Source organism: Sphaerodactylus townsendi, linkage group LG03 (genome assembly GCF_021028975.2).
Source record: "Sphaerodactylus townsendi isolate TG3544 linkage group LG03, MPM_Stown_v2.3, whole genome shotgun sequence".
NCBI classification, from domain to species: domain Eukaryota; kingdom Metazoa; phylum Chordata; class Lepidosauria; order Squamata; family Sphaerodactylidae; genus Sphaerodactylus; species Sphaerodactylus townsendi.
In genome coordinates this window covers 10104266-10248444 of record NC_059427.1, presented here as the reverse complement: position 1 = coordinate 10248444, position 144179 = coordinate 10104266, and the positions used below count along the sequence as shown (strand labels likewise).

The 144179-nt window shown below is 46.5% G+C and overlaps 2 protein-coding genes across 2 annotated transcripts in view; both read left to right on the top strand.

The window, feature by feature from the left end:
• The window catches only part of LOC125429977 (E3 ubiquitin-protein ligase TRIM39-like), a 6881-nt gene extending 266 nt beyond the window's left edge, over positions 1-6615 (top strand). The window contains exons 2-6 of the mRNA XM_048491614.1: positions 631-726; positions 2785-2861; positions 5092-5187; positions 5606-5796; positions 6101-6615. Coding sequence (XP_048347571.1) covers positions 631-726; positions 2785-2861; positions 5092-5187; positions 5606-5796; positions 6101-6615 — 975 coding nt within the window. The remainder of the gene's footprint in view (positions 1-630; positions 727-2784; positions 2862-5091; positions 5188-5605; positions 5797-6100) is intronic.
• Positions 6616-25183: 18568 nt separating this feature from the next.
• Positions 25184-121471, top strand: LOC125429973. Its single transcript, XM_048491610.1, has 33 exons — positions 25184-25483; positions 31294-31458; positions 32038-32133; positions 33294-33524; positions 38833-38855; positions 40544-40662; positions 42950-42982; positions 44166-44168; positions 45563-46080; positions 54419-54682; positions 57197-57285; positions 58449-58717; positions 61092-61294; positions 64173-64277; positions 65343-65477; positions 65589-65792; positions 70851-70942; positions 71668-71814; positions 72154-72235; positions 72374-72438; positions 72904-73042; positions 74873-75250; positions 77339-77393; positions 77470-77594; positions 78918-79021; positions 79893-80043; positions 80599-80763; positions 82643-82738; positions 98012-98242; positions 107555-107577; positions 109336-109454; positions 111302-111334; positions 120687-121471. Exons 1-33 carry the CDS (start codon positions 25184-25186, stop codon positions 121196-121198), a joined length of 5274 nt encoding a protein of 1757 aa, XP_048347567.1. The 3' UTR covers positions 121199-121471.
• Positions 121472-144179: the final 22708 nt, after the last annotated feature.

Genomic DNA, 144179 nt, shown 5'->3' with positions numbered 1-144179 from the left:
AGAAAGTGTTAAATGTAAGGCTCCTTCCGCACATGCAGAATAATGCACTTTCAAACTGCTTTCAGTGCTCTTTAAAGCTGTGCGGAATAGCAAGATCCACTTGCAAACAGTTGTGAAAGTGGTTTGAAAACGCATTATTTTGCGTGTGCGGAAGGGGCCCAAGATTGCATTTCGTCCATCGTGCATAATCCCATACTTCCTGCCTTGCATTCAGCCCCAGCACCCAATAGTCTTTCCCTGTTTTTTTTAAATTGTCACTACTGGGTTTATTGCTAGATAATATAGTGATATACTGAGTAAGAATAATGTTTTTAATTGAAAAAACCCTCCTGTGGTGGGCACGTGGTGTCATGGTGGACAGGAGGGTGAAACCAAAGTCTATCTCCATGCCATAGCAGCACTGGCACTGTGGACATCTCTGCATTCTTGGTTGGCATCAGGGGAAAATTGGCACCATCCCCATGGGAGCTTACGTGTGCTCAGCATTGATGGAATGTTGTTGAAGATTCCATTACAGATATAGGGCAGTTACATCGAGTTTGACCATTAATGACAGTTTTGCTTTTTACAAGTTTTATAATAACTTTTCAAAAAGGAACCAGTCTCAGTTTGGGGTCTCTTCTCTCCCAGGATCAGTTCTGCAACCATCTAAAGATTCTGAAGGAGGAAAGAGAAAGAATTGTGGGGTGTAAAGCAGACCTAATGGAGGAAAGCCAAGATCTGCTCGTAAGTACCACTATGGCTGGGAATTCAGCAGATTCTAGAACCAAACTGATTTTTTTCTGAAATGTTCTTGTATGCTCCAGTAACCAACGTACATCTGTAAAGATCTTTCGTGCCTCTTCCTTTTCTGAATCCATACTGAACATCAGGAATTTCTTATTCCAGATTTTGTAACAACCTTTGTTGTAAGATTTTTTAGCACCATTTTACTCGTGAGAAATGAATGCGGTGGTCAGATAGTTTCTGCAATTTTTGACATCTCCTTTTTGGGAATCGGAATGTAAATTGACTGTTTCCATTCTGTTGTCCATTGTTTTGTCTTCCATAATTATTGGCATATTTTATGCCATTCCTCCCTTTCTGGGCTTGGGGCAGCTTCCAACAATAATAATCATACAATAAAATCTAATCAAATATCAAAAATATAATATATATAAAACAATCTACAAATAGCCCCAGATGGAGACAAATAAATCCTAGGAGATAACAACAGTATAAACCATAAATAACATAAAACCAAGATGGAAAGGGATGGAAATGGGGTGGATAAGTGGGGAAGGTGAGACGGAACAACCGTAGCTGCCAAACATGCCTGCTGAAACATCTCTACCTTGAAGGCCCTACAAAACAATAGCAGATGCCACAGGGCCTCGGTCCCACTGAACAGAGCATTCTACCAGACTGGGGGCAGGTCAGAAAAAGACCTTGCCCTGGTCAAGGTCAGCCAGATCTCTCTAAGGCAGGGGCGTAACGAGGCAGCCCTGGGCAAACTGTAGCCCTGGGCAAAACCCGAGTTGGATGCCCCCCCCCCCCCCCATGGGCGGCCACTCCACCACGACCAAAAATTTTTTTTTGCACCAGGACATTGGTGCCTGCAGGGGGTGCATTTTTAGATATATCAGCACCAAAACTTCAGCATATCATCAGGAGACAGTCCTTATGCTGCTCCCCAAGTTTGGTGAGGTTTGTGCCTACCCTTTATGGTTTGGTTCAGGGGGTCCAAAGTTATGGACTCCCAAAGGGGGTGCCCCATCCTCCATTGTTTCCAATGGGAGCTAATAGGAGATGGGGGCTACAGTTTTGAGGGTCCATAACTTTGGCCCCCCTCAAACTTGGGGGGGGGGGTGCCATCATCTCCAGATGATACCCTGAAATTTTGGTGCCGATACATCCAAAAATGCACCCCCTGCAGGAACATCCTAGAAATTTGCCCAAGAATCTTTGTTCTTCATTGAGTTTTCTGCATTGCTGTCAATGGGGGTTGCAGGCTGTGGGGGGCACATTTCTGAAGGCACAGTCTCAAAACTTTCAGGGTCTCATCAGGAGACTGCCCTAATGATACCCCCCAAGTTTGGTGCAGTTTGGTTGAGGGGGCCCCAAAGCTGTCCTCTCCACAAGGGCTCAGAGTGGCTTACAACAATAGGTAATATATAAAATTAAATTAAATAAACAATTAAAATGATTGTAATAATTAAAATCCAGCTCGTGTATCTAATCTGGAGGAACCGGGTTTGATTCCCAGCTCTGCCGCCTGAGCTGTGGAGGCTTATCTGGGGAATTCAGATTAGCCTGTACACTCCCACACATGCCAGCTGGGTGACCTTGGGCTAGTCACAGCTTCTCGGAGCTCTCTCAGCCCCACCTACCTCACAGGGTGTTTGTTGTGAGGGGGGAAGGGCAAGGAGATTGTCAGCCCCTTTGAGTCTCCTGCAGGAGAGAAAGGGGAAGATATAAATCCAAACTCCTCCTCCTCCTCCTCCTCCTCCTCCTCCTCCTCCTCCTCCTTCTTCTAAAAATCTAGGTAAAATACATTTAAAATTTTTTAAATCAACTAAAAAATGTAAAAACTTCAAATCGGAGTTAAAATAGACCAGCAACAGATGCCATATAGAGCAACGAGGGGATTACGGATTTAGGGCCGGCAACAATGCAATTAAGAATAAAGATTTTGGTATCGGGCCTTATCCAAAAGCCTGGTGGAACAACTCTGCCTTACAGGCCCTGAGGAATTGCGCCAAATCCCTCAGGGCCCTGATGTTAGGTGGCAGAGTGTTCCACCAGGTAGGCGCCAGGGCTGAAGAAGCCCTGGCCCTGGTTGAGACCAATCTGACACTAGCAGGACTGGGGACCACCAGAAGGTCAGCAGTTGCTGACCCTAGGTTCGCTTGCAGGACGTCTGGGGTAATGCGGTTTCGGAGGCATGCAGGTCCCAGGGTGCTCATGGTCTTAAAGGTCAAAACCAATACCTTAAACCTGATCTGGAACTCTACTGGTAGCCAATGCATTTCATGGAGAATGGGGGTGATGTGCTCCCTCATCGATGCCCCATTAAGTAGCCTCGTGGCCACATTTTGCACCAACTTCAGCTTCCGAATCAGAGTTTAGGGCAGGCCAGCATAGAGCGAATTACAATAATCTAGCTTGGAGGTGACCACTACATGGATCACAGTGGCTAGATTGGATGGAGGGAGATATGGAGCTAGCCACCGAGTTTGGCAAAGATGGAAAAACGTCGTGCGTGCAGTATGGGTTATGCGTGAAAATCCTGCGGTCTAATCATGACCCAGCCAGAAGATATCAATCTTAGTTGGCTTTAACTTCAATCCGTTCTGTTTCAACCAACCAGCAATGGCCTCCAAACAACGCTGGAGAGCTTCAGGGGCGGTCACTGGACAGCCCTCCATCAACAGAAGGAGCTGGGTGTCATCAGCATATTGAGGACAACCCAGCCCAAAGCTCTGCACCAACTAGGGGAGGGGACGTAAGCAGTGGTGGGATTCAGCCTATTCGCACCTATTCGGTAGAACCGGTAGCTAATTTTTTTGTCTAGTTCAGAGAACTGGCTGTAATCCCACCAGTGAGTCCTTTCGGAACCGGTTGTTAAATTATTTGAATCCTACCACTGGACGTATGTAGATATTAGACAGCAATGGTGACAAAAGCGCTCCTGGCGGCACTCCACAACTAATTGGGTGATGCTGGGAGAACCCGTCGCCATGTGCAACACGCTTGCCCTGACCCTGGAGAAAAGGACAGACCCAACTCAAGGCTGAGCCTTGAACTCCAGAGGCCATGAGACGACGGATCAAAAGATTGAAATCGACCACTTCAAATGCTGCGGTAAGAAGAAGAAGAAGAGTTTGGATTTATATCCCCCCTTTCTCTCCTGTAGGAGACTCAAAGGGGCTTACAATCTCCTTGCCCTTCCCCCCTCACAACAAACACCCTGTGAGGTAGGTGGGGCTGAGAGAGCTCCAAAGAACTGTGACTAGCCCAAAGTCACCCAGCTGGCATGTGTGGGAGTGCACAGGCTAATCTGAATTCCCCAGATAAGCCTCCACAGCTCAGGTGGCAGAGCGGGGAATCAAACCTGGTTCCTCCAGATTAGAATACACCTGCTCTTAACCACTACGCCACTGCTGCTCGGTAAGATCTAATAATACCAGCAGTGCTGTTCCTCCTCGGTCCAGTTGTAAGCAGAGTTCATCTGTGATGGCGACTAGTACGGTCTCCATCCCATGACCAGCGCGGAAGCCAGACTGGAAGGGATCCCACACTGTTGCTTCATCCAGGAAGATCTGCAGCTGCTTCACCACCACTCTCTCAATTACCTTACCCAGAAACGGGATGTTTGAAACTGAGCGGTAACTGGTCAGATCACCAGGATCTAAAGATGGTCTTTTTAAGAGTGGGCGGACCACCGCCTCCTTCAGCTGACCCAGGAACACTCCTTGCTCAAGGGAGTGGCTGACAATATCCAACAGGTTGCTACTCAATTTATCCTTGCTGGCCTTTATCAGCCAGGACGGACAAAGATCAAGGAGGCAGGTAGTAGGTCTAACAGCAGCCAAGACCCTGTTGATATTGTCTGGGGAGAGCCAGAGATGGTCTAAAAATGGACTGGAAGTCAGCAAAGGAGCCTCCTGTTCGGCTACTGTATCAAAAGTGGCAGGAAGATCATGGTGAAGTGAAAAGACTTTATCCACAGAAAAGCTTGCAGATACCTCACAGCTAATGGCCAATTTCTCACGTTTTGAACTCGATGGTAATGTCGAAAGTTGCCCAATTACCCTAAACCAGCGTTTCCCAAACTTCCCCGTGGCCCAGTTATTTTAATACCTCTCCTCTGTGACCCACTAAAAAATTTATGGCCTATGTATTAGTAAAATAAAACAAATTTGAATGTCCCTGTGCCCCAGTTGCTCCTCCCCTCCGGCTCCTTCACTCTGCTCTCTGCTGTGTGGCTCGTCACTCACTCTAACCCCCTCCTCACCTCCTTCTTCACCCACCCCGTGCTTTCCCTAGTTTGCCCTTTTATCCCTTTCCCCCATGTTCGTACTCCTATCCCGGTCCATCCCCAATCACCAGCTCCACCCCTGACCCTGGGGCAGGCATGGCTGGTTTTAACAAGGCCACGCCCTATCACGTGGCTGCCCGTGCCTCATCTGCATGCGTCATCGTCAGGTAGGCTCCCCATTTCCGCCCCCACCTCCTTCATGGCACCAGCATCTGCCCAAGCTGTGGCTCCATCCCCGAGTCCTTTCTGGGTGGTCGGCTAGCCAGGAAGGAGCCCCAAAGCTGCTGTATCACCCCGGCTGGTCTGGCTCCAGGTGCGTGGTGCCTTCCGAGCAAGGGCAGGGATGGGGCGATCATCCCCAGCCCTGGACAGTAGGTGACCCAGCATTTTGACCCCTCCCCAAATTTGGGAAACCCTGCCCTAAATAATTGAGCTGAGCGAGATGTGAAAAAGTCCCTCTTTGCATGTTTTTGTTGCCGTCTCATAAGTTTTCATAAAGATTCTGTAAGATGTTCTTGCCATGAGATTTCTGCCACATTTGGTCAAGTTGTCTCAATTCCTGCTTCATACCCCGCAAGTTCTTAGTATACCAAGGAACTGGGCGAAGGCAGGGACGGAGAGGACGCTGGGAAGCAATCCTGTCAATGGCCTTGGAAAATCTAATATTCCAGTCATTGACCATGTCATCCAGGGAGCTTATAGCCTTTGGATCCCACAGAGCATTCTGGAAACCCACTGGATCCATGAGACTCCGCAGGCGAGCAAAAATGTGAATGGTATTCAGGTGTGATTTCTTTCCAAAAAATATCCATGGTTCTCTTCTCTCTTAAGGTTGACTGCTTGGAATAGGTTTTGATAGGGAATGGGGCATGTTCCTGTGGGTTTTTACTGTTCCTTTTCTGTATCTTTGCTTGAAACACACCAGAAAGTTCTTCAGCATTTTACAAGGAGAAGGCAGGAAAGGGTTAAAGGGGTGGGAGGAGGTCATGATGGGCAGGAGAAGGAAGCAGAAGAGGCCAGAGGGAGAAATCTCCCAGCTGAAAATCTTTCTCTTCTTGTCTCCTCTTTTCCTCCCAACAGCTGATGTGACTCTGGATCCAGACACGGCCCATCCCCGACTCATCCTGTCTGCGGATGGGAAAAGTGTGAGACAAGGAGAAGAAGCTCAAGCTGTGCCCAACAATCCTGAGAGATTCAACAGTTATTATGCCGTGTTGGGTCGTGAGGGGTTCACAGGAGGCCGCCATTTCTGGGAAGTCCTTGTGGGAAGTGAGGGAGGATGGTGGGTGGGGGTGGCCAGGAAGTCTGTGAAGAGGAAGGGTTGGTTAAACTTTAGTCCTGAGGAAGGGATCTGGGCTTTGGAGAAGTATGAGGGAAATTACCTTGCTGCCAAAGAAGGCTTTAACCTTCCACTGACCCTAAGCGGGGAGCCCAAGAGGATCCGAGTCTGTCTGAACTACGATGGGGGACAAGTGGCCTTTTTTGACGCTGACCGAGCAGCCCTCATGTACAAGTACTCTGGAGCCTCCTTCTCTGGAGAGACCCTCCTGCCCTACTTTTATGTGTATAAAAAAGGCCACCTCAGACTCTGTTAAGACCTTCCCTTCACACCAGGAGCCTCGAGAAGAAAAGATTGTTTCTCAGTAGCTCCCTCCTTTAGTCCTGTAAAGGCCTCTCCAGACACCAGAACTGACTAGTAAACTTTGGAGACTTTCCCCCTCCACTCCCCAACACCCCCCTTTTTGAAGAAGAAGAAGAGGAAGAATTTGGGTTTATATCCCCCCTTTCTCTCCTGTAGGAGACTCAAAGGGACTTACAATCTCCTTGCCCTTCCCCCCTCACAACAAACACCCTGTGAGGTAGGTGGGGCTGAGAGAGCTCCGAGAAGCTGTGACTAGCCCAAGGTCACCCAGCTGGCGTGTGTGGGAGTGCACAGGCTAATCTGAATTCCCCAGATAAGCCTCCACAGCTCAGGTGGCAGAGCTGGGAATCAAACCCGGATCTAATCCTCCAGATTAGATACACAAGCTCTTAACCTCCTATGCCACTGCTGCTCCTTTTGCTTTGTATCTTATTTCTGAAAGTAAGGCCCTTTCCACACAGCAAATGCATAGCAGGTTGCAGTCGGGATAAAGTAAGCGGCTTTCCTGTTTTCGTGTTCACATGCATCCATGCAGGCAGCGATTGGAGCCCACAGAAACAATTCAGGTTGCTATTGTGCCTTTGCACGGAGGCCCATCTATTTTTAAAAATTTACCTCCCACTGTTGCGTGGCTACGCTGGCATGCACAAATGAACCCCCCACAGTCATGCTGACATCTCACGATACCACGATACAACCCTTTGCGCCTGCGTAGCTATGCAGATGTCAGCTGGGAAATTTTAAAAAAAGGAAAGTGCAGCTGTTGGGGGGCACAGCAATTTAGGTTGACATTCTGCACTTTCTGTTTTCTTTGCTTTGTGGGGCACCCCCTGTTAGGATTTGCCTGTGTTCATCACCACCTTTCTGAAAGGCTCTGAAGATCCTTTCCCTGTCAAGGTTGCTACATTCAACACAGTTGTGTTTCACATAACCAGTAGTTGAAAAGATGTGCATAAAATCAAGTTGTTATTTTGAAAACTGACTTTCTTGAAGTTTTTTTGTGAGGGTTCTTATATTGTAACTTGCGGACAGTCAGAAGTGTGCTGATATTTATTGTCTTAAACTGTCTCCAATTCTCTAGTTGGACAGAAAAGTCAGAAGGTGGATTTATTGTTGAAGGCTTTCACGGCTGGAATCACTGGGGTGTTGTGTGGTTTCTGGGCTGTATGGCCATGCTATAGTAGCATTTTTTCCTGATGTTTCACCTGCATCAGTGGCATAGCGCCAATGGGGACATCTGGGGCAGCTTGCCCTGGGGACGACCCTGCCAGGTCACGTGGGGCGCGCGCGCAAAAACGCCCCCACACCTGCTGCAGGGTAGGTGTGCAGCCGCCCGGCCTCTTCCTCTGGCTCCCCTCGGCTGACCCCTGCCTGAGAGGCAGGGCCCGTCTCTGCCTGCTCTGTGGGGCAGAGGTGGCATGGTGGTGGCAGCCTGCTCCCTGCCGCAGGCTCTTGCACTGCGCGAGCAGGCAGGAAGGAGCAGGAAAACCCCTCTGCCCCACTCTGTGGATCAGAGGGGGGATGGAGGGCTCTGCATTTTCTGTCCCCCATAGGTCCCTACGCCACGGCCACCCCCACACATCATCAGGATAAGGTAAGTGGGGTGCAGGGGAGGGCGCGTGTGGCGGCCCTTGTGTGGGGGTGCAGAAAATGCAGAGGCCGCCCCAGGCTCAGCTTTGCCCAGCTACGCCTCTGGCCTGCATCTGTGGCTGGCAACTTCAGAGGATCTGATGGAAGTGAAGCGAGTGGAGTATATATATCTGTGAAATATCCAGGGTGGGAGAAAGAACCATTTGCCTGTTTACAAGTGTAAAGCGTGCAGTTAGCAAGCTTGATTTGCATTTAGTGTGTGAGTAACCATGAAGATAGCCTTATCAATTAGGGAGGGCATCTGCATTGTAGTAGCCTGGCCTTTTAATCTCTTTGATTGCTTACTGCCTGGAGACATCCTTTGTCTGGGTAGTGTTCATTATTCACTGTCTTGATTCTAGGGTTTTTCAGTACTGGAAGCCAAATTTGGTAGATCGTGCAAAAAGAACCTGTGAACCTCACCTCCTTCAAGATGAACGAAATCACCTAAATTGGGCTCTACAAGCTAATGGTTACTCTACTATAGACATCAGAAGAGCTGCAAGACCAAGAACAAGCCATAGGAATAAAGATAATCAGCCACCTAGAGGGAAAGTGTTCTTACCATACATCAAGGGAATCACTGACCATATAGGGAAACTGATGAAGAAACATAACCTCCAAACAATCTACAGACCCACGAAGAAAATTCAAATGCAACGTTCGCTCAAGGATAAGAGGGATCCTCTAACTTCTGCAGGAATCTACCACATACCATGTAGCTGTGGACAAGTCTACATAGGGACCACCAATGCAGCGCCCAGACACGAATCAAAGAACATGAAAAGCACTGCAGACTAATTCAGCCAGAAAAATCAGCAATAGCAGAACATGTGATAAACCAAGCTGGGCACATAATACCCTGTTTCCCCGAATATAAGACATCCCCGATAAATAAGACGTAGTAGAAGTTTTGCTGAAGTGCGAAATATAAGGCATCCCCCGAAAGTAAGACATAGCAAAGTTTTTGTTTGGAAGCATGCCTGACGAACAGAACACAGAAAAATAAGACATCCCCTGAAAATAAGACATAGCACATCTTTGGGAACAAAAATTAATATAAGACACTGTCTTATATTCGGGGAAACACGGTATTATTTGAAAACACAGAAATTCTGGACCATTCTGACAACCACTATGTCAGATTACACACAGAAGCATATGGACAATTTCAACAGAAAGGAAGAAACCATGAAAATGAACAAAATTTGGCTACCAGTACTGAAAAACGCTAGAATCAAGTCAGGGACTAATGAACACCACTCAGACAAAGGATGTCTCCAGGCAGTAAGCAATCAAAGGGACCAAAAGGCCAAGCTACTACCCTGAACATCCCACAGGTATATATACTCCACTTGCTTTACTATCATCAGATCCTCTGAAGATTCCAGCCACAGATGCAGGCGAAACGTCAGGAGAAAATGCTACTAGAACACGGCCATACAGCCAGAAAACCACACAACACCCCAAGCACTAAACACTGCATGTACAGAAAAATGAAAGCTGAGGGACCATCATGTTGTTACGATGTTTCTATAGTGTATTTATTATTTTTTTAAGCCAGGGAAATGTCCTCCAGTGGCAAGAAGGAAAACAAGGTGACTCAGGACTGATGCAAGGATTATTGCTAGGAATGCCTCTGCATTCACAGGTGGCCATAAGAGCTAAGCACTCTCATCCTACGGATTCCTGCCGTAGGATTAGACATATCTAAGTTAATTAGCACCTGGGGCAAGCAGTGAAAGTGAGTCCCTCCCATCCATCTGTGGAGGACAATTGGGCTGGCGAGTGGCATGTAGCGCTGGCAAAGGCGAGTGTCCTGAGCGGCAGCCAGTAGTGGAGTGTCAGGCTGGTGGGTGGGGCCCCGGCACAGAAGGAGGAGGCCACCTCCCTTGGCATACCCTTTGGCATAAGGACCAGGAGGAAGGAAGCTGCAGGGGTAAACTGAAAGAATATATATTCCTTCTAGTTTGTGTAAGGTATTGAGGCTTCATGGTTGGGCCAAAGAGTTTGGGGAAAAGGAGGATTTTCAGGGAAGGAAGTGGTAGAGGCGGAGTCATGCCAGAGTTCTTGGGAGGCAGTTCCAGGCAGGAAGAGAGGAGCTGTTGAAGGCTGCAGGAGATCTTGGAACAGCGGAGGGCAGGGTGGCGCATGCAAAACACCCAAATGAGAACAAAGTCCATATAGTACCTTTTATCATTTTAGCTGTGTAAGCTTTTGAGCACACCAGAGGTTTTCAACAGGGAGGATGTTACAACCTGTAACAGTGGAACAGTTAGAACAGTGGAAGGGAGATTCTTCAGGCTCTGGTGTGAAGGTCTGATCTCGCATGTGTCTTCTGAGGGCAGGCCATTAGCTTCACTGGTGTAAGGTTACCGTACATTCCCTGAGAAGCTGCGTTCAGCCCAGTCTTTGTTCTGTCATTGACATATAGCATTGGTGGCGAACCTATGGCACGGGTGCCAGAGGTGGCACTCAGAGCCCTCTCTGTGAGCATGTGCAAACAGAGTCCCCCCACCCCATATCTAGGCTGGCCTGGGCTGCTGGGCTCGATTATTAGCTTTAAACCTAAGACCTCGTTTTGGGGAAGCAGTGTAGGTAACCCTGTTCAGCGCTGTTAAACCCCACTGATTTTCATGCAAAGAACTAAAGCGCGATCCTTTACCTGGGAGTAAGCTCGGTTGGCAATGGGGCTTGCTTCTGAGTAAACCCTCCAAGGGTCGTGATTCACCCGTTGGAAGAGTTGCACAGTTGCTTCAAAGCAGAGCCACCGACTACCACAAAGCTTACTCCTGAGTAACGCACGCCTTGGAGTCAACCGTTTTTTTCTGAACTAAAACCTTGGTATTCAGGTTAAATTACCATGTTGGCACTTTGGGATAAATAAGTGGGTTTTGGGTTGCAGTTTGGGCACTCGGTCTCGAAAAGGTTCACCATCACTGACATAGAAACCACCTCAAATTCTCTCAAGAAACTGGGCCTTAACGTTTTAGCCTTTTTTGTTCCTTTTTATGTTTAAACAAAAAGTTTGAAATAAAATTTTCATACAACTGCTTTGAAAACAGTAATAGCCTGGAATGCAAATGCTTTTGTGGGGTTACAAGTAGATCTGTTTGGGTTGCTCTCTCAGGTATTTAATACTTTTAAATTCCAGAAGTATGCAAAATGATGCATTTTTGGTTATTAACACAGCAAAACAAGTTTAATTGTTCATGGGAAAATAGTATCCTTCCCCCTAAGAAATAAACAAGAAAAAGTGTCTCCCTCCTCATGGCTCCTCAGGATTTCCTCTCAAAAACATCTTTTTAGGACATGGAGGGTGGGGCTCAGAGGCACCTCCTTCCTCATTGACTCCTTCCACTTTCAGCAGATTTCCAGCGAGGTCACTTTGTGCTTGTCTGATGGCTGTGAATTGCCGACTTTCTCTCAGGATTCCTCTCTAAAACTTTCTGAGATCGTGGAACTTTGGACTTGGAGGTGCCTGCTTTCACTTCAATTAAGCTACTGGTTCTTCCTGATAGTATTTTATGGTGTCCAGAGTCCATTTTTTTTGCTCTGGAGAGTGCCAAAGTCTTTCCACACAGTCCTCTTGGAATAAGGATTCTCAGCATCAGAGAAACTAGCCCGAAGCTTCAAAAATACATTCCTACAACCGCAACATGACTCCAATAACAATATAGTCTTATTATCCCCCCTCCCGCTTTCTCAATAAATTCACCACATCACAAAAGTCAATTCACACAGCAAATTTATAACAGGCTGTAGTTGTGATAAAGGAACCCGTTTTCCTGTTTTCTTGTTCACAGGTATTCTTTTCAGGCTGTGGAAACAATCTGTGTTGCTTTCATGCCTTAGCGTGGAGATGCTTCTCTCTCTTTTTAAATTACCTGCAACACATGAGTAGGCAAGCAGAGATGAATCCCCCATAGGGAAGGCATACAGAGAAGAACCCCCCCATAGCCATGCCTGTCATTCCACAATACAATCGGCTGCACCATATTGTGAAATATATTTTTTTAAAGGAAAAGGGGCCCTCCCTGCAACAGGTGGGTGATGGTGGGCAACTTTTCCCTGACCGTGGAGGACAGGATGGAGGGGAGGGAATTAAAGCGCCTCCTGCCTGGCCGTTTGCTTGGGAGCAATTCCAACTTGGGATTTTTCGAAAGGATTGCTTGTTTAGCAATTTTCAAAAAACCCAGGTTGGTGAAAATAAAGCGGGGCAGACTCGTTTTGGGGGCAGGACCTGTGTGAAGTCAACCCCCACAAATGGGTTATATAGTGACCTACACCCTTTATGTTTGCTTTGGGCGGAATCAGCATAATGGGCTCAGAAAACCTTTTTCCTCCTCATAGCAAACAAATTCCCTCTCCACCCTTATTGGCAAAACCAGCTGGTTCCAGGTATCCTTATAGTAGTTCTCACTTGATTTACAACAGCTCCTTACTGAAATTCTCACATGATTTTTTAAAAAGAAAAATAATTTAAAAAGTGTGGTCAGTTTGCTCCAGAGATGGAGAAGACGTGGACAAGACTTGTACCTCTGTGCTTTTTCCAACAGTGACTCAATCAGTGAGCAAGGACTGCTGTCTGCTGGGCAGATGGTCTCAAGTGACTCTCAGGTGACTAGCTTTGTTCCAGTCATTGGCTCCTGTCTGTACTGGGCCACCAAGTTAGGCTAATAGCCCTGTTGGCCATGGGCAACTTTGAGCGGTTCCTGTCAGCTCCAAACAGCCTCAGATGGCGCGCATTGGGTTCTGGTGTTCCACTCTGCTCGCTGTGCAATGGGAAAACACACTATGAGATGTTGTTTCTCCCAACATTTGTTAGTGGTCCTCAGATACCATCGGACATTTTCATTTAATAAGAAGACCATTACCCTGCAAAATAATTTTGTAAAACATAAAGTGGACCTGGCACACATGACTGAGATCTGGGCAAGGAAGGATGTTGCCTTGAAAAAACTACCCCCCCCCCCCCACCTGAGTTCCTCAGTCCTTCATCAGTCTTGGACAAAGGGTTGGGAGGGAAGCAATGCCCATTCGGAAGACTTTCTCCTCCAGGGAACTCCCGTCCCAAACTTCCCAGATGTTGATTGTTTTGCTCTCTTGCGGGAGTTTGGTCATCTGGCTGGATGTACTGACTGCCTATCGTACCAGCAGATATCCTGCTGAGTCTTTTGGGGGTGGTTTCAGGCTGGGCCTTGAGTTTCTCCTGTCTGATAGTTTGAGGGGATTTCAACATCCACGCTGATGTGGCCACCTCTGTAAAGGCTACGGAGTTGGTGTCTTCCAGGGCAGCACTTGGGCTCTCAATGTGTACCAGACTCCACATATCAAACATGCCATACGCTAGAGCTGATCTTTGCCATGGAAGTGGATCTCTACTGATAGAGATCTCTACTGCCAGAGTGCCACCGTCAGACCATGTTGCCTTTGCTGTGCAGAATAGATCTTGCCACTGTGATGCATGCCCAGGAAATGATTAGAATAGACAACTGCCATATGCTCTATGTGGGGCTACTCTTGAAGACTGTGTGGAAACCACAATTGGTACAGAATGCTGAAATGAGAATGCTTCCTGGAGTGGGGTGAAGGGATTTTAGAACTCCAGTCTTGTTCCACAATTGCTGGCTTCCAATTTGCATGTGGGCACCTTTCAGTGTGTTAGTATTGACGTTTAAAGCCCTCTATGGCTAAAGCTGAAATACCTGCACAGTAGTGTAGCGGTTAAGAGCAGTGTACTCTAATCTGGAGGAACCAGGTTTGATTCCCTGCTCTGCTGCTTGAGCTGTGGAGGCTTATCTGGGGAATTCAGACTAACCTGTACACTCCCACACACGCCAGCTGGGTGACCTTGGGCTAGTCACAGTTCTTCTGAGCTCTCTCAGCCCCACCCACCTCATAGGGTGTTTGTTGTGATGGAGGGGGGGAAGGGAAAGGAGTTTGTAAGCCCCTTTGAGTCTCCTTACAGGAGAGAAAGGGGGGATATAAATCCAACTCTTCTTCTTCTCTTCTTCTTAAGGACCTCCTATTGCCATAAGCACTTCCCTGCTGTAGTCATCTTTGGGGGCCTATATTCATGTGCCCCATCACCTGAGGGAAAACAGGTGGAAACCCAAGAAAGAGCTTCTTGATTGTGCCCCCAAATTGCTGAGTTGTCTGTCCCTCTCTACGGTTGTATTCTATCAGTAGATGAAGATCTGTTTGATTCATTTGGCTATCCCTTCTTGATTCTCCTTTCTGTTTATGTTTTCAATTTTCAGTACCTATATGTGCACTGTTTTCAGATTTTTTTTTAAAAAAGATTGCTGCCTTAGGAGCCCAAATTTGTAGGAAAGGAGGCATAAGGTTATTGCTGTTGTTACAACATTTGTGTTATAGATGTTTCCCCTTGATTCTATTTTGTTTATTGCTCATCCTCTCCCTAGGGAAAAGAAGCAAGCAAATAAACAAAAAAATTTTTCCCAGTGACCTGGGAACCCTACAGTTAAATGGAAGCATCTCATTGGAGGGGTCACCATGTACACATAGTAAAGGTCAAGCTTTCTTAGTGTGCTGCAGCAAAACCAACAAGGAGTCTTGGAACACATCCAAGATAACACCTTGAATCTGTCCCAAGCTGCCGACAGTCGTCTTCATAAAATGTTTGAAATGTGTTATTTCAAAAAGGATGTCGAGATAGAAAAAGTGCAGAGAAGGGCAATGAGGATGATTGAGGGACTGGAGCACCTTCCGTATGAGGAGAGGCTGCAGCATTTTGGACTCTTTAGTTTGGAGAGGAGACGTCTGAGGGGGGATATGGTTGAAGTCTATAAAATTATGCATGGGGTAGAAAATGTTGACAGAGAGAAATTTTTCTCTCTTTCTCACAATACTAGAACCAGGGGGCATACATTGAAAATGCTGGAGGGAAGAATTAGGACTAATAAAAGGAAACATTTTTTCACGCAACGTGTGATTGGTGTTTGGAATGTGCTGCCACAGGAGGTGGTGATGGCCACTAACCTGGATAGCTTTAAAAAGGGCTTGGACAGATTTATGGAGGAGAAGTCGATCTATGGCTACCAATCTTGATCCTCCTTGATCTGAGATTGCGAATGCCTTAGCAGACCAGGTACTTGGGAGCAGCAGCAGCAGAAGGCTCTTGCTTTCACATCTTGCATGTGAGCTCCCAAAGGCACCTGGTGGGCCACTGTGAGTAGCAGAGTGCTGGACTAGATGGACTGTGGTCTGATCCAGCAGGCTTGTTGTTGTTGTTGTTGTTGTTGTTGTTGTTGTTGTTGTTATTATTATTATTATTATTATTATTATTATTATTATTATTGATACAAAACAGTTATACACAGCAAACAAGATCAATATGCTGGATTTTTTGCATATTACATCACCGCGATGGGACATTTCCCAAAGCATCTAGGACTGTGTGATGTCAAGTCGACGAATAATGCGTGCAGGAAGAGCTGAGTAAGGGTGGCCTTTTGCAGCTGACATATGAGTGATTTTGTCGAAGATTGCCAATTGTTTTGTTGCACCAAAGATGCCGTTCAAAGATCTTTAGGCACTGCACCCGAATGTGCCCGATCACCACTGGGACCACCTTTTACTGGTTTTGTGCCAAGAGTCTTTGTAGATTCAATCCTTAAAATCCTGCGTATGGAGTGTAAAGTTTTTTCCAGTTGCTTCTCATCAATCCTTCTGTCACCAGGAATTGCAACATCAACTATCCACACTTTCTTTTCCCCCACATCATCATCATCATCATCATCATCATCATCATCATCATCATCATCATCATCATCATCATCATCATCATCATCATCATCATCATCATCATCATCATCATCATCATCATCATCATCATCATCATCATCATCATCATCATCATTATTATTATTATTATTATTATTATTATTATTATTATTATTATTATTATTTATTGGGTTTATAAACCGCCCTCCCGAAGAATCAGAGGCGGTATACATTATGTAAAGAGCACAATCAAATTAATACAATAAATATAGATAAGTTAAGATGGCTCTAATAAAAATAAACCCTACCCCATTAAAATGCAGCTTATAAAATTAATATTAATGTTAATTGAAGATGGTGCCTATTATCAGTTCCCTCTAAAAACACACATCAAAGGGGAGGGTGGTAGGGCCACATGATGTTATACATCAAAAAAAGGAGGGAGGGAGGGAGGGGCCCCTATCAACGGCTAGTCTCCCCAAAGGCCCGGTGGAACAGTTCCCCAGGTCTTACGGGACCCTGCAAAGGAATTCAACCAAGGTCCTGCAGGGCCGGACCCAGTTGGTGGAATTGGGCGTTCCCACCAGGCAGGGAGCCAGAGAGCTGTAAGCAAGGCTCTGTAGCCCGGGTGGAGGGTAGCCGTATCATGGAGGGGCCAGGGATCACCAGTAAATTGGCCTCTGCCGAACACAGAGACCGATTTGGGACATATGGGGTAAGACGGTCCCGCAGGTACGGAGGTCCCAGGCCGCGCAAGGCCTTAAAGGTTAGCACCAACACCTTGAAAATGATTCAGTATTCAATGGGTAACCAGTGCAAGCGGCGAAGCACAGGTGTAATATGTTCTCTTATGGCACCCCCTGTAAGCATACGAGCCGCCGCATTCTGGACCATTTTCAATCTCCAAATCGTCAGGCGCGAAGGCCAGCGTGAAGCCGGGAGGTTGCAATAGTCCAACCTGGAGGTGACCGTTGCATGGACCACTGTGTAGCCAAGATCGGTTTGGGGAGAGAAGAAGGGGCCAGCCGCCGGGCCTGGCGAAGATGGTAAAACGCGACCTGGGTAATATGGGCCACCTGGGTCTCCATTGAAAGAGACGAATCCAGGTGAACCCCCAGGTCGCGGACAGAGGGGGTTGGTGCCAATATAGCCCCCTCCCACTCCGGCGGCTGAAAATCCCCCACCTCCCCCTCATGTCTCAGCCAGAGGATCTCCGTCTTCGATGGGTTCAGCTTCAACCTGCTCTGTTTCAACCACCCAGCCACGGCCTCCAAACAATGCTGGAGAGCCGCAGGGGCGGAGGTCGCTCCCCCCTCCATCAACAGAATGAGCTGGGTGTCATCAGCATATTGGTGACACATCAGCCCAAAGCTCCGCACCAACCGAGCAAGGGGTCGCATGTAGATGTTAAATAATAGCGGGGACAGCAGCGCACCCTGAGGCACACTACAATGAAGTGAGTACCTCTGGGATGCTTGGTCCCCACACCACACTTGCTGCGTCCGGTCCCGGAGAAACGAGACAATCCATTCAAGGACAGTCCCCGCACCCCGGAAGCGGCCAGGCGGTGGGTCAAAAGGTCGTGATCGACCACATCAAACGCCGCGGTTAGGTCTAATAAAACCAGCAGCGCCGATCCGCCTCAGTCTAGTTGTAAGCAGAGCAGATCTGTGACGGCGACGAGAACAGTCTCCGTCCCATGCCCAGCACGGAACCCGGACTGGAAGGGATCAAAAGCCGATGTGTCCTCCAGGAAACCCCGAAGCTGCTCCAACACCACTCTCTCAATTACCTTCCCCAGGAACGAAAGATTCGAAATGGGGCGGTAATTGGCCAGATCACCAGGATCTAAGGATGGTCTTTTCAAGAGTGGGCGGACCACTGCCTCTTTCAACCCACCAGGAAAAACTCCTTGCTCAAGGGAGCTATTGATGATACTCAACAGGTGGGGTCCATAAGCTCCGCCCTGGCAGCTTCCCAATAAACCAGGAGGGGCACGGATCCAGAGGACAGGTAGGTAGGTCTAACAGCAGCCAGGGCCCACAATGTCGTGGCAGGCAGGCTTCGAGAGTAGGAGAACTGGGCCACACAAGGGGCCAGAAGATGGCAAGGGAGCCTCCTAAAGCTCACTTATTGACTCTAAGGTGGCGGGAAAGGTCTTGGCCGGGCGACATGATTTTATCTGCAAAAAAGCTCGCATAGAGCAGCCTCACAGCTGACAGCCAATTGAGAATTTGTAGACCCCTCAGACAATGAGGTCAAAGGAGCCGAATAATGATGAGAATAATTATTGCGCGGCAGCAGGAGCCTTAGCCTTGAGCCAGCGAGGGAGGAGGAGAAGAAAACCCTCTTAAGCCTCCTTGGCAGCCACCCGTGTCATCAAACCTTCATAAGCGTCCTATAAGATGTTCGGTAGTAGCCTCGTCCGCGAGCTTTCCTCCACACTACGGCTCCTAGTCGTCTAAGTTCCAGCTTCATGCAGTAGCTCCTCAGGTATACCAAAGGGGGCCAGCGGCGGCGTGAGAGGATGCCGAGGGGGCAACCACCTCAATGGCATGTCGGAAGATGGGAGTTCCAGTCTTCCACTAGCTCATCGAGGGTGCCGGTGGGTTCAAGAAGAGTCCCGCGGGGAACATTCCAGGAATCCAATAGGATCCATAGAGTCTCGCGCCAGGCCCGGACAATAGCAAAAAAATTAGATCCGTGCAGCCTAGACTGGGGAGGTGTTGTGGCATGTCCGCCGAACCTTCAGGGCATAATGGTCAGACCATGGCACTCTATCAATAGAGGACATGACCATATTAACCCCCAACCCGAAGACCAAGTCCAATGTGTGCCCAGCTACTCGCCATGAGTGGGGCCAGAATTTACCAAAGGAGAGGCCCAGTGCAGCCATGGATGACACTGGAGTCCGCAGCCACTGCATGCGTGAGGCGGTAATCGAGCATGGACATTGAAGTCCCCCAATACAATAAGCCTGGGAACCGCAACGCCCAGTCTGCTACCACCTCTAGCAGCCGCGGCAGGCTATCTCCCGGTGCGCTAGGCGACCGGTACAACCTCTCCTGGGCCCTCCACTCTAGGCCGACACACTCTAGACCATCGATCTCCGGGACAGGGGCTGCCCTAAAAGGGATGGTATTATGAATGAACATTGCCATGCCTCCCCCCCGGCCCCGTGTTCGTGACCGGTGCAGACACGCGAAACCCGGGGGAGAGACCTCGCCTAAGGCGACGGTCTCCCCTTCGCGCACCCAGGTTTCGGTGATACAAGCCAGGTCCATCTGAAGGTCCCCGAGAAAATCTCGGAGAACTGTGGTCTTATTATTTATGGACCTGGCATTGATCAGCACCAGTGACGAAGCGGAGTCTCTCTGAACCCTACCACCTACGTTCCTCGGGATAGGTCGGAGGTCAGAAGGTGGGCGAGCACATCTATTTCTCTCCCACCTTCTCTCATATGACCGCCGCCTACCATCATATCTACCCTGTCCCATTAACACTGGGATTCCTGAGCCCCGAAGTGGGGGCCCCATTGCCTACCAATTCATTCCCACTTATTCCCTATTCCCCGGCGAAAACTCTCCACTACTGTGGACTCGAATTCGCCACTGGTTCTAATATTATCTACACTAACTAGATTACAAATTTTAGCTAGCGACTGACCAATCCTTCCAGTGCCAGCGGCGATATAATTTAACACTCTACCCACAATAGTCAATTATCCATTAACTAGCTTCTGACTATGACACTCTACAGTGTTATAATCAGCTACAGGCATATACCAATTAACTTGTATATAGCTTCTAAGATGCCGTAATCAGTGCCAGAGCTGAAGTCCAAGATTTCAACCAAAGCGTGATGTTGTCCCCAATGACCATGGCAACAATGTAGGCCTCTTCGGAAGGGGGTCCCCGCCCAGGGCTCACACCACCTAGGCAGGTTCCCTCTGATGTTAAAGGTCTGAGGGCGAGGTGCAGCCAATGGAGTCCAGGGGGCAGTAACGAAGGCCGATACACAGCGCAGCGGCAGGAGAGTCACTAGAAACTCCACAAGGAGTTGGCTGTATGTTAAAAGATCCGCTCCAGATGGATCACGACCTGTCGAGCTACTTCCCGGTTGCGATCCAGCCTCCACCAGCTGCATCGATGTTAATCCAATCAGCTGCATCAATGTTAATCCAATCAGGGCCACTGTCAGGACCGCCTCCTTCAACACCCCTAAGGCGTACTGCGAGGCCCCGCCTCCACAATCAGGCCTCGTCAAGACTCTCGTTGTCTCCGGAGCCTCGGACTCGAATTTTATCATGCCCGGTGTGATCTTAACAGCCTGCTCCGGTGCGGTCGTCGTTGCCGGCTCCGCCCACCTCTTTCTCCCTGGCTGCTCTGGGCTTATTCGACAGGCGGAACGGCGGTCGAGAGGTTTCTGCCACCAACGCTCTCTATGACGCCGCAGTCTCTACCTAACGCCGCAAATAACAGCCCAGAGAGTACCGAAGGTATCGGTCGTCATCTTCACCACCGCAGCTGCGGGCTTGAGTGTTACAATGCCCGGCGCGCCAGGCATTGTTCTTATGTTCTTATGATGCATGTTTTATGTTCTTTATGATTTTATGTTCTTATGATTCATGCATCATGATCTGTACATGGGCACACAGAGATATGGAGGAAACAAGCCAACAACAGTGGTGAATAGGTCATCAAATGCAGGTATCCCAGATGTGATAATTGTGTAGAAAGACTATTGTGAAATAGGTGGGACTTTAGAATCCACAAATTAACAGATTAGTTAATGTATGATCTATTTTAGCAGATATGGGGCTTATGTTCAAAGGTTCATGCTGATCCGCCTTTTTAATGATATGTCTAGCAGCAGTGAAGAGAACTGAAATACATTTCTTGGTTTTGTTTTCTGAAAAAGCCAAGAGGAATTGCAGCAAGGAGAGGGAGGTTCCAGCTTTCAAGGGGCTTCACATTTGCCCTTTCTGTACTTGTGACCCTCCTGAGATGAATGAAGTGTGGGAAATTACAAGGAAGAAGATGGCTGTATTGTGTGTCCAACAAAACCAGTCCTTGATGTCAGCTGAAGACAACTGACAGGTAAGGCTGCATAATGGCCAGGTAGTCTAGTAGATGGAGGACAGGAGGATTGAGACTGAGGCCTCAGTGGCTGTGTTTGAGACCGGCACTTCTTGGCCCTGCTCTCTTTACACTACCCCTCTATTTTATAATTAGTGAACAGCAGATTTTATTTGTGTGGATGGTGTTTTCCATCCTGTCGTGGATGGCCCAGACTAGCCCAATCTTGTTATATCTCAGAAGCAAGGTCAGCCAATGGTTAGTACTTGGATGAGAGGCCACCAAGGAATCCACAATTGTTAGAAAGAGGAAGGCCACGGCAAAAGATCTTTGAGCATGGCCTTCCTTGCAAACCTTATGGGGTCACCTAAGTCAGCTGCTCCTTGAAAGCCACAACAAGAAGAACAATAACAACAAAAGTGTTTTCCTGCACAAGGACAGTCTTGAGTATGTTTCCTGTTATGCTGCAGCTGCAGTGGCGTATTTGCCTAGGGGCGGGGTACCCTTTGTCCCTGGGCAGCACTGATCTGGTCACGTGGGGGCGCAACCCCCCATGTGACCAGGAAGACGGCAAGGCAGCAGAAAGTCCTGCTGCCTTGTTGTCTTCTGGTGCCCTCGGCCCTGCCCATGTCATCAGCGACACGGGCGGGACAAAGGAAGCCAGAGGACCCCCAAGCCTTGCCCCCCTCCCAGCTGCCAGCTCCCCCAAGCCCCACCCCCTCCCTGCTGCCATCTTTGAGCCAGCAGCCCCTTCTGCCCTGCCCTCCCCTCTGGGGAGGACAGAAGCAAGTGGAAGGCTCGAACCGGGGCATTTGCTTTTATAAGCTTGGGTGGCATGACCCCGCCCCTCGGGGGCATGGCCCCACTCTCCAAGCTTATAAAAGCAAAGGCCCCAGCATGGAGCCTTCCAATTGCTTCTGTCTTCCCCAGAGGGGAGGGCAGAAGGGGCTGCCGGCTCGAAGTCAGCAGTTTGGAGGGGGCGGGGCTTGGGGGTGGGCCCTCACCCTAGGCATAGTGGTGGTGGGGGCGCCCAGAGAATGGATGTCTCCGAGTGCCATTTTCCCCGGGTACACCTCTGTGCAGCTGCCAATACAGCACAATGCCAATGGGTTTTTCATATGGCATGTTTCCTATCATTTTCTTGCCCCAGTCCCCTGGCAGCACTCACAATCACCCTCCGCTGTACCATCAGGGCTTTTTCATTTTTTTAAATCCACAATTAAATACTATTCCCACTTCTTCCTTTTTTACAGAAACCCCCAGCTTTTGTGTCGCAGAGCCATTCCGTTCCCTTTATATCTTTCCAACAAAAAGGGCTTGAGAGTTAAAAAAAAATAAAAGAAAGCTTAAAATTCTGAGAACTCAATGCACAGATAGTGAGATTGTTAAAATGATATTTCAATTGCATTTTTTTTCTCAAAAAGATCCTCCCGGTGGTGGTGGATGGAAACAGCAGTCTGAAAGATAGTTGAAATGGCTGCTCTGTGGGCAGGACTTTCCCACCCGCTCCACAGCAATCTGGGTTTTGCTGCCATCCTTTCCAAAGCTTTGCAGCAAACAGGTTTGGAAAAGACTGGAGAAAAGCTTTGGAAAATCCAGGAGGTGCACCTCAATACTGTGTGGAAGCAAGGAAAGCCCCACATCCCAAGGGTACTGGAAACCAGGGAAAATAACCCATGTGGAAACAGCGTATGAGAGAAGTCACAATTTGGGAGTTGTTAATAAATGGTGTCTTGAAGGATGAAGGAAGCAGAGAAGATTAGCTGCAGAGGTAGTTGGCAACTGCAGCACAACACAGTAGAGGAATCAGCTTGAATCTAAGTGTGTGTGTGGGCAGTGGACATCCCATCGAGATGTTTATGAAGAGGAGACTTCTAAGATGGTCTTATTTAATGCTGACATTTTGTCTGAAGTTCATGTCCCCTCCATCTGGCAGAGCATTTGCCACTAAACTTTTTCATTCATTTTCTGAGAGATCTTGTAAATCCATTTTCCTTTTTTGTTCTTTAGTTGAATTCTTCCCAATTCTTTGCTTAGTAAATGTGCCCAACATGTCCCTGGTTTATTGGCATGTTCAAAGATGGACTTTCTAGCATGCAATAGGGATTTGGTTGTCTGGTGAGCACTGGGTAACTTACATTTTTCTCTTGTCATTTTGAAAACTCGCATTGTTTCTTGTAAACAGTATTTGGGGGGTGCAATTTCTCCTTTTCTGCTTATGAGTCCTCGTGGATGAATTAAGGAATTTATTATGTTGAAGATATGTTATGTTAATAATATAATAAATAATCTATGTTAATCTATGTTAATTATATTAATAATATACTTATGTTAATATAATTATGTTAACAATTATGTTAATAATATAATATAATAAAGATTTATTTATTTATTTATTTATTTATTTATTTATTTATTTATTTATTTATTTATTTATTTTTAAAATTTGATATACCGCCCAATCCCCGAAGGGCTCAGGGCGGTGAACAACATAAAATCATATATAAAACATACTATAAAATAATTAAATTCTAAAACCGTAGCCCCACGAAATCCATATACAACCCTCCCCAGAAAAGGAATGGGTCCCAATGATGTTAGGGCTCTGTAAACAGAGAGGGCCCTGTAAGCAGAGGGGGGTGGGGGTGGAGGCACTATCAGCGGCTGGTCTCTCCAAAGGCCCGGTGGAACAATTCGGTCTTACAGGCCCTGTGGAATTCTCCAAGGTCCCGCAGGGCCCGGACAGTTGGTGGTAGAGTGCTCCACCAGGCTGGTGCCAGAGCCGTAAAGGCCCTGGCCCGTGTGGAGGCCAGCCGCGTCATTGAGGGGCCAGGGATCTCCAGTAAATTTGCCTCTGCAGAACGTAGAGGTCAAACCGGGACATAAGGGGTAATCACGGTCGAAGGTACGAGGGTCCCAGGCATTAAGGCCTTAAAGGTCCAGCACCACACACCTTGAACCACGATCCGGAATTCAGCCAGTAACCAGTGCAGAGTGCTTAGCGAGTACGCAACACAGAGGCGAATATGTTCTCTAAAAGTAGCCCCTGTGAGCAACCGGGCCGCCGCTATGTTGGACCAGTTTCAGTTTCAGATCAGGTATAAAGGCCAGCATTAAGCGAGGATTATAATAGATCTAGCCTGGAAGGTGACCGTTGCATGGATCACAGTGGCTGAATCAGTGGTGTGATTGAGAGAAAGGGGGCCAACCGGCCAGACCTGTCAAAGGGAAATGGAAAAAAGCGCAACTTGGCAAGGTTATATGGGCCACCTGGGTCTCCATTGAAAGAGACGAATCCAGGCGGACCCCCAGGCTGCGGATGGAGGAGGTCGGCGCCAATGTGACCCCCTCCCACACTGGCGGTTGGAAATCCCCAATCCCTCCTCCCCGACCAAGCCAAAGAACCTCCATCTTCGATGGATTGAGTTTTAACCTGCTCTGTTGTAACCAACCAGCGACCGCCTTCAAACAGTGCTGTTATGTTGAGAGCCAGTATGGTGTAGTGATTAAGAGCAGGTGCACTTTAATCTGGGGAACCTGGTTTGATTCCCCACTCTGCCATCTGAGCTATGGAGGGTTATCTGGTGAACCAGATTAGTTTGTGCACTCCAGCGCATGCTAAGCTGGGTGACCTTGGGCTAGACACAGTTTTTTGGCGCTCTCTCAGCCCCAACTACTTCACAGGGTGTTTGTTGTGGGGAGGGGGGAGGAAGGGAAAGGAGATTGTAAGCCCCTTTGAGTCTCCTTACAGGAGAGAAAGGGGGGATATAAATCCAAACTCTTCTTCTCTTCTTCATAAGCTGTAACATTACACTTGTGTACATACAGCTAACTCCTAATTACAGTGTTGAATTATCCACAGCTGTGCTCGATCATTTAAGAGAATGTTTTCCACTTGTTATCAGATGTATTTTTAAATCTCAGTGTAAAATTTGTCCATTGAAAAATCTGCATCTCCCACATAAAATCCAGCCCTTCTCCAGCTCATTGTCCTTCTGCTGTCCTCTTTGCAGGCCTCATAAAGCTACCTTTTCTGTCTGCCAAGCCACATAAACTGGGTCTGACATGGCCTCAGGGTCATCACACACAGATATGGAAGAAGAAGCAAACTGTCCCATTTGCTTGGAGTTCCTAACAGACCCAGTAACCCTGCTATGTGGACATAATTTCTGTCGGAACTGCATCACTGGCTACTGTGACATATGGGAAGTACTGGGGGACTTGGAGTGTCCTGTCTGCAAAACTGAGATTCAGAAAGGGAATTTCCACACAAACTGGCAGCTGGGAAACTTAGTAAAAAAAATGAAAGGAAAGAGAGTTCATGCAAGAAATCCAGGGACAGAAGAGGCTGATGACCCACATGAGGTATGATGTAAAGACTGAAATACATGATACATCTGACATGAAAGGGGAACATGGGTTCCTGACCGACTCACAGGGCATTTGTACATGTATTACTTACCCACGACTGCTTACTTTGCATTGCGGTTTTCCTGTGGTTTCCTCTTTGCACCAGTTACCCTTCCTAGCCCTTTTCCATCCACTATGTGCATTTTCATAGGATCCTTTTTTCCCATCTAAAGTACTCCTGCCAGTCCAACAGAGGCAAAATTTTAAATCCTGCATTCTGTCATATTTTCATGCAACCGTCATTTGGAGAGGCTGCCTTCCTGCATATGTCTGCTAGATCATGTCAATTTCAGTCAGGATTCCTCATTATACACCTTTAGCATTAAAACAAGCAAACAAAAAAGTCCTTCTGATCCTTCTGAAATGCTGCCCAGAAGAGTGGGAAGAACTACTGTAGTGTGGGTGGGGGGGGGGGGGAGACAGGGAGGAGCAGGACAACTTGAAGGGAGCTAAAGAAGTATTCTTATTTGCTTTCCCTGTGAATGGAGAGAAAAGGTCACACTTTCAGAGCTGTCAGAAACCATGGGGATTCTCTCATCTGTGGAGGGGTGAGTTCAAATGAGGGGGGAAAGCATGCATAAGCAAGAATCTACCCCAATCCAAGCTCAAGGTGAAGGAGACAACACATGTATAAATGGTCATAGTCAGATGTCTGGTCATTGTAACTTACCTGGAAAGTGAGTTGTTGTGGGGTTTCTGGGCTGTATGGCTGTGTTCCAGTAGCATTTTTCCTGATGTTTTGCCTGCATCTGTGGCTGGTATCTTCAGAGAATCTGATGGCAGTGAAACAAGTGGAGTATATATACCTGTGGGATGTCCAGGGTGGGAGAAAGAACCATTTGCATTGGTTAACAAGTGTAAAAGATGCAATTAGCAAGTGTGATTTGCATGTGTTAAGTGGAATCCACCCATTTTAGCATATGTAAGTAACAATGAAGTTGCCTAATCAGTTAGTGAGAAGAAGAAGAAGAGTTTGGATTTATATCCCCCCTTTATCTCCTATAGGAGAGACTCAAAGGAGCAGCAGTGGCATAGGAGGTTAAGAGCTCGTGTATCTAATCTGGAGGAACCGGGTTTGATTCCCAGCTCTGCCGCTTGAGCTGTGGAGGCTTATCTGGGGAATTCAGATTAGCCTGTACACTCCCACACACGCCAGCTGGGTGACCTTGGGCTAGTCACAGCTTCTCGGAGCTCTCTCAGCCCCACCTACCTCACAGGGTGTTTGTTGTGAGGGGGGAAGGGCAAGGAGATTGTAAGCCCCTTTGAGTCTCCTGCAGGAGAGAAAGGGGGGATATAAATCCAAACTCTTCTTCTTCTTCTTCTTCTTCTTCTTCCTTGCCCTTCCCCCCTCACAACAAACACCCTGTGATGGTGACTGCTCTAACAAAGAAATGGACTTAACTTTATAACCTCTGCCTACATGACCACTTGCATGTTACCAATGTCGGACTGACTGGCCAATAACTTAATTAATAGACTGGCCATAAAACTGTGACCTCAGTAACTGGTTTACATACATACAGTTAACTCTTTCATGACTAAGTTGTGGCAGACATTTGCAAATACCAGCAGGCGGCCCTCTCAGTATTGGTGCCCCAGCCTTTCACTGGAAAACCAACTTTGGCTGAGGAACATTAGTAGCACAGCCCCATTTCCTTTTTGTCAAGCAATATTTAGAATGACCCTACCTTTGGCCCTCCCATATTGGGATTGAGCTGCTTCCACGGTCTAAGAGGTTTCACTACCCAAGGGGGCCCCTGACCCCCCTCCCCCCATGCAGGCCTCTAATGAAGTTGGGATTCCTGCACTGTGCCAAGGCCATTGTGAATAAGGAAGGAGCAGCAGAAGGCAAGAAATATGCATGTCATCCGCAAAAAGTGAGCACTATGAGATTGGCAGGTCTCATTGGCTCTGGGTTCACTTTGTGCTAGATCACAGCAGGGGCCCAAAATCTGTACTCCACACCAGGCAAACTCCCTGGAGAACTCCCTGATGATCACTATGGTCAAAACTCAGTCTGATGTTGCTGTAGCTCTGTTGGTATAAAGAAGGGGTGGGAAACCTTTTTTTTTTTTTGCCAAGAACCATTTGGATATTTATAACATAACTAGCGGGCCCAGCCATGCGTTGCTGTGGCGATTGTCCTTCTCATCACAGTCCGCAACCCACACAGATGTCCATGCAGGTCCAATGATCCCCAGCATAGCCTTTTGGGGTGATCAAATGGAATCCCTCTTTCCCTTTTCAATGCACATTGTTATATGGTGCTGTCTTGTTTTTTTAGTATAAGGTAACCCTTCCCATTCCACAACGGAACTGTCCAGAGTGTGAATTCCGCTGTCCATGAGGCTGGTTGACACGCACAGTCCTGGCTTGGGTAAGGCAGAACTGGAGCAAGGAGGCTATCCCAGTCAGGCAGCAGAGGCAGGGTGGTGAGGCGCTCAGATCGAGGCCAGCTCCCTGGGTTCTTAAAGGGCCATGTGCAAAAGAAGCGGAGCACGTCAGTGTAAGGAGTTCGCCCCCACCCGCGCAGAATTTCTAAAGAAGAAAAAAGGCAAACTCGAACTCACTTTTAGTAAAAGATAGCTGTGGCAAAATATGGGTGAGGAAGTGGGTAGAAGTGGTGGCGAGTTTCGGGATGTGAGGGAGGGGCAGAGTGAGTGTGTGTGAGGATGAGCTGGATGTGTGTTGATGTGATAGCAGTGGGTGAGGGAGCACAGAGAGTAGAAAGTTACACCTGCGTGTGAGGGGGGGACCCCACCTGGCGTCTCCACATGCAACCAAAGGAGTGTGTATGTGTTTCCCACTTCTACTCAAGTATTACCTAAACAAGTATTGCCTATGTACTGTTTTCACTGCTCATCTCTGCCCATCTGAGCGAACATTCTAAGTCCTCAGGCCATAGACAGACAGGCTGCACGAACATTCTAAGGGTGACAGCTAAACAGAGGCAGCTTCATGGCCTGGTGCGCCAGGAAAAAGACGTTTTACCTGGCTCAGGGATGGACTTTCAGCGGTTTGAAGGTCCGAGTACCTGCCAGCAACAGGGAGGGACGTCCTGTGAAAATTTGGGGGCGATCCGTCCAGCAGCTTCTGAGGGACACCATCAGGGACAAACACACTGTTAGATTTTTATATATATAGATTGGCGGACCATACAAATGTATCAACTTAAAAATTAGCCTGTTATATTTGGTCAAACATTTAATTAACTGATCCCTAATGTGAGGGCTGGAACTGCTTCTCTTTATTATTATGATTTACTTAATATAAATTTATGTTGCTATGAAAAAAGTTCCTAGACTTATTGAATTTCGAATCCCGCTCCCTTTGCCCTTCCTGGCATGTTCATTTTTTCTCTCTTCCCCCCACCCCACTGGTCCCTACCCAGTTTCTGGTTCCCTTCGCTCTCTCCCTCCAGTCCTTTTGGACTTGGCCTCGCCTTGGGCCTCTCCTGATCCCTGCCTTTCCCATTGTCCCTGCCCCAAGGAAGTTTGGTAAGTAGGGCACTGGATTGTCAGGAGTGCCTAAAGGCTTTTTAGGACCCAGTGGTGTGGCGGGCAGCTACTACTATGTGTGCTGCTTCCCTCCCCCGCCTGCCTGCCTCTATTGTCTGAGCAGCCCAGTGGCGGCGGGCAGGCATGGTAGGGATGGGCGGCAGCATGACAGGGCATGGGCGGCAAAACTGATTGCCTGCCTGAGTCTCATGGCTGCAGCCAGTTCAGGCTGGTTTGGACATCAGCCCCACAGTGTAGAGAGGGGTGATCTGAATGGGAGTTGGAGCAGGGCCAGACCAAATGATTTTGTGGGCCTTATATGACCTGCGGGCCGGACATTCCCCACCCCGATATGCACTGATGGCAAATGCAGGAGTCATGGGAGAGGAGTGGGGTTTGAGATTGTGAGAGTTAAGAAAGGGGCATTAGGGGGTTTCTGGGAAAAAAGACTAGGAACCCACTGGTGCCCCAAGTACTGATGCTCATTTGGGTCCAGAATGTGAAAGAATCTCTCAGTTTATTTATTATTTAAAATACTGAAAAAATTAAGATACTCACATTCCCAAATTACACTCAAGTTAACACAATGAATATTAGCTTATTGGGTTAGTATCAAAATTCCTAGTCATTTCCAATGTTGATAGTGTCATCTGGAGAGTCACATAGGAGGAAATGTTGTTTGTGAGCAGGTGGATGGACTCGTTTGGATTCACCGTATATACTTGAGTATAAGTCGACTTTTTCAGCACTTTTAATGCTGAAAAAGCCCCCCTCGGCTTATACTCGAGTATATACGGTAATTCCAAGATGGCCACTGGAGCTGTGGCACACCAAGAAAGGAGATCACACCAGCTGTGGCAGAAGCATTTTGCCTGCATCCAACTTTGAGTATTAAATTCACCATTCCCTTTTGTGTGTTTATGTAAAGCTAGGCTTGTAAATCCTCCAGCTTTGATAAAGCCACAGTCTTTGCAATTAGAGTTGCTCCATTGGCTCTGAATGCTGTGTTAGGTATTACTCTGTGCCCTTGAAATTTGTGTTCTGACAGGCATGGCATCCTCTTGGAGAGAGATTCCATTGCACTTGTAGCTGCTGCATTTCCCACTCTAGACTTATACTCAAGTCAATAAGTTTCCCAGTTTTTTGTGGTAAAATTAGGTGCCTCGACTTATATTCGGGTCGACTTATACTCGAGTATATAGGGTACTTCTGAAAGGTGTCATAAAGGTCATTCAGAGTCTATCTGTAATCTTGCAGTTCCCCTTCACTTCCTTACATGTTTGGTCCTACTTTTTTCAAGAAAGGAATGGGATGGTGTTTGGGGGCTCAGTATATTTCCTGAAAAAATTGGCATCAATAAAAGGGGCAAAAAAAAGCAGATCCTGAAAAGTGCCAATTTGGGGGGCATTTTTTTCAAGCTGCTCAAATAAAACTCCTCTCTCCCCTCTCTTCCTTACTTGGTACCTGCAGATGAACACAGGACCCAGCTAGGCTGAGCCTCACCCCTGAACAACATGGAATTTGAGAGTGGGGCCTGACAGGTCGTGCATTCAACTTCAGGCTCCGCTCCCAAACTCCATGCCAGGTCCACCGTTCAACTGCAAGGGTTCTGAAGAGGGTTCTGAGTTTAACACTCGGCAATTGAATGCTGGGCTTGGCCTGACTGGGCCCAAAATTAGACTCTGCAGCAATGCTTCCAAACCCCACTTGGTTTGGGAAACAAAAGGTTGTGAACGTTCAGCTGTGGGCTTCCATGGAGTATAGAGGCATGCAGATTTTTCAGGTCTGGGTTTAATAAACCCCAAAACTTCCTCCAAAAGCCAGTGCAGAATTTCAGAACACAACTTAAAGTGGCAACAGAAGAGGTCTTGACTGGCCTTTGATGGTAATGGTGCTCTTGGGGCTCTGAGTGCAGCTGAAGATCTCTGGAGGTTCCTTCCCAAGTTCCCCTGTTCTCTGCACTGCGACCCAGATGGCTTCTCTCTCCCTCCTTTCCCTCAGAATTCTCTTTTTGTTCAGGACCCTCCACCTCCAAACAGCTGTCTCTCTCTCTGTAGGAAAATCCAACCCCTTCACCAAATTGCACATGAAGGCCAAATCCCATGGGGTTAAACTCTTTCACATTCAGCTTTTATACAAAAAATGTGGATTTTTTCCCTACTGATCAAGGTCTTAATTACATTCAGTCAATACAAAGGAGATAAACAGTTTTGAATGGTGGGAGGGCAGGCTTTGAAACAAATTCTTTCCCCTTGTTTTGGGCCATAGGCAGTCATGACTTCTAGAAAAAGGAGACTTTGCCAAAATCATTGTGAACACCTGAAGCTCTTCTGCATGGACGATGAAGCCCTTATCTGTCTGGAATGTGTTCAATCCAAGGAGCACAGAAATCACAAGACCCTTCCTCTTAAGGAGGCCTCTCAAGAGTACAAGGTAGGAAATCAACAAAAAAGAATCCATGGATCCTTCCGTTCTCCTTGGTTTCTTTGTGGGGAAACTGCCTCCAGTTTCTGCCCCAGCATTTTCCCAAGAGAGTTGAGGAAAGCGTGGAATGGAAGGTATCCATTTCCTCCACCATGCCCAATCCAGTACCTCCTGTCTTGCATTCTCCCCCCAACACCCAAGAGCCTTTCCCAATTTTTTTTTAAATTGTCACTACTGGGTCTATTGTTAGAGAATATAGTGATATACTTAGTGAGAATAATGTATTTTAATGCAAAAAACCCTCCTGTGGCAGACACATGGTGTCATGGTGGACAGCAGGGTGAAGCACAGAATCAATCTCCATGCCATAGCAGCACTGGCACTGTGAATATCTCTGCATTCTTGGTGGGCATCACTGGAAAATTGGGCAGTGTCCCTATGCAAGGCTACCTGTGCTCAGCGTTTGTGAAATGTTGTTGAAGATTCCACTAGAGATGTGGGCAGTTTGGCCCTTAATGACAGTTTTGCTTCTTACATGTTCTTACTGAAAAATGAACCAATCTCAGTTTTGGGTCTCTCCTCTCCCAGGATCAGTTCCACAACCATCTGGAGATTCTGAAGAAGGAAAGAGAAAGAATTGTGGGGTGTAAAAAAAACATGGTGAAGGAAAGCCAAGACCTGCTCGTAAGTGTCACTCAAGCTGAAGTCAACAGATTCTAGAACTAGTGTTTGGTTTTTTTGATGGGGTGTGGATGGCACAAAATAGTAGAAAAGTCAACCTACGAGGCATTCTCCCCTCCACCCACTAGGAATGTCTATGCTCAGACTGTTAGTATTCAAGCAGAGCTGGCTCCCAAAGGCAAACCTGACACTGCAATTCTAAGCAGAGTTACACCCAAGCACTAGGTGGGCTATGGATTCTGGGTGCCCCTGGTATCCTAGATGGTGCCCAAGTTCTGCTTAGTGGGTGGGCCTCCCCAGCATACTTTTCCATATCTAGACCCCCCCCTCCCTTTTTGTTTGTGGGTGATTTTGTTTGGGGCACAATCAGTTGACTTTCCCAGCTGCTCTCTGCTCCAGGATGAGCCCTGAGCAGGTGAACTTGTTGATTCCCCATTAATATTCTTGCTGAGACCCAGAAGAAAAGAGATGAGGGTGCCCCATCCCCAAAGGTGTGCGTGTGTGTGTGTGTGTGCATGCGTGCGTGTGAAGTGCCATGAAAACTTTTAACTCATGGTGACTATAAACCATGATTAGGGGCTAACCCAGCTCCACTTCTTGGCCCAGCAGCTGCAGAAACCAGCGCCCCGGCTGCAGGGCCGGGATGAGGAGCTGGCCTGCTCCACTTCCCAGCTAAGCAGCAGCAGAAACCCCCCCCCCCCAGCTGCTGGACTGGGAAGAGGGGCTGGCCTGGCTCCTCTTCCTGGCCCAGCAGCAGCGGAAACCCACACCCTGGCTGCTGGGCCAGGATGAGGGGCTGGCCCGGCTCCTCTTCCCAGCCCAGCAGCCATGGTGCAAGGAAGGCATCTGGTCACGTGGGGGGCTGACTTTGCACCCCCACATGACCAAATAACTTATGCCTGGCAACATGGGTTATCCCATGTCAGCTTTGCCAGTATGCCCCTGCTATTTTTTTGCAAGTAATGTGGTATTATTGGCATATCTCAGATTATTAATGTTCCTCCCCTCCAATTTAAAATCTTAGCTCAGGTGAAAGTTCTTTAGATATCCACCCTGGTTTATTTGGATCAGCTTTCTTAAAGTCTAGAATGCATGTCCACAGCAAAGCCAAATTGTTATGTTGTTTGTTATGTTGACCTGATTTCCTTCTCTTTCCGTTTCAGAGGCAAACAACAGGAGAGAAGCAAAGGACAGTATACAAGTTCAGACAACTACACTCATTTCTGGTGGAACAAGAGAAAATTCTGCTGGCTCAGATAAAACAGGCAGAGAAGGAGGTAAAAAAAACCTGGGACCAGCGTTTAACTGAACTCTCTGAGGCGCTCTCTTCGGTGGACAGCCTCATCCAGGAGATGGAGGAGAAGTGTCAGCAGCCAGCCCATGAACTTCTGCAGGTAAGAGTGTCGTGGGAGCAGGCAGGCTCCCCTTTGGGGAAAAGGCTGTCAGCAGCCTTCCACTTTCCCTCCCATTACACACCTGACGAAAATCCTCCAGCCTCAGACTTACCAGAAAAGATGACAGTCCCATGCTGCTCCCAGGCATGTTGAGAGCACCAAATGTGGCCCCAACTCCAAAACCAATGACCTGGTAAAAATCCAGGCTACAGTTGAGGAGTCAGGACCATGTTTTGACTGAAGACCAGTGAGGGCGGGAGCAAGACAGGAGGCAGGGAGCAGTCCAGGCCTCTGAAGGGTGGCCTGGAATGCCATAGCTGCAGTCACCATTGTCAACACCTGTCAGAATCCAGGTTTGCCAGGAGTGGGTGGGGATGGGTTGGAACATAGAGTCCCTCAGTGGGAAACCTTGCACAGGAGAAGGAGCCAAATCACATTAATTGGGTTGAAGAAGGGAGCGCAAGATCACTTGCAGCGGGGCAGAAAAAAATTGGCATTTGAAAGACGTTCATATTGGATAATTCCACATTTTCCAAGGGCTTGATAATTGTATATCTATAGGATGTTTATGTTGTGTATAGGATAAGAGCACTGTTTATGAGCATGTCTGTGTCTATTGCACTTGGTTTGTAATTGAATTATGCCAATATATGGTCGATTCCCCACTTAAAAAAAAAAAAGCTGAGGCAAACCGGTCTTGTTTGAATCGCTGTTTTTGAGCGCGAGGTCGTACTCCCCACCGCAGCTTCTGCCCCTCAAACGATCCTCAGGCAGCAGCCACCAGGATTCCCCACTCTGAAGCTGTGGAACGCACATTGAGCTCAGGGGCTATCCTGATTGGCTGCTGCTGCTGGGCGGGACTTTTTTTTTACTTTTTCCCTGTTGTATCCATGTCTGTTCAAGCATGCGCACAACCATACCCAGAAATGGGGAAACAGGCGATTAAGGGCAACCTGCATGCCTTCGTGTATTCATATCTATCCCACCTGAAGCATTCACATAAAACACTCTCCCATTACTAGCACTTCCTGCTGGGGTGAAAATACATAGCACTGGAACTGGTCCTTCTGTTAGACGTTCCTCTCCATGCCACGAGCTGCTTATTTCTATGAAATTTAAAAAAAATCATCCCTGGGTGGGCTCAAACCAGCAACCTCTTACATACCACCACAAACACTTAACAAACTGAGCCACAGCTCCCCTCCTGGTTGAAGGTGGGGAAAAAGGCATGTTAAGGTAGAACTAACACAGTGAAACAGGGAAATGAAGCTCCGTTTTAAAACGAAGCCCCATTTCCACGTCCTGTTGTGTTTAATGCTACCTCAATAATTCATTCACTGCTGCCTCTTCATTCACAATTCACAACCCTAACCCTAGGGCAGCAAAAAACTTGGGGCCTTGTTCTTCTGGTGGGGGGGATGGGTGCTGGACCAGGTTGCTTTGTCTGCGCCAGTCAATGAAAAAAATTATGAACACACACCAAAACAATACTCTTTACTGGGCTAGAACCACCAACCTTTCACACACTAGCACAATGCTTAACTATTTGAGCTACAGTTCTTAAAATGGTTGAAGGGGTTCTTTAAGGGTTTTAAGTAAATGCAAGGTTAAGTAAATGCAAGCAATGTAACCAGCCAGACGTTGCTTCGAATAGATGTGCATCTCAGCCCCACGTTTTTAAAAAACCAGTGAATGGAAGGTGTTTAAACTGTGCTGGGGACAGAAACTGTGGGGATTCATGGTGGTGTGTTTTGAGTAAACCCGAATTACAGTGGGACCAGTTGCTTTCACGCTGCTTTCAACCTACACAGAAGAAACTTGTCCTGTTCAAAAATCAGCCCCAATTCCTTCATTCCTTTTTTAAAAAATTACTCACGCTGCTTTCAGCCCAAACAGAGGAAACTTGTCCTGTTCAAAAATCAGCCCCAATTCCTTCATACACACTTTTAAAAAAAATTACTAGTCCCTGGCAGGATTAGAACCAGGAAGCTATTGACTACAGCATAAGGCTGCATTACTCAGGTGCACCACAGGAGCTCTAGTGGCAAAGGGGAATAAATATAGACTTTAAGTGAGTGCTCCCTTGCATTGTTATGTAGTTGACCCCATGTTGTCACAAATAGACATAGATCTCAGCTCCACGATATTAAAAAAAAACTGTGCGTGCATACGCTCAGCCCACTGCTTCCTTATTGGGCAAAAGGCTCCATGTCACTACCAGGGGTGGGAAACTCAAACCCGGAGTCCCCCCCGGGCTTCCCCACTGCCCTGCGCTCAGTGCTGGGTTTTTCAAAAAGTGCTGTTCCGTCCAGGAGCAGATATGACGCACGCTGAGGGGGTAGGAGAGCGGCAGATTCAGAGCAGCTGCGTTATCGCTGCTGCAGTAGTGGGGAGTGTGGCTGGACCCTGCGTTACTTGCTGCGAGTAGCGCGCTTCAAAAGGTGAGTGGGGAAACGGCCTATATTGCATTGCGGTAGGTGCATCACATTGTTTTCTCTTTAATATTAAAACAACAGTCAGCAGATTGCATTTAGTGGTAACATCAAATTCTGAGATAACTTCTTTGTCAAAATAAACCCACACTTTCCAGGTACAAGAAATCTGGACTGGAACTGCTTCAGTCTTTTTCAGAACTCCTCAGCAGGATTTAGCCAAGATGGTCTCCCATCTCCGGTGACTCAACTCAAGAAGAGATAGATGAATCCTCCGATTCACCTTCTCCTTGAGGAATCACCTTCCTGGAGCTCTGTGGGTAAACTTGAGTTATTTTCCTTTTTGTGGTAATGACAAGTCAGGCCTGGGGTAGCCCCCAGCCCTAAACCCCCCCTGCTGGGTTCCTCTGCTATCACAGAGGGCATGCAGCCAGTTCTAAGACCAGACTGGAAGTCTCCACAAAGCTGATACAATTGACCTGTTACATCACTAATACAATATGACAATGATAACTTTTTAAACATCCTTTTGAAAATGGAGGACAAGAGGGAGGAGAAAATGGCTGAAGTGTAGAGATACTCTTCTAAGACACAGATGACATCCTACTACTATGGGAACACTATATTTTCAGCGGTAGCATGTGGAATAAATACAGCTGAAGAGACAAGGGGAAAAACAACAGGGAGAATGGAGGTGTGAGGAATGATTGCACCAAAAATGTTGGCGAGACACAAGCCTTTGGGAAAATCTCTGATAAACTGGATGCAAAAAAATGGCTGGGGTTTTTAATGCTCATTTTAGAAAGATTGCAGGTCAAAGTGCCTTTTGTTTGCCATGTGGGTGGGGATTTTTTTGTTTTTTGCAGTCTTGCCTCCACTCACACCAAAACTCAGTCCGTGGCCATCCCCACACCTCATCCTTTAGAAGACTTTTCTCTGGCTTTTAAAAATGGGCAATCGCTAGATTGCTATAGTGTTATAGCATCATAATAAAAAGCATTATAACAATGTCACTAGTTCTTACCATTTGTATTTATAATTCTGAAATGTCAAGGAGTAGTAATAGTAACAAGCCTTTATTGGCATAAAATAAACATACAAAACAAGCATACAAAACCTGCCCACCATTGCTCACAGTCATAGACACTGGTACTGAAATATATACATGGTCCTTCTGTGACTATAGGACATTCTTTCAGCTAAGTTGACTCACTTAAACGTCATTGGATACTGACAAAAGCTAGAAAAATTACTGCTGGCTATATGTGGTCATAATACATAGGCATTGATTGGTATTCATCTAGACTTACGTCTATTATCGTTAGCAGAAATTTTGCTACATTCTCGCACACTGTGGGATCCATGTTGTTCTGAAAGCATAGGTATCTTAAGAGGCATCGGTTAGATTGTTATACAGAAATGGGATAGGAGTGCAGATTAGCGACATTCTGATTTTTGCAAACCTTACACAATGAAAGAGGGTATGATCCCGAGTGTCTCCACCTGACCCACATGTTGCATGGACATAGCCTCCTCTGTTTGTCAATTTGTTGATATCTGCCATGAGAGCAGCATAGAAGAGGCATTAAAGATTGAATCCTGTGGCCAGTGTTAAGGAGCTCTTCTTGAATTTAGGGTTGGTGATCAATGTAAAAATAATTGGCCATGTGTCCCTTGCTCAATTGGGATAAGCAGGGTCGGGGGGGAACACGTTTTCACCTATGAAGCCATTATCATATCCCGATACTCTTGTTCCTGGCAATAGCTTAGTTTTCAAGCAGCTATATGCTTCTGTTGATAGGGGAAAAGAAGGGGCCTAACGACTCTAATGCTATAGAAAAGCCAAAAGGCGTTGATTTTTCCCCTCAACTAGTTTTACCAGCCACCACCTAAATTTGCATAGTCCCGAGGAAAGCATGAGGTGTAGCAAACTGGAGTGATCCTGCAAATAGTGGATACATAGCCAGTATCTGACAGTTCTCAGCCAGGCCATTGTGGCATATGATATTTGCCCGAGTTCTAAACATAGGGCTGCATATGAAGCACAATTTGGTAAGCCCATAATTTTATGGAAGAAACGGGACTGGGCTGTGTTTATATTTTTGTTTATAGCTTCGATCCAAATTGGTGCTCCATAGAGGAGCTGAGAGCCGCATTTAGCATTGAACACCTTCAATGCGGATGGTATATACTGGTGGCCCACAGTGAAAAAGAAACGCTGTATTGCTAGGGCACTGTTGTTAGCTGCAGCGAGTGCTAATTTCCTATGTACTGCCCAATTAAGGTTGCTGGTAAGAGTTATGCCCAAATATTTGAACTGGTTAACTTGCTCTATGGGTCTGTTATTGATGGTCCATGTAAATGTCAAGGAGTAAATACTTTTTAAAAATAAAAGTTGGAAACCAATATATTGCTACAAGGCTACTGTAATCTAGTTATTATTTTTAAGCCTGGTAAATGCCCTCCAGTGGCAAGAAGGAAAATAACAGTGACACAAGGCTGAGGCAGATAATATCGCTATGAATGCCTTTGCATCCTCAGGCAACCATGGGAGCTACGCATCACAATTTGAGGACTTCCTGTCTTATCCATGAGGAAAAATTTCTTCATGAAAATAAAAGTCATTTTGGCCATCAAAGCAGATCACCCAGCTCTGTCTGAATGGCTCTAGTTTGCTCATATTATCCTCATGAAGATTTTCTCCCACTGTTTAAAAATCCACTCTAGTCTTTTAATGGAGTCTGCTAGCTGGACAGAAGAAAGGGGTCAGAGTGCAAAATCTTCCAAAGTGCAGGAAGTCTTCCTGGTGAGGCCTTTTAGCAACCATTGAGGTCTCACTTCTCCCTCTCACTTCCTCTCTCTCTCTCTGCCTTTAGGATGCCAGGAGCACCTTGCAGAGGTAAGTGGATCTTTCTCATTAACCTTCTTCACACTGGGAGGGGGCTAGGTAGCCATTGCAAATAGGAAACCAACTATTAGGAAGCCAGAAAATTTGTGCTTCTGCTTAAAGTCTCCCCAGGTAGATTTAGAGCAGGGGGCGGGAACCTTTTCCACTCAAACAGCCATTTGGCTCGCTCGCATGCCCCACCCGCTCGCTCGCCCGCCCCCCGCTCGCCCCCCTCTTACTTGTCCCTTCGCCCGCTTCCCCGCCCACCCGCCCACTCACCCGCCCGCCCGCCCGCTCTCCTCCCACTCCCCCGCCTGCCCACCCGCTCCCCCGCCCCCCTGCTCCGCCTCTGCCTCGCTCCGCTCGCTTGCCCGCTTACCTGCTCGCCTTTAATTTCTGCCCGGGCCAGCCAGGAAGGGGCAGCCATGCCGGGAGCCGCAGGAGAAGCGGCTAAGAGCCGCTTGCAGCTCAGGAGCCGTGGGTTCCCGACCCCCGATTTAGAGGAAGAGGAATTGTCACATGACATTATTGGACTAAAAAATTCCACAGTTCCCACCAGGGGAAAATGATGAAAAGGAACAGCAGTGATGTCATGTGACCTGTTTGCTTCCACTGTCCATCAGCCTCACTCCTGAGAACATAAGTAGAGCCTGCTGAATGAGACCAGTGGTCCACCGAGCCCAGCATCCTGTTTCACAGAGTGGCCAACAACTTCCCCTGGACAGTCAACAGTCAACAAACAAGGCATAGAGGCCAAGGCTGCTCCTTGATGCTGCCTTCTGGCAGGGGCGGAGTGAGGGGGAACGCTGCCCAGGAACTCTGTGCCCCTGTTGTGGCGCTGTCTGCCCCGCCACGGCCCAGAACACCCCTGGAATGCCCCAGAACGTCCCAACCATGCCCCCGCCATGCCGCGAGCCCACCCAGCCCTGTTGGCGCTACGCCACTGGAGACTGGATATCTTCGGCTATGGAGGCTCCCTTCAGCCACCAGTTCTTGTAGTCTTACAGTTTCCTCTCCTTCAGGAAACTGTCTGATCCCCTTTTAAAGCTATCAGTGCTTGTGGCCATCAGTACCTCGCCCAGCAATGAATTCAATAGAGTAATTACTTACTGAGTAGTGAGATATGCCCTTTTGTCTGTCCAAAACCCATTTCTCAGCAATTTCATAGGATGCCCTTGTATTCTGATACTATGTGAGAGGGAGAAAAAGATGTAGCTGATTCTGCTAGCCTCCATTTTATCCTTACAATAAATCTCTTCAGAGAGAAAGAGGCTGGTCTAAGGTCACCCAGTGAGCCAAATGGCTGAATGTGGAATTGAGCCAGGGCCCTTCTCTAGTCCAGAACTCCAACCACACCAGCTTTCTTGTGGAGCAGCAAAAATGGGGAAATCACCCCTATTCAGTGCATGGAATAATGGCTGGTGGGAGAAGTCAAAGCTCTTTCTCCCTCCATGGTGGCATTATGAATCCAGATTGACTAGGTTTTTGTTTTTAATACCTGTTTCCCACCACTGCTTTCTGTTTTTCAGTTCTCAGGAGCTACATGGAGGTGAATGTTCCTATCCAAAGCGCCTCCCATTTTACTCCTCTCAGCCTCAGCCTGTGTCTCTAGGATTTCTGCCAATTCCTTTTTCTTTTTCTCTCATCCACTGGGGGGAATTATTAATTGGACTGATACTTTGGCATGATTTTTCCTCAAGGTATGAAGAAAAGAAAGTGTTTGAAAATCCAGTGATGTTTCCTCTTGCACTGAAGTGGCACATCTCTGAATACTCCACTCAAAATAACTTTTTGGAGGGCCTCATGAAGCAAATCAGAGGTAATGAAGAAATGCTGCAAGCATTTCAGACTGCACATTAGGGCTAGATGTATTTTAATATACTTTAAGCTGCTTGTATCATTAGCGAACCCAGGAACATGAGAAATTTATGTAAAGGTTATGAAAGCCATTTTAGTTTACTTTGTAAAGTTTTCAGAATTATCCCACAGGTTAAGCTTTGAATTGCATACTGTATATACTCTTGTATAAGCCAACCACATATAAGTCGAGGCACCTAATGTTACAACAAAAAACTGGGAAAACTTATTGACTCGTGTATAAGTCGAGGGTGGGAAATGCAGCAGCTACTGGTAAATTTCAAAAATAAAAATAGATACCAATAAAATTACATTAATTGAGGCATCAGTAGGTTAAATGTTTTCAAATATTTATTTCAAAGAAAATCAGTCAACTAGCTCTGTAAGTGGAAAAGAGGGTCAACAAGATCAATATAGTCTCAACAATAACTTTAAAAGTACAAAAGCCTTAGCTCAATCAGCAGCCAAGCTAAAACACAAGAGTTAAAATCCTTCAAAATTGGATTCCTCCTCATCATCTGTATGTCCAAATGTAACCCAACTTAGATTTTAAGAGGGATATTATCAGAGATGGAAACTCTACTATTAGCTTCCATTGTAAACAATGGGGGATGGGGCACCCCCTTTGAGGGTCAATAACTTTGGATCCCCTGACCTAAACTTCAGCAAACCTGTCTGGTATCATAAAGAGACTCTCCTGATGATACCAGCCAGGTTTGGTGAAGTTTGGTTCATAGGGTCCAAAGTTATGGACCCTCAAAAGGGTAGCCCCATCTCCTGTTAGCTCCCATTGAAAACAATGGGGATTGGGGGCACCTCCTTTGGGGGTCCGTAACTTTGGACTCCCTGAACCAAACTTTACCAAACTTGGCTGGTATCATCAAGAGTGTCGTCTGAGGGTACCCTGAAATTAAGCCGCTAGCTTAAAAACTGTGCCCCCTGCTGGCCGGCAAAGTAAAAACACACACAAAAATTTAATGACCCAAATATAAGTCGAGGGGAGCTTTTTCAGCATTAAAAGTGTGCTGAAAAATTCGACTTATACATGAATATATTCGGTAACTCAGATTTTTCTCAAATCTATTTTACATTGTTGATATCAGCTCATTTCTATGACTGTGCACTGGAAAACTATGAGGCAGATGCTAGAATAAACATTGAAAATGAAAGGGGAGGGGAGGTAGCTGACCTTCAGGGTTCCCTCATTTAATGGAGACATCTTCCTGATCCATTTCAGGAAAAAAACCATTCTCATTTCAGAATGTCTATGGCCAAATTAGACCTATGAAAACAGAGGGGTTTTTTTTAGTCAGAGGCATAGCTAGGGAAAATGGAGCCCAGTGCAAAATCTGAGTTTTTGGACCCCACCCCCCTGGGCAGCTGCTGTGATGCTGGAATCCCCAAACAGCATCACTTTTAATGGTGTTTAAACTAGGGAGCCCAGATTCTCCTTTTAAATCCACTTTAAAGGGAAAATCTGGGGTCCCCAGTTAAAACAACATTGAAAGTGATGCTGTTTTGGAGTGGATTCTCCCTCACCCTGAAACAGCATCACTTTCAATGTTTAAACTGGGACCTCAGATTCTCCCTTTAAATCCATGCTGAAGGGGGTGGATTTAAAAGGACAATCTGGGGAAATTTTTGGGGGGGTGCTTGCTGTCAGGCATGCAATTGTTAAGCTAGAAGCACCAAACTTTCAGGGTACCTTTAGGAGACTCTCCTGATGATACCACCCAGGCTTGGTGAAGTTTGGTTCAGGGGGTCCAAAGTTATGGACCCTCAAAAGTGTAGATCCTTGGGCCTCAGTTCTTAGCAAACTTACTATGATGTGAATCTCCAATTAATAAAAATGAGTAGTGAAAATGGAAGATATAGAAATATTTCCACATTAATAAAGTTCAGAAAGAAATTTTCCCAGAAGTTGATTCTATTTAACCTTTCACCCAAAACTCAGAAGACAAATGTTTGAATGTGCCATCAAGTCACAAACAAATTAAGGGGGACCCCAGAAAAAAAAGGTTTTTAAGGAGAGGAAGAAGCAGAGATTTCTTTGCTATTGCCATAGTCTGCTGAATCTTCTTTGTCAAGCGCCAACCCTGCTCAGCTGTCATGATTTGATGAGATGGGGCTATACCATGGCACCTTCCCTCCCCAAGAAAAAAAGAGGCAATATTATTAACATGTTTTGTTAGAAATCTTGTGATAGGCACAAAGGTTTGCTGCTCACTTTGGTTCCTTTGTTTCCTCAGACAGACTGGATTTTGGACTTCACCTGCATAAAGGTATATACATTGATCAGTGGCTTCTCAAACAAAAAGTTACACCTTACAATGTGTGTTCTTCCACGGTGTTTTTTTCAGAGATACACAAAGGAACTATGTTGAGGCAACAAAACACTAACATATTAATATACTGAAAAATATTATTGCAGTTCAAGTTCGTAACTGCTAGTGAGATTTTTAAGTACGAACAGGCAGTGATTCTCAATGAAGCAGTAAAGCAACTGTCTTTAATGGACTTCATTAAAGACAGCTGCTTTACTGCTTTTTTTAGAATCACTGCCTGTTTGGTCTTATTACTTCATTTGAGAATCACTGCCTGTTTGTTGCTTTGATAACTGCAGTTGAACCTAATTAAAGCCATAACTTGTGTTTAGCAGAAGTGTATCATAATAAGTTTGTAAAGCAACCTAGGAAACAAACAGAATTTCTTTTCCATCAAGAATTTAGTTACTGTTAAATAAATTGTGTGACAGCATAATTAAATATCGTATCTTTAACAACAAAAGAATACAAATTTATTTGTTATTTTTTGCAAAACAATGTATAAATAATTTATTCACTTTTCAGGACACAGGATAGGTTGTACCACTGTCCCAATGAGTGGGATTTTAGATAGAAAATTGTTTTTCTAAATTTATTTTTATTATGATTTTCCATGTTTCAACATCAGCCATGTAACTATATAATCAACAGTAACATTCACTCAAAGTATGTATATGGGCTTAGCAGCATTACATATATAACAGCATTTCACATTTTAAATAACATTCTTAAGACTTTTTACTATTTCGTTACTATATATACCTATATTTTTATATACATATATATTTCCTTCCTTAAACAAATTTTCCTTTCCAGAACTAAATTACTTTACCACAGTACTCATTCATACACAACAATTTGTAGTCGGTACCTCAGTATTCTATAGATAAGACATGTATCTCTTTGTCTTTCTTCAAATAAGTTATCCATAAACGCCAATTCATCCCATATGTTTCAAATGGCAAGTTGCGCAATTGATGGCTTATCCTATTGACCATATGCAAATGTTGTACATTTTGCTTCCAATCCTCAATTGTGGGTATACTATCAGATTTCCAAACCTGAGCCAATACAATTTTTGCCGCCATTATCAAATGCTGAAGAATGTGCATATATGGTTTTAGCCAGTGGTGGGATTCAGCAGGTTCGCACCACTTCGGCAGAACCGGTTGTTAAAATGGTGCTTGTAAACAAACAGTTGTTAAATTGGGGTGCTGTGTGGTTTCCGGGCTGTATGGCCGTGTTCCAGCAGCATTCTCTCCTGATTTTTCGCCTTCATCTGTGGCTGGCATCCTCAGAGGATCTGATAATAGGAAAGGAAAGCAAGTGGACTATATATTGCTTTTCCACCACAAGTAAACTACTTTCAGATCAGTCTGTGTTCTTTCACTGAAATCTAGTAGCCACCCCAAGTCCAGCCAAAATTGTCCCAAGTGCCACTTGAAAATGCATCTCTCTGGCAGGCTTAAAACCATGGAAACCCCTTTGAGTGTGTTTTTTTCAGAGTCAATTAAAATCAAATTCAATTTTGAGATGTATTTTGGATCAGGATGAAGAAATACCACCCATTCTACCCATTCTGTGCCTCTGCTCATTTTCATGGGATTTGGGTGTTTTTATGTAAATGCTCTCCTATATTTGATTTCTTTTCCAAACTATATGTAACCTACTTATCCTTGGCCACATCAATCTCCATTGGAGACTTAGAAAATATTATATGACAGCACCCTGTGGCTTAACAAACCAATATGAAATTGCTTGAACAAATTAACAAACTTTTAATCTTGAACGCATGACTTTTCTAATTACTTTGGGATAAAATAATAGTGGAATATATAGTATGAGTATATTATCACTATGCAGCACAACTCAATTGTACAAAATCTTCAGTGCTGTTTTAAGAAAAAGCACTCAGAACAGTTAACACCTACTAACAGTGGTCCAGTAATGAAAGAATAAAGTGCAAAGAAAGTCAAATCTATTAATAAAGCAGGGGTTGCTTTTCTCTCATCCTACATGGCCTTCTGCCATCTGATGTAGCTGCTGCAGGTCTTCTCCAATTCTCAATTTGGGCCTGAAAAAAATATGAGTCATTCCCTCAATTTCAAGCTGCTTAGGCCTTCCCTTCTCCTGCTGCAGGCTACAGATCGATCAATTGAGGAGGGTGGGGCTCTTGCAGTTGGTAATAAGTAAGCAAGCTTACCAACTGCACATGCTCAGTGAGCTCTTATCCCCTGGGCCCTAAGATCCAACAAAACCAAAAAAAACTAAAATGGCATGGGTTACATACACATGGTTTTCTTGTCTCTCAAGGTTACCTGCTTGGGATAGGAGATGGTAGGAAAAGGGTTTGTGTTCCTGTGGGTTTTTATTGTGCCTTTTCTCTGCCTTCGCTTGTGGTGCACAAGGAGGCTGCTCTGCCTTTGAACAGGTCAGGCGAGGACAGGAAAGGGTTAAGGGGGCAAGAGGAGGCCAGGATGGGCAGGAGAAAAAAGCAGAAGCTGAAAATCTTTCACTTGTCTTATTTCCCTCCAACAGCAAATGTGACTCTGGATCCACACACGGCCCATCCCTACCTCATCCTGTCTGCGGATCGGAAAAGTGTGAGACGAGTAGAAAAAGCTCAAGATCTGCCCAGCAATCCTGAGAGATTTGACTATTATTGTGCTGTGTTGGGCCGTGAGGGGTTCACAGGAGGCCGCCATTTCTGGGATGTCCACATGGGAAGTGAGGGAGGATGGAATGTGGGGGTGGCCAGAAAGTCTGTGAGGAGGAAGAGATGGTTAAACTTCAGTCCTAAGGAAGGGATCTGGTCTGTGGGGAAATGGGGAGGGGGAGATTACTGGGCTGCCAGAAAAGGCTCTCATATTCGCCTGTGCCTGAGTGGGGAGCCCAAGAGGATCCGAGTCTGTCTGAACTATGATGGGGGTCGGGTGGCCTTTTTCGACGCTAACCGAGGAGCCCTCATCTATGAGTTCTCTGGAGCCTCCTTCTCTGGGGAGACCCTCCTGCCCTTCTTTTACGTGTATGAAAAAGGCCACCTCAAACTCTCTTCTTAAGACCTTCTCTTCACACCAGCAGCATCAAGAAGAAAATATTGTTTCTCTGAAGCTCTTTCCTTTAGTCCTGTAAAGGCCTCTCCAGGCTCCCAGCCACCAAAACTGACTGGAGTAAAACTGAGACATCCCTGCCCCCACTCCATTCCCCAACATTCCCTTTTTTCTTTGTATCTGATTTCTGAAAATAATAATAATACATTTAACTTTATAAAGAATAACAGGTTCAATGAGAGCTCTGAACAGACACCCCCTCAGCCTCCTCCAGCCGCCATTCCTCTCAGGCATGAAAGGCATGAGCCTTTGGGGAGGGTGGTATATAAATATAATAAACAAACAACAAACAAACAAACAACTAAAAAGATCCTGCAGAAGATTTTTTCCCTTTTTTGGTTTAACAACAATTAATACAATTACTGCTTTTTCTTTTCTCTTTTTTGTAGCAAGCATTTGTTTTTAATATGCTTATGTATTAAACTTCATTAAAGCTCAATAAACATATTAATTTAATAAGTCCTGCAGAAAAAAAGGAGGCCCTGCAAGTTTAAACAGATATTCTGGACTTTCTCTTTTCTTTTCTTTATGGGACACCACCTGTCAACTTTTGCCTTTGTTCAGCATCACCTTTCTGAAGGACTGAAGATTCTTTCCCTATCAAGGTTGCTACATTCAACACAGTTGTGTTTCAGATACCTGTAGCTGAAAAAAAAAGTAATGCTTAGAATTAAGTTGTGTTACCTTGAAAACTGGATTTTTTTGAATTTTTTTGGGGGGGAGGAAGGCATACATTGTAACTTCCAGACGATCAGAAGTGTGCTGATATTCATTGTCTTGAACCATCCCCAGTTCTCCAGTTGGACAGAAAAATCAAGAGGATAACCAGGGTCCTGTTGACTTACGCTTGCATTACGTTTCTCTTCATGTTTTTGAGTCTCTCTTCAGATTATTGTAAGGGTTTTTCATCCACATGACTGTCTTGCTCTCCTTCAATTCCCACAAATTGGGTGCTCATATTTAGTCCTCACCACAGCTCTGCAATGCAAGTTAGGCAAAATTACTGAGCTTCCTTCTTGGGTTGCCATTTCTGGCTTGGGAAATTCTTGGGGATTTTGGGTGCGGAGCCAGGGAGGGTGGAGTTTGAGGAGAGAAGGGACTTGAGGGGGGCCCGGTACCACATAGTCCATCCTCTGAAACAGGGGAACTGATTGGTCATCTGAAGATTAGCTGTGATTCTGGCAGATCTCCATGCCCCACGTGAGTCCTAACATACTGTGCTCTGCAATTCCTGCCTCTCGGTTTTTATAATTGTACTATTAATGTGTTATGTACACTTCAGAACAATTTGCTGATAAAGGGGACCCATGAGACTTGCAGGGGGGAATCCTATCACCTCCCCCTTGTTACCCAAAATGGTGGGATGCAATAACCCTCTTTGGTTGGGAAAATTAGCAGAGCACAAGGTTGCTTAGCATGGCTTAAGGAGTGTTGGGTAACTCGATCGATATATTGCCTGTGTATGCGGGTTTCAGCTCATCATAAGAAACCATCAGAGAAAATAAATTATTTTCAATGGTTTTATTGAGAAAATAAGAAAATGGAATAAAATGAAATCTCACTCACAATCACTCAATTACTGGGGGGGGGGGAAACACACACATACAAAGTTTCCATGGACGTAGGTAAGGGGGGGGTTCTCGGGTTTAAAAAAAAACCCATTCATGTCCGAAGCTTCGCCCACCCGTTTATGGGTTTTTAAAACATTTTAGTGCTTTTTCGGTTTCTGGCCTGCAGGGGGTGCATTGTTTGGGCTAGCTGGCAGCACCGAACTTTCAGGGATTGTTTGGGGGGCTCTCCAATGGGAGCTAATAGAAGATGGGGCTACACCTTTGAGGGTCCATAACTTTGAACCCCCTGAACCAAACTTCACCAAACCTGGGATGTATTATCAGGAGAGTCTCTTATTGATACCACCCAGGTTTTGTGAAGTTTGGTCCAGGGGGTCCAAAGCTATGGACTCCCAAAGGGAGTGCCCCATCCTCCATTGTTTTCAATGGGAGCTAATAGACGATGAAGGCTACATCTTTGAGGGTCCATAACTTTGGACATCCTGAACCAAACTTCACCAATCCTGGGATGTACTATCAGGAGAGTCTCTTATTGATACCACCCAGGTTTTGTGAAGTTTGGTCGAGGGAGTCCAAAGCTATGGACTCCCAAAGGGGGTGCCCCCATCTCCCATTGTTTCCAATGGGAGCTAATAGGAGATGGGGCTACACCTTTGAGGGTCCATAACTTTGGACCCCCTGAACCAAACTTCACCAAACCTGGGTGGTATCATTAGGAGAGACTCCTAAAGATACCCTAAAAGTTTGGTGCTTCTAGCTTAACCATTGCACCCATGACAGCAGGCACTCCCCAAATTTCCGCAGATTCTCCTTTTAAATCCACCCCCTTTGGCATGGAATTAAAGGGAGAATTTGAGGTCCTCAGTTTAGAAGAAGAATAAGAGTTTGGATTTATATCCCCCCTTCCTCTCCTGCAGGAGACTCAAAGGGGCTTATAATCTCCTTGCCCTTGCTCCCTCACAACAAACATCCTGTGAGGTGGGTGGGGCTGAGAGAGCTGCTTTTATAAGCACTAGGCCAGGGGCGGGGCTTGGGGAGGTATGGCCATGCCCTAGGGGTGGGTGGGAGTGTGGCCCCACCCCTGAACCCCCCCATAAAAAATCTATACCTACGTCCCTGAAAGTTTCCTAAGATGTAATTTAGAGAGAAGGGATGGGGCATCAAAGATTATATTTGCCAGTCTTGTAGTGGATGTCTAGGAGACAGAGTCCTAGTGGGCCAGCACTAGGCTCTGGGATGATCAGCGCTGATGGAAAAATATTATTGAGCACCATAGGGGTGTGTGATAATAATGAATACTTAACTGGGGTCTGGGGTGTGCTTTTATAGGGAAAAACATGTCTTGGGGCAAAGGAAAGCCTTGAACAAAGAATTTTGCCTGCTGTTCCAGTCACAGTCTTGAGTGTCAGACCATAGACCTGATAGCTGACCCATTATCTTTACGGGTTTTGGTGGTTTTTCCGGGCTGTGTGGCCGTGGTCTGGTGGATCTTGTTTCTAACGTTTCGCCTGCATCTGTGGCGAAGTCTGTTTCTGTGATACACCTCTGAAGATGCCAGCCACAGATGTAGGCGAAACGTTAGACACCTTGAACCAAACTTCGCCAAACCTGGGAGGTATCATCAGCAGAGTCTCTTACTGATACCACCCAGGTTTTGTGAAGTTTAGTCCAGGGGGTCCAAAGCTATGGACTCCCAAAGGGGGTGCCCCATCCCCCATTGTTTCCAATGGGAGCTAATTATTATTTATTATTATAGGAGATGGGGGCTACACCTTTGAGGGTCCATAACTTTGGACCCCCTGAACCAAACTTCACCAAACCTGGTTGGTATCATTAGAAGAGTCTCCTAAAGATACCCTGAAAGTTTGGTGCTACTAACTTAAAAATTGCACCCCTGACAGCAGGCAGCCCCCAAATTTCCCCAGATTCTCCTTTTAAATCCACCCCCTTCGGCATGGAATTAAAGGGAGAATCTGAGGTCCCCAGTTAAGAAGAAGATGATGAAGATGACGACTTTGGATTTATAACCCCCCTTTCTCTCCTGTAGGAGACTCAAAGAGGCTTACAATCTCCTTGCCCTTCCTCCCTCACAACAAACACCCTGTGAGGTGGGTGGGGCTGAGAGAGCTCCGAAAACTAGCCCGAGGTCACCCAGCTGTCATGTGTGGGAGTGCACACGCTAATCTAAATTCCCCAGAAGCCTCCACAGCTCAAGCGGCAGAGCGGGGAATCAAACCCAGTTCCTCCAGATTAGAATGCACCTGCTCTTAACCACTACGCTACATTGAAAATGATGCTGTTTCAGGGTGGGGGATAATCCACCCCAAAACAGCATCACTTTCAATATTGTTTTAACTGGGGACCTCAGATTCTCCCTTTAAGGTGGATTTAAAAGGAGAATTTGGGCTCTCTAGTTTAAATATCATTGAAAGTGATGCTGTTTGGGAGTGGATTCCAGCATCACAGTGGCTGCCCATGAGTCAATATATTGTGCCAAAGGTTCCATTGCTGATCCTACTGCAGACACTATGGGTCTTCCCAGTGGGGGTGTGCCAGACTTATGAATTTTGGGCAACATGTAAAAAATAGGTACCCTTGGCCACTTATTCATCAAAAAAATGGCCACCTTTGATGAAATCCAGCCTACTTATTCCGCTTCCTGTACTGAAATAGTAATTAGGTTCATTATATGTGCAGTCGAATCTTCTGATAATTTTTTATAATGATGTTCATCACCCAACTGTCAGTTTACTTCCACTATATAATCAGTGCGGTCTTGAAGCACAATTGCCCCTCCTTTGTCCACTTCCTTGATCACAATCGAGGGATCTGACCCTAAAGATTGCAAAACTTGTATATCTTCCCTTGTCACATTCCATGCCCTATGTCTCGATGGTGTTCTACTTAATTTACGTTACATTTGTAGTACCAATCGTTCAAAAGTGGTAATCGAAGGATCAGATATTGGGGGTATAAATGAAGATTTTGTAGCTACTTGCCCCGGTGCTTGTGTCTGTGGGATTGTCTTTATCAGCAAAAAATACTCGTAATTTGAGTGCTCTCATCAGTTTATAAAGATCCACTCTCGTAATGTAAGGGTCATATTTTGGAGTAAACACAAACCCCAATCCCAAATTTAATACATACAAAGCAGTTTCATACAACTGCTTTGAAAGGAGTAATTGCCTGGAACGTGAATGAACATCCACAGGGGCAGCCATCTTCAATTTATGACATTACATAGGCAACATGCCACAAATTCAGGCACTATAATATATTATATTAGAAATGTACCCACTGTACTCATCCATTCCTTTCAATCAAAATTCCACAGACTAGGTTACTGTGATCTATGAGCCTGTACTAGTTGATGTTCTGTCAAAAAAAATCCTATTATTTCACAACTAAATGTTTTCTAATTTTTACTGTTATTTTACTTACCACTCAGATGGCTTAGAGGGGCATATGTTTGTTGCTCTCAAATATGGGAATATAGGCAGTTTTACTTATAGTAACCTAAGAATCCCACCCAAATTACACTTTCCTGGAACTAAGTCCCACTGAATAGGCTTTTGTGGGTATTAAGTAGATCTGTTTGAGTTGTTCTCTCAAGCGTTTAATACTTTTAAATTCGAGAAGTATGCAAAATGATGTATTTCACATTACTAACACAGCAAAACAAGTTTAGGGAAAAAAGTATCCTCCCCCACCCACCCCCCAAAAATCAAGAAAAAGTTTCTCCCTCCCTGTGGCTCCTTAGGATTTCGTATCAAAAATGTCTTTTTAGGACATGGAGAATTGGACTCAGAAGCACCCTCATTGACTCCTTCCACTTCCAGCAGATTTCCAGTTAGGTCACCCTGTGCTTGTCTGATAGTTACGAATTGCTGACTTTCAGGATTTTCCTCTAAAACCTCCTGAGATCATGGAACTTTGGAATTGGAGGTGCCTGCTTCCATTTCAATTAAGCTATTTGTTCTTCCTGATAACATTTTATGGTGACCAGAGTCCAACATTTTTGCACTGAAGAGTGCCAAAGTCCTCTTTGGAACAAGGATTCTCAGCATCAGAGAAACTAGCCTGCAGCTTCAAAAATACATTCCTACAAAAGCAACATGACTCCAATAATAATATAGTCTTACTATTCCCCCTGCCCCCTTCTCAATAAATTCACCATGTCACAAAGGTGAATTCAGCACAGCAAATTTATAACAAGTTGTAGTCGTGATGAAGGAACCTGTTTTCCTATTTTCATGATCATATGTGTTCTGTGCAGGTCATGGAAATAATCTTGGTTGCTGTCATACTTTAGTGTGGAGATGCTTCTCTTTAAAAAAAAAATTACCTGCAACATATGTGTAGCTATGCAGGCATGCAGAGATGAACCCCCACAGCCATGACGATCATTTGCAATACGATCAGCTGCACCTGCGTAACTACGCAGATGCAACCTGCAAAATAACTTTTAAAAGGAAAAGGGACCTCCCTGCAATAGGCGGGCAACTTTTACCCGACTGTGGAGGACAGGAGGGAAGGGAGGGAACTAAAATACCCCTTTTCTACTAACAATACCCCTTTTCTACTAACTCTGTAATTTATAATGCCAATAAAGGCTTTGGAATTGGAATCATAGAGTTGGAAGAGGCCATACAAGCCATCTAGTCCAACCCCCTTCTCAATGCAGAATCAATCTAAGCATTTCTAATTGTCATCTTTCTCTTTCACTATTGCAGCTTATTCATTGGCTAATTTCTTCTGATGACTTCTTTCTGAAGGGGCTGGTTCTCAACACTGCTTGAGAGTCATTCCATTCTTAGGGTGTGCATGGGTTAACCAGCTAGCTGCATGTATATTTCTATTCTATTAATTAAAGCAAATGGAGGGAACTAAAGCACCTCCTGCCTGACCACTTGGGAGCAATTCCAATTTGGGATTTTTCAAAAAGATTGATTGCTTATTGATTTTCAAAAAAAACGGATTGGGGAAAATAAAATGGGGCAGACTCATTTTGGGGGCAAGACCTGTGTAAAGTCACCCCCCCCCAACTAATGGGTTATACAGCAACCTACATCCTTTATATTTGCTCTATGCAGAACCAGCCATAATGAGCCCAGAAAACCTTTCCCCCTTTTATCGCAAACGCCCTCTACTACTAATCTCCACTTAATGACTCCACCCTTATTGGCAAAGCCAATAAACTCTATGGACCTTTACAGTAATTCTCACATGATTTACAATAACTCCTTACTGTAATTGTCACATGATTTTTTAAAAAGAAAAATAATTTCAAAAGTGTGGCCAGTTTGCTCCAGAGATGGAGAAGACGTGGAGAAGACTTGTCTCCTGTGCTTTTTCCAGCAGTGATTCAATCAGCGAGTAAGGACTGGTGTCTGCTGGGCAGATGGTCTCAAGTGGCTCTCAGGTGACCATCTTTGTCATTGGCTGCTGTCTGTTGGACTAATTGCCCTGTTAGACTAATTGCCTTGTTGGCTCTGGGCAACTTTGAACAACTCCTGTCAGCTCCAAACAGCCTCAGATTGAGCACAATGAGTTCTAGGGTTCATCAGAGGTCCTCAGCTGCCATCGGACATTTTCATTTAATAACAAGACCATTACCCTGCAAACTTATTATATGGAACATGAAGTGGACCTGGCAAATATGACCAAGATCTGGGCAAGGAGAATGTTACTTTGAAAAACTACCCCCCCCCCCCCCCCCGTTTCTCAGTCCGTCATCAGTCTTGGACAAAGGGTTGGGAGGGGGTCAATGCTCATTTGGGAAACTTTCTTCTCAAGAGCACTCCCTGTCCCAAACATCCCAGGTGTTGATTGTTTTGCTCTGTTTGGGGAACTTGGCCATCTGGCTGGTTGTACTGACTGCGTAAAGGGCCAGCAGATATCCTGCTGAGTCTTTTGGAGGTGGCGTCAGGCTGGGCCTTGGATTTCTCCTGTCTGATAGTTTGAAGGGATTTCAACATCCACGCTGATGTGGCCACTTCCATAAAGACTACAGAGTTGGTGTCTTCCAGGGCAGCACTAGGACACTCAATGTGTATCAGGTTACACATATCAAACATGCCACACATTAAAACTGACCTTTGCCATGGGGGTGGATCTCTCTACTGATAGAGATCTCTACTGCCAGATTGCTGTGGTCAGACCATTTTGCCCTGAAAGCCCATCTGAGCATCCCAGCCCCTCCCTGCAGGGATGGAAAGTTGATTTATGCTGGCCTACAAAGACTTATGGATCCAATTGGTTTTCTGGATGCTCTGCGGAATTTTATGCCTCACGACAACTAGTTAAATATGCTAGTAGACAACTGGCCCAACCATCTCTTTGAAGCCATTGCCAACATGTCTCCTTAACATCCTCTCCGCCTCCTTCCCAAACTGGCCACTTGGTATACCATGGTGCTCCAGAGGAAAAAAAGGAGCTTAGATGACTAGAGCAGTTTTGGTGGAATCCTCATGTCGAAATGGCAAGAACATTTTTCAGGATATTTATGAGACCATTGAGATGGTGGCGAAGGCAGCTAAAAAGGAATATTATGCAGTCTTCATTGCATCCACTAACTCTTGCCCAGCACAATTGCTTAGGGTGATAAGGTCTTTGACTGCCCTCACTGAGGGATCTTGGAATGTTAGGAAGTCAGCAATCAGCTGAGAGTCATTTGCAGGCTTTTTTGTGGATAAAAACCTTTTACTCCCTAGGACCTCCCCACCAATGTTGATGTAATTAGTGAACTGGAGGCCCCTTGGCCATCTTCAGGTCCTGTATTTGACCAATTCAGCCATCTCTCCCAGTCCAATGTTGAGAGGATCTTGGGGGCTGTGAAGCCTCCCACCTGCCCCTTAGACTCTAGCCCATCATGGCTGATAAAAGCCAGTGGTTGTGGTGTGCAGGGACTCCTGATGGATATTATTGATCTGTTCCTGAGTTCTGGGCTCTTCCCAGCAGGGCTGAAAGAGGTGGTGGTAAGGCTGCCCTTGAAAAAAGCCATCACTGGATCCATCTGATTCATCCAACTGCCATCTAGTATCACATCTTTTGTTCCTGGGCAAGGTAGTTGAGAGTGTGAATGGGAAGGGGTGGGGGGAGGTATTGTTACCGCGCTGCTCAGGATAACACTTTCCTTACTCAGAGGTATCCCGCTCTCGGCAGCGCCCAGGAACCCAAGCAAGACCCGACACGGCTCAGATAAATAAAAGGTGATTTATTGAGATGCTGACCTAAGTGTCAGCACCTCCGCTCCACACTACAACTCCTGCTGCCTAGCAGCCTTACAGCACCTTAAGTACACTTTCTCCCGTCGGGAGCCCGGGAGCATGAAAGACAGCCCACCACCATTCATTAACAGAATTCAAAACAACCAATCAATCATTTGCAACATGCAGGAACCAATCAGAGTTCGATAGGCGTCCCCTTCTTGAGTTTCGCGCCAGAGTAGGGCGAGGCGATGACGTGTCCAGTGGCGGGAAAGCACAGAGGCTTTCCCCAGGTGTCCGAGGTCCAGAGACAGAGAGATGATGACGAAACCCTCCTTATCTGCCAGCTGACGGGATTAGGCAGGGCGAGGCACTTCAACTGAGGTTCCCCCTTTGTCCGCGTGTGTCGGGAGCCTTTACACTTGAATAGGATGTGCTCAGGTGGAGCGGAGATGGCTCCCTGCCCTGGGCTAAGGAGGTTCCATGCAAGCACAAATACAAAGAAACTTACAAAATCCTACTTTACTATCTAATACAGGCAATTCCTATCTAGCTAGCACAGAGAACAGGACAGTTTTAAAACCTTAATTTGAACACAGTCCAGAAGTGGAGGAACTCCCCTTCTGGCTCCGCTATCAGTATCCTAAACAATAAAGCACAGAGTGAGTTCTGCTCCCTCACTAGTCAGAGTTCATCACCCCCACATTCAATTTCTCACCTGCCTTCCCAAACTGCCAGGCCAGGTAGTGGAGCAAATGCTCCACAGCCCAGCAACTGCCTCCTGCCTACCCATATCAAGCCACCAAGCCCTCCCCGCCTCCCTCCCCTCCCAGCCATCCATACTTGACCTTCCCCCTCCACCTCAGCTCACCCCCTGCCATCTAGTCACGTTGTGTTACCCTACAGCGGGCTTTACTGCTAGTAAAACTAAAAACAAACAAACAAACAATTAAGAGTGTGATACTGCAGCAACAGGATAGTCAGCATAGAACCCAGCCTGCTTCTCTCTCAAACTGGAGGATCCAACTATTCCTGGATCTAAAGAGGAAGCTATTTGTGCGTCCTCAAACAGGGTGTGATTCCACAGCTGCTCAACTACTCACATCTTCCTATACTCTCCATGGTAGTGATAGCAGCACAGAAATTCTATTTCTCTGCCCTCATCATATCCAAACAGTCTAGACCTGCAGAACTCTCATTGTGTGGTGAGGGGCCTATTGGGGTTTGTACTACAGAGGAGGTGGGCTGCTTCACAGCCCATTGCTCAAGACGTTGCTGATGAAATCTCTTGTATTCATTCCAACTTGGACTATCCAATCACAGTAACGGAACTGTGGGGCTGACTTGTCCAGTTACTTGGGATACCTTTCAGCTTCTTCAGTCTGAGGTTGGGGAGAGGATTTTTTAAAGTTTGACACTTACCACCTGCTGGCATGATGTTTGTCCCTCATATACTCTGTGTGTGTGTGCGCGCGTGCGTGCGTGCATGCGCAGAATATAGCAAACGTCCACCTGAGAGGCGGTGGTTGCCTTGAGGCAAGAAGTGCTACTTCCACTGCTAAAGGAACCAACCCTGGACACAGTAGATTTCAATAAATGTCCATCAGTTTCAGATGTTACATACTGGAGCAAGATGATTGAATAAGTGGTGCTGGACAACTTCTGTGATTCCAGAATTGAGCTTATTCTTTGGATCTATTCACATCTGGTGCCAGACCTGGTGATGGGGTTCAAATGTCCCTGGTAGATGATCTGTGCTGGGAGAGGGATATGAAGAGTGTGACCTGGTTGATTTTCTTGACTCTCTCAGCCATTTTTGGTATCATGGATTATGGTATCTTTTGTAGTTGGGATTGGGAGGGAATGTTTTGCAACTGTTTCAGTCCAGTGTGGTGCTGGAGGTCTGCTGCTCAGATTCTGGGCCTTTGACCTATGGGGTCCTGAAAGGTATCATGTTGTTTCCCCCCCTCGCCATGCTTTTATATATCTCAATGTCTGAAGTCAGTGGGAGAGGTCACCAGTATGTGGAGGACACTCAGCTATATCTTATATTTCCAGCAGATTCCAGGGAGGCTTTGGAGACTGTGAACAGGTGTTTCCAGGCAGTTTTGGGATGGGTGGGGCTAGCAAGCTGAAACTTAATCCCAACAAAACAGAGATGGTACTGGTGTATTTGTGTGTGGTGGGGAGAAGGTCTGACCCATAAATTTGGATGTCTCCTGTTCTGGATGGGGTTGCACTCCCCCTAAAAGAGCTGTTCATAGCTTGGGCATGCTTCTGCAGCAGAGCCTCCTGTTGGATAAAGAGGTGGCAGCAGTGATCAGAGTTGTCTATCAACCATTTCAGCTGGTGAGCCATCTGCAGCCCTTACTGTGCAGAATAGATCTTGCCACTGTGATGCATGCCCTGGAAATGACAAGATTAGACAACTGCCATATGCTCTATGTGTGGCTACCCTTGAAGAATGTGTGGAAATCACAACTGGTACAGAATGCTGAAATGAGAATGCTATCTGGAGTAGCGTGTAGGGATTTTGGAACTCCAGTCTTGTTCCACAATTGCTGTTTTCCAATTTGCATCTGGGCCCATTTCAATGTGCTGGTATTGACTTTTAAAGCCCTCTATGGCTAGAGCTGAAGTACCTTGAGGACCACCTACTGCCATATGCACTTACCTCTTGCGGTCATCTTTGGGGGCCTGTATTCATGTACCCCATCACCTGAAGGAAAATGGGTGGAAACCCAAGAAAGAGCTTCTTGATTGTGCCCCCAAAGTGTGGAGTTGCCTGTCCCCCTCTGCTGTTGTATTCCATCAGCAGATGAAGACATTTTTGATTTATTTGGCTATCCCTTCTTCATTATCCCTCCTGTTCATATTTTCAGTTTTCAGTACATGTGTATTGTTTTCAGAGTTTGCTACAAATTTGCAGGAAAGGAGGCATAAAATTATTATTGCTGTTACAACATTTCTGTTATAGATGTTTCCCCTTGATTCTATTTTGTTTATGGCTCATCCATGATGGAATAGAGGGCATGCTAATCAAATTTGCAGATGACACCAAATTAGGAGGGGTAGCTCATACCCCAGAGGACAGAGTCAGAATTCAAAATTACCTAGACAGATTAGACAGACATATGTTGGGAGTGCTTTGATTATGTGTTCCTGCATTGCAGGGGGTTGGACTTGATGGCTCTTAGGGTCTCTTCCAACTCTATGGCCCTTTCCGCACGGGCCAAATACGGTGCCCTGGGGACGGCAAAAATGCCGTCCCCAGGGAGCCGTTTGCACAGGCGGTGCTGCTGAAACGTAGCAGCGCCGACCTGGCTCCACCTCCCCCAAAGCAGTGTCAGGCCGCCTCCAAAAACCTCCCTCCTGGAGGGAGGTTTTTGGAAAACAGCGTGTTCCCGCCAGCGCGGTGTGAACAGCAACGCCGGGAACACGCTGTTTCCCCTGTCCCTCTCCCACTCACCTCATCGTCCTGCGTCGCTCTATTGGACTGCTGAGACCCTCCCTCACTGTCCTCTGACCCCTGGAGGTCGGAGGGCCAAGCGATGGAGGCAGGAGTCTTAGGAGTCCCAGTAGAAGCGATGCAAGACTTCGCTGTGAGAGAACGCTTGAAGAACGAAGAAGGTGGCTTCGTCTTGCGAGCCACCTCTCAGCGCCCGGCCCTCTGCGGGGGCAGCTTCACTGCTCCCGTGCAAAGCGGCCCCCACCTGCACCCGGCAGGATTCCTGCCCGGTGCAAGGGGCTACTCTCGCAGTCGCTTGGAAGGAAGGGCCTATGATTCTATGATTCATCGTCTCCGTAGGGGAAAAGAAGCAAGCAAACAAACACAAAAGATACACAGGTCTTCCTGGTGACCTGGGGAGCCAACAGTTGTGTAAATGGCAGCATCTCATGGGAGAGGGCACTGTGTGCACATGGTAAAGGTCAAGCTGTCTTAGTGTGTTTGGCAAAACCAACAAGGAGTCTTGAACACATCCAGGCCATCTCCTTGATTCAGTCCTGAGCCACCTACAGCCCTCTTCCTAAAATGGATGAACTGTGCTCTTATGATTCATGCATTTGTACATGGGCACACAGAGATATGGAAGAAACTAGCCAACAACAGCGTGGTGAACAGATAATCAAATGTAGGCATCTCAGATATGATAATTGCGTAGAAAGACCATTGTGAAATGGCTGGGACTTTAGAATCCATAAATTAATGGATTAGTTAATGTATGATCTATTTTAGGAGATATGGGCTCTCCAAAGATTGTTTGCTGATCAGCTTTTTAAATATGTCTATCAGCAGTGAAGGAGACTGGAAATCATTTCCGGGTTTCGTTTTCTGAAAAATCCAAGTGGAATTGCAGTCACAGAACAGTCCAGCTGTCAAGGGGCTTCAGATTTGCCCTCTTTGCACCTCTGTGACCCTTCTGAGGAAAATGAAGTGTGGGAAATTACAAGACAAGGGAAGGCTGTATTGTGTGTCCCACAAAACCAGTCCTTGATGTCACCTGGAGATAACTGGCAGGTAAGGCTGGCACAATGGCTGGGCAGTCCAGTGAATGGAGGATGGGGGTTCAGAATGTGCTATGTTTGAGACCTGCACCTCTTGGCCCTGCTTTCTTTATACCATCTCTCTTTTTTATAATTATGGAACAGCAGTTTTTATTTGTGGGGATGGGGTTTTCCACCCTGATGTGGATGCAGGGTCAGCCATGGTTAGAACTTGGATGAGAGACCACCACAGAAGTCATGATTGTTAGGCAGAGGAAGGCCATGGCAAAAGACCTTGGAACATCTCCGACTTAGCAAACCTTATGGGGTCACCTAAGTCGGCTGCTCCTAAAAAACCACAACCTCTGGAAGTAGGGGTTGGTAGCGTGGTGGCCAAGTTTGCGGATGATACCAAATTAGTAGGGTGGTGAGAACCACAAAGGATTGAAGGATTGGAGCACCTTCCTTTTGAGGAGAGGCTGCAGCGTTTGGGACTCTTTAGTTTGGAGAGGAGACGTCTGAGGGGGGATATGATTGAAGTCTATAAAATTATGCATGGGGTAGAAAATGTTGACAGAGAGAAATTTTTCTCTCTTTCTCACAATACTAGAACCAGGGGGCATTCATTGAAAATGCTGGGGGGAAGAATTAGGACTAATAAAAGGAAACACTTCTTCAAGCAACGTGTGTGATTGGTGTTTGGAATGTGCTGCCACAGGAGGTGGTGATGGCCACTAACCTGGATAGCTTTAAAAAGGGCTTGGACAGATTTATGGAGGAGAAGTCGATCTATGGCTACCAATCTTGATCCTCCTTGATCTGAGATTGCAAATGCCTTAACAGTCCAGGTGCTCGGGAGCAGCAGCAGCAGAAGGCCATTGCTTTCACATCTTGCATGTGAGCTCCCAAAGGCACCTGATGGGCCACTGCGAGTAGCAGAGTGCTGGACTAGATGGACTCTGGTCTGATCCAGCAGGCTTGTTCTTATATTCTTATGATTCATGCATCATGATCTAAAGAGTCCCAAACGCTGTAGCCTCTCCTCATAAGGAAGGTGCTCCAATCCTTCAATCATCCTCGTTGCCCTTCTCTGCACTTTTTCTATCCCTTCAATATCCTTTTTGAGATGTGGCGACCAGAACTGAACACAGTACTCCAAGTGCAGTCGCACCACGGCTTTATATAAGGGCACGACAATCCTTGCAGTTTTATTATCAACTCCTTCCGTAATTATCCCCAGCATAGAGTTTGCCTTTTTTACAGCTGCCATGCATTGAGTTGACATTCCCATGGAACCATCAACTAAGACGCCCAAATCCCTTTCCTGGTCTGTGACTGATAGCACCTGACCAGCTTGTAGGCGATGTAAAAGTGAAGTTTGGATTTTTTGCCCCTATGTGCATCACTTTGCATTTTGCTACAATGAACTGCATTTGCCATTTCTTAGCCCACTCACCTAATTTATCAAGGTCCGCTTGGAGCTCTTCGCAATCCTTTGAGGATCTCACCACCCTATCTAATTTGGTATACCTAATCTGCAAACTTGGCCACCACACTACCCACCCCTACTTCCAGGTCATCTCCATCTCATTGTCCTTCTGCTGTCCTCTTTACAGGTCTCAGAGAGCTACCGTTTCTGTCTGCCAAGCCACATAAACTAGGCCCAACATGGCCTCAAGGTCATCATACACAGATATGGAAGAGGAAGCAAACTGTCCCATCTGCCTGGAGTGCCTAACAGACCCAGTAACCCTGGACTGTGGCCACAATTTCTGTCGGGCTTGCATCACTGACTACTGTGACACATGGGAAACACTGGGAGACGTGAAGTGTCCTGTCTGCAAAGCTGAGATCCAGAAAGGGAATTTCCGCACAAACTGGCAGCTGGGAAGCATAGTAAAAAAAATGAAAACAACAACAACAAGAAATTTGTTTCAGTATTCAAAGGTAAAAAGAAACAAGGCTCACAGTATACAAAAATGACAGAAATATATGGTGTATATACAATTTTTTTAAAAAATTGGCCAATTACCTTTTTTACATTACTTCTAAAAAAAATTGCAACAGTCTCACAGAATAGCAAATCATTATTATTCAGCAGGTGAGGTATTCTGTAGTATTCTGGCAATCGTAAATAGTTCAGAAAATTGTATCCTTATACTTTGATCTAGTCTTTTCATGTCTGGGACATTCGAATAAGGAATGCATAAGCGTTTCCACACTGCCATTATCACAGGGGCAGAATCTTTTAGTATGTTCAATTTTCTTATATCTTCCAGTTAGAAAGGCTGATGGTAATACATTAAACCTTGCAATTGCCAGGGCTTGTCTTTGCTTAGGATTTGGCAAAAAAATTGGGGTACATTGCCATGTGTAACGAACTTGCCCCACCCTGAAGGGCTGGCGTACAGCAGGCCAAAGGGAGAAGGCCTTAGCAACAGCCAGAAAAAGGAAAAAAAGGCTCCACAAGGAGAGAACCGACCTGATTGGCTGAAAAAGGTCCAGTAACGTTTGGCAAGAGCTAGGGGGAGCCAGTGGGCTTACAGCACTGAGAGGAGAGTGGAGTGCTGATCGGAGTCGGTCAGAGAGAGAGCAGAGCAGAGCAGAGTCTGGCAGAGAGGAGTCATAGTCAGCTCTGGAAGAAAAAAGGATTCTGTCTCAGCATGAGTTGGCTGACAGAAGTCCAGTCCCTGTCCTAAGCGGTGTATGCTTGACAGAGGAGAGGAGGAGCCCTGACTGGGTGCAGATTGAAGGAGGCCTTCAGGGCAGCTTAGCAGTTTTAAAACTGCCCAGACCTATCCTAGTCTGCCTTGCCCCTGTGTGTATCACCAGAATCACCAGTCTGGGAGAAGCTAGATCCAGAGGCAGGAAGCCATATTAGGACTAGTGGGAGAGAGGGAGGCCAAGGAGTGTGCCCAGAATCTCCACATGGGCTTGGACTGTGTGCTTAGGAATTGTGATCAGTGGGTATTGGAGCAGTGAGGAATAGTGTCTGTGTGCGTAAGGGAATTTGTAGTTCAAAGCTAAATCTTCCCTTAAGAGACACCTGCGTGTAATGTCGGTGTGCATATGAATCTGTGAAGTAACATCTTAAGACAAACTTATTCTAAAACCAACAAGCGTTAAACCTCTCCAGTTTACCTGAGAAGCCTTTGTGAAAGCCAGCAAATAAACGTTTCAGTTTTGTTCACCTTTTAAAACCTTTCCAGTCATTAGTATTTTTGTCTGTGTGTCTGTGTTCCCCAGTCAGGGTGGTGACCTTGTGGAAAATCAGTATTGAGTGGGCTATAGAGGAAAAATATTATTGGTGGCAGCGCAGAAAGCAGAACTTATATAAGTGCCTACGTTACATCCTTATTGGACCCGGATCAACATACTAATTGGGGAACATGATTTCTTGGCCACCAGCACTACGCTTTGGAACTTTCAGTCCAACAATCTTTGTTTAACCATTTTGAAGGCCTCATCAAAAGGGAGCATATTCAATGAGTTCATTGAAAGGTCAATGTTTTCAGGCTACATAAGAATATCATTTAAAGTTAAATTTATCTGCTAGAAGTGAGCATAAGTAGCTGGATAAATCAGATTGGAAGTGTATGCTTAACCAGAACTTTATATCTCTTATCCATGGTAATGCTTCAGAGATACTTTGCCCAATTTCTATACAGATGGCAGCGTAGGGAATACATCTGGGTAATCCCATAAGTTTTCGCAGAAATTTGGAATGAAAAAAAGTTAGGTTATTTTTACTGCAGTGATCCAAATTGGGACCCCATAAAGAAGTTGTGAGCTGATTTTGGCTTAAAGACAGTTAATGCAGCTGGAATAAACTGATTATCTTTGCTATAGTGGAAACAAAATATTACAGATGTGTTTATGGATGCGGATGCCAAGGCTGTTTTATGTTGGGGAGACCATGACAGATTGTGGCTGAAAACAATGCCAGGGTATCTATAGTTCCTCACTTATTCAATTTTGTGGCTATTAATTTGCTCAATGAGTGGTTTCCAACATTTAGAATAAACTAACCGATTTAACCCAATACCTGACAGAGACAATAATGCCATGTCATCTGCATATAAGAGAACTGGAACATGTGTTGTATGTAGTGGTGAAGCGCCAACGGGGACATCTGGGGCAGCTTATCCCGGGCGCACCCCTGCCAGGTCACGTGGGGAGCACAAAAATGCCCCCCACGCACGGGCAGGAAAATCCCTCTGCACCAGGGAGCAGGCTCCGTAGGGCAGAGGGGAAATGGAAGTGGTGCCCTGCTTGGTGCCGCCGGCTCTCGCACAGTGGGAGCCAGCGGCGCCAAGCAGGGAACCTTCTCTGCACCACGGAGAAGGCGGAGGCCTCCTCTGTAGGGCAGAGGGGGAATGGCAGTGGCGCCCTGCTTGATGCCCCCGGCTCTCACGCCATGGGAGCCAGGGGCGCCGAGCAGGGAACCCCCTCTGCACCATGGAGGAGGCGGCCGCCTCCTCCATAGGGCAGAGGGGGAAGTGGAAATGGCACCCCACTTGGTGCCACTGATGGCACCAAGCAGGAAACCCCCTCTGCCCCACGGAGGCGGCGGCGGCGGCCTCCTCTGTAGGGCAGAGGGGGTAGTAATGGCGTCCAGCAGGGGACCGGGACCCCCTCTGCCCCACGGAGGAGGCAGCCTCCTCCTCTGTAGGGTAGAGCGGGGAATGGAAGTGTTGTCCCGCTTTGTGCTTCCGGCTCTCACTCTGCGGGAGCCGGCAGCCCTTAGCAGGGAAATCCCCCTCTGCCCCACCAGAGCATGCTGTGCATGGGGCAGAGGGGGTGGTGGATGGCAGCCTCCATGTTTTTTGCACCCCCAAGGGTGCCGCAGCTACCCCCACTCACCATCGTACAGAATAAGGTAAGTGGTGGTGCGGGGGCGGTGCGGGGACCGGGGGGGTGGGGCGGAAAACGCAAAGGCTGTCCTGGGCGCAGCTTTGCCCAGCTACGCCTCTGGTTGTATGCAATTTCCAGAAAGAGCATGAAATAGATCACTAAGAAAGATGTTAAATAGAAGAGGAGCTAATATGCAGCCTTGTTTGACACCACGGTGAACAGGTATTCCATCAGTTAAAAGCCTCTCATGAGTCCAAACTTGACAGGTTGTATTATTATAGAGTTGTTTTATTTAAAAAAGAAGTCTGCAATCAATGTTCAACGTAGATAACTTTTGCCATAAGAGGTTTCTAACCACTGAATCAAAAGCCCCCTTTAGATCAACGAAAGCCACAAATAAATTAGAGGGCTGCTTGCTTTGCATTGGAGTTTTCCTGTGTTTTTTTCTTTGCACCAATTATCCTCCTGAAAATGGTACCTAGCACTTTTTCCTACACTATGTGCATTTTAATAGGGTTCTTTTCTTCCCATCTGAATTACTCCTGCCATTCAAACAGGGCAAAAAATTTAAATCCTGCATTCTGTCTTGTTTTCATGCAACCTTCATTTGGAGAGGCTGCCTGTCAGGTCCCACTGCCCCTCCCCCACCCACTGGAGCTAAAGCCAACCCTCCTTTCCCTGCACAGGCATTGGTTTGCCCGTCCTCACTCTTGTTGGTGTGAGAGTGGCATAGTCCAGGTATCTTGTTCAGCCACGAGGGCCTAAACAGCCTGGCCCTCCTCACCCCTCTTCCAAGTGTCTGCTTCCCACTGCACTGGCCCTTTCTGGTCCCGCACCTCTGCGCCATGTCTCTTCTACTTGTTCCTGCCTAACACCCTCTCCCCTTCTTTCTCTCTTCTCTCCCCCACACACCACACTTCTCTTCTGCCTTTCCTCTCCCTTTGTCTCCCTCCCCCTCCCTGATAGGTCCTTTCTCCATCCCTGCCCTGCCTGTCCCACCTGGGCACTGGCTGTTTGGCCCAGCACTCCGCCTCCAGAGGCATGCCAGACTGGGCCAACTGTGGCCTTCTGGCCGCTTAGCGATTGACAGCGGGGGCAGGATGGCACGTATGTGCGCCTGGGGCCCAACCCTGTGGTGCCCACTGTGGCCGTGGGGCTCCTGGGAGCGACCCACCTTCGAGCACTGTCCCGGAGACATCCAGGCTGGCCCCCTCTCAGGTGGATGGTCCAGCAAGCCTTGCCTGCCAGCTCTGGCTCCAGGACATGCTGTGGCTGGCACCCATTGGCGCAGCATATGCTGCATTCTCTGTCAGCTCCTCTCCCGTGCCCCCTGCAGTTGTCTTGTCCGGGGGAGGCTGGGGATGGATGGGCAGCTGGGCGGGCCCCAGACACTGCCTTCCTGCATAAGTTTGTTAGATCATGTCAATTTAACTCAGGGCAGTGGCATAGCACCAATGGGGCAGGGGGCCTGATGCCCTGGGAACATGCCTCGGCGGGGGCATGGCCAGGGCATTCCGGGGGCCTTCCAGGGGCCTTCCAGGTGGGGTGGCTGGTGCTGCAGCAGGGGCGCAGGGCGCACATGCGCCCTGGGCGCAATTCTCCCTCGCTTTGCCCCCAACTCATTATACACTTTTAGCATAAAGTCCCTCATTATATACTTTTAGCATTAAAACAAGCAAACAAAAAGCCCTTCTGATCCTTCTGAAATGCTGCCCAGGAGAGTGGGAAGAACTTCTGTGATGTGGGTGGGGGAAAACTAAATGTACAGTATTCCTATTTGGTTTCCCTACAAATGTAGATAAAAGGTCACACTTTCAGAGCTGTGAGAAACCATAGGGAGTATCTAATCTGTGGAGGGGTGAGTTCAAATGAGGGGGAAAGTATGCATAAGCAAGAATCCACCCCAAAGGGAAGGCAAGCTCAAAGTGAAGGAGACCACACATGTGTCAATGGCCATAGTCAGATATCTGGTCATTGTAAGTTACCTGGAAAGCTTTGTGTTGCTCCTGTGGGTTCCAAACATTGTAAAGGGAAAGGAAGAGCTGCAGGCTTCCATTTTGAGCCATTTTGGCAGTGAAAATAGCTGAACATGTGGAAAGGGACAAATAGCCCCTTCTCACACTCAGCCAACCCTTCTTCCTCCTGCAGGAGAAATACAAAGCTATCAAGGCAAATCTCAGAGATTGAATGCTTGACTCTGAGCTTTGTCTGGAACCGATATGCTGAATGGTGTCACATGTATTGATTTTTTTTTTTACTGTCCGTTCATGGTTAGTGGAGTCCTTCCACTTTCTTAGGGAGAAATACTTTCTAATGTAGTGAGGAAGGAGGCCACCTTCTGGGGCTGCTGATGGAAAGGTAAGTATTTTAATGCCCAATTGATCGCAGACCCCAATTTCTATGCTGTCTACCCTAAACCGACAATAGATGGTTTAAACAATTGTAGTGAACCCATAATGGTACTTTGCAGCTTTGCTTATTTCTTGCCTTTACCAAGAGCAGGAGTGCACATTAATGTTCCTCAGATGATATGTGAGTGACTCATCATCATAAAACAGAGGAGTCAAAGATGTGGCCTGGATCCAGTCCCTTGAGAGGACTAATCAGGCTGGCAAGCTGAAGTAACCCACTTTGTTCCCATTTGACCTGGCGAACCACTGCAGGCCAGATCAGAAATGAGGAGGTTGCCTCAGCTAGTGTAAGGAACCTCACTCGAAATATAGTAACTGAGTTCAGTTCTTTATTTCATAAACTTCAACGATCTCAATACACGGAATGCGAATTCTGACCCACCTGGGCTCAACGTGTCGCTTTTATGGACACGGCCCCCTCCCCGAACTCCCAAGCACAATTCCCACGACAGAGCGAAAACAAGCTTCAAACACATATGATAAGCACAGCAAGGTTAAAGACAGTAACTATCCCGGGCACACCGCCCAGAGTGTGGAATGTGCCAAGGTCAGGATGGCTGAGCCGAAACTCACATCAACCACCATCCTTACACTCCGCCTCTCCTACGAAAGCTCCCTCCCCACCTGGCTTATGAGGGAAAGCCTTATGGAAAGCAGAAATCAGGGGGGGGGGGCATCAATATTTTCAACATACACCCATTGATTATGGCCAGAAGGATAGCCCACCCAGGAAACCAAATATTGCAGACGTTTGTGAATATAACGAGAGTCCAGAACAGCATCGATTTCGTAATGTTTCTGCCCGTCAACGATCACCGGCGGGGGAACCTCTGTTGGGTCATGCCAGGCATCTGAATCTGGAGCTTGTTTGAGTAAGCTAGAATGAAATACAGGGTGAATGTTACTGAGCGAGTTTGGCAAATCTAAACGAGCAGTCACACCATTGATCACCTGAGCAATCCAAAACGGACCTATGAATTTCTTGCCTAGTTTTGAGTACTTATGCACATCTCTAAGGTTTTTGGTGGACAAATAAACCCACGCCCCCACTTGCAGAGGAAAATCCACTCTACGTTTGTCCGCCTGATTTTTCTGTTCTTCCTGCATTTGTGAAAGCGAGGAAGAAACCGTTTTCCAGCCTTCAGCCAGAGACTGGATCCAGTCGCCAAATTTGGGGGGTTGCAGCGCCTGATCAGGGAGTTGGGGCAAAGGTGGAAACTAACGGCCCGATACCACTTCAAATGGTGTTTTGTTGGTGCTACTATGAACCACGTTGTTATAGGCGTACTCCACGAAGGGGAGCAGCTCCACCCAGTTATCCTGATGATAGTTGGTGTAACAACGTAGGTACTGCTCCAGTGTTCTGTTGGTCCGTTCGGTCTGGCCGTCACTTTGCACGTGGTACGGGGCCGCGACAGCTGAGGCGGTTCCCAAAATCTCCAGGAATGCTTTCCAAAACTTAGATATGAACTGGGGGCCGCGGTCGGAGATCACCTTCTCCGGCGATGAGTGCAAACGGTAGACATGTTGAATAAACAGTCTGGCTAGCTTAGGCGCCGAGGGAATGGTGGGGCACGGAATGAAGTGTGCCTGTTTGGAGAAAAGATCCACCACAACCCATAAAACGGTATTCCCATGGCTCTCGGGGAGATCCGTGATAAAGTCCATGAATATCACTTGCCAAGGTTGAGCAGCCGGGGGAATGGGATGTAGCAGCCCGTGGGGCTTACCGGGGATGGCCTTAGCCTCTGCACATGTCGGGCAGCCCTTAATGTATGCTTCAATATCTTTACGCATGGTGCGCCACCAAAACTGCCGCCTGAGTAAGTGGAGCGTTTTCAAAAATCCGAAATGTCCTGCCTGGCGGGCATCATGGCCCGCCAGGAGAACCTGCTTACGTAGAGTCAGCGGGACGTACCAGCAGTCACCCCGCCTCCAAACTCCCCCTCGCAATTGCAAGAGGGGGTCAGATTCCTCCTTCGGAATTTCCTGTCGTCCCGCCTCCTCCAAGTGGCGTAGAAATGGTGATACAACGTCCGGAACGTTAGTTAAGGGGGGTGCTGGGGAAGCGTCTGTCTGGGATCAGGTTACTGCCAATCCCAGTTGAGAGGGCGAGAGTATGGTGCGTGGTGTTGTGCGTAAGGAGGTATCCGCCCCTTTAGGCAGGCGGGATAAGGCATCAGCCAGCTTGTTACTATTGCCTGGGAAAAAATGGACTGTGAAGGTGAACCTGGAAAAGAAATCAGCCCATCTCAACTGTTTAGCCGACATTTTGAGCGGAGTAGACAAAGCAGCTAGATTCTTATGGTCCGACCAAACTTGGAAGGGGCGGGCAGCTCCTTCCAACCAATGCCGCCAAGTACTAAGGGCTTCTTTAATGGCAGCTGTCTCTTTGTCACCAACAGTCCAGTTTAGTTCGGGACCCGACAGTTTTTTTTATAAGTAAGCACACGGCACAAGTTTATTATGTTTATTTTTCTGCAAGAGGGCGGCTCCCAAGGCTTTGTCCGAAGCATCGACATGCACGATGAAGGGCAAGGTGGGGTCTGGGTGTTTCAAGATGGGCTCCGTAGTGAAGGCGGTTTTTAGATCCTGGAACGATTTTTGACAATCTGGGGACCATGAGAGGGCAGCCCCTGGCTTAGACGCCTGAGGTCCTTTGCCCTTGGTGCGCAGCAAGTCTGTAAGTGGCAGGGCGATTTTGGCAAACTGGGGAATGAAGTCCCGGTAGAAATTGGCAAAACCTAAAAAGGACTGGAGTTCTTTGTGGGTAGTGGGGACAGGCCAGTTTACCACCGCTGCCACTTTGGCTGGATCCATCTCCAGACCCTCTGGAGAGATCCGATAGCCCAGATAATCCATAGATGTCTGATGAAAGGCACATTTGGACAGTTTCGCATATAGGGAGTTGTCGAGCAGACGCTGCAATACTGCTCTGACTAGACGTTCGTGTTCTTCCACTGTTTGGGAGTATATAAGGACGTCGTCTAAATACACCACTACCCCTTTGAACAGAAAGTCCTGCAGGACGTCATTAATAAGCGACATGAAAGCCCCTGGGGCTCCGGCTAAACCGAAGGGCATTACACGGTATTCATATTGACCAAATTTCGTATTGAAAGCTGTTAAATGTTCAAAACCTTCAGCAATCCTTACTCGGTAATAAGCTTCTCGCAGATCCAGCTTTGTAAAGATTCGCCCCTTCCCCAGAGCATCGAGTAGGTCTTTGATCAGGGGCAAGGGGTACTTATTTGAAAGAGAAACCGTGTTTAAACCACGATAATCGGTGCAAAGTCGCAGAGTTCCATCTTTCTTTTTTACAAACAGGACAGGGGCCGCATGGGTTCTCTTGGTGGCCCGCTGAATAAAGCCGTGGGCTAAGTTTTTATCTAGGAAGGCGCGAAGCTCCTTTTCTTCGCTTGGGCTCATCCGGTATATTCTACCTTTAGGAAGTTGCGCCCCTGGGACTAAGAGGATTTTACAGTCCGTGTCCCTATGGGGGGGAAGTTGGTCGCACTCCTGTTCTTCAAAGACTTTGGCTAAATCCCAGTACTGTGTGGGAATTTCGGTCAACCCCGAGCTCGGGGCGATATCGAGGGCTATCGGTAGGGGCTCAACGGGGTTGTCATTAGATTCCTCCGGTGGCTCCCCTTCATGCATGTGATCGCCACAAGGGGGGTCGGTGAATCGGACTATGCGTTGTCCCCATAAAATGGTGGGTTCATGGGATAAGAGCCAGGGCATCCCTAACACGATGGGGTGTTTGGCGACTGGAGCCAGTATGAAACTACATCTTTCCCAATGTTCTGCGCAACGTAGTAGTACTGGTTGGGTTTTGAACCGGGCAGGGCCGTCGGTACCTAAAGGACTACCATCCATTTGTGTGAAAGGGATGGGTTTGGCTAACGCTATGTGTTCAAGCCCAAGTTGCTCCCCCACCTGAGGCTTCATAAGACAGTGGGAGCAACCCGAATCCACAAGTGCGCGGGCTAAAATGCGCGTATGTTTGGACGTATTGGTCAAAGTGGCCATAATAGTTATGGGGGCACCCCCGTCACTCACCGCATCTGGCGCTGGGTTCTCTTCTGCGGGGCCCGATGAAAGGCTCACACCTTCAGGCTCGGTGTCATCGACATCTCTTGGCTCGTCCTCATAACCAGCTTGTGCGGCCCCTTGGGGTCCCCTAGGACCTGACTTGCGTGGGGTTCGAGCTGTTGGTTTGCGAGGAGTGGGAACGGGCGCCTTTTGTTTCTTCGGGCAGTTGGCCGCCATATGGGAGGTGGGAGGAGGTGCCGAAGTGGTTTTCTTTGGCGGGGCGGCGGCAGCCGCTGCAGGTTTGGCAGTAGGCTTGTTAGTGGCGGCTTTTCCGGTCTTGGAACGAGTAAGCCGGGCCGCGATGAGGTTGCCAGTTGTAATCCACTCCGCGATGGTTTGTGGTTCCCGCACCATATCTGCCCAGGTGCAGATTTCAGGATCAATCGCGTCGTGGAAGTATTCGCACTTCATGCGTTCGGGCCAGTCTGGCAGTTTGCTTGCTGCTAATCGGAACTCTCGAGCAAAGTCTGCGAAGGACCTGTTACCCTGCTTGATGGTTTTGATAGTCTTAATAGCCTTGTTCACCTCCTCTGGATCCTGAAAACGCAGCCTAAGGCCTTGGAGCAATGCAGCCACATTTTGAAGTTCAGGGGCCCCTCCTAACTCGTGTAACTCCACGAACCATTCTGCAGCATCCCCATCCAAAACGGATCCAATGTCTCGCACTTTCTCAGCTTCGGATCGATAGAGGTCATCAAATTCGAGCATGTGTGCATCCAATTGCAATATAAAATACGGCAATCTGGACGCTGTACCGTCAAACCGTGCGGGGATGTGGGGTCGAGGGTAGCCCCTACCGCCCATGGGTGCCGCTTGTGGAACCGGGGCCGGTGCACGACCGGGTGGTGGTTGTGCAACTGGGATAGGCAGTGGAGGGTGCACCGGGGGATGACTCTTCATTGCTGCAAGGGAGCTCCCACCCGAGGAAGGGTGCGAGTCGGAACAACGGGTGATTGTGGGCGCGCCGCGCCGTCGGTTCTGGGTAGGGTCGCTGGAAGACCTCCGGCGTGTCTCTGGCCCAATGCCTCTCTTGCCACCAGCTCTCTCTCACGCCGTGTGAGAGCCTCCCGATCCTGCTGTAATCTGTCACGTTCCCTCCGCTGCATTGCTGCTTTGACTTCTCCTTGGTTTTCCAGTGCTTTTAGACACTCCCGCTGGCGCTGGAGTTCGAGTCTGGAGTGTTCCAAAACTTGATCACGCATAGTGAGGTCTTTGATAAACTGGTCTCGGAGGACATCTTTCTCTCGGGCCAATTCTGCCTCCACCTCTCGGTGCTGTTGTTCTCGTTCTAGTTCGAAGGCTAGTTGTTCGCTTTCGAGGGCTTCGCGCTCCTGCTCACGTTCCAGTTCTAGGGCTTCACGCTCCCTTTCGAGGGCCTCCCGTTCTTGTTCCCAGTCGCGTTTGGCCATCTCAAGAGCTTCGAGTTGTTCAGACCAGCTCGGTTCAGAGCTGGGGGGGCTACGAACGTCTACGGCGGGTAGGGCACAAGTAGTCGCCCCCACTCGTCTTTGTAAATCCAGAGGACCCCAGGCGTGGGCATCCTTGGTAGGCAGGGCTGTCGCTCCCTCAAGTCCTTGTAAGTCCGGAGGATCCCAGGCTTGGGCGTCCCCCACAGGCAGGGCAGTCACCCCCTCAAGTTGTAAGTCCGGAGGATCCCGGGTGTGGGCATCCTCTGCAAAAGTAAGTCGAGCTCTGGAACCTTTGGGTAATCCCAATCTCCACCCTCTGTGGAGTCCCGGGGTGCTGGGGGGCGCGAGCCCTTAGGGCGCGCTCCAGTGCTCTGCCAGTGGTCTTCAGGAGGAGGTTCTTCGAGGTATTGATCCAGAAATCTCTCCAGAGATTCCTGGGTGTCTCCATGGATGGTCGATACCCCGATTTCTTCCCTCACTGTTCGCATCACCGGTTTGTAATCCATGTGGTGACGGGTGGTGACATGCCGCTCTTGGGGGGCACGATCCATCGACACCCCGCCACCAGGGTCGTAGAATTCCTGACGCACTTCCAGGCGACCGGTTGAAACCGTGCGCCGAGCCATCAGGGGAACTTCGTCCACTTGCTCGTGCAGTTGGAGGAAGGCTAAGCTCCGGCTGAGCCGAGGCTTGGAGAGGGTCACCAGGGAGATTGATCCCGCTGGCTCCTCCACAGGGACCGTGGCGTGGAGGGAAGAGAGGGAACCCTCTTTGGGGGCTACCGCAATCTCTTCATCTTCCAAGTTCAACGGACCCTTAGAAGGCAATCTCTGCATGTTGAAGGACATCAGAGATCCACAGAACGGATGAGGATGGTGCCGGACCACAATCAATCCGAGCATAGAGTTAAAAGAGAATTCGCATAATGTAAGGAACCTCAAAGGACTCGAAATATAGTAACTGAGTTCAGTTCTTTATTTCATAAACTTCAACGATCTCAATACACGGAATGCGAATTCTGACCCACCTGGGCTCAACGTGTCGCTTTTATGGACACGGCGGCCCCCTCCCCGAACTCCCAAGCACAATTCCCACGACAGAGCGAAAACAAGCTTCAAACACATATGATAAGCACAGCAAGGTTAAAGACAGTAACTATCCCGGGCACACCGCCCAGAGTGTGGAATGTGCCAAGGTCAGGATGGCTGAGCCGAAACTCACATCAACCACCATCCTTACAGCTGGCTTGCAAGCCCGAAAAGTCCTCTGAAGGTACCCAGCCCTTCCTCCTTCCAATTTGAGCTTGTGAGCCTGCTGGAAGCTTGTCAGCCAAGGAAGCCACTCCATACACCTCCACCCCCACCCCCCCAGCTCAACCCACTGATGGCATATGTGGCCATTGTAACAAATGAGTCTGACACCCCTGCCACAAGGGAGGCTAATATTAATCCTTTTATAATATCCTGGGTGCCTGAAAATCCTTAGGGAATCATGGTTTGCATGAGCCCCATTCCCTTCAATCCATCAGCTATTCTAAGGATATACGGTAACTCAGTTTCAGATTTTGCTATCAGTCTGCAATACCAAGGACTCTTTCCTAAAGTTGGTCCAACTGAAAAACATGAGACTTATTTCTAAAAAGCTCAACTTGGGATTTTGTCCTTGACTTTCATGGCAGGAAGCTAATTCCAGGTGGGTCATCTGTAGCAGCCAAATGAAACAGGAGTTCAGTGGCACTTCAAGACCAACAAAATTCATTGCAGTGGGAAGGAATTTTGCAAATTTGAATGACCAAGAACTCTGGTCATTTTCCCCAGGTTCTCTCTTTAAATCCACCCCCTTTGGAGTAGATTTAAAGGGAGAATCTGGACTCCCTAGATTAAAAAAAAACATTGAAAGTATTGCTGAAGATTTTCACAACCAGATTCAATTGGCTGTTGTGGGTTTTACAGGCTGTGTGGCGGTGGTCTGGTAGATCTTGTTCCTAATGTTTCACCTGCATCTGTGGCTGGCATCTTCAGAGGTGTGTCACAGAGAGAAGTCTGTTATCAGAGAAGTCTGGACACAGTGTATAACAGATTTCTCTCTGTGATACACCTCTGAAGATACCAGCCACAGATGCAGGTGAAACATTAGGAACAAAATCTACCAAGCCATGGCCATGCAGTCCGGAAAACCCACAACAGCCAACATTGAAAATGATGCCGGGGGGGGGGGGGATCTACCCTGAAACAGCATCACTTTCAATGTTGTTTAAACTAGGGAGCCCTGGGTATGTTCAGATTTGTGTGCTGGGGCAGGTTCTGTAATGTGATGGTGACTTTGAGATGACCTGGTGCAAAAAATGTTGTTTGGTCGTGGTCGGGGAAAATGGCCACCCATATTTGAGGGGGCACAAAACTCAGATTTTGCCCCAGGCTCCATTTTTTTCTAGGTACGCCTCTGTCCCAGGGTATTAAAAGAACTAGCAGAAGTAATCTCAGAACCACTTGCAACAATCTTTGAGAATACTTGGAGAACAGGAGAAGTCCAGTGGTGGGATTCAGCCGGTTCGCTGGATGAATCCCACCACCCACTCAGCTCTTCCTTCCCCTGCCTCCCCACCATCTGGCCGCTCTCCTGCCTGGTCCCCTCCGCAGCTGGGGCGCTCCTTTCCTCCAGAAGTCTCTGGGCTTTGCCTCCCTTTTCCCTCTCTGCCAACATAGCAGCAAAGTTGGATGAAGGAGTGGCTGCTGCCGCCTTGCCTGCCTTGCTGGCATGATGGGAGGGTAGCATTGGTGGAAGCAGCCTGGCCCGGGTCACCTGCCCGGCTGGCCCACCACTCCTGCCCGGCCAGCCCCTTGCCCGGGGGGTCGAGCAGTAGGGTCGGCATGGCTGCAAGGTTGGTGGTACAGCGTGGGCGACTGCTGCTGGATGTGCTACTGGTCTTCTCGCATGGCGCCAAGTGCGAGCAGGCCTCCACCTCCCCTAAAGGCCACGCCTACCCAGAAAAGACCCCCCCTGGGCTACGGGCCAAGTTGCAGCTGCCTCCTTCCCTCACCTCCCCCAGATCCAACATTGAAAATGGGGGGCACAGCAACCAGGTAAGGGGGCGGGGGTGCAGTGTGTGAGCGGGGGGCGGCATGCTGTGGGGGGATGAATCAGTGGTTGATTTGTTAGAATCCCACCTCTGGAGAAGTCCCAGCAGACTGGAGGAGGGCTAATGTTGTCCCCATCTTCAAAAAGTGGAAAAAAGAGGACCCAAACAATTACCGCGCAGTCAACCTGACATCTATACCATGAAAGATTCTAGAGCAGATCATTGAACACACAGTCTGTAAGCACTTAGGAGGGAATGTTGTGATTACTAATGGTCAACATGGGTTTCTCAAAAACAAGTCTTGCCAGTCTAATTTTATCTCTTTTTTTCATAAAGTGACAAGTTTGGTAGATGAAGGGAATTCTGTGGATATAGCTTACCTTTATTTCAGTAAGCCTTTGACATGGTCCCCAGTGATACTCTTGCAAAAAGGCTAGTAAATGTGGGCTAGACCAGGGGTAGGGAACCTGCGGCTCGAGAGCTGCATGCGGCTCTTCTGCCCTTGCACTGTGGCTCCACGAACTGAGCCGCTGGCCCCATCCTTGCCCACCCTGCAGGCAGCAGGGCGGGCGCACCAACTGCCCACGGTCGGCTGGGCCGCACTGCGGGCTTCCCCTCTCACCCGCCCTGTTGGGGCGGGACGGGCACTTTCCCAACGGCCGGCAAGGCCGAGCCGCCAGCTTCATCCTTGTCCGCCCTGCAGGCAGCAGGGCGGGCGCATCCATGCGCTTCTCAGAATGAGCGGAGTAAAAGGTAAAAAACCCCAATATGTATAGTGTTATCTTTATTTTAAATGTCAAAGGTTTTGCGGCTCCAAGTGTTTTCTTTTCCCGTGGAAAACGGGTCTAAATGGCTCTTTCAGTGTTAAAGGTTATTTGCGGCTCCAAGTGTTTTCTTTTCCCGTGGAAAACGGGTCTAAATGGCTCTTTCAGTGTTAAAGGTTATTTGCGGCTCCAAGTGTTTTCTTTTCCCGTGGAAAACAGGTCTAAATGGCTCTTTCAGTGTTAAAGGTTCCCTACCCCTGGTTTAGCAGTTACACTCACACTTCATTGGCCAGTTTAAACTTTTCCCTAGGGACTGTCCCGTCAAAAGCGGGACGCTCGTCACACTACCCTTGCGGTTCGGGAAATCCAAGTTATTTGCTTGGGTTCTTCTTAGTATTTGAGGTGAGCCACAGTTTTGGAAATTGTAAGATTTAACTAGAGTCTAGTTGTGAAAGGTTTTGATAGAGTTCATTAGAGTTCTTTAAATCAGCACTGCAGGGTTTCAGTATCCCACTTAATGGGATATCAGCAGATTAAATAACAGTGAAGGTTTTGTGTTTGCAAATAGTAAAATAGTCCACAAATATCCTTTTTTTATTCAGTCCCACCTTTGCCACAGGTGAAGGTGGGCTGACGTAGACACTGGCTGATTTTGCACAGTGAAATTGCTCCTCTGTTGGCACAGGGAATGCCCCAATGCAATTGGGAGTTCTGCACAGCTCCCAGTGCTGCTGCGTGGCTGCCATGTTTTTGCCCTGGAGCCACCCTGGGCACTGGCTTTGCTCCATGGATTTCCTGAACCGCAAGGGTAGTGTGACCAGACATCCCGCTTTTGACGGGACAGTTCCGATTTTCAACAATTTGTCCTGCGTCCCGCGGCGTTTTAAAAAAGTCCCGATTTTTGCCAGTTGGAAGGGCATGTGAATGAGGGAGCCACGTGATTTTTTTTGCCTCGTTACGCCCCTCCTCCTCAGCAGCAGTGTGGTTGCATGCTGGCGTGGCGCGTTGAAAGTTTCCCACCAAAGGACCAGCGTGGCGGCGGCGGCGCCACCCACTTCCCTCTGAAACAGTGAAACAAACTCTGGCGCGTGTGTGAAACGCTGCCGGCCAGGGCAAAGAGGCGAAGCCAACTGCAGCCGCGTGTGGCTGGCAGGCAGGCAGGCGCTGGGGAGGAGGAACTCCGGGTGCGGGTGGTTGTCACCGAGTGGCTCCAGTGGTGGTGGCGTGACCGCGACCAACCGGCAACCCTGCAAGCCCTGCTGCGGAATCTGACTGGCTGGCAAGCAAGGTAAACCGAGCTCCGTCTCTGGTTGCCCCCATTCTTTCAGAGGGGGAAAAAACAGCAAAAATGTGGGAACTGGGAAGGGAGACGGTCGGGCAAGGGTAACTTTCTTTTCTTCCAGTCTTGCAATGTGTGGAAATCTTAAAAAAAACACCTGCTCATTGGTTTGTTCGGCAGGTGCGGGGGAGAGAGAGGAGGAACTCCGGGTGTGGCTGGTGGTCACCGGGCAGCTTGGGATCACTTTTCTTCCAGTCTTGCAGATCTTGCAATGTGTGGAGATCTTGATCCCCCCCAGCTCATTGGTTTGTTCCTCCCCCACCCAATCAGAGGCCAATAGGCTCTTTAAACGAAGGTCTTGGGAGGGGGCCATTCCCTAGAGAGGAGGAAGGGAGCTGGCAAGTTGCTGGCTTGGGGCATTGAGTGCAATGCCTTGACTGGGGGGGGGGCAGATGGCGGCAGGTGGGTGCAAGCTGGGTGCAGAACCAGCAGATTTCAACAAGGAGGGGGAGGAAGAGTAAATGGGAGGGGGGGACGATTTGGAAATTTCTGTTGTGGCAGACAAATATGTTCTGGGGTGTGGAAGAGGAGGCAGACAGCCATGTTCTCATACACTGTTTGTTGGTGGGCCTTTGTAAAGGAGGGACTAGTTCTTGCAATGCATATTTGATATGTGTTTGAATGGATTCTTACATTGCAGCTTGTATGGATCATCACAAATACAACCTTGAGCATCATTTTTGGTGGGGGAGGGAGTCACAGATTGAATTGGTTTGGACTGTTAGTGGATGACACAAACAAAAAACTTTTATTAAATCAGATTTTAAAAATGAAATGCTTTTTAATGGAAACCTCTACCTATTGATAATTTGAATAGTTTTCTGTTCAAGAGACATTATAGTCTGATGGTTATTTATCATGAAATAAGGATTAGTTTTTAATTTATGTAGAATGAGACTGTATATTCATGCAATGCTTAAAAATTGGGTAGATGAATTCCATTAACCCATTCATAATGTTATGCTCTTCCAGAGATTTCTGTAACATTATTTTGGGCAGTTTTTCCATCCAGAAGATATTATTACAGACAGTTCTCAAAACTGTGAATTTGTGTCTACAGAGATAACATGCCTCTTCTTCACTGGAAAAATATTATAAAATAAGCATTGAGTTGAGAAAAAGACCTTAATCCCATTGTTCTGTTTGAAGAACAATTCTGGATCTATACACTGCCTTTCTCTCCTGTAAAGAGGCCCAAAGCGGCATACAAACTCCTTACCCTACCTCTCCCCACAACAGACATATTGTACGGTCTGTGGGACTGAGAGAGACTGGAAATTATTGAATTTTGAGTCCTGCCCCCTCTGCCTTTCATGGCATGTGCATTTTCTCTCTCTCTCCCCCAGCCCCTACCCAGTTTCTGATTCCCTTCTCTCCCTCCCTCTGGCTCTTTTGGACTTGACTCTGCCTCAGGCCTCTTCTGATTCCTGCCTCTCCCATTATCCCTACTCTGAGGCAGTTCAGCTGGTAGGGCACTGAGTCATTGGGTGTGCCCAGAGGATGTTTAGGATCCAGTGGCACGCAGGCAGCTGCACTGTTCCCCTCCCCCGCCTCTATTGTCTGAGCAGTCCGGTGGCGGCGACCGGGTGTGGGAAGGATGTGCAGCAGTAGGGCAGGAGACAGGTGGCAGTGCTGTCTGCCTGAGTCTTATGGCTGCAGCCAGTCCAGGCTGGTGCGGACATGAGCCCTGCAGTGCGGAGAGGGGCGATCTGAACAGGAGTTAGAGCAGGGCCAGACCAAATGATTTGGTGAGCCTTATATGGCCTGTGGATTGGACGTTTCCCACCCCTGGTAGAAAGGCTTCACTGATCGCAATGGCCCTGCAGGAGTCATGGGAGAGGGACGGGGTTTGAGATTATGAGAGTTTAGAAAGGGGCAATAGGGGGTTTCCAGGCAAAAGAACTAAGAACCCACTTGTGCCCCACGTACTACTGCCCATTTGGGTCCAGGATGGGAAAGAATGTCTCTGTTTATTATTATTGTTGTTGTTGTCACATTTAAAATGCTGAAAAAATTAAGATACCCACACTCCCAAATCAAACTCAAGTTAATTCATACCACAATGAATATCAACTTGTTGGGCCAGTATAGAACCATTAGTCATTTGTAACATTGATAGTGTCATCTGGATGGCCACCTAGGAGGAGCTGCTGTTGGTAAGCAGGTGGACAGACTCATTTGGAGTTACTTCTAAAAGGTGTCATAAAAATCCTTCAGAGTCTATCTGTATTCCTGCAGTTCCCCTTCACCTTCTGGTATGTTTGGTCCTATTTTGCAAGAAAGGAAAGGGGTGGTATTTGGGGACTCAATATTTTACAGGGTTTCTTTCTCTTGAAAAATGCCATCAATAAAAGGGATCCCCCAAAAAAGCAGATCCTGAAAAACTCCTCTTCTTCCTCCCTTTCTTTCTTACTTGGTACCTGCAGATGAATGCAGGAGCCAGCTAGTCTGAGCCTCACCCCTGAAGTAGATGTGGAATTTGAGAGTGGGGCCTGACAGGTCCTGCATTCAACTTCTGGCTCCGCCCTCAAACTCCATGCCAGGTCCACCGTTCAACTGCAAGGGATCTGGGGTGGGACCCTCAGTTCAACAGTAGTCAGTAGAACACTGGACTTGGCCTGGCTGGGCCCAACATTAGACTCTGCAGGAATGCTTCCGAACCCCACATGGTTTGGGAAACAGAAGGTTGAGAAGGTTCAGCTTTGGGTTTCCAGCTGCCTCCCATACTCACATGGAGTACAGAGGCATGCATATTTTTCAGGCCTGGGTTTAATAACCCAGAAAATTTTAACTCCCCCAAAAGCCAGTACAGAATTTCAAAACACAGCTTAAAGTGGCAACTGAAGAGGTCTTGACTGGCCCTTTATGGTGGTGATGCTCTTGGGGCTCTGAGTGCAGCTGAAAATCTGTGGAGGCTCTTTCCCAAGTTCCCCTGTTCTCTGCCCTGCAACCCAGATGGCTTCTCTCTCCCTCCTTTCCCTCAGAATTCTCTTTTTGTTCAGGACCTCCGACCCCCCAACAGCTCTCTCTCTGTAGGACTATCCAACCCCTCTACCAAACTTCACACGAAGGCCAAATCCCATAGGGTTACACTAGTTTACATTCAATTTTTATACAATTCCCCCCCCCCCCCTACTGAAGGCCTTAATTACATCCAGTCATGACAAAGGAGATAAACAGTTTTGAAGGGTGGGAGGGCATGCTTTGAAACAAAACAAACAAATCCTGTTTCCTTGTTTTGGGCCTTAGGCAGTCACGGCTCCTAAAAAAAGGAGACTTTGCAAAAAACATTTGGAACCCCTGAAGCTCTTCTGCAAGGAGGAAAAAGCCCTCATCTGTCTGGTCTGCTACAAATCCAAGGAGCACAGAGATCATGAGACCCTTCCTCTTGTGGCAGCCTCCCAAGAGTACAAGGTAGGAAACCAACAGGGGAAGAGCCAGGGACGTAGGTATAGATTTTTTATGGGGGGGTCGGAGGGCCACACCCCCACCAGCCCCTAGGGCATGGCCACACCTCCCCAAGCCCCTCCCCTGGCCTAACGCTTATAAAAGCAGCTCTCCAAGGCGGGGGACGGCAGACTCCCCTGCCCTGCCTCCCCACCAGCTGGGCTCCTAGCCAGCAGCCGGCAGCCGGCAGTTCCTTCTGCCATCCCCTCTGGGCAGAGACTTAGAGGGAAAATGGAACCCAACTAAAAATCCCACCCCCCCCCCCCCCCCCGGGCAGCCGCTGTGATGCTGGAATCCACCCCCAAACAGCATCACTTTCAAAGGTGTTTAAACTAGAGAGCCCAAATTCTCATTTTAAATCCACCTTGAAGGGAGAATCTGGAGTCCCCACTTAAACAACATTGAAAGTGATGCTGTTTTGGGGTGGATTATCCCCCACCCTGAAACAGCATCACTTTCAATGTGGTGTAGTGGTTAAGAGCAGGTGCATTCTAATCTGGAGGAACTGGGTTTGATTCCCTGCTCTGCTGCTTGAGCTGTGGAGGCTTATCTGGGGAATTCAGATTAGCCTGTGCACTCCAACACATGCCAGCTGGGTGACCTTGGGCTAGTCACAGAGCTCTCTCAGAGCTCTTTTCGGAGCTCTCTCAGCCCCACCCACCTCACTGGGTATTTGTTGTGAGGGGGGAAGGGCAAGGAGATTGTAAGCCCCTTTGAGTCTCCTACAGGAGAGAAAGGGGGGATATAAATCCAAACCCTTCTTTTTCTTCTAAACTAAGGACCTCAGATTCTCCCTTTAAATCCATGCTAAAGGGGGTGGATTTAAAAGGAGAATCGGGAAATTTGGGGGGTGCCTGCTGTCAGGGTGCAATTGTTAAGCTAGAAACACCAAACTTTCAGGGTATCTTTAGGAGATTCTCCTAATGATACCACTCGGGTTTTGTGAAGTTTGGTTCAGGGGGTCCAAAGTTATGGACCCTCAAAGGTGTAGCCCCCATCTTCTATTAGCTCCCATTGGAAACAATGGAGGATGGGGGCACCCCCTTTGGGAGTCCATAACTTTGCACCCCCTCAACCAAACCTCACCAAACCTGGGTAGTGTCATCAGAAGAGTCCCCCAAACAATCCCTGAAATTGTGGTGCTGCTAGCCTAAACAATAGGCCAAAAACAAAAAAAACCACTAAAATGTTTTAAAAACTCACAAATGGGGGGTGGTGGAGCTTTGGACATGAATGGGGTTTTTTGAACCCGAGACACACCCCCTTTACCTATGTCCTTGGGAAGAGCTGTGGATCTTTCACTTCTCAGTCTCTTCGTAGGGAAACTGCCTCTAGTTTCTGCCCCAGCAGCTTTTCTAAGAGGGTTTGTAAAGCGTGGAATGGAAGATATGCATTTCCTCTACCAAGCCAAATCTAATATCTCCTGCCTTGTATTCTCCACCTACATTCTAGACCCTTTTCCTATTTTAAAAAAATTGTCACTACTGGGTATTTTGCTGGAGAATATAGTGATATACTGAGAATAATGTTTTTTTAATGAGAAAACGTCCTGTGGTGGGCACATGGTGTCATGGCAGACAGGAGGGTGAAACACAATCTCCATGCCATAGCAGCATGGTCACTGTGAATATCTCTGCATTCTTGGGGGGCATCAGGGGAAAATTGGGCACTGTCCCCACAGGAAGCTACCTGTGCTCAGCTTTTGTGAAATGTTGTTGAAGATTCCATTAGAGATGTAGGGCAGGTACATCTAGTTTGACCCTTAATGCCATTTTTGCTTCTTACATGTTTTATAATGACTTCTGAAAAAGGAACCAACCTCAGTTTTGGGTCTCTCCTCTCCCAGGATCAGTTCTGCAACCATCTGGAAATTCTGAACAGGGAAAGAGAAAGAATTGTGGCGTGTAAAGCAAATGTAATGAAGGAAAGCCAAGACATGCTTGTAAGTGTTACTGAGGCTGGCAATAGATTTTACAACTAGTGTTTTTTGGGGGGTGGGCATAAATGTCATAAAATAGCAGAAAAGCTTGGAATGTCTGTGCACAGACTGTCAGTATTCAAGGAGACCAGACCACCAAAGGTAGACCTGACATTGCAATTCTAAGCAGAGTTACGCCCAAGCATTGGCTTACGGATTCCGTGGAACTGGACACTCTGGGTGCCCCTGGTATCCTAGGTGGTTCCCAAGTGCTGCCTAATGGATGAGCTGCCCCTGCTTGTTTATCCAGATCTTGACTCCTCCCCACCCCCATCCCTTTTTGTTCTTGGGTGATTTTGTTTGTGGCACAATCAGTTGACTGTCCGAGGTGCTCTCTGCTCCGGGATGAGACCTGAGCAGGTGAATTTATGTTTTAATTTCCCATTTGTATGCTTACATTAACACTGAGGGCCAGGAAAAGACTCTGTAAATAGGTGAGGCTGCCCCACCCCCCAAAGAAGTAAGTGTGTGTGTGTGTGTGTGTGTGTGTGTGTGTGTGTGTGTGTGTGTGTGTGTGTGTGTGTGTGTCATTAAATCACTTCTGACGCATGGTGACCCTATTGTTAACAGTCTTTCTCTGTAGACTGTAGACTGAGGGCCATGGCTTCCTTTTTAGAGTCAATCCACCATGTTGGGTCTTCCTTTTTTCCTTCTGACTTCCACCTTTCCTAACATTATTGTCTTTTCCAGTGACTCTTGTCTTCTCATTATGTGACCAAAGTTTAATCATTTTACCTTCTAGAAATAATTCTTTTCTTCATTGTCCACCTTAAAGTTGAATAATTCTCCAGTAGTCATTATTTTTGTCTTCTCAATGTTCAGCTGTAGTTCTGCTTTGGCACTTTCTCCTTTAACTTATAGTGGAGAGTTTTTCGCTGGGGTATTAGGTAGGGAGGGACGATAGGGATATAGGAGCGCCATCTATGGGGCTGGGAATCCTGGTAGTGATTGGACGGGGCATATATGATGGTAGGCGGCGGCCATATGAGAGAAGTCGGACAAGATGCTCGATCATCTTCTGACCTCCGACCTATCCTGAGGAACGAAGATGGCTGGGTTCCGAGGCACTCTGCTTTGTCCTTGGTGTTGATAAATGCCAGGTCCATCAATAATAAGACTGCAGTTCTCCGAGATTTTCTCAGAGATCAGCAGATTGACCTGGCTTGTATCACCGAAACCTGGGTACAAGAAGGTGAGACCGTCGCCCTGAGCGAGGTCACACCGCCAGGTTTCGCATGTCTCCACCGAGCACAAACACAGGGCTGGGGTGGTGGTGTGGCAATGTTCATCCGTGATTCTATCCCTTTTAGGGCTACCCCAGTCCCAGAGATCACTGGTATGGAGTGTGTCGGCCTGGAGTGGTTGGCATCGGAGAGGTTGACTGTCCTCCTGGTCCTTCCAGGAGGGGGATGAAACCCCAGTGTGTTTCCCAATCCCGGCTATGTTTGAGAATAAGATTCTGAAAGAATGGCGTAATCCTGCAGTCAGCAAGGGATTCCCAGCCATATTTAAAAAGTTATATATGGTACCAGAATTTTTTAGCAAAAGAGTTGGTGTACCACTGGTGGATTCTCCAGTTACCGGGCTGCAGTCCACTGGGTTAGTCAGTAAGGATGGCGAGGGTGCCTCCAAAGACCCACTAGATAAAAGAACAGAAGTGGCTCTGAAGCGAGCACATGAGGCTGCCTCAGTGGCCATTAATGCCTTCATCTATCATAGCCAGGGCTGCCATGGTTTGGGTTAAACGTCTTTTGGAAATGGTGCCTCCAGGGGAGCCAGGTATTAGAGATGGCTTAAATAGGGTACTTTTAGGTGTCTCATTCCTAGCTGATTCCACTGGCGATGCCTTGGCAATGGTGAGTAGATCTATGGCTTCTTCCGTAGTAGCAAGAAGAAATGCCTGGTTGAGGGCCTGGATAGCAGATTTACATTCCAAGATGGTGGTAGCCGGGTATTCCTTCTATGGTGAGATGCTGTTCGGGAAGGAATTAGAGAGCATACTGATAGAGTCAAAGAACAAGACTTTACCCAATATTGTCAGATCTAATTCTTCATATCCTTTTAGTAGAACAACCTTTCGAACTCAGAGGGCCTTACCTAGGTTTTCTAGGGACAACAGGCGATCCTCCTGGCAACAACAGCAGCAGCAGTCCTTTCGGGGCAGAGGCTTCTTTTGTCCCTTTGGAAGATCAGGCAGATTCAACAAATCTGACAAACCAGCAAGGGCATGACTATGCGGACATTCCAATAGGAGGTCGCCTGGCCTTTTTTCCATCAGCCTGGCAGGGCAGACACGCGGATGTTTGGACTCAAGAGGTGATTGTCAACAGATACAGCATCGAATTCCTCCAGTTTCCCAGATCTCGATTTGTGCCTGAAGCCATCAGTCACAACAAGGACAAGATGATCAGACTGAACAAACCGATCCAGCATCTTCTTCGGATCAATGCGATAGAGCCGGTGCCGGTGATGGAGAAGTCATCAGGGACTTATTCGCACTTTTTCACTGTCCCAAAGAAGAATGGGGACTTGTGGCCCATTCTGAATCTGCAGTATGTCAACAAATTCGTCAGACTCCACAGGTTCAGGATGGAGACTCTCAAGACCATCACAGAGGCCTTACGTCCGGGTGATTTCCTTTCGTCATTGGATCTGAAGGAGGCCTATCTCCACATACCGATTCATCCAGCACACAGGAGATTTCTGAGATTTGCAGTTCTGTCGCATCATTTTCAGTATTGAGCTCTACCGTTTGGACTGGCCTCGGCACCTCGAGTTTTTTCAAAGATCCTCTTGGCTCCAGTCATTCTTCTGAGGCAACAGAGTGTGCACGTGCACCCATACTTAGACAACCTCCTGATTCGTTCTGCGTCCAAGAGCCAGGCCGCGCAAGACCTCCAATTAGTTGTTCAGGTGATGGAGAACCATGGATTTCAAATCAACCGCAAGAAGAGCTCCATGGTACTGAGTACCAGAATGGAACATCTGGGAGCTATAATAGATTCAACAAAGAACTCTCTATTTGTCACCAACGAGAAGTTAGTCAAGATCCAGAGAGCGTTGTTTGCTGTGCTACAGAGCGAGTGGCACCCTCTTCTGAAGTTGGCAAGTCTGTTGGGATCGTTCATATCCACCATGGAAATGATTCAATGGAGCAGACTGCACACCAGGCCGTTACAGCAGTTCCTGCACCCATATCAGAGAGACATCATGCTGCGGAGAGACCGCCCGGTTCATATGCCTCGAAGTCTCAGGGACAGTCTTTGGTGGTGGATGTCCAGGAGAAATCTCAGCCAAGGGAAGACATACCTGTTTCCTCATTGACCGCAGATCTTTTCAGATGCAAGTCTGCTGGGTTGGGGAGCGACCCTAGGAACGCAGTTAGCGCAGGGCACGTGGACGAAGGAGGAGGCCTGTCTTCCGATCAACATGTTAGAGATCAGGGCCATTCTTCTCGCCCTCCGGCATTTTCGGCATGCCATCTCAGGGCAGCATGTGTTAGTGAGAACGAACAATGTGGCTGCCAAGGTTTATATCAATCATCAGGGCGGATCCAGGTCCACGCGGTTGCATCGGGAGGTCCTTCACATTCTAACATGGGCAGAAAAGAATGTCTTATCAATCCAGGCAGAACACATTCAGGGCAAACTGAATGTTCAGGCCGATTGGCTGAGTCGACAGATGATCCAAGAGGCAGAGTGGGCCCTGAGCAAGCAAGTGTTTCGTGCAGTGTGCCTACAGTTCGGCGAACCTCAAATAGACCTCTTCGCCACAGCAGCCAACACACAACTGCCACCATTCGTGTCCCAATTCTACGACAGCAGGGCGATAGCCACAGATGCTCTGACAACTCCATGGCCAGACGTTCTTCTCTACGCCTTCCCGCGAACCCCGGTGTTACCCAGATTTCTGCGCAGGGTCATACTAGAAGAGGCCCAGGTAATTCTGATAGCACCTTACTGGCCCAGAAGGCCATGGTTTTCAGTCATTCAAGACCTTGAGGTGCAGCCTCCAGTCCATCTCCCTCTTCTTCCAGACCTGCTGATCCAGGGACTATGTCATCCTCGGCCACAGTGGTTTTAATTGACTGCGTGGTGATTGAAAGGGAGATGCTGAGACGCAGAGGATATTCAGAACAGGTTACTTCCACCTTATTGGCTTCTTGACGCCCTTCTACAGTACGCATTTATAATACATCCTGGAAAGCCTTCGTTAGATGGGGAAGAAGGAAAAGGATTGACCCCATTTCACCAACCGTGGCCAAGATTCTTGACTTTCTCCAGGATGGCTTTGAAGCAGGACTGCGCAGCTCCACTCTCAGACGTCAAGTGGCGGCCTTGTCTACCATCTGGAATTCCATTCGAGGATTGCCGGCTTCGCATCATCCAGATGTGATAAGGTTTCTCAAAGGAGTGCAGCAGGTACAGCCTCCAACTATGCATAGGTTTCCTTCTTGGAGACTGCACGTTGTTTTAAATGCCTTAACAAAATCGCCTTTTGAGCCAGTTCAATCTATCCATCTTCGCTGGCTGAAAGTACTGTTTCTAGTAGCCATAACATTGGCCAGGAGTGTCCGAGTTGAGGGTGTTATCCGTCAACCCTAATCTGTGTACCTTTCATCCGGACAGAGTAGTACTGCGAACCGATCCAACATTCAAGCCGAAGGTCAGCTCAGAGTTCCATCTACGGCAAGAAATTGTTTTGCCGACCTTCTGCCTGCGGCTGTCTCACCCAACGGAGCGACTCTGGCATCACTTAGATGTGAGATGGGCAGTTAAGGCTTTCATCGTCCGTACACAGGACATACGGCAATGTGACAGTCTCTTCGTCAATGTAGCACAACCGAATTTAGGACACAGAATGTCAACATCAGCCATTTCCTCGTCCATCAAGGCATGCATAATTGAAGCCTACAAGTCCAGTAACTTACCAGTGCCAGAGGGCATCTCAGCTCATTCTACTCGATGTGCGGCCACAAATGCAGCATTTAGGAACAGGGTGTCAGTAGAGGACATCTGTAGGGCCGCGATCTGGTCCTCACAGCCATCTTTCGTTAGGCATTACAAGTTACATGCCTGGGCCGCAGCTGAGACAGTTTTCAGTAGACGAGTTATGGAGCACATTGTGGAGGACCTTGAATGACCCTCTCTAATGGGGTTACTGCTTTAGGAGACCCCAGCAAGATAGATTCTGCCTCCAGGAGAACGACCCATTGGATACTCACTGTGAAGGGGTCTTCTCCTGGGGGAAAGGAATCCATCTTGGCCCTCCCTTCTGGTCTACCTCCACTTGTGCTCCAGTACCTTCATGTTCAGATACTTGTTCAGGTTAAGAGGTTAGTACAGTTATATTGTTTGTTAAAGTGATGTTGTAGTCTGTTTCTGTGTGTGTTGGGCACCTTTTTTCGTTCTTGTTATAGCTCGGACAGTTGTATACTACCTAAAATGGAGTCTCACAGGAAGTAAGCTGAGTTAGAAGAAGAGTTTGGATTTATATCCCCCCTTTTTCTCCTGCAGGAGACGCCAAGGGGCTTACAATCTCCTTGCCCTTCCCCCCTCACAACAAACACCCTGTGAGGTAGGTGGGGCTGAGAGAGCTATCTGAGAAGCTGTGACTAGCCCAAGGTCACCCAGCTGGCGTGTGTGGGAGTGTACAGACAAATCTGAATTCCCTGGATAAGCCTCCACAGCTCAGGCAGCAGAGCTGGGAATCAAACCCAGTTCCTCCAGATTAGATACACGAGCTCTTAACCTCCTACACCACTGTAGAAAAACCTACATCCTGCCTCCCACAGATGGGGTAAGAAATAACCCAGCAAGATGGATTCCTTTCCCCCAGGAGAAGACCCCTTCACGGTGAGTATCCAATGGGTCATTCCACTGGACTTTTGGGGAGACCAGCCGCTGATGTGCGTCCCCTCCCCTCCCCTTTTCTATAACATCAGGGGACCCTGTCACCCTCCCCTCGGGGGGGGGGGTGTTGTAAGCTGCTGGATGCCATCTGTTGTGTTTTTTGCAAGTTGTTTTAGAATGCTGTATTTTAACAGGGAGTTGTTTTAACATGTATAGAGCCTATTTATTTATTTATTTGATTGATTGGTTGGTTGGTTTATTGTGCTCTACTTATATATCTATGTTGTGCACCACCCTGAGCCCTCCAGGGGAGGGCAACATAAAAGCTTAATAAATAATAACAATAACAATAACAACAACAACCTTAGTCATTTGAAAGTCTTCGTTATTTTTTGTGAATAATGTGGTATCATCAGCATATCTCAAATTGTTCCTCCCCCGACAATTTTCACTCTATCTTCATCAAACTCAAATCTAGCTTTCCTTATATGTTCTGCAAACAGATTGAAGAGTCTAACACAGACCTGGGCATTATACGGCCTGCGGGCCACATGCGGCCCGCCGGATGACCCTGACTGGCCCCCCTGCCGTGCTGGGGAGCGAGGTGTCTTTGAAAGCCCCGCAGAAGCTGGTTGCCTTGTGCCTTGCAGGGCTCCAGCGCCTCGCTCACAGGCTGGGGAGCGACGGAAAGCCCCGCGAGAAGCTGGTTGCCTTGGCTGCCGGCTTCTGCAGGGTCAAAAAAGCTACCTCGCCTTTGGCCCGGCCCTCCACAATATTTTCTGTTTCTTATGCAGCCCCATGGAAAAAATAATTGCCCACCCCTGGTCTAACACCTTTACCAATTCTAAGTCATTCTGTTTCTGAACCACCTGGAGTTTGCAGAGCAGGCCCAAGGGTAGCCCTGCAAAAAGCAAGTTACAGTAGTCCAGTCTAGAGATGTCTGTTGCATGGATCACTATGGACAGATCAGACTGGAAAAGATAGGGGGCCAACTGCTTCACCATGAAAATACTATGTACCACCGGGACCTCCATTGCCAAAGCGGAGTCCAGGAGCACACCTAAGTTCTTGATGATCAGTGCAGCAATCAACTGCATACCATCAAGAGCTGGCAGTTTGCAGACTTCATCTAATCCTCTCCAGCCCAGCCACATGTCCTCCATCTTAGTTGAATTTAACTTCAATGAACTCTCTTTTATCCATTTCACAGATTGAAAACAATTGGCTAGAGCATCTGGGGCAGTATCTGGCCAGCCATCGTCAGATATTTCTGGGTATCATCTGCATATTGATGACAGCCCAGTCCAAACCTCCAGATCAACCCAGTGACAGGGCACATATAGATATTAAATAAAATTGGTTAATTGCCTCTTGTGGAACTCTGCACCCCGAATGGTGGGCAGATGTTCTTTCTCTGATCGCTCCCCTCTGTCCTCAACTATGGAGAAATAAGTACAGCCAATGCAAGACTGACCCTGTTATCCCCTCCCCCCAACCCTTTGGGACTGATGGAAACCCAAAAAGCCAGAAGGGGTGAGCTTCTTCAAGGTAACAGTTTCACCCTCTTTCACCCAGATTTCAGTCATGCATGCCAGGTTCACCTTCTGCCTTGCAAAGAAGTCCCTCAGAGTTTTAGACTTATTTTTGATGGACCTGACATTTCACATCAGTGTTGGAGAAGGGTTAATTTGCTTATCATCCCCATTAGAATGATTCTGGCTGGGATGGAGATTGGACTGAGCATGACCATATCTCTGTACTCTTCTCCTATTATATTTTCTCCCACCACCATAGCTCCCATGACCAAGGATGAGTGGTTTAAAGAAAGAGAGAGAGAGAAGAAAAACACCAGAGGCGTATCTAGGCAAACTGGAGGCCGGGGACAAAACCTGAATTGGCACCCCCCCCCATGGGTGGCCACCCTCCCCCACCACGACCGAACAATGATTTTTTGCACCAGCTCACAAAACACCTCCCACCCTCAGCAAAACATACATGGCTCTCTCCCCACCAACTCTCTTTCCTAATTTTGTCCTCACACCAACCCTATGAGGTAGGTTGTTAGCCTGAGAAACAGCTCCAAGCCAGTGAAAGTGGGTATTAAGCATGTAAATCTCTCACAAATCATCCTCAGCAAAACATTTACCAAACAAATGTCAGCATCATCTCTCACGAAACACCTCCAGTGGAATCCACCCCAAAACAGCATCACTTTCAATGGTGTTTAAACTAGGGAGCCCAAATTCTTCTTTTAAATCCACCTTAAAGGGAGAATCTGGGGTCCCCAGTAAAAACAACATTGAAAGTGATGCTGTTTTGGGGTGGATTCTTCCCCACCCTGAAACAGCACCACTTTTAATGTTTAAACTGGGGACCTCACATTTTTTCCTTTAAGTCCATGCCGAAGGGGGTGGATTTAAAAGGAGAATCTGGGGAAATTTGGAGGGTACCTACTGTCAGTTAAGCTAGCAGCACCAAACTTTCAAGGCATCTTTAGGAGACTCTCCTGATGATACCACCCAGGTTTGGTGAAGTTTGGTTCAGGGGGTCCAAAGTTATGGACCCTCAAAGGACCCCATCTCCTATTAGCTCTCATTGGAAACAATAGGGGATGGGGCACCCATTTTGTAAGTCCATAACTTTGGAACCCCTGAACAAAACCTCACCAAACCTGGGTGGTATCATCAGGAGAGTCCCCCAAACAATCCCTGAATGTTTAGTGCTGCTAGCCTAAAGCTAGCGCCCCCTGCAGGCCAAAAACTGAAAAAACACTAAAAAATAAAAACCACACAAACAAACCTGAAAAATTTGCACCCTCCACTAGGGGGTACCCGGGAACATAGGGTACCCCATGTTCCCTAGGTAAATACGTCACTGAAAAACACAGCTATATTGCAAGGTTAGGGACAGCAGGCAGGTCTAGTTCTCACATGACCAAGACATAGCCAATCACGTTTTGCAAGGTGGGCTGTTGATGAGCACCCTTTGGGTTAGGTCGGTGAGCTGATTACAAATCCATGTAACAATAGCAATGTCCAACTCGTATTGTATTAGCCTTTTGCAAGAATATTATGCGGGACCTTGTCAAAGATGTTACTGAAATCAAGGCATGCTACATCCACAGCATTCCCTTCATCTGCCAAGCTTGTCACTCTGTTACAAAAAGAAATAAGATCAGTCTAGCATGACTTGTGTTTGAGAAACCCATGTTTATTTTTAATGATCACTGAATTCCCTTCTAAGAGCTTACATGATCTGCTCTAGAATCTTTTTGGGTATTGATGTAAGGTGGACTAGTCGATAATTGTTTAGGACTTTATTCCCTTTTTGAAGATGAGGACAACATTTTCCCTCCTACAGTCTCCTGGGACATCTCCCATTATCTAAGGAATTCTCAAAGATTTTTGCAAATGGTTCTGAGATTACTAGTTCTGCTACTTCTTTTAATACCCTGTGTGGCAGAACAGGTTTGCTTTGCCTGGCAGGCCCTATTCCGCTCCCAAGCCTCTTCCAGGGGTTGCAAACTTTTCCTGGGGAGGGCTAGCTTTCTGTCTGGGTAAACCACTGCCACCACCTGACCATTTGAGGAACTGCCCCCTAGGAAAGATCAGGGTTCCCCAACTTCCTTTCCAACCATGAGGCCTAACCTCAGTCTCCCTTGGTTCCCCTCCCCTGGGTTCCACAGGGCAGATTGGAGGTCCTGGAGGAAAAGCTGCTCGCTAGCTGCCAGCCTTTCTCCCCCCTCCTATTTAGACCATGGGGCATTCGTGGTACAGAAAATTGTTCTCCACATCTAGGGTTTAAAAGTATTTATTAAAAATAAAATGGCTAAAATGGCTAAAATGGCTATATTTTTAGCACTCCACCAGATTGAGCAAGGGTTTCCAAAACAAAGGAGATATAAACGCAAATCCCTTGCCCCTCTCCCTAAACATACCCTCGCAGTTGTTGAAAATAGGGTAGGTCCTTAAAGCTTAGAAGGTTACAATTCTCAAAGAGTTCTCATTACTTGGCAGGCTGAGTGAGCTCCCTGGATGAGCACATGGTTCAAAAACGGCTGCTCCCTTCACAGTCCCAGCAAGCGGTCTGCTCCCTTCAGTGACCCAGTGACCCAGAAAGAGAAAGAGAAGAGATCTCGCCCCTCTCTTCATAGAGTTTTATCAGTTCCTTGGCCCCACCCTTTTGACCTGTTAGGCTGGGTCAAGATATCTTTCCTCCTAGGTCAGGTAGCTCTTCCTGATGTTTCTCTGGAATTTCTAAGTCCTCCCAATCTATGATACCTGATTGGAGAAGGGGAGGAGAAAAGAAAAAAAGAAAAGGGGGGAGGGGGAGGAGCCATTTCTCCACACCCTAGGATGTAGTTCATCAGGCCTTGAATTCATTTAGAGTAGGCAGGTATTCCAGCAGTGGCGTTTCTGCCTATGGGCAAGGTGGGCAGTTGCTCAGGGTGTCACCTTGTGGCGGGCGCCAAAAATGCAGGTTTGTTTGTATGTTTTTTTGTATTTTCAATGTTTTTTCCATTTTTAGCCTGCAGGGGACACAGTTTTTAGGATAGCAGCACCAAAATGTCAGGGATGTTTCGAGAGACTCTCCTGATGATATCATCCAGGTTTGGTGAGGTTTGGTTTAGGGAGTCCAAAGTTATGGACTCCCAAAGGGAGTGCCCCATCCCCCATTGTTTCCAATGGGAGCTAATAGGAGAGGGGGCTACACCTTTGAGGATCCATAACTTTGGACCCCCTGAACCAGACTTCACCAAACCTGGGTGGTATCATCAGTAGGGTCTCACAAAGATACTCTGGAATTTTGGTGCTGCTATCTTAATAATTGCACCCCTGACAGCAGGCAACCCCTAAATTTCCCCAGATGCTCCTTTTAAATCCCCCCTTCCTACCAATGCTTTTTTTCATACTTTCTTTTATTCTCTCAAGGCCCAATAAAGGTGGTGGTGGTTCAAAATACACAGCAGCCAGGTACCACTGTTGGTGTTGGTCTATGTCACCATCGAGCCCCAGCCAGGGGCCTAGGATTTTGTGACGTTTCAGCGAAGGATGTTTGCGGTGCCCAGCAACGCGGCTTTTTTGAAGTTGACAGATGTTGATTTTGGCGATGTTAATTTGTTTCAAGTGCTGCCCCAGGTCTTTTGGGACAGCACCCAGCGTGCCGATTTATTTATTTATTTATTAAACTTTTATACCGCCCCATCCCCGAAGGGCTCTGGGCGGTGTACAACACATAGAAACAACAATATAAGATAGCTAAAACATTTAAAAGCAGCGATAAAAACCATGAAAACTAATTCTAATAATTAGAGCGGCGTCCAGCATTCTATTATTTAAAATTCCCTCCCCCCAAAGGGAGGAATGGCGAGTCTCATTGGGTGACAGATGGCCCAGATGGCAGGGGCCAAAGGAGGGAGGGCACCTCCAAAGGGCCGGCGGAACAGCTCCGTCTTACAGGCCCTGCGGAACTCGCCAAGGTCCCACAGGGCCCGGACAGTTGGAGGGAGAGCGATGACCACTGGCACCACTGCTGCTGGTTTATGCCAAAGACGCTGGATCTCGATCTTTAGATCCAGGTATTTTGCGATCTTTTCATGTTGTTTTTTGTTGACCCTGTTGTCGTTGGGTTTCGCGATATCAATTATCCACGCCTTTTCTGGTTCAACGATGACAATGTCGGGTGTGTTGTGCTGCAGGACTTTGTCTGTTTGTGTATGAAAGCCCCACAGTATCTTGGCTTACTGATTTCTGAGGACTTTTTCAGTTTGCTGTTCCCACCAGTTGTTAAAGGCGGGCAAGTCATAATTAATTTTTGCAAATGTTCCAGTGGACCATTTTGGCCACACTGTTGTGGCAGAGTTTGTAGTCAGTCTGCACAATCTTTTTGCAGGAGCTGAGTATATGGTCCACAGTTTCATCAGCTTCTTGGCAGAGTCTGCATTTGGGATCAGTTGAAGTTTTGTCGATTTTAGCTTTAATTGCATTAGTTTTTATTGCCTGTTCTTGAGTGGCGAGAATTAGGCCTTCCATCTCTTTCTTTAGTGTCCCTGATGTTAACCATCCCCATGTTTTGGTGTCATCCACTTTTCCTTTGATCTTTTCCAAAAACTGGCCATGCAGTGCCTTGTTTTGCCAACTTTCTGTCCTTTCTTTCAACACTTTCTGATGATACTCTCTCTTTGTGATGTGAACTTGCAGCAGTTTTTTATTGTTCACATCTTTAAGTTCCCATTGTTCACTGCTTTTTATGTAGTCAGCAAGTGCATGCTTTTCTTCTTTGACAGTCTGTTTCACTTGTAAAAGTCCTCTGCCACCGGATTTGCGTGGCAGGTACAGCTGGTCAGTATCACTACCAGATGTAGTGCACAGTGAATCGTCAGGAGCTTCCTCGTTTTTCAATCCAATTCATCCAAATCAGCCAGAGTCCAGTTTACAATGCCAGCCATGTATCTGATGACTGGAATCGCCCATATATTTATCGCCTTTATTGTGTTTCCACCATTCAGTTTAGTCTTCAGTATTTTCCTCACTCTTTGCTTGTATTCTCTACCAACAACTGTTTTCACTTGGGAGTGTTAGATGGTGTCCAACTCCAAGATGCCCAGGTATTTGTAGGCTTCCTGTTGGTTGTTTCTAATAGTCTGACCATTGGGCATTTCAATTCCTTGGCTTTCTTTGATTTTCCCTCTGCTGATTGTTACTGTTGCACATTTTTCTAGTCCAAACCCCATTGAAATATCTGAGCTGAAAATTCGGACTGTGTTAGTCAGCAATTGGATTTCAGCTTCCGATTTTCCATAAAGTTTCAAATCGTCCATGTACAACAGGTGTGAAATTTTCTGGGCATTCTTTGCCATCTGATATCCCAGATTCATTTTCCTTAGGATTGTTGTCAGTGGGATCATTGCAATGACAAATAGTAGGGGTGACAGTGAGTCCCTCTGAAAGATGCCTCTCTTGATGTTGACCATATTTTTCCATATTTTTCTTTTCCAACTAACAGTTCTGTCTTCCAGTTTTTCATTGCATTTTTAGTGAACATTCTGATGTTTTTGCCCACACCAATGGTTTTTAAGCATTTCATGATCCAACAGTGGGGCAATGAGTTGAACACCTTTTTTGTAGTCAATCCACAACATGTATAGATTTGTCTTCCGATTTTGACAGTCCTCCAAAATCATTTTGTCAATGAGGAGTTGATCTTTTGCTCCCCTGCTTTTTCTCTTGTTGCCCTTTTGCTCAACTGGCAGTATGTTGTTCAGTTCCAAGAAGTCCATGATCTTTTCAGCTATTATGCCAGCGAGCAGTTTGAATGTAGTCGGCAAACATGTTATTGGCCTATAGTTTGATGGAGCTGTGCCTTTCTTTGGATCTTTCTGCAGTAGGTACGTTGTGCCAATTGTTAGCCAGTCCTCAATTTCGCCTCGCTGCAGTTCTCCATTGAAACGTTCAGCCATGACCGGATGCAAATCCGTTAGGTACTTCAACCAAAAGCCGTGCAATTGGTCGTTTCCGGGAGATGTCCAATTTTTGATCCACTTTACTCTATTTCTAACCATATCAGTTGTTATCACCAGTTTGTCCATTTCATATTCACTCATCTCCTCTTCAAATTGTTTTATCCAGCTTGCGTTTTGGTTGAATCCTTTTTCATTTTCCCACAAATCCTTCCAGAATGACGTTGTTTCAGCTTTTTGTGGTTTGGCGAAGTTGTCTTTTCCACCGCAATTGATGTTTTGGTAGAATCTTCGCAGATCAGATTGAAACAGTTGATTTTGTTTGTTTTGGATTACTCTTGCTCCATATCTTTCCATTTTTCTAGCCACTGTTATTTGCTGTTTCACAATCTCCAATGCTTTATCCACTTTTCTGTTGTTTAGCCAGTATTTCTTGATCAAGTATTTTTTTATCTCCCCATTTTTCAGTTTTTGTTCTTTCATGTTCTTCAAGTTACTGGCATCTGTAAGTTTTTTATTTTCAATTTCAGTCTAATTTTCCATTTGGGCGTAGAACTCTGTTTCATTTTGACTCTGATTTTGAACCCCAATTCTGTTGTTACTATGACCGCTGCGCTATACATTAGCTGGTTGCACTCTTTCAGTTATGTTATCCTGATTGTAGCCAGCACTTTATTGACATCCTTCATAAGGTGAGCCAGTTGTTAAACAATGAAAGTGATGCTGTTTCAGGGTGGGGGAGAATCCACCCCAAAATAACATCACTTTCAATGTTGTTTAAACTGGGGACCCCAGATTCTCCCTTTAAGATGGATTTAAAAGGAGAATCTGGGCTCCCTAGTTTAAATACCATTGAAAATGATGCTGTTTGGGGATGGATTCCAGCATCCCTTGTTTAAACTGGGGACTCCAGAGTCTCCCTTTAAGGTGGATTAAAAGGTGAATCTGGGCTTCCTAGTTTAAACACCATTGAAAATGATGCTGTTTGGGGGTGGATTCCAACATCACTTGTTTAAACTTGGGAGCCCAGATTCTCCTTTTAAATCCACCTTAAAGGGAGAATTTGGAGTCCCCCATTTAAATAATATTGAAAGTGATGCTGTTTCCCCCAATTGGGGGGACTGGATACCACACCAGAAAATGTTTTCATAGCAGTAATAAAACATTTTGAAAGCATTTTGAAAATGTTTTCAAAAAATATCTCTGCTGTGTGGCATGGCCCATTGCTGTGTTCAGATTTGTGAGTAGGGACATGTTCTATAATGTGATGGTGACTTTGAAATGACCTGGTGGGAAAAATCATTGTTTGGTCACAATGGGGGAGGGTGGCCGCTCATGCGGGGGGGGGGGGCATCAAACTCAGGTTTTGCCCAGGGCTCCAGTTTGCCTAGGTACACCACTGTATTCCAGTATTATCTCTTTATTCTGTGCTGGATTTTCCCTACTGCATCATCTGCTCCATCTTCCCCTGGTTGAGCCCTGTTCTTCCTTTGGTTGTGGACATAACCAAATAAGCCTTTTTATGGTTTTTAACTTCTCTAGCAAGCCTGAGCTCATGCTGCACTTTAGCTTTTCTGACTTTCTCCCAACACTTACTGGCTATTTGTATGAATTTCTTTTTGGGGATTTCCCCCTTTTTCCATTTCTTGTACAAAATCCTTTTAAAATCTTACCTTAGTTGAAAGTTCTATAGACATCCATCCTGGTTCATTTAGATACTTCCAATTTTTTTCTCCACATTGGAACTGTTTGAAATTGTGCCTTTAATATCTCACTTTTAAGAAACTCCCGTGATTGTGCACTCCCTTCTCTTTTAGTATTCTTAACCACGGGATCAGTTTTCTTAAAGTCCAGAATGCATGTCTGACTTTCACTGCAAAGACGTGTTTGTTATGCTGACCCAATTTCCTTCTCTTTGCATTTCAGAAACAAACAATAGGAGAGAAACAAAAGATGGTAACCATGTTCAGGCAACTACACTCATTTCTGGAAGAACGAGAGCAACTTTTGCTGGATCGTATAGAAGAGGTAGAGAAGGTGGTTGAAACAACCAGGGATCAGCACCTGGCTAAACTCTCTGAGACACTTTCCTCTGTGGACAGCCTCATCCAGGAGATGGAGGAGAAGTGTCAGAAGACAGTCATCGATCTTCTGCAGGTAAGAGTGTTATGGTTACAAGCAGGCTCCCCATTGGGAAAAGCTGCCTCCAAGCCCTTTCTGAGCTTCCTTCGCTTGGAAGAAAAGCAAATGAGCTGTTGTGACACAGCCCTACACTGACCCTTCTTTCCCTCTTTCAAGACCTCACCAGCCCTCCTCTCTCCCTCCCATGACACACCTGACCCAATCCCTCCAGTCTCAGACTTACCTGAAAAGATGACAGCCCCCTGCCACTCATAGGCATGTTGAGAGCACCAAGTGTGGCCCCAACTCCAAAACCAATTACTTAGTCAAAATCCAGGCCACTAGCTGAGGACCCAGGAGGACCATGCTGTGACTGAAGACCAGTGAGTGTGGAAGCAAGACAGCAGACAGGGAGCAGCGTCTGGGACACCATGGCTGCAGTCACTGTTGTCAACACCTATAAGAATCCAGGTTTGCCAGGAGGGGGTAGAGACAGGATGGGACATGGAGTCCTACAGTGGGAAATGTTGCACAAGGGAAGAACTGCAACACTTTAATCAGGTGGAAGAAAGGAGAACAAGACCACTTAAGAACATACAAACAAGCTTGCTGAATCAGACGAGAGTCCATCTAGTCCAGGATTCTGCTACTCGCAGTGGCCCACCACCCTACCTAATTTGGTATCATCTACAAACTTGGCAACCACACTACCCACCCCTATTTCCAGGTCATTTATGAATAGGTTAAAGAGCACTGGTCCCAAAATGGATCCTTGGGGGACACCACTCCCTACATCTCTCCATTGTGAGAACTTCCCATTTACACCCACCCTTTACTTCCTGTTTCTCAACAGTTTTTAATCCATAGGAGGATTTAATCCTTTTATTCCTTGATTGCTGAGTTTTCTCTGGTGAGGAACTTTGTCAAAAGCCTTTTGGAAATCCAAGTAGACAATGTCCACTGGTTCCCCCTTATCCACATGCCTGTTTACACCCTCAAAGAACTCTAGTAAGTTTGTAAGGCAGGACTTGCCTCTGCAAAAGCCATGCTGACTCTTTCTCAGCAGGTCTTGCTTTTCTATATGTTTTATAATTTTATCTTTAATGATAGATTCTACTAATTTACCAGGAACAGATGTCAAACTGACTGGCCTGTAATTTCCTGGGTCCCCCCTAGATTCTTTCTTAAAGATTGGTGTGACATTAGCCATCTTCCAGCCTTTAGGGATGGAGGCTGATTTCAGGGATAAGTTGCATATTAAAGTGAAAAGATCAGCAATTTCATGCTTGAGCTCTTTAAGAACCCTTGGTTGAATGCAATCTGGGCCAGGGGATTTGGTAGCATTTAGTTTATTCATAGCTGCCAGAACTTCTTCCTTGTCTACCACTATCTTTGCTAGTTCCTCGGATTCGCCTCCTAAGAAGCATGGTTCAGGTGCAGGAATTTTCCTCACCTCCTCTTGGGTGAAGACAGATGCAAAGAATTCATTCAGCTTCTCTGCAATCTCCCTGTCATCTTTTAGCACACCCTTTGTTCCTTTGTCATCTAATGGGCCTACCGCTTCCCTAGCTGGCTTCCTACTTTTGATATGTTTGAACAACTGTTTGTTGCAGGTCTTGATGTTCGCAGCCATGCGTTCCTCATAATCCTTTTTTGCCTCCCTTACAGCAAATTTGCTTCTCTTTTGCCACCGTTTGTGTTCCCTCACATATTCTTCATCAGTCAAACTGGACTTCCATTTTCTAAAAGACATTTTCTTTTTTCTGATAATTTCCTCAGCCTCTCTTGTTAACCATGGTGACTTTCTTTTGGACTGGGTGCTGCCTTTCCTAATCTGCGGGACACATTCCAGCTGAGCTTTTATGACTGTGCTTTTAAATAACTTTCAAGCATCTTGGACAGTTTTGACTCTCTTGATTTTTCCCTTTCAGCTTCCTATGCACTATCCCCCTCATCTTTGAGAAATTTCCGTTTCTGAAGGCGAATGTAACTACATTAGTAGTTGTCACTTGTTCGCATGCAGAGATACTGAATCTGACAGCATTGTTGTCGCTGTTCCCTATCGGCTCAACAACACTGACTTCTCGTACCAGGTCCTGGGTCCCACATAGAATTAGATCTAGGATCACCTCTCCCCTGGTTGGTTCCACAACCCTCTTCTCTAAACCACAGTCATTTAGCATATCCAGGAATGCTCTCTCCTTACTATGACCTGAACATGCATTTTCCAGTTTATTTGGGGATAGTTAAAATCACCCATTACCACTACATTTTTGTTTTTGTTGGCCTCTCCAATTTCTTTTTCCATCTCAGAATCCTCTTGTGCACTTTGGTCAGGGGGATGATAATATATTCCTAATATTAAACTGTCCTTCACACCTGGTATTGATACCCACAGTGATTCTGTAGGGGAACCAGCTCCCCTTGCATTGTCTATTTTATGTGACACTATGCTCTCTTTTATGTAAAGGGCAACTCCGCCTCCAATGCGCCCTGTCCTATCCTTCCTGTAGAGCCTGTAACCTGGTATAACAGCATCCCACTGGTTCTCCTCATTCCACCATGTCTCTGTAATGCCCACTATATCAAAGTCCTCCTTCAAAACTCTGTACTCCAGCTCGCCCATTTTAGGTTGAAGGCTTCTACTATTAGCATTGAGACACCTGTATACCCTGTCTCTGTCCTTAACCTGGGATTTATGTGCTTTACCCTCCAGTCTTTTGTAGACACTATCCCTTATCACATGCACATTGCTATGTTCCTCGCTTGTATGTGGTTGATTTAGAAAAACCTCCCTCTCTGTCAGCATCCCCATAGATACTGTATTCCGAACCGAAGTCACCTCAGCTCCTGTTGGCTTTCCCCCAGGGATCAGTTTAAAAGCTGTTCTGCCACTTTTTTAATGTTGAGTGCCAGCAGCCTGGTTCCTCTTTGGTTAAGATGAAGCCAGTCCCTTTTGTACAGGCCTGCCTTGTCCTAAAAGGTTCCCCAGTTCCTGACAAATCTGAAACCCTCTGCCTTATACCACCTTCTCATCCATGCATGGAGACCCTGTATCTCTGCTTACCTAGCTCGCCCTACGTGTGGAACAGGTAGCATTTCTGAGAATGCCACCTTGGGGGTCCTGGACTTCAACCTGTTACCTAGCAGCCTAAATTTAGCTTCCAGAACCTCCTGGCTACATTTCCCAATGTCATTGGTACCAATGTGGACCACAACTGCTGACTCCACCCCAGCACTGTCTAAAAGCCTATCTAGATGAAGCGTGATATCCACAACCTTCACACCAGGCAGGCAAGTCACCATGCGGTCATCATCGCACCTCTCACAAACCCAACTCTCTACATTTCTAATGATTGAATCACCTGCTACAAGGAGCCTTCCACCTCCCTGAGGGGTATCCTCAGTGCGAGAGGATATCTGATCACCAGCTAAGGAAGGGGTCCCATCTAAGGGAGCATCTTCCCCCATCTCAGACTGGCACCCTCCGTCCCCAAGACCTTCATTCTCCATGACACTTGAAGAGATGTCACCTTGGGAGTGGGACCCGGCTGTTAGGTCCCTGAAAGCCTCGTCTGTTGCCTTCTCTGCCTCTTTCAGCTTCTCCAGGTCTGCCACCTTGGTTTCAAGAGAACGCACATGTTCCTTGAGTGCCAGGAGCTCATTGCAGCGAGGGCACGCCCACAACTTCTGTCCTAGTGGCAGATAGTCGTACATGTGACACTCAGTGCAAAACACTGGAAAGCTCCCACCTCCCTGCTGGTTTCCTGCCTTCATATCTGATTTTGTTTAGATATTTAAATATTAAACTTTTAGTGCCCCCCTGGAACTATCTGTACCTACTATCACTCAAGAAATGTCCTTATTTAGTTAAAAACAAAAACTGCGCACACCGTTAGGTGCGCACCGCTGGTTCCAGAGACTGAACTAAAGACTGACTGACTCACCTCTCAGCAGCCCCAGGACAAAGAAGAACAAGAGATAACCTCTGTTAAGCCCTGTTAAGCCCTGTTAAGCCCCATCTCTCAGCAGCCTCACCTCTCAGCAGCCTCACCTCTCAGCAGCCTTACAAGGAGAAAAGAGATAACCCCTGCTAACCCCTGTTAAAATACACTGTTTTAAAAGATGTGGCTTTGAGAAAAGCCCTCCAAAATGAACACCAGAGCTCACTCTGCTCTTCCTGGCCCAGTCCTCTTCTCCATTGTACCTGTCTCTATTCTGCATTAGTTATTCACCCAGAATATTGTGTACAGTTCTGGGCACTGCAATTCAAGAAGGACATTGACAAGCTGGAACTGATCCAGAGGAGAGCAACCAAAATGATAAAAGTTCTGGAATCCATGCCCTACGAGGAAAGACTTAGGGAGCTGGGTATGTTTAGTTTGGTGAAGAGAAAGTTAAGAGGTGACCTGATAGCCATGAAGGGATGTCATGTTGGTGAGGGAGCAAGCTTGTTTTCTGCTGCTCCAGAGACTAGAACCAGGAGTAATGGATTCAAGGTGAAGGAAAAAACATTCCACCTAAACATCAGGAAAAACTTCCTGATAGTAAGGGCTGTTCGACAGTGGAATGCTCTACCTCACAGTACGGTGGAGTCTCCTTCTTTGGAAGAGACTCCTTCTTTGGAGGTATTCAAACAGAGGCTGGATGGCCATCTGTCAGGAGTGCTTTAATCATGTGTACCTACATTGTAGGGGGTTGGACTTGATGGCTCTTGAGGTTTCTTCCAGCTCTATGATTCTATGATTCTATTCTATATAATGCAAACCAGGTTGAGGGGAATATAGCTTATGTTGGTTGCTTGCAGATTGGTGTGCAGAAATGCACACACAGTTGCAGTAGCAACAAGAGGTAGTAGAATGGCATGGAACACACCTGTTGCTGGCACCCCTTTGCCTGATGCTTCCTACCTGTTGCATCTTTGCAGATGTGATGGCATTGGAGCCTAGACACTGTCTCTTTTCCTTTCCCTAATGAGCCACATGGCAACACTGCAGGAAAAAAGGGGAAATCCCCCAACTAAAAAGTGGCAGAGTTTGGCTCTTCTCCTCTTGTGGTGACTGTGGGTGCATGATCTGGAGAGGTGATCTACCAAATATTTTTTTTCTCCCCCAGGCTTTTTTTTGGCTCAGATTTGAAGGAAACAACCCTGGAAATGCTTCGAGTGTTGCTTTGAAAGAATGACATCACCTGAGCTATTTCCAAATGGATTGTTTTGCTTTGCCTTCTTAGACCAGTGCTGTTTTTTGGAGCATCTACATGACGTCCTCTACTAGTTATCCTGTTTCCATATTTCCTCCTGCTTTGCTGCAGATCTAGGCCTTTTCTGCACAAGTTATTTGTGAGGAAATAAGTTATGCATTTGTGTGGAAATATATTTTTGCACCAAATGCTACATTTCTTTATTTTAATTCTGCACGTTTATTCCTCCATTTGGTTCTGGAAACATTTCTCCTTCATTTGTCCTCTGTTGTGTTCCTGAGCACTTTCATTCCAATGTTCTTTTCGGTCCATTTCCAACCCAGCTTCCTTTGAGCATGCAATCATGTTGAAAGGGTCTTTATTTCTCTTCCCCATTGAACACCTGGCCCCTGCCCACATCGAACACTTGGCCCATGCCACACCCCATGTAGTCACCCTGCCTCCCCATCAGTCATTTTCTCCTCCTCCTTGTACTTTGTTTTGAGAAGGGAATTTTATTCTGTTTTCTTTTTGTCATATTGCATGTAACATAAGACCAAGTTGATTGTATCAAGTGACTGTTGTGGGTTTTCCAGACTGTGTAGCTGTAGTCTGGTAGTTTTTGCTCCTAATGTTTTGCTCATATCTATGGCTGGTATGCTCAGAGCTGATTGTGTGAACTTTGTCAACTTCATTCTGAATGAGCGATTTCATATTAACATGAAAATACACCATGTCCACAGTTGGAAGTAAGTGAAATTGACAAGAGAAATTGCTTTAGCAGGAAGAAATTGACAAGGGACTGCTGCAGTAGCAATGGTGCATTACTGCAGCAGTTCTTTATCACTTTTCTCCTGCAAAAGCAATTTCACTCACTCCTAATTGTGTACCCAGTATATCTTTGCTTTCACATGACATTGCTCATTGAGGATGAAATTCACAAAACTGATACAATTTTTAAAAATAATATTTGTTTTTTCTCACATAGAAAAACCACATACAAAACACACAAATGTAAAAAAACACACACAACCCATTTCAGATCATATAGTGACTTCCAGCTATCTCATTGTTGACTACACGCTAACTCCAAATTCAGTGAATATAATGAACATGTTTTTTTTTCTTAGTTGTCTTCTGGTAATTACAATTTATTGTTTTCTCCAGATTTCAAACCCTGACACTACTTTTCTGTTTAAATAGTTTTTCAAAAGATATTCTGTAAAGGGTTTTCAGTTTTGTGAAAAATTGTCCACACTGTTATCTCTTAGTAATGTTGTCAGCTTTACCATTTCTATAAATTCTGTAACTTTCAGAATCCAGTCCTTTTTTGAGGGTGTCTTATTGATCTATTCTGCACAGCACAAAAAAGATTTCTGTAGGACATCTTTAAAAGAGGCAGCTCCTGGGTGCTTTCCAGACAGCGAAGGAATCAGAGGGGGAAAGCAACTGTTTTTCACCCAACTGTTTTGCTCTCTAGTCAGTTTTACCCTCAGCTTGTGCCTGACATTTTGTGTGCATCTGAAGGGATTCTCCCTACTGCCATTTGCCCCAGGACATTTGCTCCAATCCTGGGAACCTTTTCAACCCCAAAAGTACATAGGTGAACTCACACACACACACACGCACACATGCACACACACACACACCAGCTTTGAAAACCCACTGCTGGGTTCCTCTGCTATCACAGAGAATGTGCAGCTAGTTCTAATAACAGTCCGGAAGTCCCCACACAGCTGATACAATAGACTTGTTACATTGCTAATGCAGTATGACAAAGATAACTGTTTAAAATACCTTTTGAAAATGGAGGAGGAAAGGGAGGAAAAAATGGCTGAAGTGTCGGGTTACACTTCTGAGTCACAGATGACATCGCATCACCTTTGGGAACACTATGTTTTCAGCAGTAGTGTGTAGAATAAATACAGCTGACAAGGGGCGTTTTCGCACACACTTTTTATTCTAGAATAAAAGTGAACCGCATTGATTCCTTGCCTTTTTGATGTAGTTTGATACGCCGATGGCATTCACATTACATGGCCAGGTAGTGCGCATCTTCTGCTTGCTTCAAGAACTCCCGGGTTTCTGCATCCTCCTCAGTGAATCTTGGTATGCGCAACAAATCAGCTCTGATTGGCTATTGTCGCTACTTCATCCTGGAAGGGCGTCCGGGGGCGGAGCTTCCAAATTGCTTCCCAACCCGTTTCCGTGGACGGGCTGTTGAGCTGCCGTGTTAACGGAGGCGAAACGACCAAATGGGTCACCGTGCTGCCTGATAATGTATCAAAGCAACGGTGCCATGGGGACTTTTGTAGCTTCGAGCTATCAGGGGCGACACACAACCAAATGCGTAGGAGGGAGGGAGTTGAGTGAGACTCAAAGCGGAACAATGGGATGTCTTGCGCTGCGCAACCGGCAAGCCCAATCAGCGTTCCCATTGGCTGGATCAAATCGCGTCACACTGTGGGCGTCACCCCTGACTGTCGCTTACTCCAGATTTGTTTCGCACCTAGCCACCAGATTGTGGGGGGAAACCGGTTTTTCCAAGAAAGTTGCAGAAGTATTGAGCAACAGGAAAAATGCGGAACAACGGCTGGAATGTGGCACAGAAAGGGAGTCGGAACACATTTCGGCTTAAGTGTGTGCGAACAAATGTGTGAAACGGCAACGACCTCACATGCCAGATCTGCAACAAACAGTGTGTGCGAAAACGCCCAAGGGGAAAAACAACCGGGAGAATGGAGGGGTGTGGAATGATTTCACCCCAAATGTTGCTGTTATACAACCCACTGGGACAAGTTGTGGCAAGCTGTGCATGCAAAAAGGGTGCTGGTTTGGTATGCTCTTTTTGGAAAGATTGCAATCAAAGTGCCTTTTGTTCGCCATGTGGATAGGAAAGTATGGGGGTTTTTTTGCAGTTCCCTCCTCCACTTGCACCAAAACTCAGTCCCTGTGGCCAACCCCCACACCCAGCGTTCAGAAGACTTTTCTCTGGCTTTTAAAAAAGAACGATCACTAGATTTCTATAGTGTTATACCATCATAATAGTTAACGTTATAACAATGTCACTGGTTCTTATCTTTTGTTTTAAAAGACCGTACATTTCTATTTATAACAAGGAGTAAATACTTTTTAAAAATGAAAGCTGTAGACCAGTATATTGCTACGATGCTACAGTCATACCTCAGTTTTCGTCAATAATCCGTCCGGATTACCTCAGTGAAAACTGAAACCGACGAAAACCAAGGCTACGCTGTTTGTGCAGGTGCAACGCAAACAGCATAGCAACTTACACAAAAGTCACCTCGGATTTCATCAGCACACCGATGAAATCTGAGGCGACCAACAAAAACCGAAGGCAACGAAAGGCTGGATCCCATCGGTGAAAACCGAAACTAACGATTTCCAAAGGCAACGGAAACCGAGGTATGACTGTACTGTAATCTAGAAGAAGAAGAAGAGGAAGAGTTTGGATTTATATCTCCCCTTTCTCTCCTATAGGAGATTCAAAGGGGCTTACAATCTCCTTGCCCTTCCCCCCTCACAACAAACACCCTGTGAGGTGGGTGGGGCTGAGAGAGCTCCGAGAAGCTGTGACTAGCCCAAGGTCACCCAGCTGGCGTGTGTGGGAGCGTACAGGCTAATCTGAATTCCCCAGATAAGCCTCCACAGCTCAGGTGGCAGAGCAGGGAATCAAACCCGGTTCCTCCAGATCAGAGTGCACCTGCTCTTAGCCACTACGCCACTGCTGCTCGATTGAGCCCAGCATAATCTAGGTATTATGTTTAAGTCTGGGAGATGTCCTCCAGTGGCAATAAGGGTTGGTGCAGATAATATTGCTGGGAATGTCTTCATCCTCGGGCAACCATAAGAAATACACATCCTGATTTAAGGACTTCCTGACTTCCTTTGTGAAAGTATCGACTGTTGGGTCATCAAAATCACTCAGCTCTGTCTGAAATGGCTCTATTTTGCTCATATTATTCTTACACAGATTTCTTCCCACTGTATAAAAATTCACTCCAAACATTGAATGAAATCTGCTAGCCAGACAGAAGAAAAAGGCCAGAGTGTAGAATCTTCCAAAGTGCAGGGAGTCTTCCTGGTATGGCCTTTTAGTAACCATTGTGATCTCTCTTCTCTCACTTTCTCTTTCTCTGGCTTTAGGATGCCAAAAGCACCTTGCAGAGGTAAGTGGATTTTTCCGATTAACCTTCTTTACACTGGAAGGGGGCTAGGTTGCCATTGCAAAGAGAAAACCAATGATTAGGAAGCCAGAAAATTTGTGCTTCTGCTGAAAGTATCCTCAGTTGGATTTAGAGGAAGAAGAATTATCAAATGACAAAAGATTCTATATCTCCCACCAGAGATAAATGAGGAAAAGGAACAGCAGTGATGTCATGTGACCTGTTTGCTTCCACTGTCCATCAGCCTCACTCCTGAGAACACCAGCAGAGCCTGCTGAATGAGACCAGTAGTCCATTGAGCCCAGCATCCTGTTTCATAGAGTGGCCAACAACTGCCCCTGGACAGCCAACAAACAAGGCATAGAGGCCAAGGCTGTTCCCTGATGCTGCCTGCTAACAGTGCTCCTTGGAGATTGGCTACCTTTGGCTATGGAGGCACCCTTCAGTCTCCAATTCTCGTAGTTCTATAGTTTCCTGCTTCAGAAAACTAATTCCCTTTTAAAGCTTTCAATCTTTGTGGCCATCAGTACCTCACCCAGCAATGAATTCAATAAAGTCATTACTGATTGAGTATGAAATATGCCCTTCTGTCTGTCCCTAACCTATTTCTCAAACGTTTCTTTGGGTGCCCCTGAATTCTGGTATTATGGGAGAGGAAGAAAAAGATGAATCCAATTTTGCCCTCCGTTTTATCCTTACAACAGATTTCTTCAGAGAGGCCCTTTTCGCACACACTGTTTGTTCTGGATTAAATATTTGTGGTCGTCACGGTTTCTGCTTGTTGTTCACACATACTGGCTCCGGAATGCGGTTCGACCCCTACTCTGTTGCCCATTCGAGGCGTCGCCTCACATTTTTTCTGTCGCTCGATGCTTCTGCAACTTTTTCAGATAAAACAGTTTCCCTCCACATTTCTGCCCCCATATGTGAAACATCACACTACCGAACAGGTTTTAAGAATCACGCCCCCGCGGTGATGCGATTTCTCCCAGCCAATCGGGAGGAGCAAGGAATTTGCCAGTTGTGCGTGCAGATTTTACTGTTCCTGTTACGTCACAAACGACATGCCCAGTAACGGCCAAGCAGCCAATCAGAACTCTCGTTTGCATCACATTCCGCAGCAATGCAAACTATCAGGGTTTCTGGATTCAGATGCGGTTCCAGAGCAACCAGCCGAAGTGCGAATGATGTCAAGCGACGAACCGGCAACAAAAAGGTCGGGATGTCAATGTGCGTTGCAGTTATTCCAGAGCAAACCTTGTGTGCAAAAAGGGCCAGAGAAAGAGACTGGTCTAAGGTCACCCAGTGAGACAAATGACTGAATGTGGAATTGAACCAGGGTCTTTCTCTAGTCCAGAACTCTAATGACACCAGCTTTCTTGTGGGGCAGCAAAAATTTGGAAATAACATCCCCTGCAGTGCACTTTCAGCATGGAAAAATGATTGGTGGAAGAGGCCAGAGTGCTTCCTTCCACAATGGTGGCATTATGGCCAGAGGTTTTCCTCCCCTCATGGTGGTATTATGAGTCCAGATGGGCTTGGTACTCTTTTTAAATAGCTGCTCCCAACTACTGTGTGGTTTTGGGTTCTCAGGGGCTACACTGAGGTGAATGTTTCAATCCAAACACCTCCCATTTTGTTCTTCTCTCAGACTCAGCCTGTGTCTCTAAGCTTTCTGCCAATTCCTTCTTCTTTTTCTCTGATCCCCTGGGGTGGGGAGTTATAAATTGGATGGATACTTCAGCATGATTTTTCCTCAAGGTATAAAGAAAAGAAGGTGTTTGAGAATCCAGTGACTTTTCCTCTTGCATTGAAGTGGCGTATCTTGGATTGCTCCGATCGAAATCTCTTTTTAAAGGGCATCATGAAGCAAATCACAGGTAATGAAGGAATGCTGCAGGGATTTTAGACTGGATGTTAGATTGGGCCAGATGTGTTTTAGTATACTTTCTACATTTTTTCTTTGGTTGAGCCATTATTATCTGTAGAAAAAATAAAAAATTTATGGAGGTATTTTTAATTAATTTTTTTGGTAATTTTTTGAAATATTTTTGTAAAAAACAAACTAAAATAGATACTAATGAAATAAATAAACATGATATTATTAATTGTAAAGCGCATATAATTATTACAAAATAAATAAATAATACTCACCAATTATAGTCACACTATTTGTTAGTTAACTTTAACTTGTCACAATATCACAACAATCTAACTTAGAGTTATATTATGCGTAATAATTACGGGAAATCTCCTGATTCATAGCGTGCTCCAAAATCTGCTGGTAGTACTGCCAGTAGCCAGTACTACCACTGCCATTCCAGGCTTTGGCCTTGCGATCGACCAATCGCACAAGTGGCAGTTGCCCGCAGCAACGCTCATAGTGCTCACGTGTTTTAAACAGCAATTCAGTGGCACCACATGAACAGTAGCAGTGCGCGATTGCACATACCTCAATGCAAGTGAGGGAGTATGCGGGAACCGAGCCAACGTCCAGTACGTTGTTCAAAGAAAAATTAAGCGTTATGAGCGGAATACATAAATCAATTTTTCTAAATCTTCTCTTCTTTCTTTTATGCTTTCACCGCCCCCTTACAGTTATTCATCACCCCCCAAATGCACCTGTGGCCATCACCGCCCCCCTGGATCGCTGCAGCACCCACCAGGGGGCGGTAGCACCCATTTTGGGAATCACTGCTTTAGGCTGTTAATATCATTAGCAGATCCAGGAATGTAAGGAATTTATATAAAGTTTAGGAAGGTCATTTTAGTTCACCTTGTAAAGTTTTCTTTTCAGAATTATCCCACAGCTTTAGCTTAGAATTGTATAACTGGGATTTTCTCAAACTTATTCTAAGTTGCTTATCTCAGTTCATCAGTTTGCCTGTGCAGGGGCAAACTGTGAGGTAGATGGTAAAATAAACAATGAAAAGGAAAGGAAAGGGGAGGGGAGGGGAGGGGAGGGGAGGGGAGGGAGGAGGTAACTGACCTTCAGGGTTCCCTCATTTAATGGAGACATCTTCCTGATGCATTTCAGGGGGGGAAACATTGCAGTGTGTCTATGGCCAAACTGGACATGTGAAAACTGACCCCTTGGACTGAGTGTTTTTGTTTGAGAATGTCATAGCTGAGGCCACAGAGGACCGGGAGTGCTGTCTTAAGCAGATTCACCCCTGTCTAAGCCCATTGAAATCTGGGGGTTTAGAAGGATTTTTTCCTGCTTAGGATAAGACACTGTGGAACTTCTGTTTGAGGAGATCCCAAGTTTAGCTTGGGCCTCAGTCCTAAGCATACTTATTATGAAGTGAATCTCAAAGTGAATGGTGAAAATGGAATAAATGTGAATATTTCCACAGTAATAAAATTTGGGAATAATTTTTTTCCAGAAGTAGGTTCTACTTAACCTTTCATCTGAAATTCAGAAGATGTGTGTCCACATGTGCCATCGCGTCACAACCAATTTAGGGTGACCCCAGGAAAAGGTTTTCAAGGCAAGGGAGAAGCAGAGAATTATTTGCCATTGCTGTAGTCTGCATAATCTTTTGGGGTCACCCATAGAAGCAGCAACCCTGCTTAGCTTTCAAGATTTGATGAGGTGGGGCTATGCCATGGCACCTTCCCTCCCTAAGGAAAAAACCTGAACAATATTATTAGCTGAAGTTTTTGTTAGAAGATTTGTGACAGGAACAAGGATCTGCTTCTCACTTTGGTTCCTTTGGTTCCTCAGACACTCTGGATTCTGGAATTCAGCTGCAAAAAGGTATATACGTTGATCAATGATTTCTTTAAAAGTTTCACCTTGCAATGTGTGTTCTTCAAGCTGGTGTCTTTTCAGAGATACACAAAGGATTCATGTTGAGGGAACAAAACACTAACATATTAATGCAGAAAGGATTTTTTTTGCTGTTCAAGTCCATAGATCCATATGAAGGATTGAAGTACAAACAGGCAGTCATTCTCAAATGAAGCAGTAAAGCAACTGTCTTTAATGGAAACAGACTTTTTCTCTGTGATACACCTCTGAAGATGCCAGCCACAGATGCAGGTGAAACATTAAGAACAAGATCTACCAGACCACGGCCACACAGCCTGGAAAACCCACCACAACCAGTTGCATCAGGCTGTGAAAGCTTTTGACAATACATTGTCTTTAATGGACTTAATTAATTAATCAATCACATTTATATGCCGCCCTTCCCCAAAGGGCTCAGGGGGTGCAGTTTTTAGGCTAGCGGCACCAAACATTAGCCATTAGTCCAACATTAGCCATAAAAACAATAAAAACAATTAAAATAGTAACAACAAACAATAACTGATTAAGAAGAACCATATATAACTCACAGAAGGCTTCAACTCCCCCCCTTCCCCCCCTTACTCGTATCCATGGGAGGCCAGATGTTTATTATATGGCGAGAGATCAATATTACCCCTGCCGACCAAATGCCTGGCGGAACAGGTTCGTTTTGCAGATCTTGCGGAAACTCTGTAAGTCCCACAGGGCCTGTTCCACCAAGTAGGGGCCCTTATAGAACACAGCCGGATCGCCTTTGGGCCAGGGATGAGCGGAGGGGCCTAGAAGGGTGATACATGGAGAGACGGTCCCTCAGATATGTGGGGCCAAGGCCGCGAATGGCTTTAAAGGTCAGTACCAGAACTTTAAACATGACCCGGTACTCGATTGGCAGCCAGACCGAGCTGAAGACAGGACTTGTGAGTGACGGCACTTAGTTCCACTTCTTCTCCCAAACATCAAACCACAGGCATAGCTACCATGGGGACATCCGGGGACAAGTGCCCCGGGCGCCACCTTGTGGTGGGCGCAAAAATTGCAGGTTTGTTTGTGGCTTTCTGTATTTTTTACTGTTTTCCCAATTTTGGCCTGCAGGGGGTGCAGTTTTTAGGCTAGCGGCACCGAAATTTCAGGATATCGTCAGGTGACTCTCCTGATGATACCAGCCAAGTTTGGTGGGGTTTGGTTGAGGGGGTCCAAGGTTATGGACCCCCAAAAGGGGTGACCCCATCCTCCATTGTTTCCAATGGGAGCTAATAGTAGATGGGGCTATCATTTTGAGGGTCCATAACTTTGGACCCTCTGAATCAAACTTCACTAAACCTACGTGGTATCATAAGGATTGTCTCCTGCTGATACCACCCAGGTTTGGTGAAGGTTGATTCAGGGGGTCCAAAGTTATGGACCCCCAAAAGGGGTGCCCCATCCCCCATTGTTTCCAATGGGAGCTAATGGTAGATGGGTCCTTTTGAGGGTCCATAACTTTGGACCCTCTGAACCAAACTTCACTAAACCTGGGTGGTTTCATCAGGAGACTCTCCTGAAGATAGCCTAAAATTTTGGTACTGTTCCTTAAACATTGCTCTCCTGACAGGCACCCTCAAATTTTCCCCAGGTTCTCTCTTTAAATCCACCCCCTTTGGAGTGGATTTAAAGGGAGAATCTGAGCTCCCTAGATTTAAAAACATTGAAAGTATAGTTGAAGGCTTTCACAACCAGATTCAACTGGTTGTTGTGAGTTTTACAGGCTATGCGGCCTTGGTCTGATAGATCTTGTTCCTAACGTTTCACCTGCTTCTGTGGCTGGCATCTTCAGAGGTGTATCACAGAGAGAAGTCTGCTATAAGAGAAGTCTGTTATACACTGTGAACATTGGGGGTGAGATCTCTGAACCATGCCCTATTGTATGTGTGTGCCGCAAAGAGCAACACTCTTCCCGATGCTCTTTAGCATCTACATGCACCCCCTGGAAAACGTCGCTCAACAAGCGAGGTTTAAAAGCGGTGTCTTCATGCTGCTTGGGGGTGGTGAGGCAAACAGCTTCGCAGGGACAGCGTTTTTGCCATCCCTGGGGCGCTGTTTACTGCCCGTGTGGATCAGCCTTTGTGAAAGGAAGCTGTTCTGTGTGATTGCATTTCTTTCTTGCCTTCCTCCTTCCTCTGGGCAACTGGTGGACAGCTTCCAGTGCATTTATTATGCTGCACGGACAAATCCTTTAATGTCCAACTCAGTTGCTTCCTTCCACTGAATTGGGTTATGGTCAGATATTAGTCTTGGTAGTATCCTAATATCCTTTGTTTGTAAACATTACCTCCCTGATGCCTATATCATATCTAATCTTGAGAAGCTATTTTGTCTATTTGAGAAAAAGGTATATTCCTCAGCTGTTCCAAGTCCAACCCTTTCTCTCCACATGACTTTTATTTCTAACCACTGAATCATTGACTTAAAACCCTTAGGTAGTCTGTTTCTGTCTTTTTTGTAGACATTTTTTCTCTTTTCACCTTTCCAGTCGAATACAGGATCTACTACTCCATTGAAACTCCCCAACAAAATCCAATTATATGTATATTCTAATAGTATATTTGTCAGCTTATAATAAAAGTCTGATTTTTTTAGTGTTGGGTACAAATATACCTACTACTAACACCTTTGCTCCTTGTATTTCTATTTCTACTCCTAAATGCCTTGGAGACTCATCCAAAATATCAATTCAGGTCTTAATTCTTGTTTTACATACATAGATACACCTCTCTTTTTCTTTGACATTGCAGCATTCATAGATTTTCCAATTTGTCACATTTAAGACATTTTTCATCCTTTTTCCTAACATGTGTTTCTTGGATACATATAATATCATTGCGCGTCTGCTTTAAATAATGAAATATTTTCCTTCTCTTGACTGAATTTAACCCATTAACATTGCATGTAAGTATTTTACAATTCATTTTACACCACACAAACAGTTAAATAAGGATTAATTAATAGTAACAAAAATATGTCTAACTTTTTAGTATAGCTATGCAATCTCATTCATTAAGTCCTTTTTTTCTCATCAGGAAATCTTGAGCCTATGTTATTATCTCCTAGGCTTGTAGGTAAACAGCAGTCCTAGTAGTTGCACCCATCTAAAGAGTATATCATGTTTTTTTCAATTTTTCTACCAAGAAGTCACATGCTTTTCTTTTCCTCAGAATTTAAACAGGTATTTCTTTCAACACTTATAATTATATCCGCCTCTACCTTCAGTTTTTTGGATGAGAGTTTCCTAAACACTTCATCTCATCATTTCATTGGTGAAGTTAATTAATATGTCTTTGGGCACCTTTGTCTCTCTACTATACCTTGAATTCACTCTATATATTCTATTTCTTCTTCTGAGTCCTCATTTTATTTGCCCCAGTAGACCTGCCAATGCTGGTATAATTCTTTTCCCTAAGTCTTCTGAGTTGTCTTTAAGTCTCCTGAGTCCAAGGCCCCCTCCGCATGGACCAATAAACACGGAAGTAGGATGGTTAAATAACTCAATTTGGGTAAGAATCATACAGATACCACCCCTAAAATGAGTCTGCCCAGTGTTGTTTCTCCAAAACCGGGTTTTCTGATAATTGTGCTTTTCGCGAGGCTTTTCAAAAATCCCAGAGTGCAGCTGCTTGCAAGTGAATGGCTAGGCAGAAGGCACTTTGCTCGCCTCTGTTTTCCAATTTAAAATTATTTTGTGGCTTACATCTGTGTTGCCATGCAGGTGCAGATAGTCATATCATGAGATATCAGCATGGTTGTGGGGGTTCATTTGTGCATAACTGGGTAGCTATGCATTGGTGGGAAGTAAATTTTTAAAAAGATACACATCTCCGTATGAAGGTGCGACAGCAACCTGTATTGTTTCCGTGGGCTCTAATTGCTGCCTGCACTGATTCATATGAACTCAAAAACAGGTTACTTTATCCCAACTGCAACGTGTTATACATTTGCTGTGCAGAGGGTCTTTAGAACAGTCTCCTTTTATCTCAGTTCCATAACAGCCATTTTAACTAAGCAATTCAGTATTTGCTTCTGGTTGGTTTCAACTTTTTTCTAGTTCCCCAACTTTTTCTATTACTTCCTTTAGGACATAATTTATGTTTAATGGATGTCTCCAATTTTTTAATTTGGGTCAGTTCTTTTTTTACTTCCTGAAGTTCACTATCCAGCTTATTAAATCTCTCCTTTGGAAGTTAACCATCAAGTCTATCAGCTATTCCAGTTTCTGATTGGGTTCACGTGTCATTTTTTCTAGTGTCCTCACTTCATTCACACATCCTGTTTTTGCAATATTTTTTCTGGAATTAGTCATTTGTACTCTTCCAGTGCCACCTTTCTCAGTTTGTTTATTTTTGCTCTCCACAGTCGCTTCTTGCTCCTTTTGATATGTGGCACCCCACAGCCTATCTTTCCTCTCCTTCCTCATCTTTCATTTCCTAATTCCTCTATTGGTGGAGGCTGCTTTGTTATCCACTGTCACACTTTCCTCCAAAGCCAGCCACCTCTCTGCCTCTCTATCCGTTCTTCATGTCCTTTGTCTTTTGTTCATAAAGATGACTTGTCTCTTTACCTCTTTAAGAGCTTATTTTTATTTGGTTTCTACATCCTTATTTCAAAAAGTCCTTAATTTTAAGAGTCTAAAAGTGCTCTTTTTCTGCTCCCAAGAGGATTCACCTCTGTATTTCGTTGGGAATTTGCACTTAAAGCAAGCAGTGCTGTTCAATGTCCCCCTCTCTTCTCTTTTCTCCATTAGGGTAGGGAAAATTCTATCACAGTTTTGTCTCATGCTTAGGAATCAAGAGTCCAATCCAGCTTCACTGTGATTAAAGTTCTTCTCCTAGGAAAGCTTTCTGGTCCTCTGCCATTACAAATTGGCTGTCCTTCACAAATTGGCTCTCCTTGGCTGTCCTACACTCACTTTGATATCAATTTCTCACTCCGAATGGTTTACAGAATAGCCTCCAGCTACAGCAAACTCATTTAGCTTCTCTCCCATTTAATTCAGGGAGGGTTAGAACAGTCTAGTCATTGCTAAACTGTTCGTTAACAGCAGAATTCCTCTTTGTGACAGAGTTGCCTGACCCAGATGTTGGGAACTGCCAAGGAAACCTGTTCTTGATGCCTGATGACATCTGTTATTTATCTGAATTTCATTTAAAAAGTCTTTGTATTCTTCCACCAAAGGTGGCTCTCCAGGCATCCATATTTTCAAGGGTGGGGTTGGTCATGCTTGAAGTTTGATAGCAATTATAGTGCAGAAAGGCTTTCAATTGGTAATACTGCAGTTCTGTTTCAGTTGCCACCAAGAATACCAGAATATGGTTTAATTTCTGCAGAGCAGTCTATAATTTGTTTGCACAGGAGCAGGCACAGGGCATTAATTCAATACCTGTGATATTTCTGTCTATTCTAGCTTGGGCCTGACGCTCCTCATTCTTGAGAGAAGTCTCAGGTTCCTAGTTCACACACTGATGGTTTTGTGTGAGAGCAACGCTTGCAGCATAACACAAGTTTTTGCAGAACTGTAAATAAGTTTGCAAGACCTGAGGAAGTCTGTTAACAATAGGACATTTTGGAGCACACAAATTCCGAGTCAGAAGCAACTTGACTATTCTTAACACACACACAGAAGAAGAAGAAGAAGAAGAGTTTGTATTTATATCCCCCTTTCTCTCCTGCAGGAGACTCAAAGGGGCTTACAATCTCCTTGCACAAACACCCTGTGAGGTGGGTGGGGCTGAGAGAGCTCCGAGAAGCTGTGACTAGCCCAAGGTCACCCAGCTGGCGAGTGTGGGAGTGCACAGGCTAATCTGAATTCCCCAGATAAGCCTCCACAACTCAGGCGGCAGAGCTGGGAATCAAACCCGGTTCCTCCAGATTAGATACACGAGCTCTTAACCTCCTACGCTCTTAACCTCCTACGCCACTGCTGCTCCAACACACACAGTAAGTTGCCTGCACAGTGGCAGGGAGGGGACATGAATCATTGCCCAGGATATTTCCGTCAATTCAGTGGAGTAACTAGGCAAACTGGAACCTTGGGCAAAACCTGAGTATGGCGCTCCCCCCATGGGCAGCTGCCCTCCCCCACCGTGACCAACAATGATTTTTTTACACCAGGTCGTTTCAAAGTCACCATCACATTATAGAACATGCCCCAACTCACAAATCTGAACGCAGCAATAGGCCACACAGCAGAATTTTTTTGAAAACATTTTCAAAATGCTTTCAAAATGTTTTATGACTGCTATGAAAACATTTTATTGTGTTGTATCCAGTTTCCCCCTAGGGAAAATGGAGCCCGCGGCAAAATCTGAGTTTTGCGCGCCCCATATGGGCAGCATCCCTCCCCCACCATGACCAAACAACATTTTTTGCACCAGGTCATCTCAAAGTCAACATCACATTATAGAACATGCCCCAACACACAAATCTAAACACACCCAGGGCTCCCTAGTTTAAACAACATTGAAAGTGATGCTATTTTTGAAGGGGGGATCCAACCTGAAACAGCATCACTTTTAATGTTGTTTAAACTAGGGAGCCCAGATTCTCCTTTTAAATCCATCTTAAACGGAGAATCTGGGGTCCCCAGTTAAAACAACATTGAAAGTGATGCTATTTTGGGGTGGATTTTCCTGCACCCGGAAACAACATCACATTCAATGTTTAAATTCATTCATTCATTTAGCCTTTATTTGGCATAAAGCAATATTTAAACTGGGGACTTCAGATTCTCTCTGTAAATCCATGCCAAAGGGGGGGATTTAAAAGGAAAATCTGGGGAAATTTGGGGGTGCCTGCTGTCAGGGGTGCAATTGTTAAGCTAGCAGCACCAAACTTTTAGGGTATCTTTAGGAGACTCTCCAAATGATACCACCCAGGTTTGGTGACATTTGGTTCAAGGGATCCAAGTTATGGACCTTCAAAGGTGTAGTTCCCATCTCCTATTAGCTCCCATTGGAAACAATGGGGGATAAGGCACCCCCTTTTGGAGTCCATAACTTTGGACTCCCTGAACCAAACCTGGGTGATAGCATCAGGAATCTCCCGAAACATCCCTGAAATTATGGTGCTGCTAGCCTTAAAACCACGCCCCCTGCAGGTCAAAAACAGAAAACCCACTAAAATACCCAAACATCCCACAAACGAACCCTACATTTTTGGTGCCTGCCACAAGGGGGCACCCTGGGCCATTGTCCACTTTGTCCAATGGGTCAATTCACGTCAATTTAGCTTGATCTTGGACATCTTCACCAGGTTCTCTGCCCTGGTTTCAACACTTTGGGAAAGTCCTGTCTCCCACATTTCCCCTACCACATCTGTGCTCCTGCTGGGGTTTCCCAGGTTTTCTCCGATCTTCCTCAAACCTGCTTTGCCGTGAAGCCTGGATGGCTGCTATGTGGATGGGAAACTTTTGATTTCCCACCTATGTATCAGTCATTTCCCTGACCCTGTGGCTACCATTTCTTTCCCTTACTTCTTGAGGAATTTATTTTTTTAAGCCAACACTAATATTTTTAAAGACAATACTATTATATTGTTATATACATTTTACCAATATGTGTACCTGGTTCTCTGACTTCCCAGCTTTCATTAAAAAGCAAGCCTCTAGTCTAGACCTTTCTATTGTGACAATATACAGGGAAAGGCATTGATAGAATGATATGCTATTTTTTAAACTGCCAAAGGTCTGGTGGCTCAATGGTGGAGGGGAGGGAACTGCTATGGGGCTGGGGCAGGGAAAGTGTGGGGAAATCAGCCATACAGAAGCCTCATTTTTGCTGCACTTGATCAGTAGCTACCAGCAACAGGGAAACCACACAAATCTTCACTGAAGCACCTGGATATCTCTAGAAGATGAAAAGAGTTTAAAGGGAATGTAAACCCTGCTCTGTCTCCCTTCCTCCAAGTTTCCTTTGCTGTAATGCATTGAGACCATTAGAGGGGTCTTTTTGATTCAAGGTGTCTTTGGAGATACCTTGAATGACAGCACAAGACGGGGAATCATTTTTTTGAACCAATAATTGAACAAATTCTGTTCTTGGGATACAGGAAAAAAACCTGTACAGCCATAGTGATCCATGCAAAAGCCTTAGACAAGACTAAAATGCATGTAATAACTTCAGTATTGGCAGAAAATATTGTGTAAGCTTTGGAGCAAACCAGAAGTTTTTATCAGGCTGGAAGTTACAATCTTTAAAAAGATAGAAGGGTGGAAGGCAGATTCTTCGAACTGTGATGTGAAGGTATGATCTCACTTGCATCCACTGATACAGACAAGCCTTAACCTTCACTTTATTGCTGACAAAATATTACCTTGCAGCACATTCCCTGAGAAGCTGCCTTCAACCAGTGTTTGATCATTCAGTGTGTCACGATAACCAGGAATGGGAAGGTTCAGTCCTGTGTTTCTGTCCTGGGTTCTTTTCTCCAAATACTCCAAACCACTGAGAACTTAAAGGTTTATTGTAAAATTGAAAACAAAGAAATAAACAAATTCCTCAGCCAAGCACGTTCCCATTATCTTTCTGTGTAGACTTGAAGCCAGGAGATGCTTCCCCATGGTAGAATCCATCCTTCGTCCCCCTTTGCCTCTCAGATAACTTTCGGTTACTGACATGTGCTTCTAAACTAATCCTTTGTTCCCAATCAGTTTGGTTTCTCTGAGGATCAAAGGTTTTTTAACAGGCTAGTGTGACTTCCTAGGCTTCCTTCCTGAAGGCTAAACCAATTTATCACACATGGAAATAAAGAAACCACCCCAAGCCCATCGAAAATTGTCCCGAGTGCCACTTGAGAAATACATCTCTCTGGCAGGCTGAAAACCATGAGGCCCCCTTTTCCGGTCTTTGCATTTTGTTCACAATCAGTGAAAATCAAATTCAATTTTGAGATTGACTCAGATTAGGACCAAGAGCCATGATCCATTCAACTCATTCTGTGCCTCTGCTCATTTTCATGGGATTTGGATGTTTTTATATAATTCTCTCCCATTTGTGATTTATTTTAAAAAATCTCCCTGTTTTTTTTTCTCTCTGAAGGTTAACTGCTTGGGGTAGGAACTGGTGGGAAATGTGTTGTGTTCCTGTGGATTTTTATTGTGCCTTTTACATGTTTGAGCTTAAAGTGCATCAGAAGGCTGCTCTGCCTTTTAATAAGTCAGGAGAAGGCAGAAAAAACTTAAAGGGGTGAGAGGAGGTCATGATGAGCAGAAGAAAGAAGCAGAAGAGGCCAGAGGGAAAAATCTCCCAGCTAAAAATCTTTCTCTTCTTGTCTCCTCATTTCTCCACAACAGCAAATGTGACTCTGGATCCAGACACAGCCCATCCCAAACTCATCCTGTCTGAGAATTGGAAAAGCTTGAGATATGGAGGAAACACTCAAGCTCTTCTTGACAATCCTGAAAGATTTGACTATTGTTGTTCTGTGTTGGGCCGTGAGGGATTCACAGGAGGTCGCCATTTCTGGGATGTCCTTGTGGAAAATGAGGGAGGATGGGATGTGGGGGTGGCCAGAAAGTCTGTGAAGAGAAAGGGCAATTTTCTCTTCAGTCCCAGGGAAGGGATTTGGGCTGTGGGGAAGTGGGGAGATCACTGGGTTGCCATAAAAGACTCTAATATTCCCCTGTCCCTGAGTGAGAAGCCCAAGAGGATCCGAGTCTGTCTGAACTACACTGGGGGTCGAGTGGCCTTTTTCGATGCTGACCGAGGAGCCCTCATCTATGAGTACTCTGGAGCCTCCTTCTCTGGAGAGAACATCCTGCCCTTCTTTCAGGTGTATGAAAAAGCCCCCCTCAACCTCTGTTAAGACCTTCCCTTCACACCAGGAGCATCAGGAAGAAAATATTGTTTCTCAGAAGCTCTCTTTTTTTAGTCCTGTAAAGGCCTCTCCAGACACCAAAACTGATGGAGAGATTTTCCCCCTTCATTCACCTTTTTTCTTTGTATCTTATTTCTAAAAATAGCAGTAACACATTTCACTTGATAAAGAATAACAGGCTGGTTGTCAAGGAGAGCTCTCAATAAACAACCCCACCACCCCCCCGGCCTCCTTCAGCCCTCATTCCTCTCAGGCAAGAAAGGAACAAATAAAAAGATTCCTCAGGAAAATGAGGCTCTGCAAATTTAAGTTAATATTCTGGACTTGCACTTTTCTTTTGTTTATGGAGTTTGGATTTGCCTCTTTTCAGCATTGCCTTTCTGAAGATCCTTCCCTGTCAGTTGCTACATTCATCGCAGTTGTGTTTCAGACACCAGTAGCTGAAAAGATGGTCTGCTTATAATGGGTTGTCTGGAATTTTTGTGGGGGGCGGGGGGGAGGCATATGTTCAGTGGTAAGATTCAAATAATTGAACAACTGGTTCCAGTGGTGGGATTCAAATAATTTAACAACTGATTGTTTACAAGCACCATTTTAACAACCAGTCCTGCCGAAGTGGTGCGAACCTGCTGAATCCCACCACTGATTATGAGACTTTGTAGTTATGCCAAAGAGTTCAGGAAAAAGGAGGACTTTCAGGGGAGGAAGAGAGAGAGGCAGGGTCACACCAAAGTTAAGAACATAAGAACAAGCCAGCTGGATCAGACCAGAGTCCATCTAGTCCAGCACTCTGCTACTCGCAGTGGCCCACCAGGTTCTTGAGACAATCCATGGCATCAAGGGCAGGAAGGGTGGAAGTGTTGGAGGGCACAGGAGATCTTCGAGAGGCAGAGGGTTTTGAACCGGAAGGTCAAAAGGGAGGTTGTATCTGGATATAAGAGCAGAGAGGGCTTTGAAGAGACAGATGGAGGAGTTCCTGCAGGACCTGGGCCCAGAAAGAAAGTCGCTGGAGAGATTGAAGGAGAAATGTCACTTCTTCAGAATAAAGAAAGAGGTGGAGGGTTTTGGCAGAACCCAGCCAGATAGATAGGAACGGGAATTAATGTGAAGGGTCTGTATCTGTGTGTGTTTGCATGTGTTCATGTGAGTGAGGTTAAGAACACCAGAAGAGCGCTGCTGGGTTAGACCAGTTGCTCAAAGGATATTTGTGATGAAGTGGTTCTGTTACTGTATCAAAATCACACCTACCTGTGAAAAGGGTAGCTTTCATCTCCGATGGAGAACAGGAAAGCCTATGCAAATATATGAGAGCAAAACTTCAAAGGCCTAAATTACCTCGTGGCCGGAACAGAGTTTTCCTGAGCCATGACAGACAAAGACTGAAATATTCCACTTCAGGACTTGGCCAGAGAACCATCTCTAGGCCATGGGCTCCCGAGAAAGGGACAAAGGAATCCAAAAGGAACGTGTTTAGCTGATAAATCTCTGTAACTGAAGTTTATTTATTTCTTTGATTTGAATTTTCACAATAAGTCCTTGAGAACTCAGCTGGTGTGGAGTTTTGGAAAAAGAACCCAGGTATTACAGAAACAAGCGTGGCTCTCCCAGGCTTGGTTTCATCACAATATTGTAGGGTGAATTTCAGTGTTCATGATGGCCCATTCTTGATCTACTGGGTTTTAATCGTTTTGACTTCTTTAGATTCATGGAATTTGAATGATCTGCCTACCAGCAGTGGCGTAGTAGGTTAAGAGCAGGTGCATTCTAATATGGAGGAACCGGATTTGATTCCCTGCTCTGCCACCTGAGCTGCGGAGGCTTGTCTGGGGAATTCAGATTAGCTTGTACACTCCCACACACGCCAGCTGGGTGACTTTGGGCTAGTCACAGCTTTTTGGAGCTCTCTCAGCCCCACCTACCTCACAGGGTGTTTGTTGTGAGAGGGGAAGAGAAAGGAGATTGTAAGCCCCCTTGAGTCTCCTACAGGAGAGAAAGGGGGGATATAAATCCAAACTCTCCTCCTCCTCCTCCTCCTCTTCGTTACCTAGCTTAACAGTATGAGATGTGGTGGGCGGCCGGTGACTATAGACGGGCTTATGTTTTGGAGACAACTTTATTTTTTCGAGAGCCTTGGAGGATGCCAGTCCCCAAATGACAGCTTGGTAGGTGGAGCCAGTCACAGACTGATAGGGGTTAAATCCCTAGTTTCCTATTCAGATTTCCTAGTTCTTTATTCATGAGTTCAAACACAAATATTGGGAGTAATTTAAAATCTCTGCATTCCAAAACAAGGTTTCAATCACAATATATTTCACCCCAAAATTCAGGGACTGCCCCTCACAAGGGACATAGCTGGAAGTGGGATAAATATAGTCCCGCTGCCAAAGCGAAAGCAACTCCCCCCCCCCCCACGGAACTATCATGACACAGCAGCTGCAGCAGTGGGGGGCGTGATTTTTTTTAATGGAATGCCTCGTGCCGCTGAGTCCTGTGATGGCAACGGCCGGGGCAATTTTATTTTTTTCTTTAAGCCTCTCTCAGAGGTGGCGGCAGCTGCTGTGAGGGTGATTCTTTTAAAAAAAAAACACTGGAAAGTCTCATGCCACTGAGTGCTGTGGCAGCAGGGGCAATTTCCTTTAAAAAAACCTTTAACTTGTGAGCCTGATCGGCCAGACAAAGTCCGAATATGTATAGGGCCAATCTGAATACCTGGTATTCGGATCGGCCCAAATTCGGATAGCGTGTATTCAGGCCTCGTGTGGCCCAAATACATCCGAATAGGCTAGATTTGGGCCAAATCTGAGATTAGGTTTACCCGAATCACCAAGCCTAGTTGGAATAGGCGACTATTGCATGCCTGAACCATGGGCGCGGGGGGGGGGGGGCATTATATGTCTTTGGACTGCCCTGTTGTATTATTTGCTCTCTATGTTTAACTCTGCCTACCAACTTCCTCCTTCTTCGTGGTACTGAGTACATGGCGTAACTGACTGTTCCTGAACAAACCAATCTACTTGTTATGCAGTTTTCTACATTCCTTTCACTTTCCTTGGAACAATGTTTGTGACACAAAGTTGTCTGAATTGAAAGTAAGTTTATCTTTGTTGCAAATGCCTGCTTGAAATAACTTTCTTTATTGCACACACATAGAAGGGGCTCGATCCATATTCAACCAAAACTTCAACACTTTTCTCATGGGACAGAAGTGTCAGAGGAAGTCTACTTCCCTACAAACAGTGTGAAGCTATAAAATACAGATCAAGGAAAGAATGCACAGATGGCAGTGGTTACATATAGCAGGCAGATTACATATATCTCTTGAGCAGCACTGATTTGTTATTTCAATCAGTTACATAGAGTTAGGAATGCATCTCAATCACCGAGATAACATCCTCCTGACAGGGATATGAGGAGTCTTATTTTCTTAGCCCTCTCAGCCATTTTTGATATCATGAATTGTGGTATCCTTCGTAGTTGGGACTGGGAAGGGCTGTTTTGCAATGGTTTCAGTCCTACTTCAATGATAGGTTTCAGAATGTAGTGCCATGGGGTCTGTTGCTCAGTTTCTGGGCTGTTGATATATAGGGTCCTGAAAGGTGTCATGTTGCCCCCCCATCATGCCTTTCAACATCTCTGTGAAGTCATGGGGAGAGGTCATCTGGAGATTGAGGTTGAGTAGCCACCAGTATTTGGATGACACTCAACTGTATCTTATATTTTCATTAGGTTCCAGGGAGGCTTTGGAAACTGTGAACAGGTGTCTCCAGGCAGTTTGGAAGGGTGGGGACTAACAAGCTGAAATTTAATTCCAACAAAACAGGGATGATCCTGGTGTCTGTCTGTTTGGGGGGATAGTCTATCCCAGGAATTTGAATGTGAACTGTTCAAGATAGGGTTGCACGCCCCCTAAAGGAGCCATTCTTAGCTTGGGGGTACTGCTTCACCAGGGTCTCTTGTTGGAGAACCAAGTGGCTGCAGTGATCAGAATTGCCTATCAGCTGGTGAGCCACCTGCAGCCCTTACAGTGTAGAAAAGATTTTGCCACTGTGGTGCATGCCCTTGGAATGACTGGGTTAGACTACTGCCATATGCTCTGTGTGGGGCTTCCCTTGAAGAGTGTTTTGAAACCACAATTGGTACAGAATGCTGCAATGAAAATTCTTTCTTGAGTGGGTTGTAATGTTACCCAAAGTGATAGAAAGTTTCTCCTTTTTCCAGTGGGGAATTAGCAGGAGCAGTCTCTTGGTTTAGCAAAAGGCTGGCCAACACAAGACCTTAATTGTCTTATGTATATGAGAGTCAGTTTTCACAAGAAAACTCACAGGAGAGTGGATAAAGTTTAACAATTTTTATTTAAAGATAATGGCAGTCTACAAGCATACAATAAAAGCAGCAGAATACACACACTGTCCTAAGACATAAAAAGTTTTGAGGGGTTATGTCTGGAATAGATAAGGAATATATAGGTGTTGGAATAAGCAACTTCTGCATGCCTGGACACTGGGGGGGTGCTGTATATCTCAGTCTGTGATATTGCCTCTCTTGTTTGCCCTCCTTGTCTGGGCCAGGATACCGCCCACTAACTTCCTTTCTTCCCCATGCTGGTTTTACTTCTGTCCTAGCCTTTGACCTGAGCACGTGGTCAATGGCTGATTGCCTCAGTGGGGCTTTCCCACTGAAGCATTCTCTCACCTCCACACATGTGATGGCGCGGTAGAGTGCCCAGTTGTCGTAGGGATAGTATTCTTTAGATTAGGGTTTCTTTCTATCTACCTTTTTCTTGGAACAAAGCTGGGAAACTGGAGATGCTTGAATAAATGTAAGTTTTACCTTTTACATTTATCTCTTGGGAAGTTTCTATAAACTGCACTCACACACACTACTGAGCCGATGCATAATTCTAAACTAAATCTAAGAATAGGGAGGGGCAATAAAAGTTATAGTCACCTGATCTTGGAGCGGAATGGTCCCATGGACAGAACTGAATAACCCACACTTCAATGTATTGTCGAAGGCTTTCACGGCCGGAATCACTGGGGTGCTGTGTGGTTTCCGGGCTGTATGGCCGTGTTCTAGCAGCATTCTCTCCTGACGTTTCGCCTGCATCTGTGGCTGGCATCTTCAGAGGATCTGATGTTGGGAAAGCAAGTGTAGTATATATACTTGTTAGAGTGTCCAGGGTGGGTGAAGAAACATTGTCTGTGAGTAACAAAGAAAGCCAGGTCAATAGGTGAGGGCATCTGAATAGAAGTGTGAGTAACAATGAAGTCTATAGCATGGGAGTGACAATGGAGATAGCAAGGTCAGTAGGTGGGAGCATCTGAATAGAAGTATCCTGGCCTTTGTTTCCTTTGTCTATAGTCATCCTATGTTGTGTGGAGCTGGTTAGACACTGTCTTGATTCTAGTATTTTTCAACACTGGCAGCCAAGTTCTGTTCATTTTCATAGTTTCTTCCTTTCTGTTAAAATTGTCCATGTGCTTGTGGATTTCAATGGCTTCTCTGTGTAGTCTGACGTAGTGGTTGTCAGAGTGGTCCAGAATTTCTGTGTTTTCAAATAATATTCTATGTCCAGGTTGGTTTATCATGTGTTCTGCTATTGCTGATTTTTCTGGCTGAAATAGTCTGCAGTGCCTTTCGTGTTCTTTGATACGTGTCTGAGCGCTGCGTTTGGTGGTTCCTATGTAGACTTGTCCACAGCTGCATGGTATGCGGTAGACTCCTGCAGTAGCTAGAGGATCCCTCTTATCCTTTGCTGAACGTAGCATCTGTTGAATTTTCTTAGTGGGTCTGTAGATTGTTTGTAGGTTATGCTTCTTCATCAGTTTTCCTATGTAGCCCAGGTCCTAACAAACCCCACCGTCTCATCCACACACGGAGACTCCCCAGCTGTGCTTGGGATAGGGAGCATTTCAGGAACAGCTGCCTTGGAGGTCCTGGCTTTTAGCCTCCTGCCTGGCAACCCACATTTGGCTTCCAGGGATTCCGGACTACACTTCCCCATCTTGCTGGTGCCAACGTGCACCACAATGGCCGACTCCTCCCCACCACTGTCTGCCAAGGTCTATAAAGAACAGGTCATGTCCCCAACCTTTTTGCCTGGCCGACAAATCACCATGCTAATGAGATGTGAGTTGCTACATGAGCCTCTTCCCCCTCCCCTTTTAGATTATATTAACTATAATGTAAAGTACATTATATAATATAAACTATAATATAAAATATATTATATTAAATATAAAGATTAACCCTTAACTGCACCTTGCAGAGATGCTTAATTCACCAGGCTGTTTGACTTTATGGACTCTTTGTTGTTAAGAACATTGTTACAAGTTACAGGCCAAGTCAGTAGGCAACGTGCTCCAGAGACATATCCTGAGTTCGAGAAGAGAAGGCTGAGAAGTCTCTTTTTTCTTCGATGTTGCCACTCAACTGCCGCAACAAGGTGCAGCAAGGCCAAAGTAAGAAGGCAGGAGGGTGCGGAGGATGTACTATGGCACGAGTGCATACATCAAGTGTCCATTTAGAACTTCAGCCAAGTGATGGGCAGGATTGAGGCCATTATGGCGAGGGGGTCATCACAATAGAGACTTTGGCCAATCTGCTTGTGCAATAGTTGGTGGGGCTGCCCTTGCCACAGCAGGAAACACTCCGCCACCACCTCATGCATTACATGGGAGCAAGAACGTAGGTAAGGGGTTTGTTTCCCTCAGGTTCAACCCCCCCATTACATATCCGCCCCCGTTTGAGGGTTTTTGTATTTTTTCCAGTGTTATTTTCGTTTTTGGCCTGCAGGAGGTGCAATTTCTAGGTTAGAAATACCAAAACTTCAGGGTATCTTCAGGAGACTCTCCTGCTGATACCAGCCAGGTTTGGTGACGTTTGGTCTAGGGGGTCCAAAGTTATATACTTCCAAAGGGGGTGCCCCATCCCCCATTGTTTCCAATGGGAGCTAATAAAAGATGGGGGCTATACCTTTGGGGGTCCATAGCTTTGGACCCCCTGAACCAAATTTCACCAAATCTGGGTGGTATCATCAGGAGAGTTTCCTAAAGATACCCTGAAAGTTTGGTGCTGCTAGCATAACAATTGCACCCCTGACAGCAGGCACCCTCCAAATTTTCCCAGATTCTCCTTTTAAATCCACCCCTTTTGGCATTATTATTATTATTATTATTATTATTATTATTATTATTATTATTATTATTATTATTATTATTATTATTATTATTATTAATTATATTTATAAACCGCCCTCCCCCGAAGGGCTCAGGGTGGTGAACAGAACAAACAAATAGAGCACAAATAAAATCAAAGTTAAATATAGCTCTATATGCTAAAATCAACCCCATTAAAATGCAGCATCCGAATATCAAAATTAACGATGGCGACCTACTAGCAATCCCCTAAAAGGAAAAGGGGAGGAGAAGGGAGGGGGGAACGGCAGGGTCCACAGATATTATAAGAGAGGGGGGGCATCAGCGGCCGGACCCCCCAAAGGCCCGGTGGAACAGCTCCGTCTTGCAGGCCCTGCGAAATTCTTTAAGATCCCGCAGGGCCTGCGTAGCTGGAGGTAGAGCGTTCCACCAGGCAGGGGCCAGAGCTGTAAAAGCTCTGGCCCGAGTGGAGGTCAGCCGCATCATTGAGGGGCTAGGGATCACCAGCAAATTTGCCTCTGCTGAGCGCAGAGGCCGATTCGGGACATGTGGGGCAAGACGGTCCCGTAGGTACGGAGGTCCCAGGCCGCGCAAGGCCTTAAAGGTCAAAACCAACACCTTGAAAACGATTCGGAATTCAATCGGTAACCAGTGCAGGCGGCACAGCACAGGTGAGATATGGTCTCTGGCGGCACCTCCTGTGAGCAAACGTGCCGCCGCATTCTGGACCAATTTTAATTTCCGAATCAGACGCAAGGGGAGGCCTGCGTAGAGCGAGTTGCAATAATCTAGCCTGGAGGTGACCGTTGCATGGATCACAGTGGCCAGGTCCGTTTGAGAGAGGAAAGGGGCCAGCCGCCGGGCCTGACGAAGATGGAAAAACGCAACCCGGGTTACATGGGCCACCTGGGTCTCCATTGAAAGAGACAAATCCAGGTGGACCCCCAGGCTACGAACGGAGGAGGCCGGTGCCAATGTAGCCCCCTCCCACACCGGCGGCTGGAAATCCCCAGCCCCTCCCTCCCGCCCCAGCCAGAGGATCTCCGTCTTAGACGGGTTCAGTTTTAGCCTGCTCTGCTTCAACCAACCAGCAACCACCTCCAAACAATGCTGGAGAGCCACAGGGGCGATGACCGTTCCCCTCTCCATCAACAGAATGAGCTGAGTGTCATCAGCGTACTGATGACAGGTCAGCCCAAAGCTCCGTACCAACTGAGCAAGGGGTCGCATATAGATGTTAAATAATAGCGGGGACAGCAGCGCTCCCTGGGGCACACCACACTGAAGTGGGCACCTTTGGGAGGCTTGGTCCCCACACCACACTTGCTGGGTCCGGTCCCGGAGGAACGAGGCAATCCACTGAAGGACAGTGCCCCGCACCCCGGAAGCGGCCAGGCGGTGGGTCAAAAGATCGTGGTTGACCACATCAAACGCTGCGGTAAGATCTAACAACACCAGCAGCGCCGATCCGCCCCGGTCAAGTTGCATACGGAGCATGTCCGTGATGGCGACAAGAACCGTCTCTGTCCCATGCCCAGCACGGAAGCCGGACTGGAAGGGATTGAAGGCCGATGTGTCCTCCAGGAAGCCCTGAAGCTGCTCCAACACCACTCTCTCAATTACCTTCCCCAGAAACGAAAGATTCGAAACGGGGCGGTAATTGGCCAGATCTCCAGGATCTAATGATGGTCTTTTTAAGAGTGGGCGGACCACTGCCTCCTTCAACCCACCCGGAAAAACTCCTTGCTCAAGGGAGCTGTTAATGATATTCAACAGGTGGGGTCGTAGCTCCGCCCGGCAAGCTCCTTCCTTCTCCTTTCCCTTCTGCTTGCCGCTGTAATATCATGTGGCCCCTACCGCCCTTCTTTTCTGGTGTATGTTTTAGAGGGAATAGATGGTAGGCGCCATCTTGAGCTAATGTTATTATTAGTTTTATCAGCTGCATTTTAATGGGGTAGGGTTTATTTTTACTGGACCCCATCTTAACTTATATTATATATATTTATTGTATTTTAAATTGATTGTGCTCTACTTGTTTTGTACACCGCCCTGAGCCCTCCGGGGGAGGGCGGTTTATAAACCCAACAAATAAATAAAATAAAAATAAAATAAGCCAGGAGGGGCACGGATCCAGAGGACAGGTAGTAGGTCTAACAGCAGCCAGGACCCTGTTGACATGGGCTTCAGAGAGCAGGGAAAACTGGGCCAAACATGGGCCTGAAGACGGCAAGGGAGCCTCCAGTTCACTAATTGTAGACAAGGTGGGGGAAAGGTTCTGGCGGAGCGACGCGACTTTATCCGCAAAGAAGCTCATAAATGCCTCACAGCTAATAGCCAATTGAGAATTTGATGAACCCTCCGACAAGGAGGTCAAGGACCGAATAATACGAAATAATTGTGCTGGGCGGGAGCTAGCAGATGCGAGAGAGGAGGAGAAGAACGTCCTCTTCGCCTCCTTCGTCGCCATCTCATAGGCCTTCATAAACGTCCTATAAGATGTTCGCGCAGCCTCGTCACGAGATTTCCTCCACACTCGCTCTAGCCGTCTGAGCTCCCGCTTCATTTGGCGTAGCTCCTCAGTGTACCAAGGAGCCAGCTGTGTCCGGGGGCGCAGAGGGCGCCAGGGAGCAATAGCCTCGATGGCATCGGAAAGGCGGGAGTTCCAGTCTTCCACTTGCCCATCGAGGGTGCCGGTAGGTTCAGGGTCCCGCAGAGCATTCAGGAATCCAATCGGATCCATAAGTCTCCGTGGGCGGGCATAAATCCGCCCGTCGCCTAGACAGGGATGTCGTGGCACATCCATCCGGACCTTCAGAGCATAATGGTCAGACCATGGCACTCTATCAATAGAGGATATGACCATATCAATTCCCGACCCAAAGACTAGGTCTAGTGTATGCCCGGCCTCATGAGTGGGGCCAGAACTTACCAAGGAGAGGCCCAGCGTCGCCATGGATGACACTAGGTCCGCAGCTACCGTACACGAGGCGGTGTCGACATGGACGTTGAAGTCACCCAAGACAATAAGTCTGGGGAACCGCAACGCCCAGTCAGCCACCACCTCCAGCAACCGCAGCAGGCCGTCCCCTGGTGCGCTAGGCGACCGGTACACCAGGAGGACAGCCAACCTCTCCGAGGCCAACCACTCCAGGCCAACACATTCCAGACCCACAATCTCTGGGACAGGGACAGCCCTGAAGGGGATAGTATCCCGGATGAACATTGCCACTCTACCCCCCCGGCCCTGTGTTCGTGACCGGTGGAGGCACGCGAAACCTGGTGGGGAGACCTCACCCAAGGCAACGGTCTCCCCTTCTCACACCCAGGTTTCGGTAATGCAAGCCAGGTCCATCTGTAGAATATCTCGGAGAACAGCGGTCTTATTATTTATGGACCTGGCATTTATCAACACCAGTGACGAAGCAGAGTAGCCCTGATCCCTACCACCCACGTTCCTCGGGATAGATCGGAGGTCAGAAGGCGGGCGAGCATGTCTGCATCTCACCCACCTTCTCCCATATGGCCACCATCTACCATCATATTTGCCCCGTCCCACCAACACTGGGATCCCTAGCCCCATAGGTAGCACCCCCCCATCCCTGCCGTCCCTTGTCCCACCTAACATCCCGCCGAGGGCTCCCCACTATAGTGGGCTCGGGCTCGCCACTAATAAACCTATCTAGCTAACAGCCTACAATAATCTTAATTAAATATTTAACAAAATACAATCAGCATCTATCAATATCTAACAACCACTCCCCAAATCTAAGCTAACTATCACTTATAATTACATTGGCTACATAATAAAATCAAAGCTGGAGATGTCAATGTACCAGCATTTAGGACTCTATAACTGAGTATCACTAGCATAACTTCCTGGTGCTCACACCAACAGGAGTCATAGATGGCATGGATTTAAAGGGAGAATCTGAGGTCCCCAGTTTGAACATTGTTATAAGAGAAGTCTGGACACAATGTATAACAGACTTCTCTCTGTGATACACCTCTGAAGATGCCAGCCACAGATGCTGGTGAAACATTAGGAACAAGATCTACCAGACCACGGCCACGTAGCCTGGAACACACCACAACCTTCTGAAGGCATTGTCCCACACAGCAGGTGGGGTGTGGTTGTGATGTGGACAGACATTCTGAGGAGAGGCACCTATGAACTAATGCAGGAGATAAATCACATTAATAAATAAAGTACAAAGAGGCTTGAGATATGTGCTTCACAACCCTTTTTTCAGAAAATGGCCACCCCACTTTTCCAAACCGTTCCAACAGGCCCCCCTAAAGCTCATGCTCCCCCTCATTTACACACAGAAGGGCAGGGCACAATTAGGAAAGCCAAATACACACAGATCAAAGCATTACTTTGTGGAAGAGTACATTGTCAGGATTTCAGAGTAGGCAGCAAGTGGGATAGGCTGGATAGACATGAGAATTCGCATACCTGTTCTATATTATCTTCAAAACGGACCCCCCTCTTGAAGAGTGAAACCCACATTCAGGCAGAACTCTTGCACAGCTTCTGCTACAGATGCCAGGGTGACCCTGAACTGCTGTTTGACCTCCCAGAAACTGTTTGGGCTGGCCAGGTACCAGAGGGCCATGCTGACTGTCTTCCCCAGGAGCAGCAGTGGCGTAGGAGGTTAAGAGCTCGTGTATCTAATCTGGAGGAACTGGGTTTGATTCCCAGCTCTGCCGCCTGAGCTGTGGAGGCTGATCTGGGGAATTCAGATTAGCCTGTACACTCCCACACACGCCAGCTGGGTGACCTTGGGCTAGTCACAGCTTCTCGGAGCTCTCTCAGCCCCACCTACCTCACAGGGTGTTTGTTGTGAGGGGGGAAGGGCAAGGAGATTGTAAGCCCCTTTGAGTCTCCTGCAGGAGAGAAAGGGGGGATATAAATCCAAACTCCTCCTCCAAACTCCCCCTTCTTCACTGCCACTGTAGCCCACATGTTCATGTCCTGGAACTGCAGATACGGTCTAAGGCTGTTGGTGACCCTCATGAAAATCCTCTCGATCATCCAGAACTTCCTGTGCCGTTCCTTGCACAGGAAGCAATGACACAGTTGTTCTACCAGTCCACACTCCTGTGTGGATAAACCCAGTAGCAAGGCTAGTTGGGGGTAGTTGCCAGGGTAAACCGTCCCTGTGTTAATCTCTGGTAAGGACTGGCGCACTCCCTGCCAGCCACCTGAGAGCTTCTAGCCACCTGCTCAATTTCTTCATGGTACTGGGCACACAAGGTGATGGCCTCCTGCATTTGATTGAGAAGCTGCAGGTGTAACCCCCATGCTCTGAATGGGTTGACCCAGTAAGGGGTGGAGACTCAGAGCAGCAGAAAGCCTGGCAGAGCTCTTTGGAGGAGACAAGGCTACCAGACTCGGACCTTGGTTGTATAAGCCCTTAACACCTTGTTAAGGTAAACTGCAATATTGTTGGGAACTACTGGGAAGGTAGTTGTTTATTTTTTGCTATGTTGTAAATGTTGGAGTTTATTGTTTCAGGGTTTCTTTTTGTGGTTGTAATGGGTGAGAGTTCTCCTGGAAACCTTCATCATGTTGCAACCTGTTCATCAAGCCCTTGGAGTCTTCAGGAGCCAACCCACTTGCAAAGAAGAATTGGACTTGGCAGTATCAGTAGACTGTAACTAGAAGGACTTGAAATGCAACCTGAACAGGACTTTGAATTGAAATGTTAAATGTTAATGTTAAAAGTGTTATTTGTAAAGAGAAGTAAACTGTTTTGTTTAAATTTGGTTCTTTGCAACTCCTTCCAAGTACTGCCCCACAGAACCCACAAGCTGAGGTTACACAGGCACAGCACCAGAAACAAATCCAGCAGCTGTGCCACTTCCACCTCCATGTTTAATAAAACAAGGTGAGAAATACCTGGCTCAGAAAACATGTTCCTATCTGAGAAGCACACAATAGGTATAATGGTGGCTGTTGACCAATCAAAACATAGGAGGCACAGGAAGCCGGAAACAATCATTCGAGCTGCCACCCAACAGGGAAAGCCAATCTGAATGCAGTAAAACAGGGATGTTTGCACCTGCCTAGCTACATATGTAAAAAAAAGTAGGTTAATGCAAAAGGAGCAGAAAGAAATTGGACTATTTCCCCTGCTCTCAACTTGATTTCTTTGTGGAAAATGGGCACCCATACAAAGGGAGAAACCCAGGGGCGAATCTAGGCAAACTGGAGCCTGGGGACAAAATCTGAGTTTGGTGCCCCCCCACCCCCACCCCCACCCCAGGTATGGACGACCACCCTCCCCCACAACGATCAAACAATGATTTTTTGCACCAGCTCACAAAACACCTCCCACCACCAGCAAAACATACATGGCTTTCTCCCCACCAACTCTCTTTCCTAATTGTGTCCTCACACCAACCCTATGAGGTAGGTTGTTAGCCTCAGAAGAGCTCCAAGCCAGTGCAAGTGGGAATTAACTTTTAAGCATGTAAATCTCTCACAAGTCACCCCCATCTGAAGGTTTACCAAACAAACGTCAGCAGCATCTCTCACAAATCACCTCCTACCCCCAGAAAAACATACATGGCTCCCTCCCCACCACTTTCCTAATTGTGTCCTCACACCAACCCTGTGAGGTAGGCTGCTAGCCTGAGAAACAGCTCCAAGCCAGTGCAAGTGGGAATTAACTTTTAAGCATGTAAATCTCTCACAAGTCACCCCCCCCCCATCTGAAGGTTTACCAAACAAACGTCAGCATCATCTTCAGTTCTGCTGCTGCTGCTGGGCTCCCTGCTCAGCTTGCCTTTTCCTGTGCCTGGCTGGGGAGAAGGCTTCTGAGTAATGCCACCCCATCCCATAATAAGGCACGCTTGGGTCAGAGGGGAGGGGAGGCGGAGCTCCCCAGTCCTGCTCCTGGGAGCCCAGTGGGATTTCTCCCCCGCCCCCTGGACACTCCAGGCCACCCTACGGAGTGGGCGGGGCTACGACAGGCACTGGGAGCAGTGGCTGCTTCAGTGCCTGCTTGCTAGGGCTTGATCAATCCCTAGCTGTGTAGGAGGATGTTTTGGCGCCCCCCACGTGACCTCAATCAATGCGCCCGGGGACAAGGGGTACCCCACGTCCCTAGGCAGGTACGCCAGTGGAGAAACTAGAATAAAATGGACCGGGATTCAAAAATAATGGATACAACCCATTATTATGCTGTGCAGAATCCACCAAAGAACTAACTAGGGCCAACCTTAAGAGATCTGATGAGATCAAACTAGCCTGGCTCATCCAACCTAAGAAAAAACCAACCTAAGTGAAAACTTCAGTGACAGGAAGTTTTCAGGTCAGGCCTTTCTCTATTTATGGTTTCAACTATCAAAATATACACTGGCCTTCGGGAGCAGCCGCAGAAGGCCATTGCTTTTACAGCCTGCATGTGAGCTCCCAAAGGCACCTGGTGGGCCACTGTGAGTAGCAGAGTGCTGGACTAGATGGATTCTGGTCTGATCCAGCAGGCTCTTTCTTATGTTCTTATGTAGAAGCATGCACAGTAGCAACAAGTGTACGTTTCATTTTTCTATGTGCGTTTAGTAATGCTCATGTTATAATCAATGCATGTGCAACTCAGCATCTCATTTAAACCACACATTTATCCACATACTGGCCCCATGTTTCGCTGGAAAAGTCAACATACATTAACTGTTTTTTGCAAACAGGTGACATACATACAAGCACATTCCTTGTAACATGCAACCATGGCTTGTATGATGGGGGAAGAGTCAGTGTTTATTGGCTATAAGAGGGTTACATTTCTTTAGGGCACTGTAGAGATGAAGTGTTTGAAGCAGAGGTGGAACTATCAGAGGACTGGGGTATGTGCATTGTACCAGGTGTGCCTGGGGGGGCGGAAAATCCCCCCCCGGCTCCCCCTGCCCCCCCCCCCCGGTGCTTCCCCCCACACTTACTTTATTGGAACAGTGCAGGCTGGAGAAGTGACCTGTTCCCTTTAGGCTGAAAACAGCCAGGTGGGAACTACACTTCCCAGGAGACCTTGTGAGCCCCAAGGTCTCATGGGAAATGTAGTTTCCACCAGGCCATTTTAAACCTGAAGGGAACAGGCTGCTTCTCCAGCCTGCACTGTTTCAATAAGGTAAGGGGCGGGGGCAGAAAACACAGAGTGTGCACTGGGTGCATGCTGGCCCAGCTATGCCTCTGACTCTGGGCAGTCCTCAGGATAAAAGTCAGTCGCTTTTTGCCTTACATTGCAGGGTTGTAGTGGGGGGTTGTTGGGAATTAAAGGAGAGCAAGACAGCAGTGTGCATGAAAAACCCTTATAATATGACGAGAGACTCAAAACCAGGAAGAGAAACTTTTGATGCAAGCATAACCCAGCAGGACCCTGGCTACACAAATCCCTCTCTTGATTGTTCTGTCCAGCTGGAGAATTGGGAGTGGTTTAAGACAATAAACATCAGGACACTTCTGATTGTCTGGAAGTTACTATACCTGCCCCTGCTCCCCCCCCCAAAAAAAAAATTCAAGAAAGCCCAGTTTTCAAGGTAACACAACTTTTATTATAAGCAGAACATCTTTCCAGTTCCTGGCATCTGACACACAATGTTGAATGTAGCAACCTTGAAAGGGAAAGGATCTTCATACCCTTTCAGAAAGCTGATGCTGAGCAGATGCAAAATCTAACAGGAAGTGTTCCATTAAGCAACCTTAAAAAGTCCAGAATATTAATTTAAACTTGCAGGGTCTCATTTTCCTCTGCAGGATTTTTTAAAAGTTGTTCCTCTGGTGCCTGAGAAGAATGGGGGCTGGAGGAGGCTGGGAGGGGGGGGGGTTGTGTATTCAGAGCTCTCCTTGACAACCAGCCTCTTATTCTTCACACAGTGAAATGTGTTCTTGTTACTTTCAGAAATAAGATACAAAGGAAAAAGGGGAATGTTGGGGAATTGAGGGGGAACATGTCTCCATTCTCCAGTCAGTTTTGGTGCCTGGAGAGGTCTTTGCAGGACTAAAGAAGGGTGCTTCTGAGAAACAAATTTTCTTCTTGAGACTCCTGGTGTGAAGAGATGGTCTTAGCAGAGTCTGAGGTGGCCTTTTTCATACACATAAAAGAAGGGCAGGAGGGTTTCTTTAGGGAAGGAGGCCCCAGAAAACTCATAGATGAGGGTTCCTCGGTCAGCGTCGAAAAAGGCCACTCGACCCCCAATGTAGTTCAGACAGACTCGGACCCTCTTGGGATTCCCTCTGAAGGACAGGGGAATATCACAGCCTTTTACGGAAGCCCAGTAATGCTCCCCCCACTTCTCCACAGCCCAGATCCCTTCCTTAGTACTGGGGTTTAACCACCCCTTCTTCTTCACAGACTTTCTGGCCACCCCCACACCCCATTCTCCCTCACTTCCCACAAGGACTTCCCAGAAATGGCGGCCTCCTGTGAATCCCTCATGGCCCAACACAGCACAAAAACTGTCAAATCTCTCAGGGTTGTCAGGCAGAGCTTGAGCTTTTTCTCCTTGTCTCACACTTTTCCGATCCTCAGACAGGATGAGTTTGGGATGGGCTGTGTCTGGATCTAGAATCACCTTTGCTGTTGGGGGGAAATGAGGAGGAAAGAAGAGAAACATTTTCAGCTGGGGGATTTCTCCCTCTGGCCTCTTCTGCTTTCCTCTCCTGTCCATCATGGCCTCCTCCCATCCCTTTAGCCCTCTCTTGCCCTCTCCTGAACTTGTAAAATGCTGAAGAACCTTCTGGTGTGTTTCAAGCTAAGTTGCGGAAAAGGAACAGTAAAAATCCACAGGAACACACCCCATTCTCTTTCAAATCCTATCCCAAGCAGTTAACGTTGAGGGAGAAGAGAACCATGGATAGATTTTGGAAAGAAATCACAAATACAAAGATACATTAATCCCGTGACAATGAACAGGGGTACAAAATGGGTTGAACAAGTCATATCTCTTAGTTCTGGTCTCAGACCCATCTTAAAACAGGAAACACTATTGGATTTGGCTCAGGGGCGTAATGCCCATTGGGCAAGGTGGGCAGCTGCCCAGGGCACCACCTTGTGGGGGGCATCAAAATGCAGGGTTCGTTTTTGGGTATTTTTAGTGTGGTTTCCATTTTTTGCCTGCAGGGGGTGCAGTTTTTAGGCTATCAGCACCAAAATTTCAGTGTATCATCAGGGGACTGTCCTTATGATACCCCCCACGTTTGGTAAGGTTCAGTTCAGGGAGTCCAAAGTTATGGTCTCCTGTGCTGGGTGTTCCCATCCCCCATTGTTTCCAAATGGGAGCCACTGGAGATGAGGACAACATGCCCCACAGTGCACTTGCCCAAGCAGACAAAAAATTTTTTGGTCGTGGTGGAGTGGCCGACCATGGGGGGGGGGGCATCCAACTCAGGTTTTGCCCAGGGCTACAGTTTGCCTCGTTATGCCCCTGATTTGGCTTTCGTTGACTCTGGACAAAACACAGAGACTGGAAGGGGGTTCCCAATGGCTTTCAGCCTATCAGGGAAATGTGTCTCTGAACTGGCACTGGGGACAATTTTGGATGGACTAGGGATTATTTCTGTATTTCAGTGAAAGAACAAATACTGGTTCTGCAAGCAGCTTCCCAGGAAATGTGTTGAAAACTAATATTTTGCCAGCAATAAAGCCTGTCTGCACCCCCTCATTGGATGCATACGAAATCAGACCTTCACACCGCAGTCCAAAGAACCTGCCTTCAACCCTTCTCTCTTTTTGAAGGTTATAACAGCCAGCCTGATGAAGACCTCTGGTGTGCTCAAAAGCTTACACAATGTTTTATGCCAATATTGAAGATATTACATGAATTTTGTTCTTGTTTGGGGGTTTTGCATGGACCTCTATGGCTGTACAGTTTTTTTCTTGTATCCCAAGAATTGGTCGCAAAAAATGTGATGTCATTCAAGGGCCCCTTCCGCAAGGGCCAATAAACATAGGTTAAGGATGGGGTAAAACCCATTTTTTGGGGGGAACTTCGCACAGATTCCTCTCCTAATGCAAATTGTTGTCCTTGTTGTCGTCCCCCCCCCCCCCAAACCCGGGTTTTAACTTGCCTGGCAGCCCCGGCTGAGCAAACAGCCGGGCAGGAGGTACTTTAGTTTAAAGTTTAAAATTCCTTTATTTCCTTTATTTTATATCCCAGCTCACATCTACGGAGCCAAAACCCCATGCCTCCGTGAAAAGGCGTGTGCCCTGGTCAATATGCTTGCTGTCCATGGGGCACCAAGCCATGTGAACAGCCCGATGTGAGGATGGGTTCATTTATCCTGCCTGCAACCCAGTTCAGATTTGCTGTGTGGAAGGGGCAAATGTGTCTCCAAGAACATCTTGAATCCAAAACACCACACTATAATAGTTTCTGTGCACCACAGCAAAGGAAACTTGTGGGAAGACAGTTTTACAGTCCCCATCCAAGCAGGTGTGAGGAAGATCAGAGAAAAGCAGGGACACTGGTGGGAAGAAAAGTGGGGAAAAGCACTTTCCAAAAGCATTTACCTTGGGAAGAGAATCTGTGTGAGCATGTCTGGGATCAAGCTAGAATTGACAGAAAAATCCTTTGTATTGATTCGTGTGTGTGTGCCCCCCCCACCCCACTGTGCAGGCAACTTACTCTGTGTGTGTGTGTGTGTGTGTGTGTTAACTGTAGTCAAGTCACTTCTGACTGTGAATCAACCTTCTCCAAAATGTCTTATTGTTAACAGCATTCCTCAGGTCTTGCAAACTTATTGACAGTTCCACAAAAACTTGTTTTATGCTGCAGGGGTTGCTCTCACACAAAACACTCGGTGTGTGAATTAGGAACCTGAGACTTCTCAAAAGAATGAGGAGCTTCAGGCCCAAATTAGAATAGACAGAAATAGCCTGGGGATTGGATTCATCATGCCCTGCCCCTCCTCCTGTGCAAGCAACATATTGACAGCTCTGCAAAAACTAAGCACTGATATCCTTTGCAGTATTACCAATTGGAAGCCCTTCTGCACTAGAATTACTATTCAACCTCAGGCATGACCTACCTCAGCCTGGAAAAACTAATGCCTCAAGAGCCACCTTTGGTGGAAGAATACAAAGACTTTTGTTAAGGAACTCAGCAAAACAACAGATGTCCTTCAACATCCACAACAGGTTTACTTGCCTCACATATACTGATTAAAATACACTCAGAAGACAGCCTTTGTCTCCAAGAAGTGTGCATCTGAGTGATAGCTGGAAAAGCAACAGACCGAGCTGTAGAGGAGGCTTTTGAGTGAGGACATGTAATTCCACTTCTTCTCCCAAACACAAATGGTTTGGGAACAACTGGCAAATAGCAACAGGGCAGGCTGGACTTAAGAACATAAGAGCCTGCTGGATCCGATCAGAGTCCAACTAGTCCAGCACTCTGCTACTCGCAGTGGCCCACCAGGTGCCTTTGGGAGCTCACATGCAGACTGTGAAAGCAATGGCCTTCTGCTGCTGCTGCTCCTGAGCACCTGGTCTGCTAAGGCATTTGCAATCTGAGATCAAGGAGGATCAAGATTGGGAGCCATAGATCGACTTCTCCTCCATAAATCTGTCCAAGTCCCTTTTAAAGCTATCCAGGTTAGTGGCCATCACCACCTCCTGTGGCAGCATATTCCAAACATCAATCATGTGTTGCGTGAAGAAATGTTTCCTTTTATTAGTCCAAATTCTTCCCCCCAGCATTTTCAATGGATGCCCCTGACTTCTGCCTTTATATATATTCCACAAATGCAGCTTTATTTAATAAAAAACAACATGGATCCAATACGCAATTTATAGCATCTTGAAACTGAGGGAAACCTGGAAAGCAAGTAGGGAAATCCACTTAGAGGAATATGATTCTCAACCTGGTCTGTGCCTCTCACAGGGAGGATTCTGAAAGGCCCTCAAGAGCTGAGGCCCACAATCGTTCTCCCATCATTTCAATATGGTGGCAGGAAGGTGAAAGGATGCAATTCATCCCCTTAGCGTTCACCTCCTATTTCACCCTCAACAACCTCTTCAGAACAAGAAGGAAATGGCTGGAAGGGAAAGATGCTGAGGAACAAAACAAAAGCATCCAGTTATGTTATCTCTGGAAAAACACTAACACAGAGACACAATGCAAATGATTAACAAAATACACAAAGGAACCGTGGTGGATTCTGCACAGCACAAATGTAACAGATGTAGGGCTCAGTACAAACTATTGGGAGTGTGTGGATTTTGTCTAGGTCCCATCTCCAAAATGAGTTGGCCCATTTTATTTTCTTCAATGCAGGATTTTCTAAAATCACTAAACCAGCAATCCTCTTGCAAAATCCAGGGTTGGAGCCACTCCCACATGGACACAATAGGCTGGATACATTTTATTGCCCTCCCACCTATTCACTGTAAATTCCACACTATCAGCCATCAGAGAGAATCTGCCTTCTATTCTTTGCAGGTTGCCCAGCAAGTTGTGGGCAGATTCTCTGAGTTGCTCCTACACCAAATGCTCAAAAATTCCCTCAAGCATATTGTTTCCCTATGGCAGCGAGTATGACCGTTCTACAGCAACATGTTCCTTATAGCCCTGCCATTGCAGTGAGGTCCCCTTTTTTTTCTTTTTTTTAAAATTGCATATTGCACTTGTACAGTTACAGAGGTGCAGCCAATTGTATTGTGGAACAATTGGCATGGTTGCAGGGTTCGTTTCTGTATGTCTGACCATCTATGCATGTGTTGCAGGAAATTAAAAAGAGAGAGAGAAAGGTCTCTATGAAAAGTCATGAAAGCACCCTGGATTTTTTCCCATGGGCTCCAATTGCTGCCTGCACGACATGCATGTGAATAGGAAAAAGAAAAACAGGTTCCTTTATAATGTCTGCAACCTGCTTTACATTTGCTGAGTGGAATCCACCCATGTTTTGAAGTAGAATTTTTCATTGTTGTTGAAGGCACAATATTTAATTTTGCCACTGTATAATAACAAAATTCTTAATGGATAATATGGTCTTATGGACCCATTCGAATTTATGGACATCAACGGCAAAAAAAAATCTTTTTTAGTATGTTAATATGTTGATGGGATTTATTTTTTTTGCCTCAGCATGGTTCCTTTGAGTATCTCTGGAAAAACACCAAGTAGAAGAATAAGCATTGTATGGTGAAACTTTTCATTTGAGAAATCATTGATCAGTGTATATACCTTTCTGCAGGTAAAGTCCAGAAACCAGAGTGTCTGAGGGAACAAAGCAACAAAAGTGAGCAGCAGACCCTTGTGCCTATCAAAAATCTTCTAACAAAAACATCAGTCAATAATATTGCCTCTTTTTTTCCTTGGGGAGGGAAGGTGCCATGGTATAGCCCCCACCTCATCAAATCTTGAAAGCTAAGCTGGGTTGGTAATGAAAGAAATTTCTGGAGACTAAGGCAGTGGCAAAGAAATCTCTGCTTCTCCCTTGGCTTAAAAACCTTTTCCTGGGGTTACCCTAAATTGGTTGTGACTTGATGTCACATGCGTACATACATCTTCTGAGTTTTGAATGAAATGTTAAGTAGAGCCTATGTCTGGGAAAATTTTTCCCCAAACTTTATTAATGTGGAAATATTCTCATTTCTTCCATTTTCACCACTCACTTTTAAGTGAGTAACCTGAAGATTCACTTCATAGTAAGTATGATAAGGACTGAGGCCCAAGGGTCCACTCCAGCTAAACTTAGAATCTCTTCAAACAGAAGTTCCACAGTGTCATCCTAAGTAGAGCATAAGCATAAGCATAAGCATTTTATTGTCATTGTGCACGCACAACGAAATTTACAGCAGCATTCCTCGATGCACACAATTTCAGACTCATACAATTTCAGACTCATGCAATTTCAGACTCATACATCATCATCCTCCACCCATCCCTACATAGCCCCAAATACATCAATATGAAGCAGCGGAGTTTAGCATAGCCACAGCTCTAGAGTAGAAGCTGTCTCTAAGCCTCTTTGTCCTAGTTCTGAGGGCCCTGTATCGTCTGCCAGATGGTAGCAGTTTAAAAAGAGAGTGTGCTGGATGAGACGGGTCCCTTAGAATATTTTGGGCTTTATTTAGACTTCGGGCATTATAGATTTCTTCCAAGGAGGGGAGAGGGCAGCCGATAATCCTTTGTGCAGTATTGATCACCCTTTGGAGCGCCTTCCTATTTGCCACTGTGCAACTGGAGAACCATACACAGATGCAGTAGGTTAGGACACTCTCTATAGCACAGCGGTAAAAGGACACCAGAAGTTTTCCATCTAGTTGTTGCTTCCTTAAAAGTCTCAGAAAGTACAGTCTTTGCTGGGCTTTCTTAACCACCGCGGTAGTCTGTACTCCCCAGGTCAAATCCTCTTTAATCATAACGCCCAGGAATTTAAAACTAGCCACCCGCTCCACTTGATCTCCATTTATAGTCAAGGGCTGAATTTCTGAGCTATTCCTTCTATAGTCCACTATGAGCTCCTTTGTCTTGTTAGTGTTAAGAACCAGGTTATTTTCCCTGCACCATGAGAGCAGTCGGTCCACTTCATTCCGATAGGCAGACTCATCCCCTCCAGAGATGAGCCCCACCACCGTTGTGTCATCAGCAAATTTGATAATGGTGTTACTATGATAGACAGGAGTACAATCATATGTATAAAGAGTGAACAGTAAAGGGCTCAACACACAGCCCTGTGGCGTTCCCATATTTAGAGTAAGAACTGAGGAAACCCGATTTCCCAGTCTAACCCTCTGGGAACGTCCAGACAAGAAGTCCCTAATCCACAAACAGATTGAATGTGAGAGTCCAAGATCCACAAGTTTTGTCAC

What these genes read in the sequence shown, in the direction of transcription:
- LOC125429973 (XM_048491610.1), top strand. Translation starts at nt 25,184, where the DNA reads ATGGCCTCAGGGTCATCACACACAGATATGGAAGAAGAAGCAAACTGT. An exon ending in GGCCCCCTCTCAGGTGGATG is followed by an intron (nt 65,478 to 65,588) that starts GTCCAGCAAGCC and finishes TGCCCCCTGCAG; the next exon opens with TTGTCTTGTCCGGGGGAGGC. An exon ending in TGATCCCCCCCAGCTCATTG is followed by an intron (nt 77,595 to 78,917) that starts GTTTGTTCCTCC and finishes TTGTCTGAGCAG; the next exon opens with TCCGGTGGCGGCGACCGGGT.